Source organism: Malaya genurostris, chromosome 2 (assembly GCF_030247185.1).
Source record: "Malaya genurostris strain Urasoe2022 chromosome 2, Malgen_1.1, whole genome shotgun sequence".
Taxonomy (NCBI): domain Eukaryota; kingdom Metazoa; phylum Arthropoda; class Insecta; order Diptera; family Culicidae; genus Malaya; species Malaya genurostris.
Genome location: NC_080571.1, coordinates 331,691,315 through 331,813,210, shown reverse-complemented (window position 1 = coordinate 331,813,210; position 121,896 = coordinate 331,691,315). Strand labels below are relative to the sequence as shown.

General features: G+C 38.3%; 9 protein-coding genes and 1 pseudogene across 15 annotated transcripts in view; 6 read left to right on the top strand and 4 right to left on the bottom strand.

Moving 5' to 3' along the window:
* The first annotated feature begins 1,225 nt into the window (after nt 1–1,225).
* Nucleotides 1,226–13,650, top strand: LOC131431600 (transport and Golgi organization protein 1). 3 transcript variants are annotated; one of them, XM_058597416.1, is made up of 10 exons: nt 1,226–1,372; nt 1,575–2,861; nt 3,357–3,718; nt 3,781–4,575; nt 4,641–4,801; nt 4,867–4,968; nt 5,141–5,176; nt 5,312–5,517; nt 5,586–6,158; nt 13,119–13,650. In XM_058597416.1, the coding sequence occupies exons 1-10, from the start codon at nt 1,267–1,269 to the stop codon at nt 13,205–13,207; spliced, it is 3,717 nt and encodes a 1,238-aa protein (XP_058453399.1). In that variant the 5' UTR covers nt 1,226–1,266; the 3' UTR covers nt 13,208–13,650. The 3 variants fall into 3 exon arrangements, with proteins under 3 accessions (XP_058453399.1, XP_058453396.1, XP_058453397.1); XM_058597413.1 differs by having other exon boundaries at nt 1,575–3,104; XM_058597414.1 differs by lacking the exon at nt 5,141–5,176 and having other exon boundaries at nt 1,575–3,104.
* A 121-nt stretch (nt 13,651–13,771) lies between these two features.
* LOC131431601 (uncharacterized) lies at nt 13,772–20,189 on the top strand. Of its 3 annotated transcripts, none has more exons than XM_058597418.1 (4): nt 13,772–14,109; nt 14,216–14,648; nt 14,717–15,144; nt 20,005–20,189. In XM_058597418.1, exons 1-4 carry the CDS (start codon nt 13,785–13,787, stop codon nt 20,127–20,129), a joined length of 1,311 nt encoding a protein of 436 aa, XP_058453401.1. In that variant the 5' UTR covers nt 13,772–13,784; the 3' UTR covers nt 20,130–20,189. The 3 variants fall into 3 exon arrangements, with proteins under 3 accessions (XP_058453401.1, XP_058453400.1, XP_058453402.1); XM_058597417.1 differs by having other exon boundaries at nt 14,216–14,654; XM_058597419.1 differs by having other exon boundaries at nt 14,216–14,654; nt 19,991–20,189.
* Nucleotides 20,126–36,194, bottom strand: LOC131431599 (xanthine dehydrogenase). The gene is made up of 6 exons (XM_058597412.1): nt 35,945–36,194; nt 23,356–24,440; nt 21,769–23,293; nt 21,445–21,713; nt 20,331–21,372; nt 20,126–20,257 (listed from the first exon to the last, which is right to left on the bottom strand). The coding sequence occupies exons 1-6, from the start codon at nt 36,011–36,013 to the stop codon at nt 20,207–20,209; spliced, it is 4,041 nt and encodes a 1,346-aa protein (XP_058453395.1). The 5' UTR covers nt 36,014–36,194; the 3' UTR covers nt 20,126–20,206.
* Nucleotides 36,195–44,820: 8,626 nt separating this feature from the next.
* Nucleotides 44,821–47,506, top strand: LOC131431579 (uncharacterized). Its single transcript, XM_058597386.1, has 3 exons — nt 44,821–45,493; nt 45,547–46,890; nt 46,989–47,506. Exons 1-3 carry the CDS (start codon nt 44,925–44,927, stop codon nt 47,407–47,409), a joined length of 2,334 nt encoding a protein of 777 aa, XP_058453369.1. The 5' UTR covers nt 44,821–44,924; the 3' UTR covers nt 47,410–47,506.
* Nucleotides 47,507–47,508: 2 nt separating this feature from the next.
* On the bottom strand, nt 47,509–48,171 carry LOC131431580 (cytochrome c oxidase assembly protein COX20, mitochondrial). Its single transcript, XM_058597388.1, has 3 exons — nt 47,994–48,171; nt 47,753–47,940; nt 47,509–47,688 (listed from the first exon to the last, which is right to left on the bottom strand). The coding sequence occupies exons 1-3, from the start codon at nt 48,048–48,050 to the stop codon at nt 47,568–47,570; spliced, it is 366 nt and encodes a 121-aa protein (XP_058453371.1). The 5' UTR covers nt 48,051–48,171; the 3' UTR covers nt 47,509–47,567.
* A 4,492-nt stretch (nt 48,172–52,663) lies between these two features.
* Nucleotides 52,664–85,885, top strand: LOC131431578 (paired amphipathic helix protein Sin3a). Of its 2 annotated transcripts, XM_058597384.1 has the most exons (11): nt 52,664–52,865; nt 69,299–69,717; nt 69,829–72,296; nt 72,360–72,518; nt 72,605–72,845; nt 72,916–73,463; nt 73,549–73,878; nt 73,960–74,166; nt 74,241–74,459; nt 78,314–78,802; nt 84,655–85,885. In XM_058597384.1, exons 2-11 carry the CDS (start codon nt 69,390–69,392, stop codon nt 84,889–84,891), a joined length of 5,226 nt encoding a protein of 1,741 aa, XP_058453367.1. In that variant the 5' UTR covers nt 52,664–52,865; nt 69,299–69,389; the 3' UTR covers nt 84,892–85,885. The 2 variants fall into 2 exon arrangements, with proteins under 2 accessions (XP_058453367.1, XP_058453368.1); XM_058597385.1 differs by lacking the exons at nt 78,314–78,802; nt 84,655–85,885 and adding an exon at nt 74,850–77,765.
* On the bottom strand, nt 64,424–64,502 carry LOC131433376 (U4 spliceosomal RNA; annotated as a pseudogene).
* Nucleotides 85,886–91,510: 5,625 nt separating the features above from the next.
* Nucleotides 91,511–95,310, bottom strand: LOC131431577 (methionine--tRNA ligase, cytoplasmic). Its single transcript, XM_058597383.1, has 3 exons — nt 94,660–95,310; nt 92,425–94,551; nt 91,511–92,369 (listed from the first exon to the last, which is right to left on the bottom strand). Exons 1-3 carry the CDS (start codon nt 94,760–94,762, stop codon nt 91,672–91,674), a joined length of 2,928 nt encoding a protein of 975 aa, XP_058453366.1. The 5' UTR covers nt 94,763–95,310; the 3' UTR covers nt 91,511–91,671.
* Nucleotides 95,311–95,628: 318 nt separating this feature from the next.
* Nucleotides 95,629–99,903, top strand: LOC131431575 (coiled-coil domain-containing protein 130 homolog). 2 transcript variants are annotated; one of them, XM_058597381.1, is made up of 4 exons: nt 95,629–95,732; nt 98,733–98,973; nt 99,032–99,374; nt 99,432–99,903. In XM_058597381.1, the coding sequence occupies exons 2-4, from the start codon at nt 98,744–98,746 to the stop codon at nt 99,846–99,848; spliced, it is 990 nt and encodes a 329-aa protein (XP_058453364.1). In that variant the 5' UTR covers nt 95,629–95,732; nt 98,733–98,743; the 3' UTR covers nt 99,849–99,903. The 2 variants fall into 2 exon arrangements, with proteins under 2 accessions (XP_058453364.1, XP_058453363.1); XM_058597380.1 differs by lacking the exon at nt 95,629–95,732 and adding an exon at nt 96,039–96,418.
* Nucleotides 99,904–108,908: 9,005 nt separating this feature from the next.
* LOC131431574 (blastoderm-specific protein 25D) overlaps nt 108,909–121,896 on the top strand; it is a 29,785-nt gene continuing 16,797 nt past the window's right edge. The window contains exon 1 of the mRNA XM_058597377.1: nt 108,909–110,069. Coding sequence (XP_058453360.1) covers nt 109,790–110,069 — 280 coding nt within the window. The 5' untranslated portion in view covers nt 108,909–109,789. The remainder of the gene's footprint in view (nt 110,070–121,896) is intronic.

Sequence of the window (121,896 nt, the reverse complement as noted above, 5' to 3'; positions counted from 1 at the left end):
GAAGCGCTGTCAGTGTTTTCGTACAGTGGGAAATCTAGGTTTACATGATTTATGCTACAGGCCACATTTAGTGTCTCCGTACAGTGCGGAAATAATTTGAATTGTGCAAACAATTGGCAAAAAATGAAAGTACCCCCACTTTCATTACTCATTTCAGTTTGTATTTAGCCAATTATTACAAAAAAAACACAAATTTGGATTGGAACTAAGGAGTTCGAAGTATATACCATGATAAATTAGAATAAGTCAAATGGTCTCAAGATTTTTTTCTTTCATATGTTTGTAGATGCTCGGTTCGTAAAATATACGTGACAAGAATATAATTTAGTCAAACTGATGAAATGAAAGAATGGTGAATTTTTAGGACATAATCGATCAGCAAGAATTCTGTTTGTACTATTAGCATTGTCGCAAAGCTGATTTACCGGTAGTGACACCTGCCTATGAAAAATGGAACCAATAAAAGGAGGATTCTTTCGGAAATTTTCATATCGGCAGTAGTGATTTGCAACATTCTTATCGTTTACTCAATAGTACAAATAGATATCAGCAATAAAAGTACACTCAGAGTAGAAGAAAATCGACTTCAAAGTGATTACTACTACGTTTTTTTTAGTGTAAACTACGATTAAACATGGAAAATTTTCCGAAATGTGTGAAATTGGGTAAGGTTAAGTTTTTTCGGATCAACATTTTTTTAAACAAAAACAAGTGTAATGTTAATTTCTCGAGTACTAGAATGTGTAGCGATCAAGTACCATTTATTTTAGATACTTTATTTTTTATTTCCAGGCATTTGAAAAATAATATCAAACCAATTTTAATGCTCTATTCTGAATAAACAGCAGATTTCGCACAATAAACTAAGATCAACTTTACCACCTCAGAGTAAAAACTTTTTCTTCAACTTCTACTATGACTTTTCAAATGAATTTGCCCGTTGTCATAAGAAATCGTTGAAAAGGTGGAGTAATTAGAAACTTTCCTATCTATTTGACAGCTCTTGCTGAAAGTATCATCTCTAAACAAGCAGCGCCTCTACATTTCAGTTTTGCGCACAATATGCCAATCTTGTCAGCTGCCGAAATCCAACCGGTTTTCAGCCAGCGATTAGAAATTCTCACAAGCGGGGATATGTGCTAACAAGCATTGACTTTCCCCTCGTAACGCTTCGACTGTGAATTGACATTTAAAGACGATCGGTTGTCATATTTGAATAGTGTGTGTAGTAGGAGTGATGTGGCTTCACGGATTGTGAGAAAAATCATGAAAAAGTTCAATTTTACTGGTTTTGTACATATTTACTGTCTAGTTTTAGTATTATCTATAGCCGGTAATAGTGCGAAAGAATGTGGCGATCGGGAATGTAAGAGTAAGTACCGACAATGGTATAATTTGGTTAGTTCAACCTCTCGGAATTTGCATTTGACTAGCAAAACAGTACACTATGAAAAGCGTACGTACGGTATCAGACTGCTCTCAAAAGTCTATATTTCTAGGGCAACTTTCATATTTTTTTATGCAGATCATAGCTGGGTCTTACGTGTAATTATTACATATGCAATTCGTTTCAGCTCCGATTGCAACAGCGTACGCTACCCTGAATTATTTTGGAGGTATTGGTCAGAAGGTAACTTTTACCAAGAATGACAAGCTCGAAATTCTGGGTAGAAATGTTGGGAAAGATAAAGAGCTACTCGTCAGAAAGGCAGACGGTAAGGTAGGACTGGCTAGTCGTAATTTCCTGAAAGAGATCAAGATTCTAGTAAAAACAGATGATTTGATTTCGATACCGGAGGATGAGCCAACTCAAATCAATCCATCGCCAACTGTCCAACCAAATGTGATAGAGGGAACAACGATTCACAATTCTGATCCCACAGTTGATGAACCACAGGCTAGTGTGAATCTAGAAATAGTTCCTTCTGCCAAGGTCAGTGAGCCAACAAGTAGTCTTCCATCGGAACCGGAAGCTTCGCCTAGTGTAGAAAATAATGAACCACAAGTGAGTGAAACAGAGGAAGACATCGGCGAAGACGACGAAACTAATGAGGAGTCGGAAGAAGATGAAGAAGACGATGAAGGTGCTGATGAAAATGAATCTGATAAAGTTTCGGATGGTACCACAGATAAGGAAACGCCTGAAACGGCCGACAAAGTCACGCAGAACATTGATTCTGAAAATGAAACTATCTCGATGAATACGGAGACAAATTCATCAGAACAAATAGAGAAGCAATCAGCTGAAAAAACTGAACAAGTGGTACAAAACTCAGCCACCGAAAACGAAACAACATCAGATGGTTCTCAGTCCAAGATTCTTGAGGGCACGGTATTTTCTTTGGACACTCAATTGTTTGAAGAAAACCAAACTGAAACCACGTTAACGGAGAAACAAACAACCGAAATACCACTTGTTAAAGACAATATTACTGGAGAAATAGAATTCACAACTCAAAGTGGTACGGTCGAATCAAATGTTGAAACAGAACAAAAATCAAATCTTCCAGGTAATGTAGTTTTCGAAACAACAACAGAACTTAACAATTTAGTTGTAACGGAGGAACTCCTGGCAGTAGAACAACCTAGTTTTAGCTCAACGGAATCAGTTGTGAATGATCAAAACGTAAAGGAGAGTACCAATGGTCAATCTACCGAAGCTGATATCGTTCCAGAAATAAGTACAACTACGATAGTACTAGATGACGCTCGCCAAGAGATCCCTGTAACGGAGGAACCTGAATTATTACCCGAGATACCGGTGACTGTCAGTAGTAATCAGGAAAGCTTAGAACACAATCTGACCCCGCAGGAGTCTGATTTACCGAAACAACCTCATCAGCTGTTGCGCGGCGGGCTAGGTAATTTATTGGCTAGTTCGCATCATCACCACCATCATCATCATGGAAATGGTCATAATCATCATCATCATCATCATTTGCACGGTCACGACCATGGCCATCATCAACACGAGAGAACTAGCAATGAACAGACGGATGTGCATGACCATACCAACGATGGTCCTTTCCTAGGAGGCCTTGTAAATGAACATACACATTCAGAGCTAGAAAAACAATCGGCAAACTTGAACGAGCGCCACACAGGTAGGAGCTTTAATTTGAAATTATTGTGATGATGATTTGTTTCATTGACGTTTAATTTTTCTTGTTTTTTTTCGTCGCATAAAAGAACTCGTCAAACGCAAATTAAAACGTTTATTCCACTAGAAAAAAGTATCAACTTTTGTTTGAACCATTTACATATTTCCCACGTTACATTCTATCATCTGTGTTGTAAAATTACCGAATAGATAGCAACTATAATTTAAAACATTGTAATTTCCTTTCCATTCTTAGGTGTTCCCGAAGACGGCTACTGTGACCAACAGTCCTGCCCACAACCAAATCCCGCACAGCAACCATCAATTCAGCACGCAAACGGATTCCATCATCCCATGGCTGGTAATAAACAACCGCCTGTCGATCCGGTAGCCTCACAGCAGGAATCGCCACCGCCGGAAAAGCATACTGTCTCGTCAACGATTTCCGACGAGTCGGAACAAGATGAACTGGACTATGCTCAAATGATTATTCTGGAACTGTTCAAGCTGAGCGATTTGATTATACTGCTGGGGATCACCTCTTTCACGCTTATTGTGTTTTCGTTGGGACATTACTTAATCAACAAAAACCGAAAAGAGAAACCGTTGATTTACAAGGTATGTTCGATAACAAAATGTGCTTTATTATGATGTATCAATGATCTACCATTCATTCACAGTTAAACATGATTGAGAGAGATTTGATGGCTTCGCATAAGGAGAATGCAATGCTTAAAAGTGATCTGCTGGAAACTAGACACAAACTGACCAGTATTGAAAATAATTCTTTCGGATCAAATGACATGGTTATTGCGCTTCGTGAAGAGCTGGAAGAAGCCGAGCAAACAAAACTGGAACTGCAGGAACAGATAGCTTCACTGGAGAAGGAACTCGAGAATGCAGCGGAAGCGGGTTTGGAATTGAATAAAATGGTAGCGGAATTGCTGAACCAAAGTGGAAGCGATTCGATTGCGCTCACTGTAGACGAGCTGCAGAAACAATTGAACGAACAACAGCAAACAATTATGTCGATGAATACCACATTAGCGGACAAAAGTCGGGAAAACAGTGAGCTACAGATTGCGCTAGCCCGTCAAACGGACAAGTTCAACCTGGAGCTGGAAGAATTGCAGCAGCCCTTAAACGATTTGAAGCTTGAAAAGAACAACTTGGAAATCGAACTTAACAGCTTGAAGAGTGGCCTACAGTCGCAGGTAGAAACATTACAGAAGGAAAGCAGTGCGGAAATTAATAAGCTTACCAAGGAAGTCAAATCATTCCAATCCAAGTGGGAAGAAAGTAAGAAAGCATTGAATGCTTCCGAAGCGAAACTCGCGGCAATGCAGGACTGTTTAAAAGACGTAAAGCGGGGCGCCGGTCTAGACGGACTAATAGAGCACGTGGATTTGAAGGCAGAGATCGCAGTGCTGCAGAAGGAAAATTTTAACCTACAGGACCGATTGCAGGGAGAAATAGTAAGCAGTAACTGTTGTGTTCGTACAGAACCGAAGGTTAATTGCATTCGGTTGTCATCTTTCAGGTAGCTAGACAGCTTTTAGAGGATCACGTGAAAATCGTAAACGAAGAAATATCCGCGCTGAAAAAGGATTACAGTCAAGCGGAGAAAGACAAAGTGGAATCCGAAACAAGACTGGAGGTACTTTCAACTTATTTCAAGGACAAGGAGACTCAATTGCAGAAGTATGTTCATTCGTTTGACTGGAAAAAAACAATCAAAAATAATTGCAAAATTTTCTTTGTCGCAGAGAACTGAGCATCAAAGAAGCTAAGTGGATGCAACAGCAAGGCGAAACGACGAGTACCGTGGAGAGGATTCGTACGATGCAGGAAGAGATACAACAGTTAAAGTAAGTATTTGGGAACCGATTTTTTTGGGTATAGACGTTCAAGATGAAACACGCGATGACTAAATCTAATTTGAACTGGATTATGAAGTCTCGTGAGCCATCTTGTTCGATCCTACCCTGGTAGGAAGTAAATGTTGTGAATTGTGTTTCATGTGACGAATCTTTTATGCAGCTCAGTTCAATCGCTCATAGAGCAGTACGAAGCACGGTACTTTGAAATTCGTTTGTGTTTTAATTAGCCTTAGTTAATGAACCGGCTAGCGATTTTAATCTCAGTATATTGCGTTCGTTCGTAGAATTGTAGTTGATTGTTCAAAATTCTTAATCGTTCCAAACATTTTAGATCCCAAAACGAGAAACTACGTGCCGAAATCGAAGCACAAACCACTGCCCACAAAGCTCAGTACACGGCACTGGAGACTCGTTCCCATGATGCATGGCTCGCAGCTCGACAGGCCGAACGACGTCTCGACGAAGCTCGCAACGAATCCAGTGCATTGAGGCGCAAGTTAACTGCCCTGGGAGATGTTTCCGTTACAAACACGACTGGTAATACCAAACACAGATCGTCAGGATCGATTATGTTAGTAAAACAAAAACATGTTTCATAATTTCAGATGGTATAATCCCGAATCCGGTTCCGCCGGCTGACCTGAACCTTGCCGCACCCTCACCCATACGAGTGGAGTCCCCGAATGCCCCCATGATGGGTCTGCCGCCACCTCCTTTTATGCCGCCACCATTCGGGCCCCCGTTCATGCCACCATTCATGCCTCCACCGGGACCGGGTGAAATGCGTCCCGCTCCTCTTGGGCGGCTTATGTCTCCACCTCCGAATCGGTACAGTCCGAACGTAATAGACAATCGGGATCGATTTAGTCCAGATCGTGGTCGATATTCTCCGGACAGCCGATACGATTACTCTGTGATGTCGAACTATGAAACAGAAACTGATTTCAGTCCACCACCGTCGCCTCCGCCGCATTCCCGACGGTCGAATTATGACCGCGAACGCGATCATCGGTCCGATCGGGAGCGCGACCGGGATTATGACCTGCGCGACCGGGAACGGGATGGGCGAACCAGTGGCAGTGGAGGGGCCGGTGGGAAATATCCGAAGGCGTTTTCACCACCCGGCATGAGAACCACCTCCCCTCCAATCCAGGACCCTAGGAATAAAAAATATCAAGGTAGTAGCAATCATTACTCCGATGATGAGTTTGACGAGTGGTAGAACTTGTGGAATTATACTCAGCGTGATCTAGAATCGCTTTAGATATTTTTATCGGGGAACAACATCCGTTCCATCTACCCATTCTATGTTGAATTTATATACGCTTAGCTAGAGATGTTCATTTAGTAATGCACATTCACAAACACATACTAGTGGAGCTCGCACATTACACCTGCTACCCAAAGATAAAACCTACCGTAATTCTTACGGTTCGTTCATTGCTAACCCATCATTAATGTGCGCTTCCTTCGCCTCTAGCCATCCAGGTGGCAATCCTAAAAAACCATATGCCCACTAGTACACTTTGTTAACAACTTTGAATAATGTTCTGATTCGGGTGTTAGTTATTGGTCAAGAAAACTTATTAACAATGGCAAAAACAATAAAAAACATACAAAGGAACGTATTCAACAGAAGTTATGCCGTATTCATATGTACAAAAGAAAATCATTATCACCCCCTAGCGGTCTTCTTCGATCACTAACAAACTGCTTGAGTTTATTGTTTGAGTGCATGGCTATTACCTATAATAGAATTTCCGTTTGCTGATCATCATCTTCATTACATTGTTTTGTACACAGTTCTTTTACGTTTCACCATCTTTTCCGACATTCCGGCTGAGCTTCCGCAGATTTCGAGATTGCCGAAATTTCCGTTTTATTTTTCTGCGCTACACCCGTTTGATCGTTGTTACACTGTGAGTTCACAATGTCAGTTCGCTTACGTGTTTCATTCGGTACAGTCGGAACAACGGTAACAAAGCACAATTAACTGGGACATGGTAGTGTTGTAAACAATGAGACGATTTAGAGATGAAAAAAAGTAATGAGCGCTTTCGCGATAAAATTAAACCAATATTGATAAAAAACGTGATTTTAGACAGCACGAGGCCTTACTCAAAGTGCTACCTAGCATCATGTTGGAAAATATTCATTACAATGAGGAGAGAAGAGTTTGCCGTCAAAAGAAGAGCGCGGAGGAGCTTTTTTTGTGATATCCAGAATGGAGTAGGAAAAAGGTTCATTGTCAAATTGAAAACAAGAAATTACAAAGAGAACCCAAAAACTGATGTCGACTGATCAACACCGGCCACAATTAACATTACTTCGAGAATGATTAAACGGTAATAATAATGCGACCAACAAAAATAAACAGTATTTGCACACTTCTTTATGTCAGCACTCCATCTTGGGCCTCAGTTCTCTGCACTTCTACCGCACACGCATCATCGAGTGTACGTATTCAGAGAGCGGAGTTGTCACCCCACCCTATTTTGGTTCTTTATTGAGCATCTTCCGACATTCGTGCTACATAATCAATCTACTGTCTGTCGTATTTTAGAAGTGTTTCTAGGTCATCATGTTTGTTTACGTCTTTTCTGATCCTGGTTGAGAAAATTGCGATTATCACCAGCAAGTTTATATCGATAATTTTCGACTGTTTGAAATGTATTAAGATGCGTTCCAAAGTATTCAAAATGGAAACTGAGAGAGGAATCGATTTACAGGGCCATGTAACTTTTTTTTCAAACATGCAATAAAACACAAACGATTCATCCGATTTCAAAGTTTATTTTTTCATATTAAAGTACAATCCTTCCGGTTAATTGTGGAATATAATTTCATTCAAATGGCTGCCTCGGCTTTTCGATTGTATGCAGCTTTATTTCAGCTATGGCTGCACGAATGTTGTCCTTCATGACTTGAATTGTGTCTGGCTCGTCCACACAACACTTATCTTTAACAGCCCCCCAAAAGATAATAGTCTAACGGTGTCAAATCACAGCTCCGAGGCGCCCCAACGACATCCGAATTTCGACTGATAATTCGATCTTCGAAGACTGTGCGCAGAAGATCGATCGTAGCGTTGGCTGTGTGGCACGGAGCGCCGTCTTGTTGGAACCAAATGGTGTCCAAGTCTTCCTCTTCAAGTAACGGGAAGAAACAATCGCTAATCATGGCGCGGTAGCGCTCGCCATTGATCGTGGCGGCGGCTCCTGTCTCATTTTCGAAGAAAAATGGCCCAATGATGCCGCCAGACCAAAAAACGCATTTGAAGAGCGCTCTATCATTCAATCGAAAGAGATATTTTGCTATTCCAAGAGACCAACTAGTGGTAGTCAAACTGAGCTTCGATTGAAAGAGAAACGTACGCCAGCGAAGGTTGTGTGTGTGTGTGTGTTAGAGTGCAAAGTTTACTATAGTAGAGTGATCGTCAATACGTGTCATTCGATTTCTGTAGAATTACTTCACAGCCTACTATGAAGAAATTAGAATAATAGTTCTAAAGAAAGGGTTCTAAATACTCAAATTGAGTATTTTCAATTACATTTTTGGGTGAAGCTAGTTCAATGTGTAATGTTTACATTGTGCAGGTGACAGTAGTAGCGGATCTCTCTCAACGTGTCATCAGCAGGAAGCCGGTAGGCAATAGCACAATCTACGATATATCGTGTTTATATCGGACTACGAACGTTTAACTGTTGATCGGAAGCAAATAGATGGCCCAAATGGATTTCCGTATAGTGAAAAAGATCACAAACGGGTAGTTCAAGCTTTCAAGTAGAGTTCAAACAGGTATGTGGCGAAAAAACTGCATTTGAGTAAAATTTTCGTGCAAGAAGCGAATAAACAAGAAAGACTACACACGTACAAAGCTTAAAAGATACCGAATCGATATGAACTGCAAAATAGGGTCCACGGAAGCTTTGACACACAGATGTTGACAATACAGTCACAAAATGGTCCTATACTTTTCTGGGTGAATTTAGCCTCGTGCCTTTAATTGAAAGATATTTTGTAATAGTACAAGACTAATAAGGTCATCTTCTTACCGAAGAACTTCAACCCCCCTAAGGCACTGAAACTACGGCCGAAATGGATTTCTACGAAAAAATTAATTTTCACCCAACAAAATGTTAGTCTAAACGTTGTGCAAGACCTTATGAGTAGCGTTAAAAGGAGTAGCGTTATGAGTAGCGTTCCTGCATTTGGATTTGACATTTCCTAATATATTTTTTGCTATGCAATTTGAATTCGTACATCCTTTATTTGGTACAGTTCGTGATTCATGCATCTCCGTCATTCTCCACTTAAAGGCTGAGGCCAGTGTGTTTTAGAGTGATTAAGAGGCCTATTTTCACGCATCAAATTTGATTTTCTCAGAAACGAATATAAAAAATCCAACTGACAATCTCTTAGAAAATTGGTTTAGATTATTCTGAAAAAAATTCAAAATGATTCATTGACTTTAGTGGTTGGGGAAGTCTTTTTCTTAAGGAAGAATTGCATAGCTGAGAACGTAGTCTTTGGACTTGTTCATTGAATATCTCACCTTCAAAAGCATGGATCAAAAATATATCCTGACAATGTATAGATAATTGAATTTAGATGCGATTAAAGCATAAAAACATATATGTTGTCGCTATAAAAATGAAGTGAATGTTATTTTTGTGAAGGTAAGTCGATTTCTAAGCCCGCGCCATTGTTTCTGCTCCAGTTTCCTGGTAACGAAACATGAGAGAGAAATCAAATCGGCTCAGCAAGGCTGCCAAACAAGCGGTAGCTTTATTGGATGCAGACATATTTTATGCAAACTTGTAAACGAAAATATCGAAACTTTTCTGGTCACCCGGCCAATCGGGAGTCATTTTGTACATATGCGAGAGAGCATGGAGAGAAATGTAATACGCAGAGCGAGACACGTGGTTATACGCGACCTACTGGCCTCAGCTCTTAACTACCTAGTATTGACTCCAAGATTTTGTTCTCAGTCACGCTGAATACTCGATAAACGGTCTCCTTCATCAACAATATCTCACAGCCTTACATTGCAACAGGGTGTATCGACAGTTGAAATTTGTCCTCAAATTCTCATTGGTATTGTCTGACAATGGATTCTACCATTGGTTTTTTATCAGCATCGAACGAAAAACTAAACTGAAAAACACTAGTGAATGAAAAAGTAAAAATGGAAATTTGCGAGAATATTATTAACTTAATTTTAATTATTTTGTTCATCAATAATCCTCAGTCTGGTTTTCGTTGGTTACTGTTAAAAAGTTAAACTGCGTTAATAATGACTTTAAACGTCAGAACGAACCAAATTGAAAAAATCGCAAAGAAATTTCTTTACAACCGTATTATGAAATTTTATATTTCGTATCAATAAAATGTAGTTTTCATTCTTAATGAAAATGTTTCTTTCCAAAGTGGATATGTCCAAAACACCCCCAAGCTCTACATGCGTATATAATGCAGATATTTGACTCTGAATTCGCGGAATATGCACATAATAAAGAAAACTTAAAATTTGGTGTTTAATAAAGTATGACTTTATCTACAATCTGACTTGAATATCATCCATCTCAATGTATAACAATGCACGTGTAAATATTTTGGAGTGCACAGCAAAAAATAATGAAAGTGCTCCAGTGGGAAAATCCGCATATGACTCAAACCATAAGAACTTAATTTGTAAATTAACTAGTTATTAACTAAAAAAATAATTAAATTAACTAGTCTCTGAACTCAGTTACACTTCTAAAATTGTAAAAGTGAGTTTTGGATCCTAATTCTAGACCACCATTCTCTTAATGAAACTTTTTTCTGGAAAGCATTTTATAAAAAAATCTGGAAATAAAGCTGAGTTTTAGATCTGAATTTGATCCAGATTTTCAAGCTGCAATTTCCGAATCCTGAACTTGAATTATAAGTCTGACTTCTGGATAGGAGTTTTGCAAATGTATTCTGGTCTGAACCTCAATTTCAAATCCAGAATTCTATTTCAAAATTCATATTCAAGTCCAAAATTTTTTTTTCCTAATTTTAGCTCCAGAGTCTAGGTCTAGAATGAAGATCCTGAACTTCGTTCCAGATTTCGGGTCCATAAATCGGACTTAGAAAAAAAAATTTTAAATTCGGTCCAAGTTTCAGAATCCTGGATTTCAATTCTGGCCCTTGATTCCGGACAAGGAACTGAATATTAGATCTGGATTATGAAAATGAAAAATAAAATCTAGTTTTGGATTTTGAAACCAAATTTCAGAACTGAACTCTAGAATTGGATTCTTGACCTGGATTCCGATCTGAACTGAATGAAACAACTACGCAGGCTAGAATAAAAGAAGCATCAATTTTTTTACCTTTTTCACTTACCAAATATGAAATTTGAATTTCGAGTTATTTGTGGTTATATTACTGAAAATTTTATCACAAATTGCTGATCATATCTCCGATGACGTGTAAAAAAAATATAATAATACGTCGAATAAAACAAAAAAATATTCACGATAAAAACCACTCGTTCAGAGGGTAAATTTTGAAAAGGCGCCCCATAATAAAGTAATAGTATGTTCACATTAGCGCTGATATCAAGTGATATACGGATATACTTGATATCCGATGATATCATGTGCAATATCACTTGATATCCCATACAATTTTATGTCAACTCGTATCACCGTTTTGGCATGATATCCGGGATATCATGTACGATATCATGTTGAGTTGTCAAAAATCGCAACTAGCAACGCGGATAATGGCATTGAACGCACTCATTTATGAACGTCACTTTTAAAGTGACAATAAACAATCATTATAATTTTGATTTTATCACCGAATATTGGCGTTCGGAGACCGATAAATTCGAGACTTCAATTATTGATTGAATTTTAGGAGAGAAAAGCAATATTATTTATCATACTCCTAATGGGAACATTCAATATGACAACTTGATTGTCAAACGATATCATTTCGATCATATCTGAACACTTCGACATGATATGCATATCATCTCGGTATATCAAGTGATATCAGCGCTAATGTGAACATGGTATAAGACGTATTTACGTCAAAAAATGTTCCATCGGTGACGGGTGTAGCGTGATGGGTTAGTCGATGCCTTTTACTCAGCCCACCTGGGTTCGATTCTCAACCCCGCACATAGGGTTAGAAAGTTTTTCTGACCCGAAGTGGCAAATGACCTTAAGGTTAAAGTCTCTATAATCGAAAGAACAAAAAAACATTCCGTAGTAATGGGAATTGACTTCAATCTGTTGCGATACTGTAAGTATCGAGACCTAAAGTATCGATACTAACAATATCGCTCTGATGTGATATCGATACCAAAAATACCCGATTCTCGAAAGAAAGTATCGATACTTCAAAGTATCGACTCGGTATCGGACATCCCTAGTGTGTAATCAGAACCAAATCGGAATATTTTTTCGCTATTTTGCCTATAAATGACCTTTATTTTGAGTACTCAACATTGTTATTTCATTTATTTGACTCCGAGATAAATCAGTTTGTTTTGCGACCAGATATTGAATGACTCAAGCTTCAACTAGAACCCTCTCGAATCATTCGGAGTCTTGAAGAGTGTTACGAAAAAGTCATTTCTTACCAGGAAATCTAGCACGTGGTTCTAAAACTTGTGAAAAATATGCCCCGTCAAATTGGACAATTGGCAGTGGATGTTATTGGAATACAGAAGATTTTTAAATTTGAGACGATATGCACAATAAGAAACGGAACACAGGGAGCCAGGTAGATCGATCGAGTGTCAAACGGCCAAATGCCGAGTTATATGAAGACGTGAACTTCGCCTAACTAGATCATTAGAAAAGTTTGTATTTCATAGAATGTTTTGATATAAACCTTCAAATCGTCCCGATAATGACGGTGACTCTAGATATTTCTAGTTGTAAATAGTAACGAACGCTACCACGTGATAACCCATTCATTAAATTTTATTCATCGTCATTCCACTAATTTGTATTCATCTTTAGTTGCTTGAAAAGATTGATTTACTTTTGATTTATTATGCTCGATATTTTAAAATATTTCTTTCCTATTTCGGTTACTTACGACTTGGTTGCAAACTCATACACAACCCCGAACCATGGCAACTTTAGGTGGTTTCAGTTCCGGCTCCCAAGACTCGGCTGCAACCCGGAAGAGTGGCAAACAGTACCAAAGCGCTAACAGGAAACCATCGCCTTAAAATGTATTCTGTATCATACTAAACTGAGTATTTGTTTGCTGTTTTATAGGCTCGATTGTGGAGGAATAGTGTGTTTCTGTTTAAATTATACGGTAGTACAACGATTGACGATAGCTATATGTAATTTTATTTAGCAGGCATTTATGGAACTTTGTTGAATTCAGAAATTCAGAGAAATTAGTTATAGTAAAGTACAGGTTAGTTCGTGTGTAACCATTTCATGTGGCTATCGTTTGAATGAAACGAATTGGCTCTCAACCCTAGAAAATACTGAAAATTCTATGGATACCCGCTTTTAAATGATTTTGCAAAAGATATGTTACTATATGAAGAGATTTATTTGTTGTACCTTTTATACAGAAAACGAAACAAGTTGAAATCCTAATTGTATCGATTCCGTACCGCAAAAAGAAAGAAAAATGGTTTGCTACACATAAACAAAATGATAAGCATAATATTTATTCACATGTCGAACTACGTCGTTTCAACTCTGATGACATCCTAGTAGCCTACGATCGCTCGCTGCTTGTCAGTTTTTACCGGTGCCGATAAAGCAGTAAAATATATTCACCAAATTATGATCTCCGTGAATCAACAATCACCGGCGGATCCAACTGTACCGCTAATCGAACGGCGAACTCCTTCACGCAAGATTCCGTCACCATATCGTACCGTTCCGACGAAAAGCCGTTTCACAAAATCACCCAACAAAGTGACCCGAAACAAAACGTTCATAGCACCGAATCGGCCGTTGCAAAATGGTGTCAATGGCAAAGAACCACCTTCGGAAGTGGTAACCAAAGCTAAATGTGTTAGTGCGGGCGCGGTGGACGATCTGAGAGAACATAAAGATTGTACCAATTTGGTTAACATTTTCCAAGGGGAGGATATGAAATTTTCAGGTAGGATTTTCGAAATTATTTCGTAGTTTCACAGCACCTTATTTGAAAAGTTGCAAGATTTATGTTTTATCCAACGACCCCATATTAACAGTTCTAATAAACACAGATGATTCAGAAACCCTCGAAGATCTGACTCCACAATCCGAGTTTCCCGGTACAGGGAGTCACAAATCTTCTAAAAAGAGAAGTGCGATTCCGGTGAAAATCAAGTCTTCCCTTGGTCAACCGATTCGTTCGCAGCGCAGTATCATCAATGGCAGCGATTCGAAAACCATCAAATTCCTCATGAAACTCACCACCAAACGGTACTTCGAAACCTTGAAATACGAAATTGATCGCATCAAGGAGAGTGATAGGAAAATTCAAGATCAAGCTAGTTCACACTCTCACTCGATCATGACCTTGATCAACAGAGGAGTTGATTTCGATCGGAAAATGAACGACTTGAGAGAACAGATTGCAAGATTGCTACTTGAAACAAGAGAAAAGGATCGCTCCCATCAAGATACGGTTAATGCAATTACTACCGAGTTAAACGAGTTGAAGTGAATTTTCATTTTGATACGCTTTTGCATTTGATAATGATCCAATTTGAAATTTGTTGCAGATCGGTTTGTAATCTACTCTTGAAAAACATTGAAAAAGATCATGAACTGGAAACTCTAGCGCGGAAGCTACGCAGATCTAAGAAATTCGACGCCAATACGTACAAAATGCTTAAAATTCAGCTTCGAAAACCCAATCATGGCACGAATGAATCCAGGAATATGGTGGAAAAAATAGTTAAGAAAAAATCAGTCTGTTCCCTACCATCAAAAGCAAAAAGCGAAAATATCATCGGACAGAAAAAATCAAGAGGATCCCGTCGATCGATCACGCGAAACAAGAGCGATTGGTCGTCGTTATCCAGCATGTCCTCGGTGTCCACCGGAACGGATATGTTGAGCGATATCGAAATGACATCCGACAAAAAGAGTGGCACTAGTTTAAACTCACAAAAAACGGCACAATCTTCGAGCAAAAGTTTTACTATGGGTGAGTAGAGCAGATATTTGAATTATACTTTTAAATTGAAACGTTGAACTTTAGCTCCGGATTATTTCCTATTTCTACTACTTCTCTTGTACGTCATCACTATGCTGGTAACTGCAAAATAACGCTTCTAACTACAATACACTTCTAGAAATACGTATTTCGGTCTCTACTTATGAGCAATTCCAGAAATGGATAACTTTGACTTTGTACACGTTTTCAGTATGGTTAAATATTTGTTTCACACGAATGGTGCGAGATCACATGCATTTTTTTCTAATCGTTCAAAACTCAAAAAGTGTTAAATGTACGAAAAATGTTGTAGAAAATCAATCAAACGATTTGATTATGTGCTATAAAAATAAACACCGAAAATCACCGGTTTGTTAATTTTCCAAGTATTAATAAATGTCAGGGGTGCAAGTCAATAATGCCGCATTTTCTCAAGAAACCGCTGCACCGCTAGAACTATTGTTTTTTTCACTGCATTATCACGTTCTAAAAAAAGCAGTTCCTGTATTGTCAGTTGCAAGTTAGTGCCATATACAGAACAAGTGAAGTGAATATGTCGGAATTCGTGCCAAGTAAAGAGCATTGCTGGAAGTGTTGATTAATATTTATTGACCATATTTTGTTAGTCTCGACATGTGAATAATGCAGAGGATTGTTGAACAAAGAGAGAGATACACAAAGTCAAAAACAAATGTCGAACAGGTTTTGTTGATTTTGATCGTCTATTTGTCGTAGGAAATCTTCGGAAGGTGAGAAAATAGGTTTCTAATGAGCTGAATGATAGATAGCAGGAAAAGTGAAAAACGGTAGGCGAAAGTTTGCTTTCCCAGCATGATACAAAGGTTTCGGAACCGGACCTTTTTTAGAGTAAAAAAATCATGGATCGGCCGTGACCAACCATCGACGTCAACTGTGTAACCTAAACGCTTCGGAAAGGAAACGATGTTTTGCTTTTTAAACTAAGGAAAACTGTAAATACACTCGAGTCGTTTTTGTGCGGCTTTTTGTGTGATTTTTTGCGCGAATTTTCAAAGATACGCATATTCTAATGAGAATTTTCAAAGTTATGCGGTTTTCTCGTTTCGTCTTAGAAACGTACGGATAAATTTGTTTATTACCAGATGTTTTAAAAATTCATGAAACTTCGAGATCTAGTGTTATCTCGGAAACAATTTCTATGTCAACTCTCCGGGACAAATTTTTGTTTTCGAGATAATACCAGATCTCGGCGTTGTTTTGGATTTCTAAAACATTTAGAATAAAAAAAAATCGATTTCGGAAATCTCAAAATCCCAATGTCGATATATTTTAACAATTTTTTCCGAGATCAGTTCTATGAACTTTTGAGACATCTGTCAACAAACAAATTTTCCCTTAGATTTGCACTATTTTTTATACGAACTTTCAAAGTTATGTGATTTTCAAGCGTATTTTCAAAGTTGTGCGGTTTTTAAAGCTAATGTTGGAAATTAAACTTTTTTTGAAAAACGCTAAAAATTATCCAACAGACGTGAGTCATTTTGCAGCACAACAACGCTTCCCCATCAGTTCGCCTTCACATCTCATCCAAGCCAGTCGATAAAACTAAACCGCTTACGTTCGGGACGGAAAAAACCAAGTACCAAATTCGACTTTCGATACGAGAACTTGAAGGTTTGCTTAAGGAGCAAAAGCATCTTGACATTAAACATGTGCATTTACTTCAATGCAATAAGACAAATAATGTTGTTTACATCCAGTTTTATGAAGAGTTGGATGCAATTTAATTCGCAAAAGACAATACAATGTGCACTATGTGGAGCACAAAAACATTAAGTTCAACATTCCAGTATATATGGCAGATAGTGCTATAGAAGTGCGTGTGCATGATCTTCCCTCAAGCGTCATCGATCATTATATTCGCAGAACTATGTCTCAATACGGAGAGATTCTCTCTATTGAAATAGAAAATTTGAAGAGCTTTTTCCCCGGTATTCTAAATGGCGTACGTTTGTTACGCAAGTGCTTGAAGAGGGCTATAAATTCTTATGTGACTTTCGGTCAGGACACAAGAATCCCGTGCAAAGCACTTCTTACCTATGACAATCAGATGGCCACATGTCAATATTGACAATAAGCTGTTCACTACGGTAAGCCATGTGATAAACTGGACAAGGAGACAAGTACACCAAAAGACAACGGTGCTTTCTTTACACCAACCCCAAGCAACCCCAATACACCTGTACCAGCCAACAACAACAATGAAGTATCCCCCTCAATGAAACCATCAGTATCCCCTATAGAACAAAGTACACCAGCTGCAGTTAAGGTCTGAGGATAGAGGGTCGCGTGTTGAGTTTTAAATCGACCACGTGGCTCGCTCAATTCCCTTTGCGCATCGTATTTCTCTTGTACTCTCTCGTATATGAGCAAACTGTACCGGGTTGCCAGCATACATTTTATTGTTTTGATGAGAAGTTTTATCACATTAATCTATCGTATGGGTTGAACATTACATGGATTCCAATAAACAATGAAAAAATATTCAACTTTCACAAAGATAGAATGTCTGTGTGTTTGGTAGCCTTGTCGAGCCAATTTTATTTCTCTCTCCTTTTTTAGAATGCTATCAGGAAACCAAAGCGAAAAAATGACAGCTGCATTAAAACTGACTTTGACAAGACTTTATTTTTATCGCGATAACATATATGTTTTTATGTACTAATCGCATCTAAACTAAATTATCTAGACTTTGTCACGGTAGATTTATGATACAAACCTTCAAAGCCGAGATATTCGATGACCAAGTAGAGGTATGCATTTCCGAGCGTTCCAATTTTCAGCAGTTCTTCAGTCAGAAGAAAATACAACACGACCGCTAAACTCAATGAAAAATTCTGAAAATTTCACAGAATATTCTCAACCAAATTTCGAAGACATTGTCAGGTGGGTTTTTCTACATTCTGCACCGTTTCCAAGAAAATTTAATTTGAAACGGGAAAATAGCAAAAAACCTACCACTTTGCGGTACTGTCCTCAGCCCTTAACAACATACCCAACGCCTGTGAAATAAGTAACGTGTGTTCCGCCAATAACAGTGATGCGAACCAATGGACGGGAGCGTGAATAGCGAACCACTGCTCCCCCTTCATTCGCTAGATAACAGCGAAAGCCTCAAAGGAAAAAAAATTACATGATCCAGCAAAAAAATAAATATTTTTTTATTGTAAAACGGCCGCGTTAAGCTTAAGTGCAAAAGAGCCAAATAAAAAACGCTTCCCCATAAACCACAAAAGCGATCAAACACATCGTTTCAGAACTAAGACGGGAGATTTTGCCCGATTTGCCCAGACTCGCAGAATTGGCCTTTTCTGACTATTAGAAATTAAGCATTCTAAAAAATTCCAGTCGTTTTCGATCAAACTAATGTTTTATTCAACCTGAAAAATCTCGAAATGAATTTTTCTTTAATATTTTCCAATATGGCATCGATGGTAACTGTGAGTTGAATAGAAAATAGTTCACGCAACGTAATGTGACTTATATTATCTAAATACGAAACAGGAAATATGACATTTTAATATTTCGAAGAGACATGCTCTAAGTTTTGTATCAGTTTAAATCTTTTAGTCGAATTAAACAAAAATACGGTATAGTCATTCATCTTAGCGGACCCGACTTTTGTGATACGCACTATAGGTATTATTTTGGCAAGCCCATGTGCTGGAGATGCAGAAACAAGTTGTTCAAGCGGTAATATATAACTATGAGAGTAACTATGATGAACTTAACTTTTCGTTCAATATCTTTAAAAAGTGATGTCAGGTCTGCTCATTTTTTTCACGTGATGAAAACCGAATACAAATTATCTGATTGATTTTTGTTTTCATTGCGTATGTAATGCTGTATTTCCAGAACTTTTATGATAATATTCTCATGTCTGCATGTTTTGCGTTTCTATCAAACAGATAAATCTTGCACAACTTTTTTGTAAATTTTGAAAAAATAAGCAAGATTCTCAATTCGGCTTATCGTTTTTTTTTTACTTGCGGAGAGCATAATTTCGCTAATTTTCCCCCACAAGAGATTTATAGCAATTTCGACGTATATTGTGCCCGATACAATTATTACAGCCGTTTGGAAATTTTTTGATAAGTTGCACAATTACTCCCGTTTTACAACTGTTGCAGAACTTCTATAACTGCTAGAGAAACATGAAACAAATTGATGATTTGCTGCACAATTGTTTTAGATGTACTTAAAGTTGTTCTACCGTGATTTTTTTACGGTAGTATTGTGAAACTTAACAGTGATAAGTTGCACAACCAATTTTAATATATTTGAAAATCTTTCTAAACATAAATCACATTTCTAAAACAATTGTAGATCATCTTAAATTTTAATAAGTAACATTTGCTACTTGGGTAACCTTTTGTTCAACGATTTGTTTAATTAAGTCGTGTTAAATAATCATCCCACACAATATTAGTTAGTCTAAACGAAACATGCGTAATTACTAAAAATTGTTACAGCTTTTTACTCTCAGAAAGGCAATAATCAAATTAATATTAAAGGTTTCTGAGTTACTTCAATTTGTAAAAAGTGCATGGAAAACACATTCGCCTTTATTAGAAACTAGTATTGAGTTAAATTGGGCACTGTTTCTGTGCAAATGGTTTGCCATATTGAATACGTGTAAAAAGTTTCCATCTACAATCAATTGCAAAAATTACTCTATTACATTCATAGCGTTTAGTGATGTTAGTGTTAGAAAGAAAAACAATTCAAAGTCAAAGTTTAACAAATTCTACTCATCATATGATATATAAAACTTTGATTCTATTAACTTAGATTTTAGGTTTTTTATTTTAGATCCGAATAAAATGAAGAATCAATACCCTAAACTCAATGAAGGCAAAAACAAGCAATCAAGTCTGATGAAAATTTTCTGCTGTGGTCAACGTTCGAAATCCATCAAAGAAGTTAAAGCTGCTTGACGTTTCGCTCAATTGTGACATTTATTTTCTATTTATAAAATATAACACAACAAACTTTAATTTTTCATAATATCCTACTACGGCATAACATTCCATGGGGTGTAAGATTTAGCATCAGCTTCCGCAAACTGAAAGCAAACAGAAAATAATTGATGAACTATGAATTTTATACAAAATTCAAAGGCTTGAAAATTTACTAACCTTCTTTATTATATTATCTTGACACGCAAGTCGAATTCTCGAAGAAGTAGCCGGTGAAATGAAATTAAAATCATCGTCCAGCTTTTCCTCCAGTCGGGCTGCCGAAATAGCTTCTCGAATGGCAAAGAAAATCGATGAAGCCAGAAACAGCGGTGGTTCTCCGACAGCCTTCGATGAGTACACGGCCCTAGGATTCGGTGCTCCCGTCAATAGCGATACGTTGAACTCGCCAGGAATGTCAGCAAATCCGGGTATTTTGTACGCTCCAGGTCCTCGGGAATAGATTGTTCCGGTTGGAGAATAAACCATTTCCTCCAATGTGAACAGACCATAGCCTTGCATAAATCCTCCCTCAATTTGACCAATATCTATCGCCGGATTGATACTAGATCCCAGGTCCATTACAATATCAGTACGAATCACTTGATGGTCACCGGTTAAACAATCGATTTCAACTTCAGAACAAGCAGCACCGAACGTGAAGTAGTTAAACGGATTGCCGGAATTAGTAGCAAAATCATAACCGATATCTGGAGTCGCGTAAAACCCGGTTGCAGATAATGAAACTCGATCGAAGTACGCTTTGTTGATCCAGAAATTCCAATCCTTATCGGGGAATTGTTTTCTGTAGGGCTCGAGGCGATCGAAGATAACTTTGCATGCATTCAGAACGGCCATTCCATTCAGGTCTGATCCGGCACTGGCAGCAGTAGCCGGTGTGTTGGGTACCTTATCGGTTGCCGTCTCGGAAATGTGAATTCCCTCGAACGGAATCTTCAAAGTAGTAGCCGCAACCTGTATCATCTTCGTATGCAACCCCTGTCCCATTTCAGTTCCACCGTGGGACAACAGGACCGTTCCGTCCTGATACACATGCACCAGCGCTCCGGATTGATTCAAGTGAACGGCAGTAAATGCAATCCCGAACATCGTGGGAACTGCACTGATACCACGCTTTCGCCAACGGTGCTGTTGATTGAACTGCTTGATTGCAGCTCGTCGTTTCTCGAACTCGGACGATTCGATTACTTCTGTCCAGCATCTAGAACGGCAACAAAATGTGTTAATGTTTCCCTTTCATGTGAATACATCCCGATGATCTTTATTAACTTACCGGCGCACATTACAGTTCTCAATGGACTCGTTGTAATGAGTTTTGTCACCCTCCTGATACATATTAAGCTCAGCCAGCTCCACATAATCTCGTTTCAGGTTCCTGGCCACGTGGCGCATCATAGTTTCCGCTACCAACATTCCCTGCGGGCCACCAAATCCACGGAAGGCAGTATTCGATGGTAAATTTGTTCTGCAAACCCAGCCTTGCACTCGCAGATTTGGAATCTTATATGCATTCTGTATGTGGAACATTGCTCTTTCGAGAACCTGCGGGGAAAAACTGCCGTACTTACAAACGATTACTTAAGGATCAGTTACTAACCGAGAAGGACAAATCCATAGAATAGCCAGCATTGTTGTATGCCTTGAAATCTCCAGCCAACAGTCGCCCTTCTCTATTCACCCCAACTTTGTAAGTGAAGTAGAACGGATGACGGGTGCCACTAATGGCCATATCTTCGTCGCGGTCTAACATACACCGAACCGGTCTCCTAAGCGTATAGGCTGCCAGTGCAACCGGAACAGCCACCATCGCTGCCCGTGATTCCTTTCCGCCAAAACCACCGCCCAATCGTTTCACTCTCGATACCACTTTGCACGATGGAATCCCAAGGGCGTGAGCAACGTGTTGCTGTATTTCAGTCGGATGCTGCGAAGAGCTGAACACCTCAATTTCGTCCGAATCCTTCGGAATGGCCACACAAGCTTGGGTTTCCAAGTAGAAGTGCTCTTGGCCACCCATTCGACAGTCACCTTCAATAACATGAGCTGCGTGTTGGAATCCCTTCTCAATGTCTCCCTGCACAATAGCCTTTGGGTACCCGGGAAAGAACGATCCTTTTTCGATCGCATCTTCCAACGTTACAATAATCGGAGATAATTCTTCGTACACAATTTTAACTCTACGAGCTGCTTTTTGTGCTATGGCTTGGTTATCTGCAACAATTGCACCGAGTATTTGGCCTTGGCTTGTGACCAAATCCTTGTAGAATACGTACTCATCATGAAACACCGGTCCACACCTGCTCTGGTCCTCGTTCAAATCATCAGCGGAAAAGAAACGATGAACTCCTTCCATACCTAATGCCTCTGATGCATCGAGCGAAAGTACTTTGGCATGGGCTTTCGTGCTGGTAACCAGTGCAAGATACAACTCATTACAGTATTTTGGAATATCGTCACAGTAAACAGCTTCTCCGGTTACCTGTTTAAATGCGGAAGCATGCACTTTCGGTCGTCTGATCGGATCCGTAATGGGTTGATTAGAAGCAACCTTTTCAAATAGCTGAGCACTCTTCGGAACTAATGTGTGGAAAGTTTGAGCACCACTTTTTTCTCGCTCGTGAATTTGAACTCGATCAGGAAATTCCAGAGAAAGTGCCTCACTGATCGTAAGATAAGCTTTGAAAAATAAACTCAATGTCAGCGATCTACGATAAAGAATCATTCCACCGGGAGCACCGGGATCCAGAGGTAATTCTTTTACCAATAGATCATTGGTCTTTTCCACTAAGCCACTATCCCATCTCTGTCCTATCAAAGCTGTAGCAGTATTCTTAGCTAAAACTGTTGTCGGTGCCATACCTCCAAAAGCCAAATGAATCTTTTCAACAATATCTGTATTTGGTTTGAAGAAAACATTGAACGCTCCGTTCACGATTGCGATATCGTCGTCACGCCGTTTCGCCTGCTTGTAGGCTATGAAATGTTGATTTTTGGTACTTTTCGGCACAAAAATAGAGATCAAAACCTCTTCCGGGCGAATCACGTTTTTACGATATCCGGTGAAAAATCCGTCACCCATGTGAACAGTTCGGAATCCGCTATCCAGACTGGCAACTTCCATCCTAGATTTATTATATGAATCAGTATCAAATTATGTACAGTAATGTATGGTTTCGGTACTCACCTGATACCCGCCGCCGTAAAGATTGGATTAAGATCGGAAATTGGACTACCAGTCATGATGTTTCCTCCGACCGCAGCAACATTTCTGATTTGTTTCCCCGCGAACCAATGCAACATGTCAACGATCGCCTTGTATAATCTTGTTTCGTACTCTGGACGCTTAGCAATCTCATCCTTCATCACAGTTTCCATGTCCATTAGTGTTGCAGACGCTCCAATTTGTAGTCCCCCTTCCAACCTTTCTATACGTGTCATTTCAGGAATCTTCACTGGGTAAGCTAACACTGGGTATTCGAAATGCTTGAATTTTACCTCCACACCCACTTCGGTATTGCCAACAATGATCTTGGTCTCTGGGTGCCGCTTTTTAAGAGCTAACAAATGTTCGAGTTTTGTTGGACGGTGCCAACTCGTGCTGTCCGACCGAAAAACTAACGATTCCGAATCCAGTACGTTCGAAAGCTTCAGTTCCGGTGGAAAAATTGGTTCCTGAGACGGATCATACGGTGCGAATTCACTCACATCGAATAATTTCTCGCTAATCTCTACTCCGCAGCCATTTTCTTTTCCGTTTGTGTTCTTACAGCACTTATCACCCATTGCACAGTATCCATTCTGAGAACTACCGTACTCCTGTGAGAACGTTTTGTATCCTTCCAGAATTGGTCGGTACCCTGTGCAGCGACATAGGTTGCCCTGAAATGCCACTTCCAGTTCTTTCATCGTTGGCACCGGAGAGCTTCGCAACAAAGCGTACATAGACATCACGATTCCCGGAGTACAAAAGCCGCACTGCAATCCGTGAGCCTTGGCAATTCTCTCCTGAACCGGATGTAAACGAGTCCGTGTACTTCCAATTCCTTCAACTGTTGTAACCGACATCCCATGGACTGCACAAACGGGCGTGAGACACGCATTAGCTGCCACGTGCAATACACGATTAGTCTGGCGATCGATTCGGGAGATCATTACCGTACAAGCACCACAACCACCCTCCCCGCATCCTAGTTTGGTTCCACACAGACGCAGCTTGTCACGCAAATATGTCAACAGGGTGCACTGAGGGTCCGGATTGGGGTCAATGATCTGGAAGAGAAAGGATATGGATAAATATTAGGTCCCACGACGGTTTCAATCACAATTTCAATTTTTGTTGTATTCCTATGTATGCTTTCCAATTTCTCATGAGATAAATAGTATGAAGTTTAACAAACTTTTTCTGGAACCTCAAAGCTTTAATAACAGTTAGCTTCCATATCTCGACCGAGACAGTCGGTACAATAAACCGCTTACGGGACGACATAGAAACAAAAAACAATGTGAACATTGTGTGAACATTTAGATGAACTCTAAATGAGTAATCGCATCGAACAAAAGACAACAACAATATGTACTTTGTATAACACGAAAACATCAAGTACAATATACAAGTGTTTGCGATGGATTATGCATTCAGCCGCTAACGAAAAATATATTCGAAAAACACGTTGCAGTATGGCGAGATTCTTTCCATCGCAAGCGCGTAAAGAAGCCTATGCCGTCTTATTTGGCTTTCGGTCAGAACGCAAGAGTTCTATGTAAATCACTTGTCACCTACGTCCATCAACTGGTCACATGTCAGTATTTCCAAAAACCTGTTTATTATGGTTACCATCGAAAACTGGACAGGAAATGATTTACTTTTTTTAAATAACTTTCACTCCCAAGCAAAACGGTACTGCTTATGCACACCTGTCCAAAGCGATCACAGTACTTCTGAGACAGTGCTTCGCAACCAATTCACAACAAAATACACCTGCTTCAGCTAACAACGAACCCAGCACCTGGTCAAAAAACAGCAATAGAACGGAAAAATCCCACAATTATGTTTTTGACAACAACTGCGACGCCGAATCCATAGACGAAAGAGTGTCCTTCCTTCTTTCATTCGCTAGTCAGCAATGTGAGCGCCTCTCCTCTAAAATATTTTCTATAGCGACAAGATCCAGCTACAACAATTTTTCCTACAAACTGCCTACAACAAATGGGCTGTAAAACAGTTTTAATCCACCTAGTCGTATAATGATGTCTTGCTTATGTTCTCATGTTTTCATATATTTTCAAAATACATTTTTAAACACTCAAATAAGAACAGGAAAATTTGTTTGGATATCAACAAGCATATCCTACAAATTGAAATAGTTTTGAGTTAAATTTACGGTTTGCAATTTCAACCACACTGCACCTTGTATTTTCGAAATCGGAACCAGGCTGGGGAATAAATTGAGCTAATATCATAAGACCTTTCATTTTATTCTGGGGTTCAACCAGTTTTCGACCACTATATCCGGAACCGCTCAAGCAACCAGAAATTCCACAATTACTCAAAACATCCGCTTTCTCGCTGCTTAAGAGTACGCGTGGTACTTTTGACTACTTGAAAGTACAGAACAGGTTCCGTGTGAACTTTCTCGGTGCATGTATTCTAGAAGTAGCTTAGAAGTTCGTTAGGTTGCGTCGTGCGTCGTGCCGTGAGGAGTTCTAGTGCGGATCGGGACAACCGCTGAGAAAAATTTGGACGCGGTCCGGGACGGCCGTTAGGAGTTTTAGTGCGGATCGGGACGACCGCTAAGAAAAATTTGGACGCGGACCGGGACGGCCGTTAGGAGTTTTAGTGCGGATCGGGACGACCGCTAAGAAAAATTTGGACGCGGACCGGGACGGTCGTGAGGAGTTCTAGTGCGGATCGGGACGACCGCTGAGAAAAATTTGGACGCGGACCGGGAGTTCTAGTGCGGATCGGGACGACCGCTAAGAAAAATTTGGATGGGGACCGGGACGGCCGTTAGGAGTTTTAGTGCGGATCGGGAGTACGGCCGCGATTCGAGAGAATGTTTAGTGCGGATCGGGACGACCGCTGAGAAAAATTTGGACGCGGACCGAGAGTTTTAGTGCGGACCGGGTCAGCCGTAATGATTTATAATGCGGATCAGGACGACCGCTAAGAAAAATTTGGATGCTGACCGGGACGGCCGTTAGGAGTTTTAGTTCGGATCGGGACGACCGCTAAGAAAAATTTGGACGCGGACCGGGAGTTTTAGTGCGGATCGGGTCGGCCGTAAGGATTTATAGTGCGGATCGGGACGACCGCCGAGAAAAAAAATTTGGACACGTGCCGTGACGTCTACTTTATTTGGAGATGAGGGAGGATGTGTGGTTCTAGACCACAACTTATGTCGTTTTCGCTTGATGCTAAACCTAACCTAGTTTTCACTCTAACTGCTGTCAAACCGTTTGTTTGAAGCTAGTTTCGAACCTAGTTTCAACGTTGTTGAACTGAAAATCGAGTCAGTTTCGAGCCTGGTTGTCATATCAGGTTTGCTCAAACCCCCGTTGCTAAGTGCGAAATCAACATAGTTTCGTGAAAAGTGTTTGTTTGATGAAACTACCCTGGGTCAGTTTCAGTTTTCTCAAGCGAAAACGACATTAGTTACCACGTTTCGCCAGTGCGTCTCCATCACAGCAATCGTTTGCTACATTTGACATCTACATCGTCATCATTATTGGACTGAGTCGAGACAAGAAGGTTTTCGTGTTGGATTGGAAATGTCGAAGATTTCAGGAATTCAGAAGTCACACAGAACTGAAAAAATGTCTGTGTGTGTGTGCGTGTGTATACGTGCGTATGTATGTAACAAATATGCACTCACAAACTTTTCACAAACTTAGATTCGAATGAAAGGACTCATGGTCCCATATTGAATTTCATTTGGATTCGACTTCCGGTTCCGAAGCGCCGAAAATAGTGAGAAAAACTCCAAAAATAGAGCTTACTTTGATTTCTCAGCGATACTTGAACCTATTTCTTGGTTCCAATTAAAGCTCACATTGTCTCAAAAGCTACTGTGAAATTTCATCCGGATCCGATTTTCAGTTCCGCAGTTATAGGACGATGAGTGTCAAAGTTTTCAAACCGCCATATAGAATGACAATATATACAACACCGGTACGTGCAACGTTGTAGAAGAAAACTCAACTCGAACGATGTGTTTTTTTTCTTTTTCGTACGGTATTTATTAAAACCGTGCCAGTGCAGTAGTGTAGTGATGTCAATTATTATAAGAATAATAATCCTACTACATGTTTTATGCTACTGATTCATGTTGTCTAGCTTGACTTACATATTCAAAAGTAACAGAAACGCAGGTTTGCTTTGTTTGTCAGATTTTGTTTAATTGGTTTAATTGAAATATAGCATGGGATAGTAGGTCTAGGTTTAACTAGGTTCAAAACTGTTCCAATTTGTAGGTCATATTTGTTGCTGGCAAACGAATCAACTTTGACTATTCCGGTCATCTGTATCCGGTTTCGGAAATAGTGATCAAAAACAGTAGAAAGCATTCACTCACTTTTCTTCTAGATGCCCAAATCGATTTTCATAAACGTATGGGTTCGAACGAAAATTCTTACAGTTTCATACGGAATTCCTAAATTTGTTGTGGATACTACTTCATTTTGCACTGAAAACAAAATGATATCAAGTGGTATAATAATTACAATACAGCGAATGTAAGAAGAACTTCGAGATAAACTTACTTCATTTGACAATGCAATAGAAGTTTTTATTGTGGTACTTTCATAGACTAAAAAGAAATCACACAGAAGAAATTTTTATTAAAGGTCTGAAATTAGATTTTTTTTCGCAAGATTTTTGCCAGTGTCAAAAAATACCTATCGACTTGTCATAAATAACCATGCTTTCGAGCAGGGTTATTTTTGACAATGACAAAATAACTGATTAATTGTCAAATTTTAAATAAAAATTAAAATAATTCACGAAATGGTCCACAGCCTTAAATCCTGTATTTCCGGAATCGGTAATCGGATCAGAATAAATCCAATGGTGGCCTAAGATAAGATCTATTATTTTATTCTAAGTTGAAAGCGTTCAGCCAGCCCAGCCCCGAGAAAATTTTGTGACATTATTTATTTTTGTTTTTCAAAGGGCAAAGCTTACAAAAGTGAAAAAATCGAATTTCTTTTTCTGTGTTGATTTATTTTGTGTAGGTATATAGAAGAAAAGCGGAAAAATTTGCGTACCTTTTAAAGATAAATCAACAGTTCAACTAAAAATTCTACATTTTACAATTAACAATTTCTAAATAAGAGTTGAAACCAAATTCTAAACATTCATTGATGTACTTAATTATTTTTTAGCACTGGACAATGTTTGTACCTTTATTCGTTGGGCTAATGGTTTTGAATTGTAATTATGTAAACAAATATGTAAAATGTTTAAAAGATGATGGGTTTTTACGCGTATTTGATGAATTTCAAATGGGCTTTTCCCACTCCACCAAAAACTCCATTGAGATCAATCCAGATCAGATGGAAAGAAATAGACAAATAAATAAAAAATCTCTGCGATGAAGCACGCAGCGGTAGGCTCTATGAAGCGGTTACACAGAACAGTGTCAAAACTACATAAAATGGAGATTAAAACCGGGGCAAAATAAACCGAAATAATAAATTTGTAATTTATGACCGGAAAACGAAAGTGCGCGAGCTTGCCATAGTTGAGCAAGATTCTGCAAATGATATAGATACCCTGCCGCTGGACCCTAAGCAAAGTCCTGGCATTACATTCCTTTTGTGGAATTTGGCCTTTCTGTTTCAACAGACTTCGCAGCCGATTCTTAGTGTACAGAATGCATGCATGGCTAGTACTATGGATCCTACTGACACTAAAAACCCTTCCAGGTCGGGGCTAGAACATACGACAACTGGCTTGTACTCATTCGTAACCGAATGTTCGAAGTGAGCACACGCGTTTTTTTAACAATCGACATCGGTAAGACGAAGGTGCCTATCACAGCAGAGGCTGTAGTATAGGCATTAAATAAAAGTGATAAAAAGTAGCATCCCCGCAAGTGAGTTCTGTCTGTGCACCGGTTTTGTATCGGTATCGACAGTAGACGCTATTGTGCTATCCTCGGGCAGCAGTTATTTCTATTGTTTGCTACCCGCATCGCAGCAGCCAAATCCTGAGTCAAGGTCACGCTGAAGCACAACGAAGGAGTGAAGGAGCAACTCACCTAACAGCTTACCGTGACATACTGTTAAGTATTTTCTCAAACTTTTTCTTTCAACTTTTACTATTCATATATTTTCTTTTCATTTTATTTCTTTCTTTCTCATTTCAAGTGCGTCAGACTTCTTTACTCCCGCACTTTAAATATGAATATTGATGGCAGTGGGGGTGTCTCGGAGGAGGGCGAAGCTGAACGAATGAACGAAGAACATTTAGAGGCTGAGTTTGCTTCCGAGATGCCATCTACTCCTCCTATACCATCTCCCCCTCCGATACCATCTCCCTCTCCGATGCCATCTCCCTCTCCGATGCCTCCACCTCCCTCCAAGATATTGCCTGCTCGCCAAAAAGTTTACCAAGACGATGGCTCGGGGGGTCCGTGGGTGGTATACTTCCGGCCCAAATTAAAGTCTCTCAGAGTTTTAAATATTGCTCGGGACCTGGAAAAACATTACTCGGCAATAAAAACAATAGATAAGGTTTCGCCAAACAAGTTACGCGTTGTTGTGTCCGACCTGAAGCAAGCAAACGAGATTGCTACCAGCGAGTTGTTCACGAAGGAGTACCGCGTGTACGTCCCGTCTCATGTGGTGGAGATCGACGGTGTGGTCCGTGACGAAAGTCTGAAAATCGAAGATCTGATGAAGGACGGGGTAGACCGTTTCAAAAACCCCGACCTTCAACCAGTGAAAATTTTGGAGTGCAAGCAATTGCACTCCAAATCGATAGATGGTAAATTTTACCAATCGGACTCATTTCGCGTGACTTTTGCCGGATCTGCACTTCCAAATTATTTGGTAGTGAGTGGAGTTCGTCTACCTGTTCGGCTGTATGTACCGCGGGTAATGCATTGTACAAGCTGCAAACAGCTAGGTCATACGGCAACCTATTGTTGCAACAAACTGCGATGCGGCAAATGCGGAGAGGCCCATGAGGACGATCTCTGCAGAAGAGCAGTGGAAAAGTGTTGCTACTGCGGGGAGAATCCTCATGATCTTTCGGTGTGCCCTACGTACATACAGCGTGCGGAGAAATTGAAGCGATCCGTGAAAGAACGTTCCAAACGTTCTTATGCGGAAATCTTAAAAAGAACCACTCCATCGACCCCTGAGAACCCGTTTGCAATCTTGCCAGTTGAAGAGGATACCTCTGACGACCCAGGCGAAGGACCTTCCTATACACAGGTTGAAGGAAGCAGAAAAAGACAAAATCTGGCTTCTCCCAAGCTTCCTCGTAAAGGCCTCAGACTGTCCTCTTCGTCACAAAAGAACCAAACGGAAACAAAAAGTGCTGACTCAAAACCGAAGCAAACACCTCCTGGGTTCAAAAAACTTAGGGATGATAAGGAGTACCCAGCACTTCCTGGGGCATCAAAAAACCCGAATGACCCCAAAGCACAACCAGAAAATCCAACAAACGCTGGATTATTGAAATTTTCTGATATCGTGGACTGGATATTAACAGCCTTCAATATTACTGATCCTCTGAAAAGCTTCCTAACTGCTCTACTGCCAACAGTAAGGACATTTTTAAAACAGTATCATCCCAAAACTTGATTCTTTCAAACACTTAATACATACTCATAATTGCGATGTATTCTCCTTGAGTGAAACTTGGCTTACTTCTAACATCAACCTCGACTTCCATAATTTTAACATAATCCGCCTGGACCGAGAAGACTCTTATGGAGGGGTACTTTTAGGGATTAAAAAGTGCTATTCATTTTATCGTATTAACCTCCCCTCGACACCGGGAATTGAAGTTGTTGCTTGCCAAATTAATATTAAAGGCAAAGATCTATGTATAGCTTCTATCTACATTCCTCCCAGAGTCTCGATAGGGCATCGTCGGCTTGCAGACATCATAGAACTTCTTCCTTCACCGCGGCTGGTTTAAGGGGACTTTAACTCGCATGGTACAGGATGGGGCTGCTTATATGATAATAATCGTTCTTCGTTAATCCAAGATCTGTGTGACAACTTCAATTTGACAATTCTAAACACGGGAGAAATGACACGGAACCCTAGACCGCCAGCACAACCAAGTGCGCTGGATTTATCCCTTTGCTCGACTTCGCTACAGTTAGATTGCAAGTGGAAGGTAATCTGTGATCCTCACGATAGCGATCACTTGCCGATCATAGTTTCTATCACCAACCGTGGAAGACCATCGGAGACAATCAATGTTTCGTACGATTTCACACGAAACATTGATTGGAAACGTTACGCGAGCTCGATATCTGAGAAACTCGAAACATCACAGGAGCTTCCTCCGGAGGAAGAGTATACATTTTTGGCTGGCTTGATTCTTGACACCGCAATTCAAGCTCAGACGAAACGAGTACCTAGCGCGCAAACTAGTATGCGTTCTCCCAACCCATGGTGGGACAAAGAGTGCTCAGAGCTGAAAACGAAAAAAGCTTCAGCCTTCATCTCGTTTAGAAGGAACGGAACTCCAGATAATTATCGGAAATACGCGGCGTTAGAATTTCAAATGAAAAGTCTGATTAAAGCTAAGAAACGCGGTTACTGGCGAAGGTTTGTTGACGGATTAACGAGAGAAACAGCAATGAGCACTCTTTGGAATACGGCCCGTCGCATGCGCAATCGAAATCACGCGAACGAAAGCGAGGAATATCCTAACCGCTGGATATTCGATTTCGCTAAGAAAGTATGTCCTGATTCTGTTCCGGAACAGAAGATATCCCGCGTCGCGACATTGAATACAAACGAAACACCGTTTTCGATGGTAGAGTTCTCACTTGCGCTCTTGTCGTGTAACAATAGAGCCCCGGGGTTAGACAGAATTAAATTCAACTTGTTGAAAAATCTGCCCGACTCTGCCAAAAGGCGCTTGTTGAATTTATTCAACAAGTTCCTCGAGGGTAATATTGTCCCACACGAATGGAGAGAAGTGAGAGTTATTACTATTCAAAAACCTGGAAAACCAGCCTCCGATCACAATTCGTATCGGCCGATTGCTATGCTTTCCTGTATTCGGAAATTGTTGGAGAAAATGATTCTCTTCCGTCTAGACAATTGGGTCGAAACAAATGGATTGCTTTCAGGTACACAATTTGGGTTCCGCAGGGGCAAAGGAACGAACGATTGTCTAGCGTTGCTCTCAACAGAAATTCAAATGGCATTTGCTCGTAAAGAACAAATGGCATCAGTTTTCCTCGACATCAAGGGGGCATTCGATTCAGTTTCCATTAACGTTCTATCTGAGAAGTTGCATCAGCATGGTCTTTCACCAGTTTTGAACAACTTTTTATATAATCTATTGTCCGAGAAACACATGCATTTTGAGCATGGTGATTTGACGACAAAGCGATTCAGTTACATGGGTCTTCCTCAGGGCTCATGCTTAAGCCCCCTTTTATACAACTTTTACGTAAATAACATTGATGAATGTATCAACACATCTTGCACGCTAAGACAACTTGCCGACGACAGTCTTGTGTCTATTATAGGACCCAAAGCTGCCGATCTCCAAGGACCATTGCAAGATACCCTCGACAACTGGTCGACATGGGCTTTTCAAATGGGTATCGAGTTCTCTACGGAGAAAACTAAGCTGGTTGTATTTTCAAGGAAGCGAGAACCTGCGCAATTACAGCTTCAACTAGGGGGTGAAACCATAGCTCAGGTTTTCACATTTAAATATCTCGGGGTCTGGTTCGATTCCAAAGGTACCTGGGGATGTCACATTAGGTATTTGAAACGAAAATGCCTACAGAGAATCAATTTCCTTCGTACAATAACCGGAACTTGGTGGGGCTCTCACCCAGGAGACCTGATCAGGTTGTACAAAACGACGATATTGTCAGTAATGGAATATGGATGTTTCTGTTTCCGCTCCGCTACGAATATTCATTTCATTAAACTGGAAAGAATTCAATATCGTTGTTTACGTATTGCCTTGGGTTGCATGCAATCAACCCATACGATGAGTCTTGAAGTGCTGGCGGGCTTCTTACCGTTGAAAAACAGGTTCTGGGATCTCTCATATCGACTGCTAATCCGATGCGACATTTCGAATCCGATGGTGATAGAAAACTTTGAAAAGCTCGTCGAGCTTAATTCACAAACCCGTTTTATGTCCTTGTATTTTGACTACATGGCTCAGAATATAAATCCTTCTTCGTTTGTTCCCAATCGTGTTCATTTTGTGGATACTTCTAATTCTACTGTGTTTTTCGACACATCCATGAAAGAAGAAATTCGTGGAATCCCGGATCCTGTACGCCCTCAAGAGATCCCAAAAATTTTTAATAATAAATTTAAAGAAGTCGACTCTAATAAAATGTTTTACACTGACGGATCATATCTAGACGGGTCCACTGGCTTCGGTATATTCAATGTAAATTTCACCGTTTCCTATAAACTCAGTGATCCAGCTTCAGTTTACGTCGCAGAACTAGCTGCAATTCAGTATACCCTTGAGATCATTGACACTCTGCCCACAGATCACTACTTCATTGTATCGGACAGTCTCAGTTCCATTGAGGCTCTCCGTTCAGTGAAGCCTGGAAAGCACTCACCGTATTTCCTGGGGAAAATACGGGAACAATTGAGTGCTTTATCTGCAAAATCATACCAGATTACCTTGGTTTGGGTCCCCTCACATTGTTCCATACGGGGCAATGAGAGGGCGGACTCGTTAGCCAAGGTGGGCGCACTAGAAGGTGATATCTATGAAAGACCAATCTGCTTCAATGAATTTTTCAGTTGCTGTCGTCAGAAAACTCTAGCTAGCTGTCAGAATACATGGAATAGTGGAACTCTGGGACGATGGTTACACTCAATAATCCCACAGGTATCGACGAAAGCTTGGTTCCGGGGGTTAGACGTGAGCCGAGACTTTATTCGTGTAATGTCAAGGCTCATGTCTAATCATTATATGTTCAGCGCGCATCTCCGTCGTGTGGGGCTCGCTGAGAGTGGTGTCTGCGTGTGCGGTGAGGGTTATCATGACATCGAACATGTTGTTTGGACATGTGTCGAGTATTGTGATGCCAGGTCCCAACTCATAGGTTCCCTTCGGGCCCGAGGTATACCACCCTTCGTACCAGTCCGCGACGTCTTGGCAACTCGAAATCTTCCTTATATGACTCTCATCTATAACTTCTTGAAAACTATCAATGCTCAAATTTAGTGCTCTCCCTATCTCTTTCTCGTCTACAGCTCTACCGCACTCTTCTTTACGTTGCTGGAAGTATGGCCTGTGTAAACGATGCTTCGGAGCATGCACCTGCCTTGAACTGATTGAGTTGCTGGAAGCTACCCAAAAACGTCACATCAACGTCAGAACACACCAACGAAGCATCCCAAACCAGAATAATCTCTTCATTGCTACAAGCTGAAAAACATGAAGATTCATCGAACGGAAAATGTGTCTAAAAGATGTATGCCACAAACCAATGATGTATTCAAATTTCAATTCAATACTGTGTAGGTCCCACCCTCCCTATGTCCCCTTACTAACTGGGGAGTATGCCGCCCCGTAATACGGCATCCCTTTCTCTCTCCCTAACAACAAGACAATCGGCCACGGTAAGCTAAAGCAAATGAGCCTAATAAAAAAATTTTATTTGGAAAAAAAACTGGCTTGTAAGACCAGCGTCCTATGCATTGAACTGGGACAGGCCATCAACTAATAGGCCATCAACAAATATCAAATAATGACCTACAAATTTAGAAGATATATTTCGTTTTCCAAGTAAGGGTCTATCTTGGGCCACCTCTTAAAATCTACCGCATCATCACAAGTCTTGTGGATTGTTGTGCTCTATACATGAACATTTAGAAGGTCTTAGATATGTTTGATGAAAATGGCTTGAAAGTAAACGTTAAGACATGTAACACAATAACCTTCTCTCGCACAGTCACCAAATACTTAATAATGTTAGGATCCAACATTACATTTAGGGTCCGTGAATCAGTAAATATATTCAAGCTTTTAGTACAAAATTTCAGTTTTTGTGTAGAATGTTTTGCTTATTTGAGCACATCTAATAATGTGCGCTACTAGATTAAAACGATGACTACTAATTGGAATACCCTACATGACACACATGACTACACAAACAAAAATAGCATAACAGCTATTGGCATGCTTTGTACTTATTTGCAATAGTAGGTCTAGGACTGAAAATGCGCAGATTGAAATTTTTTGTTGCTAATTGAAAGCCTTAATTTGAAGAAAATATTACGTACCAAGACATTCAACTATCAATCAACATAATCGTTTTGAAGGTCTTATTCGTCTTGAGAATAAATACATGTCTACACAAAACACAACTTACAGTGTGCGAATCATTCTGATACTGGAAGTAAATTACTGATAAGAAAATATCAACCTTACTTAGTAAGTGAATCTAACAAAACATGAACTCATGTACGTAATCCAATACGCAAATCAGCCTACTTCCCAATCAACCGAATCATAACTACTGCAACCTGTCCACTACTTCATCTAAAACTAGAAGGAACTGACCAACATCCTGAAAGTGGCATACCTTTTTTCCATTCACGAAAAATGTTAGTGGTTGTTGTTCCACATATTCGCCTAGAATTGTTTCACCCATCCTGGATTGGTCTTATCTTCGCTATCACTATTGATGACACTAACGTACGATTCAACTGAATAACAATTACAGTTTGTCTTTTATAAGTGGCTTTCTTTGCCCAATTACGACCTCGTAGTCACCACCACTTATCTTGGAGTGGAGTAATAATGCTTTGCCGTCGTGATCTTACACGCTTGAGAGATGCCGAGAGACTGGTTTACTCCAAGACTCGCGAGACTTGATTGGTTATTTTCCTCCTTTACCTACATCGCGAGGACACAAACAAACACGCGGGTCGATCTCGAGTTTATTTATTTTGGAACTGTTTTTTATTAAAGATTGAAATGAGAGATTGAAATGCTGCCGTGGGGGTTTGGTTGATTACAGTTCCTACGAGTGCATGTAGTTGTAGGCTCTCATTTTCTGTTAACTTACAAAATATACCCGATGATTGCTACCTACTGAAACCCTTTACTGACTTTGTTATCTTTATCAATAAATTTTGTAAGGATTTAGAACCATAATTCGAATCGGATAGACTATTGAAAGCATTGTGAATCTTTTTTTTCCTACACCAACTCATTATCCTTGATAGCGTTGACAACCAAAGAAACATGTTGTCTGATGCAATAACCTTTAGCTAATTTTGTTAAGTTTTTATGCTGATGTTTAGACTAGAACTTTAAAAAAAAAATCTGCAAAATCTTACGCTACCTTAGTAAGGCTTGTTCGCGGCAAAATCTGGCCAGATTCAATTTGGAATAAAACAAATTTGCTGTTCAAAATGCATTTTTTATTCATTCAATTGTGCATTATTAGTCATCCTAAAACTAATTACAGTTACTTAATCAGGTTGCATGGAGAAGCATCGAACTTTTGTGTCTAATCCAGCCATTAGGGTCTATACAGACTTCTCTGCAACCGATTTAGCAACTTTTGTCCAAGGTTTTCTGGTGGTTTCTGAGATCCGTTTTCGCTCCGCTCTCAGCCTTCCTGGCTGTTGTCGAACGTGAATCGAAAAATTTGAGACCATTATGGACAGTGCTTGCGGGAAAACTAAACTTTTTTGGAAAGTTTTTTTTTTACTGACAGGTCCGGATTCTCATTGCGACCGCACACTTTTGGCACGTGTTCTTCTTTCGATGCTTGCTTGCAGTATCACCAAAAATTTATTTTACACAATGAACAGACACACGTTCATTAGTTCATGAGTTGATAAAGTATTTCCAGAGATATACCTTATGATCAAAAAAGAACTGGAATTTAATTACAAAACGCAAAATTTCAATTTTTAATAAATTTCTTTATTATCGCATTCAAAGTACTCTCCTCCTGCGGCAATACATGCATGCCAACGCTTGATTCAATTTTCCATACAAGTTTTATAGGCCGCCGAAGGTATGGCCTTTAGTTCACGCAGCGAATTCTCTTTTATGGTCTCTATGGTCTCAAAACGCGTTCCCCGCAATGGCAATTTGAGTCTGGATAAGAGGAAAAATTCACACGGGGCCATATCTGGAGAGTACGGTGCTTGGTTGATGATATTGGTTGAGTTTTTGACCAAAAACTGCGATGTGGTGTAAAATCCATGAGTTTTCCTTCCATAACAGATCGGCTGAAAAGTTCGTATCGTTTCTATGAGAGGGCGCCACTAGAATTAAATCCATACCATTTTCAGTTAGTACCAACCTTCCAAAGATACGTGTATAAATTTGACAGCTGTCTGATTATTAGTTTGTGAGATATTGCATTTTGAGTGAAGCTACTTTTGTTATTGTGAAAAAAATGGAAAAAAAGGAATTTCGTGTGTTCATGAAACACTACTTTTTGATGAAAAAAAGTGCCGCCGATACCAAAAAATGGTATTGATGAGTGTTATCCAGACTCTGCACCGGGCGAAGCAACAATTCGTAAGTGGTTTGCAAAATTTCGTACTGGTCATATGAGCACCGAAGACGATGAACGCAGTGGACGTCCAAAAGAGGTTGTTACCGATGAAAACGTGAAAAAAATCCACAAAATGATTTTCAATGACCGTAAAGTGAAGTTGATCGAGATAGCTGACACCCGAAAGATATCAAAGGAACGTGTTGAACATATTATTCACGAATATTTGGATGTGAGAAAGCTTTGTGCAAAATGGGTGCCGCGTGAGCTCACAATCGATCAAAAACAACAACGAAAAACCATGCTGAAATTGAATTAATTGGGCTTCGAATTGCTCCCTCATCCACCGTATTCTCCAGATTTGGCCCCCAGTGACTTTTTCCTGTTCTCAGACCTCAAGAGAATGCTCGCTGGTAAAAAATTTAGAAGCAATGAAGAGGTAATCGCTGAAACTGAGGCCTATTTTGAGGCAAAGGACAAATCGTACTACAAAAATTGTATCGAAAAGTTGGAAGATCGCTATAGTCGCTGTATCACCTCTGATGGCAATTATGTTGAATAATAAAAACGAATTTTGGTAAAAAAAATGTGTGTTTCTATTAAACGATACGAACTTTTCAGCCGAACTGTTAAGTCTGGCCTTTTTTGCGAATGGCCTCACGCAAACGACGGATAACGACCAAATAATATTCCTTATTAACCGTTTGACCGTCCGAAAGGAATTCATAGTGCACCACACCACTAATAAAAAAAAAAAAACAGTCAGTAACAGATGTTGTTGGGCGGCCAGGGATCTCATCATGATCCAACCTTTGAAGCGTTTATACCACTCATATGCCTGTGTTTTTCCTAGACACGATTCACCAAAGGCCTTTTTTAACATTTTCAACGTTTCGGAACACTTAAATCCATTTGCAACACAAAATTTGATGCACGCACGTTGTTCTAAATTTTCATCCATTATAAAAATCGCCACACGAAGATTTTTCAACTTCTTTGTATAGACGCCAAACAAAAACTAATCGTACGATATGCGTCAAAATTTAACAGAATGTGTATAAAAGTGTTGCCAACGTTGAGAGAATAAAAGTTTACCGATTGGACGAGCGCGGGAATTTTAAAATGAAAATTCCGGTTCTTTTTTATCATAAGGTACATTTCCATGTCCTCGTCTCTGTTACGTATATACACCACTGTTGTATAAAGTGTGCACGCATCATGAGTGCATGTGTTTATTTTCTTTTTACCTCTAGCAGTGAATCGCACTCTGGTGTATAGTTTTCATAGAAGAAGCGTGGGCAAAATAAAACAATTTATCGTTGAATTTTCGTTTTTCCTTGCAAGTTTTTCATAGCAAGACCAGATCTACTCTCTATTAATTGAAGTTCACAGAAGTTTTCACTCACCATCACGCGCCAGTGATCACTTGGATGTATTTAGGCGAGAGCACTTGAGAGCGATTCATGCGAAGGAAATGTGGTTCTCTCGCACCAGCTTCTTTCAACACATGCACACACTGTAAATCTGTCTAATGGACACTGAGAAGAAGTGCGCCCTCCTCTTTGTGTGGAGCACACCAAATGTATTCGCAGTGTAGAATTGGAACTCACGCACTGGTGTATCACTCTAGTGAAATGCCATCACTGTCGTGCGGCACGTATCCCTCACATAAAAAGCCTTCAGTGTTGTAGTTTAATATACTAACCTTAATAAACATGAATTTGATCAGTATCTAACGAAGAGAACAAATTGGAAAAATGACATGCGAACACTACTATATAATAAAAATCGCGAAAATGTTACCGCAGAGATGGAACTCGAACCCGTAGTTAGCTCCTGTGCGGGGGTATTGTTTTGTCAATTGAACTACCCTGCATATGAAAACACATGATGGGACAGCTCAATTGACATTTGTACATTGAAACCAAAACAAATACGACATCGGAAATATATCTTTACTTTCTGCTTTGCCGTCAGTAGCTGATTTGAGATGTTCTATTTGTCTCTTTTGCCGTCTATGGGGCACCACAGTGTCATCAGCTATTTGATGATCTCAGCTGATGTTTTGCAACAATGACGATTGTGGTCTCGAACACAATGTATTGAATGACAAATCAAACCTCCGATTGACATTTCGACTGATTTGTTGTAAGTTATGTTAAAACGTAGAAATGGTTAGAAAATCAGCAGACTTCACATACTCCGATCCGAATGGAGCTTTGTTCAAGTTTTCAGTACGACAAAACATTTGTTTTGCATTTGTTGTCTTTTCAAAAATGATTTTTAAAAAGAGCATTTTTGAATGCATTTTCTACGAATCGTGGTAACTCGGAAACTGTGAATTGTACAAAAATGGTGTTCAAAAATAAGTCACAAAGGAAATCGATTGGGCATACTGAAAAAATATACACTGTAAAAAAGTTGAATTATAAAACCAACCGAACAAATAAAACCTTTCTTTAATATTTTTTCAATTTATCTAATAACTAAAAGTTCACATTTGGTGCAAACTGCCCACGTTATACCTTAGAATGTACTAGATTGCAGGAATGCAAAACTTTACGAAACAAATTAGTATTCAACCGAACTATTAAAATGGAAGTTTATAAATCATATTTTCGTTTCTTTTGTTTATCCAGCTAGTTCAACTCCAGGTCCCGGGTTGGCGGTTCAGGGCATAAGACGCTGGTCTTACAAACTAGTTGTCGTATGTTTCCCGACCTGGAAGGATTCTTAGTGTACATTGGATCGTAGTACTAGCCATATGCAATGACTCTGTACGGTATGAATTGGCTGCGAAGTCTGTTGAAACAGAAAGGCCAAATTCCACAAAAGGAATGTAATGCCAGAACAGCTCCTTGAAAATTGAATATTATTTAAAATCACAAATCAAATATTTCGCCTAGATATCTCTGCTCTCTGAACAAAATTACACCGAGTTTTAAACTCAAAGGATTCTAGGATTGAGACGCATCATAGGTATAACTTCAATCGTAGGAGCTAAATGTAGGGAAAGACCCAACAAAATACATTCGAAATAAAATTACTTTCGCATTACAGATATGAGAATACTATTCTGAGCAGTTATTCTGCAATTTCGTGTCTCCCCGTTTCAGTTTAATGATTCATAAAGGAGAATAAGGAAATCAAGTGAAAGTTTAATTTTGACATATAATATGTTTATAAATTTTGGCAAATTTATTTCCGGTCTTTTCGACATCTGTACATAGTGTTTTATAATAGCATTACTAGTCCAGGAAACAATCAATCAATCTCTGCATTATTGCAGCTAAATATGTTGCTACCTGTGCTTTTATATCAGCTTTACAGTAGCCTGCAGAAGTGATAACTCTTTAATGGCAGCAAATATACGATTTCGTCTTGATGCTTATTGATTACTTGAGCAGCATGTTATCCCCGAACGCGATACCGAATTCAATCTAAATTTTTATAAATTCCTGATTTCATCAAAATATTTGATAATGAATCATCACAATAAATTATTGGATTACGTTGATAATATATTTAACTTTTTTAGCGATGTTGGAAGGTAAACATTTATTTTACTCAACGTTGTTCATCTAGACTATTTTTGATTGTGTTGGTAATTTCCACCCGAAATTAAGTGACGGCAGACCAGAAGTAAGTAAATATTGTAACAAAACGGGTTCGGTTTTGTATTGCGTTGGAGGATGAGAAATAGGCATAATTTTTTATATTGTTTTGGCAATATGTAATTAATCTGTATCCTGCATGCAATTCGCATGGAGGTATACAAATCAATACATTACAGGTAATTCTGTATGAACGGCAACTCGGTTGGTAAATGAAAAAAATAAACACAGTCTAGACACAGACAGGATGTATTTGATAGGGTAACGTGGCGCCATCATGGCATATGCGAGTACTGTCCCAACTAAAGGAATATTCGAAATGACCGTTTATATGGTTAAAGAATCTAATTTGAGTGTCCCGTCTGTTAGTCTGTGCTGTAACTTTTCATTTGTTTGTTTTTCGTGTAAATATGTATGACAGTTTCTCTTTGTTTACTTTTTCTTTCACGATTTATTGATTTTATATTTGATAGTCATTTAGGGGTTTGGTATCTCATGTGTACCGTTTTGTGCTAAAGTGCACATGACTAGTTTTTATTTTTACGTTTCGCATTCAGCTCATCAGTGCGTCAGCAGTTTATGTTGAACTGCTAACGCCACCTAACGATTCAACATAAACCGCTGAGCAGACGTAAAGTATTTGCTACTTACAAATTACTTATTGACACCGAAGTGCCATGTCAAATTGAAGGCATACTGGCCGCCAACATTTGATGCCTTACTCTTCGCAAAACTTTTAAAGTAAAATCACAAGCTTTCGATTCGACACTTTAAAGAAATTGCAGTAGTGGCTCCGTAGAAATCAAAAGCGAATTTTTTATATAATCGGTTCAGAAGATCGTGTTCACGGACTTCGAAAATTGGTTTTCAGAAAAACGTGTTTAAATTTTTGTTTCTCAAAAAGTCAACTGGGAAACACAAAACCATCATACACCCGACCCAGCCCGATGCAAGCTCATGTTAAACAACTGGAAAATGTTCAAAAAAACGATTTTCCGAAACATCCCTTACCCACCCCTTAAATGCCAAGAAATCATCTACCCAAGAAAAAAATTTACCGTTTTATAATTTGGCGTGTGTTTTATTTAAATTTCAAATCAGCAAGCTCTTATAAACACCCTTTATCAACACTCTGGTAAAAAATTAATGAAATTTCATGATATACTTGATTTCATAATATCGTATGGTTTTTAGCCACAAAAATTTCGTATGCGAATCATAAGCCTACCTTATGAAGCCATGAATATTTGAGTTCCAATAAAAAGCCTTATGAAATTCATGCGAAATTTCTATGACAAACATAACTTCTCTCATATACTGTGGAATTCATAAGTTGTTCGTATGAAAACTATAATAGTGATAGATGAGATGTATATTGCAGAGTCATAAACATTATAATAGGGGTTTATTTTTCATATTAATCTTTTGAAATGGTGATTTTGATGATATTTGATGCATCATAAGATTTGGTTTATGATTCTCACTATTCATTTTGCCTAAGTGAAAGATAAACTCAAACTCAAGATAGAGAGGTCTGCGACTTTTCATGTATCACTTGAATAGAACCCCTGGATGAACTTGGTTCATAGTTAGTTTCAGTTCAATTATTATTGGAAGCAAAACAACAAGTTTGTTCAAGTTTAAATAATTAGCGTAGCTGGTAATTCTTAAAATAAAGTACAAATTACTTAGAACTATTGCTTAGAACCTATTTGTTATAGTCTCATCACACAACGCATCAAAGTCAAAAGAAGTAAGAAAACCGAATGTTTATACATGTTTTCTTCCTACCAATAAATGTAAATAGAGTCTAATAACAACGACATTTGACCTGCTACACTCAGAAAAATATTATGGTAACAGTTACTATATAGAGGGCCAACCTGACCATGCGAGTATAGTGGTTTTCAGCCGACTATTAAATCAGATGATTTCAACAATAGTCAAGTTCATGTTTATTATAAATGGTATCGGCTCTAGAATAGTAATATTGAACAGTATATTGTATGAATAACTAATACGATTGAGATGGTTAGGCTAACCATGACCGAATCTTTATTTACATTGTAGTGTTCGCTATAACCAGAGCCATGGTATTTTTAACATTTCACTTCTAGTTATTTCGAAACTAAAGGCAGTGGTTGATTCAACAATGCTGAAGATCAGCAGAACATGAGCTAATGTTAAAAAGTTTTATGATTTTTAATTCTAGAACAAGAACAACAAAATAGTTTCATGGAATTTTATTTTATTTTCACATAATATTAAATGATGACATGCCTAGTGAAATGTTGAATAGCAACGTGGACACTGAGGAGCATTGTTTGGTAGCAGCAGTTGATCAAAGGCTCTGATGTCCGGTGGATTTTTTCCTGAAGCAGGAATGAGCAGCATGAAAGAAATTAATAGCCAAGTCCAGATGTAAACCTCGTTACCCACCTGCGATAGGTTGGATGTTATTTCTACAGCGACCGATAATGAATAATAAATCGTAAACGAGACGTTGATTTCACTGGAAAACGTAGCCGTTGCCGGAAAAATGGTTGAAAAATTGAATTTCAATGATGGAAACTATTAAGGCTACAACTTTACTCACCTGCAAGACCTACCAAATTACACAAAGTCATCATCAAAGTCATATTTTTTTTTCATATCAATCACTGATGTGTTACCCACGTACGAAACTTTCTGTTATATTGTAACTTTATGTGACAATAACATAGAACATTCGTTTATTGACAATTTGTATAGTCAGCACAAATGAAATACATAGTCGGTTAAAAAACAAAAAATACACGATAATGTGATTACTACATAAATTCTGTTGATATGGACTACATGAATAGTGTTTTCAAAGTTCATAATCGTCTATCAAACCATGTATCTATTTATGGTAACATTATTATACTGTGAACATATTCACATGGTAGCAATAACTATTTCGCTTCTCCTATATCAAGGTTCAAGAGCAATTTCACCTTACTAGAAATTGTGAGTTTAACTATTTGTTCTTATATTTGAGATGACTACCATTGTCAGTATGACCATGCCAGAAAAGTCATAAATACAAATAGTTTAGTCAAGTCGTAGTCTTTGTTGTCTAGTAATTTATACAATACAGATGGTGAATAGTCATAAATCATGCTCTTTGCTACTATTTTAGCGTATAGTAGAAATGACAATGAAAAACAGGTTGCGGTTACTATGGTTCTTTTCTCAGTGTATCATTTGATTAAAATTATTGCTACTGCTCCGTGGGATCACCCTAAGAAAGCAATTGAACTTTTTGGTAAATTGATTTTTGTGTGTAAAGTGTCAATTACATGGAAAAAGTATCAACAATCAATCTACTCACGTAAAAAAATATGTGTTTTTAGAGACTTTATTTGGGGTTTTTCGTGCCAATAATAATAAAAAACAAATCAGAAATGTCCGTATATCCTGTGGACTTCATAAAGGAATATGATGTTAACTATAAAGTGGACACTACAACAGCTGCCTCCGTGGCACAGCAAAACGATAATCCCGTCGAAGAGCGAAACGATGACGATAATAAGCTGCTACAAATCAGTGAGGTAACGGGACATGACGAAATTCATTCGAAGCCTGCAAAACGTAAACGAAAAAAGCGACTTCTGGTTACCAAGAAAGAACTAAAGAAATCTGAGGGCCATAAACGGCGCAGACAAGCGAGACATGTCATTACTGAGGCTTGCTCATGCTACCTGTCCTGTCCGCGTAAGATTAGTCCCGAGCAGCGCCAGGTGTTGAACGATCTTTACTGGAAAATGGAACACGTTGACCAAAAAAAGTTTGTCAAAAGGTATTCTGTACAAGGCAAGGTTAAAAGAAGACGAGTTCCTGTAGATCCGCTGGGAGGAATGGATGTCAAAAAAGCCTATACGTATTCGTTTTATTTACCGGACGGCAAGGGAGAGTTACAAACGGTGTGCTGTACGTTCTTTCTCAATACACTGGGGTATCGTAAGGGATGCGGGTAAGAATTCTGGAAACGATTTCAAAACATGATGCTACATGGTTTTATTTTAGTAATCACATATATCGCGCCCACTCGAAAGATTGCCTCAGTGACAAACGAGGAAAATATGAACGGGATCGTTCGTTGCGAGACGCCATCTGGGATGATATTCTATCTTACTCACCGCGAACGTATCACAAAGGACTCAAGTATAGTGCAACAGCGCTTTATTTACCGACACAATTGAATGCAAAAATGATGCATGCAGATTTCAAAGCAAGAAGAGAACCATTTGGTGAAAAGCCTGGTAGTGCTAGCTTTTATTGTGCGATACTTCGTGAAATGGATGTACACTTTGTGGAAATGGATGATTTCGAAATACCGGAACGAAAACCAATTATTGCACTACCCCCTCAACCTCTGTTTTTACCAGAACCGTCGTCAATTCCAGAAACAATATCAGAACAAGCTCCAATTCCTAAAGAAGTATACGAAGCTCATGGAGAAGACTTGTGTCCATCTGAAAATTCTGCAACTCAGCTGTACAGTCATCTTACTGTTCATCCAACCACAATGCAACAATACACGACAGAAGAATCCGGTCCGATTTATCCTCAAGCGATAGAATCTAAACCGCTCGAGTTGTACTATCCAAGCGTTCCACAGGAGTGTCCTCCTCCTTTTCAATATAACGTGAAACAAGAGCCGTATTACGGACTTCCGCTAGAAGAAGAGACAGATTATATCAAAGATAATGATGATTATTCTGATTCTTACTCCAACATGGCATCGGAACCAAGCTACCATGAACCTTCGTATCACGTGGAACCATGCCATGAAACAGTCAAATGCGAAGATAACGAACTAATACAACCGATGAATTCGCCAACGCACGAGGATAGGCCAGTTTTCAAATTTGAAATGTCTGCACCCAAGCAATCACTCGAAGCACTGCCAGCGGAATCTATTTCTGAAAGTAAACCAATCAAACACAGAAAAGCAATCAAGCTAAGTGTCAATCCTGATTTGCTCGTACTACCAGAAGGATACCCGCCCGTTAAACGAACGAAGAAATACATCGCGAAAGTAAGCAATCTGGTTAGGAGAAAACAGTCGCATCCTGTATTGCATCTGGAATGCAACTGTCATCTGAATTGCCGGGAAAAGATAAGCGCAGAACAGCAGATCCGCATCAACGATCAGTATTGGAGTATGAGATTTGCGGAACAGCGTATGTTTATGCTGGAACACACCGAACGGCATGCGATCAAGCGGCGTCGAACGAAAGTACCAATTGATGGACCGGTTCGGAAAAGTTGTACCTACTCGTACCGGCTGACAGATGAAAGCGGCAACTATCAACCAGTGTGCTGTCAATTCTATCTGAACACTATTGGTTTCGGAGCAGGAAGTGGGTGAGTAAAATTTCGAACATTTGAATCTCTCAGTTTTTAGTTTAATATCGATTCAATATATAATATCGAGGTATAATCTAAATTTTACACCATTCCAGCAATGTAATCTACCGAGCGCACCAGGTTGAACTGAGTGAAGCTATCTGCGACAAACGAGGGAAGTTTGCCCGTGACACCACCTTGCGGGATGCGATGGATGATGATATTCTATCATACTTCAGTATCGAACAGCAGGAAAGTGGGGCTACCTTGGACCTCTCCGCCACGGATTGGTCACCGAAAAGGATGTACACACAGTACGTCCAAAGACAAACGGCTAATGGTATTGATAAACCGGGCAGCTTTGGTTTCTACTGGAGAAGAGTGAGGCACATGAATGTACAATTTGCACCGAAGTCGGAACCGAGGGCAAACAAAAAGAAGAAACGATTACCAGTTTCAATTCTAAAGCAACCGGAAACGGAACCAGATGTCAAAGTTCCGTCAGCATTTTCGTGTAGCTTCACTATGTCGCAGTAGTCCATTGCTAGCACGAACTTCGGACATTTTGCAATATAAGTATTTTAGTATTTATTTGTAAATATAGACGTAACATTCTAATTAAGGAACCACGAAAAGTAATATTTAATAAATTTATTTTAATTATCATATACTATAACACTTATCACAAAAATCAACTAAGCAACTTCCGATTTCCGGTCGAGTTCCCTTTCCTTCTCGGTTCCTTCGTACATTGCTTGATGCTGCATTAACTTCTGTAGCTCATCGACGTGTTCATTTTGCCTAGACCAGTTGTAGCTGAAATGAAAAACAAATTTGTTTTTTTCCTACTTTGCCAATGATACCATCGTTTTCATCCTACCGGCACGCGACGAAATAGCACAGAGTGCTACCCATGAATGTACCGAAACCGATGTGAGACGACAGTTGAGGTCGAGAAGTTTTCATGAAAGCGGCAAAACCGCCCAGAACTCCAAAACTAATACCGTACAAGAAACTATTCCTGAAGCAGGGAATCTGGCTCAAATCACGACCGAAGAGAACTATCGACTGCAAATGTTGATATGTAGGTTAGAAATTTCAAACACCGATTTATTCCATACTCGTTCTCCTGATGGGTTGGGTAGAAGTTCATCTAAATTAGCCGAATTTTTGTCCATTGATAAGATGTAATAAATTCTATGCGCAAAATATGAAATTTTTCTGAAATTTTATGATAATAACAGCTGTATAAATAATGCAATCGCAGCTGATCAATTTGACACATGCACCCACTGAAAATGTAATATAAATTTGAATGTTCTTTAATTCTTCAATGTGTCAGAGATGTACTTAGGTTAGGTACTTAGAGCAAATTCAGCAGCTGCAAGATTCATATGGGTGGTCTATAATGTAAATGAAACTTAAACAAACGTATCTCCAGCAATCCGTTTTAGTTTTATTTATTCGACCAGTTCTACTGTCAAATTTAAAACTGGTATACACTGCCGTTCTATTTTTTCTATATTTGAAACACAGATAAAACGCTGCTGGGGCTGCCAGTTTATTTTGTTATAATTTCCAGATTTAAATTTAAAAACTGACATAAATTATGCATCTAGAACTAGAACACTCCTGAATATGCCCTTAGGCTCGCGCTTTAAATAGAGTTTACTGTCATGCAGTTAATTATAACTAAAACGATAATTCATTTAGAATTTATCATGCGGAATGTTATCGCGATTTATTTAGCACTGATATAAAATGACAGATATTAAATGTCCCAAAGTCCCAGATAAAAACCTTCACTTTTGTTTCGATTATGGGGGTTTTAACATTAAAATCATTGACCTCTTCAGACCAGAAAAAATTGCTGAGCCTATGTTCGGAGTTGGGAAAACCAAACCCAGGCGACAGTATATTCGTTAATAGATGTTATTAAAACCCATTACACATCTGTTTAATTAATTTATTCATGTAGTGAACCAAATGCGAATGACTATAATACTTTATAAAAATTTGTCATTTTGACAGTTATTTTTCATCGAATAGTAAAATTTAATGAAATTTTCAGCACAATTCAAATTTTACGGATGGAAGCTGTTTGGATGGAGTATTTAAAAATAACTATCGAATTGCACGCTATTTTTTATACTAGATAGAATAACTACTCGGCAGACAGATTTAAACCAAACGTTAAAATTATTTGCGAAATGGTAATAGCCTTGAAGGTTTTTTCATACATATTTTTATCTACTTTTCTTCATCACGACCTACAGCCTGTATGATGACAGAGGTATTTTGGTCACTTCATATATTTTGGCCCACCTAACAAATTTTATGGGGGGGGGGGGGGGGGGGGTCGAAGGGAGCACTCGCCCCTGCGCAACGTTTTTAGGGGTGCGGCAAACCAATGAATGGGACCTTTTTTTTCGCTCGTCCAAGTCTTCTTTCCGGAGAAAGAAGAGAAAACACTGTAGATTACATTTTCTTCGCTATCGAAATCATTTGCGGTAGTTCTCTTGTATTGGTTAGAATTATGAATTTTAAGCATCCTTGGAAAAAGATTTACAATTTTATCGCGGTGTAAACTTCAATCTTCTCCTCATATATTTGACCATGGGTTTATATTCTCATCGTTGGTCTCGTTTGCTCTAATGCTTACTCTATTTCCTTCCCGCAACCATCAAATCATATGCTTTTCGTGTTCCTTTTACATGTGGTACGCAAAGCAGTTTTCCTTTCGCGCTGTCATGATCTTCACAAACATAAGTGTGTTGTCGAAGAGTTTGGTGCGTCTTTCGCGATTCTCGCAGATTTGTAGTATATTAGAAAAAATATTTCATACAAACAGTGGAAAGATTGCATTTCGGCATAACCGGCCAAGGGTACTCGAAACAAAGTGCGTGTTTGAAGGTTTACTCTCCAAATCCGGATTTTGATCCTAGTGATTCTTGTGTTACTTACCGTGCACTGAAATTAATGATTGAAGGTTAGGTGTGATGAAGTGAAAAATATGTAGTTATAAAACCAACAGTGAATAGTGATTCAACAGAACTTTGAAAAGTTTTACTACAGTAAGTCCACATCTGAAATTTTATCTCATTAAAAATATTTTCTTTGTAATCTTTCGAATGAGAGCGACTTGCAAGGGATGAGCGAGCGAGAAAAACAAGTGTTGAATTTTGGTTTTCTACGCGCCATTTTGTTTTCTTGTCGCTGGCGCAAGGTAGCTACTTTTTGTATGCGATGGCAGGTGTGCCGATTTTCGGTATGTAACTGAAATGATTATGTCGTGTTTTTTTACTTTTTTCTACTGGAAAACAATGTAAATATATATTGTTTTCGATTGATTAGCAAACTGACAATGAAAAAGGCATGCTCTCTACTCTAGTTTTTATTCAAATTTATTATTTTTGATTACGATAGGTCCTTGTGCATGTTACAAAATGTAATACTCATTGTTCGTTCTATAGGGGCCTTTACACGAGAATGATTAATGTTTTTTTTAATGATTATTAGAGTAACGACATTCCAAATTTGTATGAAGAATTCATTACTGCTCTTACAAGCGGCCCTTACACGAGAATTATTAATTTTTATTTTCGATGGATATTAAAGTAATGACATTCAAAATTTGTATGAAGAATTACTGCCCTTACACGTTTAATAGAAATGACATTACTTTTTAGTAATGACACTTTTAATGACCGTGACACGTTCATTAAAAATGACAATACTTTTGAGTAATGACACTTAACGATCGCTTATAACTTCCATGTACACAAAAATTGATATGATCTCGTTAAATTCAACAAACAAAATTAAATACATTCTGTTTGAATTCAACGCTTAAACGTATCTCGAGAGAGGGCGTTGCGGAAGGATCGGTTTCTATGGGCGCAACGGTTTTACCTTATTTTTAAATTAAAAAATAGGTATAGCATCCACTCAAAACTTGGAAAACTTCCGAGACCCGTAGGGCCAAGTCGTATACCAATCGATTTAGCTCGGCGAACTGAGCAAATGTCAGTGTGTGTAAAATTAAGAAAGGTGTTTCTCAGAGATGACTGAACCGATGTTGACCAAAATAGTTGCAAATGAAAAGTCTTCCTGGAAGTATGTACGCTATTGTTTTCGTTTTTAGATCTGATCTTTACTTTTTGAGTTATTCAGTCTCAGTCAGTTTATGTCAAAAATTGCATTTTTATATCTGTCCCAATCGAGCTTGAATACAAAATATGTTTACAAATTTAGATACCTTATCGTAATACCAATCAAACGAGCCATAGATTGTAAGAACCCGTTAAGTATTAATATATCGATATATTTGTTGGTGATTTTTCCGTCATATCCAAATAGTAAGGGTTTTGGACGAAGCACGATGGAAAATCGCTTGGAATAAAAATTAGTCCGGATTTCGAACCTAATCTTTCCTAAATAATAGAAAAAATGAATACAATATTTTTCAGCATAGTATTTTGTTTGCTGTTAGCTCGGTTCCGTTTTGGCAACATAATAGTTTTGGAAACATTAACAAACATATCAGAAAACATGCGGATCTATAAAAACAAGGTATCATTTTACTGCTAGGTGGATGAAACATTTTTTTCTATCGGAATATAATTTTCTCTAGCTTGAATAACTAGAAGCATTTATAATTAGGTACCGAATTATACTCTTCATGTCAAATTAAACCTGATATATAATAAACCGAAACGATATGCACATAATGGAATCATCAGGATTTGACAACTCAAATTTCTTCATTAAAATTGCTTATTCTATACTGTCATTTTCAAAATGATACCCATAAATGAGTACGTTCAATGACATAATCAGTGCTACAAGTCGTGCTTATTGGCCATGATTGCATCGAAAATGTGATGGGATAATTTCACCTCTCACAAAACTATAGATAACTATAGATCTTTTCGTTTCAATCCAAAGATTCTTTTCCAAAGCTAAACTTGTTCTGATGAGGAAATGGTTTTGTTTGAAATAAAGATCTAATTGTGAATTCAAGTTCAGTGTTATCTAGTTAAGACACAGAAATTATTAAATTTTTAACGTTTTACATGACGTTTTCCAGCTGATTAACATTTCAATTTTATTTGTAACTGTACACAGACCCTTAAAATTAAACGGGTTGCGTTCCTGTCAATGACATTTAAGCTTTAAATAAGTATAATTTTGGTCGTTTTTTTGTAAGATCCGACTAAGTTTTTGTCCGGTTTTTGCATTCAAAGTTGTTTGTTCGTTTTCTTTTTTAAAAAGGTTTATAAACGACGCTTGCATTACAAAATCCGAGTCCGGTTTTTACTCTCAATGTTTTTATCCGACCTTTGCAATCAAAAATACATAACCGTGTTTTCCAAACTAGGTTGCACTCATACGATTTTTGCTTTCAGCCGTTCAAATATCTCAGATTGATTGAAACATTTAACAACAAACATAAATTTGCATATTTAATTTTCATGTTCCAATTGAAATTGTCATTTCAATCAAAGCAGCCAGAAATGTGTCGATCGTAAACCAGAATAGTGTCTAAATTAAATAATTCACTATCTAATTCTCACCTCATGCGATGACGTTGTTCTCTTCTTATTAATTGTTTTAGGTTAACACCGCGGCTAAAATTTTAACTCACTATGCAAACACTGTCGTTGTGGCGAACCTGGTGACGTCACGATTTTGTAGATTGTGTAGCAGCGCTTGAGAGAGGTTTCATGCCATACCTTTTCGTTTGAATCACTGTCCATCGAAGCCTGCGTTGAACGTTTGCTTCGGTTCGGTCAGTCTTCATCCGGTTGTTCGCAAAGAAAGTCGTGTAGTTTGTTTCAGTGCGTCCATTAATTTGACTTTCAGATTTAAGCAAAAGTTCTGGGGGAAGTTTTCAGTGGTTTCCGGGTGTTAAAAGTGTGTGCTTAGTAGAGAGTTGTATTTTTCGCTCATCAGTGAAGAGCTATCTAACATTTTTGGCACGAAAATTACAGGTGAGTGGCAGAAAAATTGGTGACGATTGTGACCTGGCAGCGAAAAGACGCATCGAGTTATGACAAATGATTACGACGGATTCCGGTTATGATTGGTGTTCTCGATCGTTAATGTCCGTAGAAGGGTTTGAGAGGTTTTTTCTAGGCATAGTGCAGTCGATTATGATAAGAATTTGATGCCTTTTTTAGAAATTAGTGCAATTTTATTTGTTAACTTTTCTTCACCTCAAGTCTCTCATACAGGGCACAACTACATTGATAACCGTTGGCTTGCTGCGGCAGTAGTGTGCGTTGCAATATTTATAAATAAATACGTGTACACTCTCATTGCACACAGCTGGCAGTGGCGAGTGTGTATGTGAGAGATTGTAGAATTGTTCGGAATACCTCCCAGAGAGTGCCTCGTTTTCGCGGTTAAGAGAGACTGAGTTTATGAAAAATGTAAACGTAAATAAAATGTATGGTTTATCAGAACCTGTTCAGTTGCTTGTTTAGTAAAATATGTTTCAATGATTGTCATGTGAGATTTCACCGCATGCAACATAACATTTTCATGATGTCAATTTTACTCAAATTCAAATTTAATTGCAAAACTTTTTAGTAGCATACTTTTATAAACGTGAAAAACTTTGCCCAAATATTTTTGATAATCAAGTGAATCATTGCTAACATGAATGTTAAAAACTGATCAAGAACGCCAGACCTCGAAAAAATTTGGTTAATTTCAGTGTGGAGCGAGTGGGGGGGATTGTTGAATCCATATGTAGGAGGGGGAATTGCGATTCAGAGAAAACGTTTGGTTTGCGAGGATAGGAAGAACATGTAAATTTCAAGCCTGTTTGAGCTATTTATAAGATAACACCAACACCCAGCGATCGTTGACAACCGTGTAGCACTGTGTTGGTGTGAGATGCGCATATCGGGTGGCATCACCACAGCCAAGCGGTTCGTCAGTGTTGGTGTCTGATAGGTATATTTACGAATGAACCTTTTACTACGTCAATTTCGTACACAAACACTGTTTCATTCATACTGTAGGCCGAAAGAAACAGTAAAGTGAGTACGTTGTGTACGTATTTTCTGCGATGTCTGAAGGTGTGAGGCCAGAAAAAAATCTTCACAGCCGAGACAGCGAGTGCAGAGATACGCAACAAAGCCGATAGGAAATGTGAAAAATTTGGTAATTTTAGTGAAAAATTGAAAAAATCTGATAATTCCTGTTCAATCGTGTTACTGAACTAATTTTGAAGGTAGCTACCAACTGTTTAGTGATTCTGTGATTGACTAAATAGGGATTTTCATACAATTTGTTGGTGGCGTGAGCAAGTAGTTAGCTGCGTGCAAGGTGATTGAAAATTCACCAAAGTCAAAATTTGTAGACGTTGCATCGAAAGTTCTGTGTGCTATCGCGAATGAAAAGCGAATTTTACTAGTCATCATCAACACCGTTGTCAGTCATGTGAGTAAAAATTCAAAATTGAGCAGCACGATCCAGAAAGTGGCTGACATTTAGAAGTTTGGTTTAGATGGAAGACCCCCGAAAAAATCATTCATTCCACGACGCGCTGGTGCGCTTTTATGTTGGGCTGGGTGGGGCGTCATTTTAGCAGAATTTGGCATCGGCGTTTGCGAGTGTCTAGTATGAAATTGTTGTTTGTGCGCTTTAAATAAGAATTCGAAAAAAAAGTTAAAATCATTTGAATGTTTGTTGCTGATTATCATCGAAATCAAATGTGAAGAGTTTGTTTGGTGATGTGTGGCGGCGGCTTTCGTTTTGTGATAATAGATTCCACCTCGGTACAATTTCACATATTCTGTGAATGGTTTTCCTACAAGCAACCGGTTACAAACAGAGTGAAACACGAGCGAACAGTACAATGGAGACTCTTGGTGAAATGGTAACTGTGCACATATTTGTCTCCTATCCCCATGATTTCATTCTTGGATACCGTTTGGTGGCGTAGGATCCGCTGTATGATAATAGTTCAAATGATAAAATGAAAATCTGTGGGTTCGATTTTAGTTTTTGCTTTTTTAAAACATAACACTTTTATAAAATAGTTGAATTGATATTTCTTCAAAAATCCTAAGTTACTGTAGAGTGAATGAATCATTGAAACATCTTATCTGAAACAGTTTAGCAATGCCAAATAAAAACATAAATTCTCATTCCTTTATTCCAAATTCTCATTCCGGAAAATATAAATCAAGAGAGTCTATTATTCGTCAATGAAGAAATGCCACGCAACTGTATCCCATATGGCGAATCAACTCCTCATTCACTTTGGTTAGTAACTTCGGTAATAACGAAACGTAAAAAAATAAGAAAACAATCATGTGTACTTTTAGCACATACTGGTACCCGTGCAGTACCAAAGATGGGTTTGTAGAACAAAATTTTGAACGCTAAATTAATGGAACACGTTGCTTAGTTTCATTGAAACAACATTCATTTAGTTGCTTGTAAGGTCCCTTTCTCAACCTGTAACGTTTACAAGAGTTAGTGCCGATTAGAAGATTTGTAAAAATTGTTAATCATAAGAATTTTACCATTGAAATTCTCTTTTTACGCGGTTTTTTTTAATACGGTTTACTTTTTAATACGGTTTACTTTTATGCGGAATCGATAAATAGAAGTGAAATTATAGCTTACGTTTCAGTCCTACGCGTAGCATGCTAGAGGTAGGTTGTTGCTAGACAGCAAGACAAAAAGTGCCCTAACACGATTTGAAGATTTAAATGGTATGCTCTGACTGATCTTGTTTCATGCAAGCTCGGATGAAATTCCATGTTATGTCGTTTCGCCTGAGAAATTGACAACTACCTCAGGGTAAGTTTTGAGTGCTTAAGATTAATTTCTAATTTATATAAGATAAACTCGATTGATAATGAGAAAAAGTTTATCGCTTCAACCGAAATCGCAGAATGGTAGAGAAACTTAACGCTATAAAAATAACTTCTTGCATACAAAACTTGAACACAAGCTTGGCGAAGAGAAGCTTTAACATCAAAATCGTATCGCAGGTATGTACAAAGATATAATTGCATACATTTGGGATATTGGTGTAATTTCGTCGGCTATAAAACAAACAATGTTCGGTGTTGGTTACAACTAATCAAAATCAATCTAGGCAGACTCTCGTGAAATTGCGGATTCAAAAGTGAGACGATTGATTGAACTGTTTGGTTGTAGATCATTAAAAATTTTGGTTTCCTTGTTCCACGTCAATGGCTCGAACAACCCCATGGTGCTGATCCTTGTAGTTTTTTCTACGGAAAATCAACGGAAACTAGTTTTGTTTGGCGAGCAGAAAAAAAAGGTTTCCACCGCGAGAGCTTCAGAGAAAAATGCCAATCTACGGAAATGACACTGCTACTATCTGGAATCGCTGACGTGAAGAGAAATGATTCCTTATTTTCTAGTACATTAAAATGTGAATTTCTAACATTTGAATGTTTACATTTCAACTAGAATGAGTTGCATAATCATAACTAGTGTATGTAAAATTTGGGTTTCAAACCGTAATCGGAATGTTGTCTTGATTAATTCTTTGAATGAAATAATCACTCATAAACTAGTCGATTCTATTCTTCTGTCGAGTCCGGTTGCTTCGTTAGAGTATAATATTTTCATTCGTTAGGACCATATTGTGTCTGTTGATTATACCAAAATAAATGAAAAAACGGCTCCTGTTTGTAAGAATATTCTGTATTACAATGTATTAATTTTGAAAATTAAAAAAATCACTTGAATCCTTTCTAATTACCAACTTCCTGACTCCTATGGAAGAATCTGACCAGTCATTGTCCTTCTGTAAAGTAGGTGAAGCATAAGCATAGTTTCTCCTGCATAATCTTTATCCCCTTCGGTAAACGATGGATATTAGGGCGATGTTGGCTATAATGCTGTTGAGATGTTCAATCTGAGTTGAAGTGCTTTCCAATATTATCAATCCAATTCAATATCATTTCCTAAGCATCTCTTATTAGTCAATCAGCAGAAAACATGATGATATCAATGTGCAATCCGCGAAGGCCATCGTCTCAATACAACGCAACTCTACATTGGTTGTAGCCACAACTTGTGTGTAGGTTTCGAGCAGCATGCTCGTTAATCGATCGGAGTATTTGCAATGACTGAGCGGAAATATATATTGGAGAAGCCAAGTGGAAGAAAAACTAACAGAAAAGATGATTTTTTTGGAAAAAGATACGCCAGGATGTAGACCATGTTCGATGTACGTTGCTACTATGTCTGTTTCGAGTTTTAGAGTGGCTAAAGCAAGATCAGAGTGGCGAAATGGTAGCGCGTATGCACGGAATGCATAAGAACGCAGGTTCGAGTCCTGTCTCTGAGCGTAACTTTTTCCAAAAAAATCATCTTTTCTGTTAGTTTTTCTTTCACTTGGCTTCTCCAATATATATTTCCGCTCAGTCATTGCAAAAACTGAACTTAGTCATGGCGGCTTTACGTCAAACTAAAAATTAATAAATCGATCGGAGTATGTTGTAGTCAGATGGAGCAACACCTAGAATATATGACGGAAGAGGTAAAATCTCACATTTCAGCTTTGTTTTTCACGACTTGCATCGTTTGGTCGTACATAGTCACAAATTATCGTGTCTTTTCTTGTATTATTTTCATTTTTCCCTCAGCGCACGACTCAAACGAATCGGCATCGGTCCTCTGTGATGGCTTCACTTAATTTTAGCAGCACATACTATATCACATTTACGAAAGCATCGTTTCCTGTGGAATTTTCTCATGACTTTGGCTGTGTCAAAGGTACAGGCGAAACCTGCGCCGTGCTACATATTTTGGTTTCTATTCGAACTGGAGTCAGTTTCGTAGCTTCTGAATCCATGGATTTGAGATGATTTGACGCAATTTTCTGAGTCACTTGTCTAGCTTTTGAAACGCGCCTTGATCAACTAATCTTTCCTATCAGTATTTTTGAAAATCCTCTTCACTCGCTATACGTTCTTACGTTTAAAAAAGCTTTAATTGTTCTTTTCTTCGAAATGAAAAGGAAAACTTTTATCGATTCTTTAAATTTCAGGGGACTTTTTCGAATTTGGAAAACGTGGAGCTCTCTCTCTTGTCAACCAATAGCATAAGCTCGAACCAATTTTCATATAATTTTTTTTCACTCTTCTTGAGGTACCCCCAAAACATGGTTTTTAAACGCTTTAACAGCTATTTCAGGAGTTTAATACGCTCTTCACGCAGTTTATTCTTCACGGAAGGGAACAAATAGAAGTCGTTAGGTGTCAAGTCAGGACTATACGGCGGGTGGCCCATCAATTCGACGATTGGTGGTGCTCAAATATTCGGTTGTTTGAGCCGATGTGTGAGAGCCTGCTAATGGTGATGATGAAGAATGATTTTGCGTCTTGCGTTTGTTTTCCTTATTTCACGAAAAACTTCTGGCAAACAAATGGTGATATATCAATCAGAATTGACGTTATTACGAAACTCTAAAGCAACAAACAAGCCAAAATTTTCGTTGAAGTGCTTCGAGCGCGAATAACTTTTGTTGGATTTGGTTCTTCTTGGAACAAGCGTACAGCCGACTACTGTTTAGTTTCTGGTTCATATGAGTAAACCCATGTTTTGTCACCTGTGTAGATGTTATACACTAAATTTAAAGCACCACGATTGATTTTTTTCAGCATTTCTTTGCACCAATCGACAGGAGTTTTTTTTATGTGGAACACATCTTTATTTTCTATATAGAGGTGCAAATCAGAAACTCAAGGAAAAATACACTTAGAAAAGTGGTCAGGTTTTAAACACTTACAGCTCAGTCTATTTTGTATTAATTATTAATATTATTTCATCATTTGATTGGAAATATTTCAATGTTTCGATTTGAATCAATCGATTGGTCAATCAATGCAAAAGCGAAGCTGTTAGAAGCACGCGAATCTATAAATAGAAGCAAAATTATAGCCAACGTTTCAGTCCTACGTGTAGCATGTTAGAGGTAGGTTGTTGCTAGACAGCAAGACAAAAAGTGCCCTAACACGATTTGAAGATTTAAATGGTATGCTCTGACTGATCTTGTGCCATGCAAGCTCGGATGAAATTCCATGTTATTTCGTTTCGCCTGAGAAATTAACAACTACCCCGGAGTAAATTTTGTGTGCTCAAGATTAATTTCTAATTTATATAAGATAAACTCGATTGATAATGAGAAAAAGTTTATCTTTTCAACAGAAATCGATGGTAGAGAAACTTAACGCTATAAAAATAATTGCTTGCATGCAAAACTTGATCACAAGCTTGTCGAAAAGAAGCTCAAATATCGAAATCCGTATAGCAAGTATGTACAAAGATATAATTGCATACATTCGGGATATTGGTGTAATTTCGTCGGCTATAAAACAAACACAAATCATGATAAACAATGTTCGGTGTTGGTTCCTAATCAAGATCAATCTAAGCAGGCTCTCGTGCAATTGCGGATTCAAAAGTGTGACGATTTATTGAACTGTTTGATTGTAGATCATTTGAAATTTTGGTTGCCTTTTTCCACATCAATGACTCGAACAACCCCATGGGGCTGATCCTTGTAGTTTTTAATTTCTTTAATAATGTTCATGCAAAATAACATATAAGCTTTTCACACTAATGCTCAAAGCTACCTCATTTCACGGTCCTTCACATGACGATCTTCCATTATCAGATTTTTCACAGCATCGATGTTTTCTGTCGAAACAACTGATTTTGGACAACCTTTTTTGAATTCATCGGCAAGCAAACTACGACCACGATTAAATTCGTAATATCAGTTTTTTACAGTGGCATAAATTTGTACTTCACTGCCAAAAGTCGAACTAAGTTGATTGAAGCACTTGTCTTGTCTTGATAATCCACGACGGAAATCATAATAAATCATTGCACGAAAATGTTCAGGATTCAATTCCATTTTTTGCTGAGGTAAAATTTTCAACTCACTGTAAACAAAACAAATAGTGCTTAAATGACAGCATGTTCTGAAAATGGTAATGGTAATAAGTGACAACCTACGTATATTTTTGTGTTTTCTGCGATTTTTTCATCATCTTGTTAAATGTTAATCAAATGACGAGAAACTGAGCCAAGAGAGTTGAAACGTAAACAAAACGAAAGAGTTGGAGAAAGGACAAGGAAATCTATTTTTCGTTGATTCGTCTTTGACATTTTTGTTCAGTAGCAGCTCATATTGAACACCTAATGCCACTTAGGAGCCCTATATAAACCGACCTTCGTGTCAGAAGAAGAGAGAATAATTTCATTACAATCGATCAAACAGGAGATTGTTTCCCGGATGGAACGAAAGTATTTGCTCCAAATTCTTACAAATCCGTTGTTTGTAGGTCAGCAAACAATGCCCGACTAAATCGATGACTGTTTCTAAGCATATTTAGGATATATTAATATTGACACATAGTAAGAACAATTAGTTAGAGCGAGACTGTTGCATTCGTTTTGAATTTTTGCCACGCTATAAATGAGAATAGGTCCACTCACGCTGTGCGGCGACATTTGAAAAATATTTCAATTTCGATCGTTTCTAGTTTGGATCATGTGGTAAATCTTGTTTCATAATACACCAACTATGCAATTTTTACGCAACACAACGCATGGTAATCACGGTTTTCCGAAACTGTTATTGATATGTTTTGAAAAGGTTCACTAATAAGAATTTTCACATGTCCGCAATACTGGGTGAAGAAAAATAAAAGCAACGGTGTAGTAAACTAAAATTTTATTGGTTACCACTTTCATGTCATTTCCTGTTTCCATCATGTTATGCCAAGATCCGTGCATTCATCGCTTTCTGTTGTTTGGTGTCGTTTGTAATCGTTTATTCCGTGAGGTCATATTATGTCACCATTTAACGCTACCAAAAACCCGGTTACTAACTCGAACTACTCCTAGCAGAACTGGTTTCAATCCATCGTAGTATCGGGTAATACTGTTTTTTTTTCTTCGGTGAATGATTCTCGTTCTTCCATATGATCATGACTAACAAAACTACGCTTGAAAATAGGCGCGCGCTGACATGGGGGTTCGCTTTTCATGACTTCGACATTTGCTGTACGCAGTTTTCACTATTTTGCCACTGCTGATGAAATAACCTCAAAATTTTCAGGTCTAATAAGAAAAAAAAAATAATTTGCCAACACTCACACTGGTTCTGGTTCCAAATGTACAATTACATCTATGCCATAGACTGATGGCACTAACATCATGACAAATCGGGAAAATGCAAGTGGGAAAAGGCTGTTCGTACGAGACTACTGAGAGACTACATAGAAGTGTATTTTTTTTTACCCTCGGTCACATACACGATTCTGGCAGCGCATATCGGAACATGATTCTGAGCTCACCTCGACGAAACATATAAACGCACAAATACATAGTTTCACCTTAAAAAGCACGACAATAGTTCTCTGAGTGTTGTATTTTCCGTACGAGCGAACATATCTTTTAGCTATGGCTTTGTGCAATGACCAATTCATGACTGCGCCGCGATATGGTAAATAATACACACAAGAACGGCTCTTCTCATGCTCTGTGTATGTTTTATAACTTATGTAAAGGTTTCCCCTCCTCTGTCAGTCCCTGCACAAAGCCTGTTTCACTTCGCGACTGAGCTTGTTTTCTTTCTTTTTTACCGCGCGCTCTATCGTAGACATCGCGGTTGATGATGTTGTGTTTCTCTGCTTCAGTCGTCTCATCACAACACACCACCGTCGTCGGTTACAAAGCACCAATTCGGTTATTTTTTGTCAGATTTGGAAGTTATTTGGCTGCTGCTGCCGGGCGCACTCGGACGGGGACGATCTTCAACCCGATCCGGATGATTCGAGAAGGAAGGTGGTGATGCATGGGGCCGATTGTGCTCTAGCAAAACGACATCATACGTGCGCGTGTGTCTGTGTGTGTGTGCTTTATTATGACATATGTACAGTCGCGCCTGCCTTGGTCTTGAAGATTCATTTTTGGACGGCATTCCGCTTTTTCAGTTCAATTTTTGTGCTGCATGTGGATCGTAACGCGGTTACAAAGTAGTCGAAATGAATGTACTTACAGTTCGCTGTGACCCGATGAAATCGGGTTGGTTCGATGGATTACCATTAATCGTCGAGACCAATTTGGGTCAGTGTCGGAATCAAGCCAGGTGTTACTGGCAAGACGTGCATTTCCGAGTAAACATTTCACTGCAGGTAGAAATTTCTGTTGATAGTCCAGATTGTACCAAAGTGGGTGGTTCTTTTAAATAAAAGTCCATTCTATCTCTGATGATATTCCATTATTTTGTTGCGCAATCTAATTATAAGGCAGATTAGAATCCGCTACAAAATAATGGAATATCAGGAATGGAATAGCAGACGGGAGAACTGCCCTGTCAATTGAGCACACTAGGAGACGTGAGCGATTCATACCTCAAATCGCAGATATTTCCGCTGTGACTAGCATCTTATCTACCGAATCAGGGCTTTAAATGAAAATAACTGTTGTAGAAATTTTCATTCGTGTTTTAATGGGATTGGTTTAGGCCTGGTAAAGCCTGATAGAATGGATCAAATCCGAATCCGGTTTCTGGTTCCAGAAATACAAAATTTCGAGTGCTCAAAATCTCAAACAGTTATACACGTTTATGTTTCTTAATTGACTTCAATGAAGAGTTGAAGGCAATAAACATCATAAAAACTAGAGCATATGCAGGCAATTCGCGATCGAGAATGATGCTCATTTTTTTTTAACAGATACAACTTTTCCAACTGGAAGTGTCATTGTTGAGTATTTGAATAAAATTGATGACTGTGAGATCATGTATTGCATTTCTTTACGTTTACTGTCATGCTATTTCCGGCACACATGTCTAATACCATCTAAATGTCCATTTATAGAGCACAACACTCCACAAAACTTTTGATGATGCGATAGATTTTGAAAGATGGTCCGATACAGCTCCCTCACTTCGATTCGTGGAGAACGGAAAACATCTTCTAAAATTGTAGGTCATATTAGTTGACCATAGAAACTAATTTTGGCTCTACTGGTTTCGGTTTCAGATCCCAGAGGTAGTGGTCTAAAATTGCAATACGAAGCTCACATAGATTTCTCAGAGATGTTTTGAAGCTTAAGAACAAATATTAGTTCGAGGGAGCCAAATCTGGTAAACAAGGTGGATGCGTCAGTAATTGTAACCCAAAGCCGTTGATTTTAACCATGGTATCGATGCTCATATGCTTCAGATAAAGCCGTTTCACAGCGGTTTCGTTACTTACTCGCTCCATTAATGTACGCTAATACTTGCATTTCTGTAATCCTCCAAAAGTATACCATGACATCATCATTTTTCTGACCCATTGAGCCTTGTCGCTTGGATTTACTCGTTCTGACTGCAGTCCATTGGGTAATCATTCTGTTCTCTGATGTATAATGATGGATTCAGCCAAACATGTGTTGGAAGTGCGCTTGCGTTCGTTTTTTAACCCTACACAAGTATGTGCGGAGTCCAACGAGAGGATATCTTTCTCATCTGCAGAGTCTTACCCAACTATGGCATGTTGGCATCATTAAACATGATTTTTTCGATTTGTGTTTTTGTTTTTGGTTTCATTTTTATCTGCATTCTACAAAAAAAATCAGACTGGTTATTGAAATAGTATAAATTTAAATATACGAAAAACTTACAATAATGTTGGAATACGAACCCAAACCCGTTTTCAACCAGAGAGAATCGCCCAGCGAATTAAACTACTCGGGATATGATGGCCGTAGACAGTCTGGATATGCGGAGTTCTCTTCAATCGGGTCCCTTTCAGAGTTCATAGCATTCAGAACGATTTTCCCGGATTAGGGAAGATTGCGGGTTGGAATCGGGAAGCGAATTGTTTCTTGTTCATTTTTAACCTTAGGTATACTTTTTTTAGACTGTACTATGTTAATATAGTATTGGAATACACTAGAGATGGACAATCCGTTCACGAACAGCTCAACGAGTTATTTATCCTCGAAAAGTGAGTGAATTGGAATTCTTTTTTAAAAGAATGATAATTATCTATATAGAAATTAAAGTAATCGAATTCTTTGAGGATGTATACAAGTTATTGACTGATGGCATTTCTAGCAACCTAGAAAACACTAACAATAATCGAATTTGGAGTAAAAGCAAGTGCAGAGCATTATTGGAAAGAACATAAAGTCTGAATAAAATGTGTTGATTTTTAGACAAAATTGCAAGAATGTTAATGCTGTATTCCTTTGTGAAATGACATCACTTTTATCATATCTTCTAGCCAGCTATGTTTCTTGTTTTAATCCTATTGTTACCTTGAATTAATTTGAAATAGTCAAAAAGGTTTAGTTTTTATCTTGAAGAGCTAGTACATAACGAATAACATTCGTTCTAAAGATGAATATTTGGACAAATTGTGGATGAGGTTTTTAAAGGTCGTTCCAATGATTATTTAAATCTTAAATCATCTATTAAGCAAATCCTTTTACTCTCGAACAAAAACGTTTTTAAAGTCTTGTGGCTCCGCGTTTCGTTGACAATGCTATTAGCTTTCAACTAGCAATAATCGCACCTCGGTTGAACCTCATTGGTTACAATATCTCCACTGCTCAAAGGTTTTTGATAATGCTATATTGATTGCTGGGAGCGTAATCAAGGAGACTGTCAAACCGAAGAAACAGTTTCTAATCAAGATTAGAGCTTATATTTTCACTCTGCAGAGATCTCCACCTCTTCACCCTTTTCACAACCGGAAATCGGATCCGGAAGAAAACGTTACATACATACATACACAATTTCTGATCTTGACGAACTGAATCGAATGGTATATGACACTCACCCCTGCGGGTCTTGGTTCTAAAATCGGTTTTCACAGTGATTGCATAACTTATCTATATGATAAAGCCAAGAAAGATTTCTTGCCGTTGTTATGTGCACTTGGCATAATGAATATTTTCTATTTCTAAATTGAATACTTTTTTCTCAACTCTCGATGGTCTTTTGAATATGGGATTTCTAGAAATATTAAAAAAAAGTACTGAACATAGATGATTTGAGCCTGTACTAAAAACCGGGAATATTTAGTCTCGCACACCGGGAAAAAAACCGGGAAATCGAAATCGGCAATTCACTTGCCACCCTGATTTACACATGCAAAAACCTTTTTTAATCCACCTAGTGGTGTAATGATGCCTTTCTCATATTACTTAAGGAGTGTATCGAAAAGTAATTAGCAACATTGATTATTGAATAAAAAAGCGAAAAAAAAACATATTTTGACATCAGTTTTCGATATATTGTAGAAAAATTAAATTTTTATGCATTTTACTGATTATATTGAAAAAAATCCTAGTTTCTGTGAAACTCTCACACTTTGGACTTGACATTAAATTCTGCACAGTTACTTTTGTGACTTTCCTGGTGGCAGCTGTCCAATATTTTTGAACTCCTGCATGTTTTGGGACACTGTACCTTCCTTCCGAAAGTGCCGCTTGACAATTGTCCAATACCTTTCAATTGGTCGAAGATCCGGGCAGTTCGGTGGGTTGATGTCCTTTTCCACGAATTGTACATTATTTTTTGACAACCACTGTAGAACGGAGTTGGCGTAGTGGGCTGAAGCCAAATCCGGCCAGAAGAGAGGAGGAGCCTTATGCTTTCTGTACAGTGGCAGCATTCTCTTCTTCAAACATTCTTCCTCGTACACCTTGGAGTTAATTGTGGCCTTCGTGAAGAAAATCGACGACCGCAAACCACAGGTACAAATTGCTTGCCAGACCAACCTTCTGCTCAAACTTTTCCATCGCCACCGTGGTGTCAGCGTCATCCAGGTCCTGGTACACGGTCCGGGCAGCGCTCGAGAGTCTTCTTTGGCGTAGGTTTCGTCGTAGATCAGGATGCATCCGTCTTTATTCTGTAGAATCCGGTTATACAGTTTTCGCGCTCTTGTTTTGGCCTGAACTTGCTGTACCAGGGACTTTTTCGGCTCCTTCTGTTTCTTGTACGTTTTCAGGGAGTTCCGAACTTTGATCCGTTGAATCATCCCGATGCTGGTGTGGAACTGCTTGGCCAAATCCCGCGTCGACGCCGATGGGTTTTTCCTGATGTACTCAACCACTTTTAAGTCCCGGCCGGGCTGGCTTAGACCCGTTTTCCCACCGGATCGGGGCAAATCCTTCATGGAAAGGGTCTTACCGAACTTCTCGATAATATTTTTGACACTGGTGTGGTGCACTTTCACCCGTTTTGCAATTTCGTTGTACGTGACACCACTTTCTGAGCACCAAAGGTGCAGAATTTTCTTTCCCGTTTCCGGATCAATTCGACTCATCATTGAAACGATAAACCGTACCGAAACCAATCGATTGCCCAGCTGTTATTCACCCCTATTCTGTACGTCGATCGATTCGAAATATTCCGATCGAATGTGCAATTTCCATTCTGCATTCCGTTCGAGTTGGGTATGAACTCGAATATCATTCGTTCGAGTTGTTAAATTCTCGAACATTACTCGATCGACTTGCGTTCGTATTACTTCTGTTCGGTTTAGAATCGTTCTAATTTGTTTGTACAAGTGTGATCGTTTTCTTTTACCAAGAAATGAATATAAAAAGAAAAAGAACGTGTAAGTAATGTTGATAGCTTTGACAGTTAGTGTTCGAAATTTCAAGTGTTCCGAACGAATCATACAAGTCGAACGGAATAAAGAATGCAAAATTCGAACTCGAACGAAAGAATAGAATCGTTCGTATCACAAATCCGTCGGATTGCAGAATCGGGGTGATTGACATGTAAACAAACTTGTCACCGCAAAACACGCTGCAAAAAATTAAGCCATTTCAGAGTAATAACTGTTTGAATGTTGCTAACTACTTATCGATACACTCCTTATATTTTCAAAAATATCACCAGAAGATTTTATGAAGAATTTTTTTTTCCAATCTTGAATAAAATAAGAAACTTTCTTTGGGTATAAACTAACATAACCTTTCCAAGTTGTAGACAGTTATGTCAACTGAATAAGAATTTTTCTTTATTTTTCATCGTAACACTAAATGATTGAACACACTTTACTTTAGCCTACAAATTGAATCAGTTTCAAGCCAAATCTAGAAGAATTGTTCCCTTCATCGCTCTAAATGACGGTGTGAAATTCAATAGCAACCTATGGGACTACGAGATTTTTTATTTTATGAGTGACATTTTTTGACACATACTCACACACAGGCACATATATTGCTCAGCTCGATGAAATGTGTCGAATGATATAGAACACTTAACCCTTCGGGCCAATTTCCACTAGTCAATTTTTCAAGTGATTGTATAAACTTTCTATATGAGAAAGACAATAAGTGTACTTTTATAGAAAAGCATCGTTATCATGATCTTGTAATAACACTAACAAGTAGATACAAGTTGAATAAAAAGATTAGAAATTTACATATTTTTCACCTGAAAAATATAAATTTTAACGTGGCAACCCCGCACGCTATACGAAATTGAACAAAGCACGCTGCGAACGGAGCAAAGCTGCAAGTTTTATATATTCACTAACTAACAAGATCTGTCAACTAAATCAATTTAGCAGTAAGTTTTATAAAGCCGGATCTGGATCAACTTTTCGGGGACTTTTTAAAGAATTTTTTAGACCTTTCATTTGCTACTTAGTTTGTGAAAATCGATTAAGAAATTTCCGAGAAATTGATTGCGCATTTTTTCATAAATTTTCACATAGTTCCTTGTAATTCCTGAATTAGAAGTCGGATCCAACACACACATACACACACACAGAGTAGCCGGCTACCGAGCAAGGTTGCTTTGAAATATATATTTTGCCTAAAATACGAAACACGAAACAATTATTTTAAAAAATTGTTTAACCTCCGGACAACCGATTCTAGGCTCAATCTGTCGGAATACTCCTAGCAGACACCAGCACATTTTTCTGGCTCAGAAATGAAAAAGACATTGCGAAAACTATCAAGTGTGTGGGATGAGGAATGTTCACAATTATAAACTTTACGAACAAACACGAGAGTTCAGAAGAAAAGATTTTTGATGTGCTTAAGTTTCAAGGAATTTAACGGAAAACTTTTTATCTCACAGAATTTTTGATTGCTAATGCTACCTTAAAGTTTGAACCACCGATCCAATTAAGATACGATTATAGTCTACAACCTAACGACAGTAATTTTATATTTGTATTTTCCACAAACAAATTTACAATACATCACTGAATACGTGTAGAAGCAGAACATGTTTCAAATTATACGGGAAATTACATTGTAGTTATCAGTAAAACCTCGAGGTAAAAAAATTATACCGACTAAACTGCTGAAAACAAGCAAGATCCATAATCAGTACGCGCTTTGATAATTGTTAACTAATTCATTGAAACCTGTGCAACAGATTAATTTCATCGGATTTAGTTTTCTTTCTCTTCGTATGTAACTTTTTATATCATTTACATCGACACATTCTGGGTTAAAGTGAATGTGCCCAAAAAAAAGTTTTTTTTTTCTACACGAACGAGAGTGAGATAATGGCATTGTGCAACTTTGCGTTTAAACACATAAAGAAAAAATATTAAACAAAAAAAAGCACAGAAGAAGAACACGATTGAAAATACCGGTTCAATAAATAACACTTGTATAAGGAGAGCTGGTTCTGCCCGCAACCACTCGCCTCGCCCCGTCCGGTTCAGTTGTTTTACTGTAGTACTGACGTTGCTGTACACGTCGAACGGAACTGGTGAGACTGTTTTTGTTATTGCAGGACCAGGACGCGGTTGTGTTGGTTGGAGAAGGTTGCGCGCGGTATCAATATTTGAAAATACAGAATCAAGCCAGATTCCGGTAAAAGAAAAAACCTGCCTCCTGTTTGGGAAGTGAAATTTTTCTTTCTACCGCTCGCTTGTCTTCACTCTTGTGATGCGTTAGTAGTTAGTAGGGTTGCGTTTTGCTTTTAACGGAGAGATGCGTGCAACTTTTTCTCATTTGTTGTAACCCCTCTTATTGAACTGAGCGCAAAAGTAGGCGAAAAATGGCTTATCAGAGATTGTTTCGCAAAGGGGGAGACGCAGCCGGAACCTTCGAACCGGGTGGGTGTAGCTAGCATTGTATAGGCGCGAAATGCCACGAAAGCGCATGCCCATCTCTCGAGCTATGTATTATCGATCGATGCCATTAAAACAGATGTTTGCACCAGTAACACTCTATCTCTCTTAGGTGCACACAAATATTCGCACTATAGTTCCCGCATCCACCGCACCGCATCTCACTAACGACTACCTCTTCCAGAAGCGCGCGAGGGGTAATATCTGCAAAATGTAGAACAAAGAATTTTTCTTTTTTTTTGCTCATCAGGTATCTGATTTTATTTTCCTTTTTTTTTCTCTCTCTCTAATCTTTGCAGATAATTACGTCAACTAATTGTTAACGATTTCGTTGGAAAATCAACCGAAGGGAAAAGTAATCAACCTCACCGCCAGAAAAATGCAATTGCGATGAAGCGTGGTCGAACCGAAGAGATTCAGTTTGGGCAGCCTCCGCGATCCAGTGGGACTGCCCCACATCAGCGTCTTATCGCAACGACTCAGTCGCATAATACTGGACCCACAATACAGTATCAGATATCGCCCAATGTTATCAAAACAGCTGCACAGGCCGAGGTTGTGGCAAGTCTGCAATCTCAGCAGCAGCAACAACAACCGCAGTCTCAGACTGTATCGCAACAGTCGCAGCAGATTAACCCCCAACAGCAACAGCAGCAGATTAATCAGCAATCTGTACCACCGTCACAACAGCAACCCAGCGTTCAGTACACCACTACTTGTAAGTTTACGATTCTATTTCATGCCAAAAATTGTTCTAAAACTTTACATCTCATGTGGTTTCTTATTTTCTAACCGTTTTCTCCTCCTTCACACGCGCGCACACACACAGCGTACACCACCGCCATCGGAGGTGGAAATCTGGTGAAAACAACGGGTCACACTCAACCGTCAGTTCCCCAGTCGACACAGCAAATCCATGTGGTGAACACCACCAATCAAGTCCGTGGTCACAAGGGTGGCCCGAATGTGACCGCCGCCAGCACCGGTCAAGTAATCACGACGATGCCAACGAATGTAATCCCACAGTCGGCACAGTCCCAAGTGCCGCCGCCCCCGCAGGGTCAAGCGCAATTCCAGCGGCTCAAGGTGGAAGATGCCCTCAGCTATCTGGACCAGGTGAAGTTTCGGTTCGGTAATCAGCCCCAAGTTTACAACGATTTCCTCGATATAATGAAGGAATTTAAATCTCAAAGCATTGACACGCCCGGTGTCATCCAACGAGTGTCGAACCTGTTCAAGGGTCATCCCGAGTTGATTGTTGGTTTCAACACATTTCTGCCACCGGGATACAAGATTGAGGTTCAAGCAAACGATCAAGGATACGCATTCCAAGTGTCCGTTTCGGTGCCATCGACGTCGGCTGGAACAGCCGTTGCTCCACAGCCGTCGCCAAACAAGTACAGTACAATTTTCCAAGGTGGTGGCCAAATTGTGCAAACCGGAAATACAGCAGTGAATTTGATGACCTATGGGCACACAGCTGGCTCGGTGCACACAACTATTCAGCCGCCGGTTACCGGCGGTACGGTACCGGCCAATTCCAATGTAAGCAGTATTTCAACGATTCCTCAATCGCCACAAAACTTCTCAAGGGACCGGGAACGAACGATCTCCGGGGGAAGCGCTGGACCGACTCTTCCTCCCAGTAACAGTGGAACAGCTACCGCAGTCCCAGCCGATTCCAGTGCAATGAATACCAGCCAACAGCAAAATCTTCACCGAATGATCTCCCAGCAAGTGATATCCCATCAACAACCACCGCTACAGGAACCACCGACTGGAAACGCGACGCCCAACCAACCGGTTGAGTTTAACCATGCCATTACTTACGTGAATAAAATCAAAAATCGCTTCCATTCCCAACCGGAGAAGTATAAGCGATTCCTCGAGATCTTACACACCTACCAGAAGGAACAGAAAATCTACAAGGAAGGTCCTCCCGGTAGTTGCAATGTTGGTGCAAAACAACTTACCGAAGCAGAAGTGTACACCCAGGTGGCCAAACTGTTCGATAATCAAGAAGACCTTTTGCGGGAGTTTGGTCAATTCTTGCCGGACGCCACAAGCCATGCACCACTTCACGTCAACAAGAATCATACTATGCATGAACCGGTGCAACCTCCGCCATCGCAGCAGACCCACGGTAAGAAAATGTCCGGCAGTATGATGAGTGGGAACGTGAAAGCATTCAACAGTTCCCATCAGGCAAATATGATACGACTACAGGATCGTGATTACGGTCCAAATGAGAAGGATTTCTCAACGGGCGGAGCGATGAGTGGAGGTCGGGGTGGCAGCGTCGGGCTTGACAAGGAACCACGGAATCACGTTAGCAATCAAAAGTATGCACATAATGCCTCTGGTCTAGGCAGTGGTCAAGGTGGAGGAAATGCCGTCAAACGGTCACCATCCTATTCACAGATAGGACCATTGGGTCAAAGTATGTCACGGGATCGTGACGGTCCCCCCATCAAACGTCTCAAACCAATCTGTCGAGATATTACACTTGCGGAAGCTTCCAAGTTTGGCACACTGAATGATTACGCTTTCTTCGATAAAGTGCGAAAAGCACTGCGGAGTCCAGATGTCTACGATAACTTCTTGCGTTGTTTGACCTTGTTCAACCAGGAAATAGTGTCCAAGTCCGAGTTGCAAACACTGGTAACGCCATTCCTTAGTCGATTTCCCGATTTGTTAAAATGGTTCCAGGATTTCCTCGGTCCATCGAACGTACCGGAGTGTATTCCGTTGGCATCGGCTCAACGACAGGATCGATCTCAAGGCGAACTAGCAACCGACATTGATCTGTCAACCTGTAAACGTCTTGGCGCCAGTTACTGTGCTCTTCCGAAGTCTCACGAAAATGTTAAATGTTCCGGAAGAACTAATCTGTGTAAGGATGTCCTAAACGACACCTGGGTGTCGTTCCCGACGTGGGCCGAAGATTCCACATTTGTCACGTCACGGAAAACACAGTACGAAGAGTTTATCTATCGCTGCGAAGACGAACGGTTCGAGTTGGATGTTGTGATAGAAACGAACAGTGCAACGATACGCGTGCTCGAGGGTGTACAGAAGAAGCTCAGTCGAATGTCCCCGGACGAGGTCAGCCGGTTCCGTTTGGATGAGTGTCTCGGGGGAACGTCATCAACGATACATCAGCGGGCACTGAAGAGGATCTATGGCGATAAGGCGGCCGACATCATCCAGGGGTTGAAGAAAAATCCCGTCGTGGCCGTTCCGGTGGTGCTGCGAAGGTTGAAAGCTAAGGAGGAAGAATGGCGCGAAGCGCAGAAGGTATGTTTTGTTAACATGATTGAGAGAATTCTTATGTTTACCTCTTCTTTTTTTGTCCGGTAGGGTTTCAATAAGCAATGGCGCGAGCAGAACGAAAAGTACTATCTGAAATCCTTGGATCACCAAGGTATTAACTTTAAGCAGAACGACATTAAGGCTCTAAGATCGAAAAGTTTATTCAATGAAATTGAAACACTTTTTGATGAGGTGAGTTACATGAAGGTAAAAGCAAACTACCTCTGGCTGTGGTTGACATATTTGCTACAAATACTTCTTTTTTTATTGTTAATTCCTTTCGCGTTGATCAGCGTCACGAACAGAGCGAGGACGTCGGCACCAATCCGTTGACCAGTGGGCCGCACTTGATTTTACCGTACAAGGACAAAACAATACTGGACGATGCGGCCAACCTTTTGATTCATCACGTCAAACGACAAACGGGCATCCAGAAGCAGGAGAAGGGTCGTATCAAACACATTCTGCGGCAGTTTGTTCCGGACCTTTTCTTCGCACCCCGTCAGCAGCTGAGCGATGATGAACGGGAAGATGGTGAGTACTGACACCGAAAAACGGTCAATTTTTCGGTACTAATTTCTCGTATCTTTGCTCCCACTTACAGACATGGACGTCGATCAAGAGCACGAGGATGAAAGCAAAACCTCAGTAAAAAATGGCAATAAAAATGGCGGAAGCAGCAATAGCACAACAGGTAGCTCCGTTGGAGGAAACGGTGAAGGTAACAGCAGTAGTGGTAATGCTGGCGAACAGCAGCAGAACAAGGATTCTGCGGCAGCATTGATAAAAGAGGAAACACCCGATAGTACAACCGGCGCTAAGGCGTCATCGACAGCTTTGAACAATGCATCCGAAAGTGGATCAGCAGTAGCAGCAGTAGCATCGGCCGGATCGATAGCTGCTGCTAGTGGCAATCAGTCGACTGGTAGTAGTGCAGTTGCCGGTGACCCTAGTAGTGCTAACGTCGTGAATCGAGAATCAACGACGGACGATAGCGGCAAAGAAGGTTCGGTCGACGAAGCCATCAAAATGGAAATCAAACAAGAGAATGATCCAGAGCAGTCAGGTAGTAACTGTCAGAGCGCTCAATCGGCACAGCAGCAATCATCGCTGAACCCACCGTTGCCTGCCCATGCCATCAGCAAACATCTGGTAAGTATCGTTGCTTGCTCGTAGCAGTACCCAATGCGACGATGTCGGAAATTTAATAACCTTTTTCTGTCCTCTTTAATTCTAGGAGGAAGCTTACACGCTATTTTTCACCAACAACAACTGGTACCTGTTCTTGCGGTTACATACCATTTTGTGTGATCGACTCCGGACGATTTACGAGCGAGCACAGATTATTGCGACCGAGGAAAAAGCTTATCAAATCAGCCGTACCAACAGTACCGCAACCGCCCTCCGGTTGAAACCGAAGAGCGAAATCAAAGTGGAAGACTTCTATGCCACGTTTCTTGAAATGTTGAAGAATGTGCTGGACGGCAATATGGAGGCGGGTAATTTCGAAGACTCCCTGCGGGAGATGTTCGGCATCCACGCCTACATTGCATTTACGCTAGACAGAGTAAGTTTTTCAGCATTACTTTTGTTGTTTTTTTTATCGTGGAACAGTTTGTTTGATGTTGCCTTCTTCTGTGTGTTACAGGTTGTTCAGAACGCAGTAAGGCAACTGCAGCACTGTGTGACCGAGCGAGGGGCTCTCGAGTGTGTTGAACTGTTCCAGCTCGAACAACGTAAAGGTGGTGCTGGTGGACTGTGTCGTACTGCGAATCGTCGTGTCGTCCACGAACTAGCCTACCAACGCAAAGCCGAAGCAGCTCTGCAGGATGAAAACTGCTTCAAGGTTTATGTTGTACGTATCAGGTGATCACCGATTGAAGATGTGTACTCATATGTATTTTTTTCTCTTCATTCCTTCTTCTGCAGTATAAAATCGATTGTCGGGTTACAATTGAACTGCTAGATACGGAGACGGACGAGCAGGCACAGAACTTCAAGAACGCTCAAAACTTCAGCAACTACGTAGACCGATTATCGAATCCGGCCGCCACGGGAACGGGAAGCGAAAGTGGTGCCAGCATAACCGGTGGGCTTGGATTGCATTCCAATCTGGAGATTAAAACGGAAAAACCGGACGATGATATGGTAAGTGCTAGTGTACGAATCATATTTTCAATATTTAATTTGATTGCAACCTACTGTGAAGTGGCGCACAAATTAATTGCGAGAATTGTAAATAACAGCATCAGTTCATCCAACTGCCATCAGTTGATACGTTTTCTGTTTTCAAAATTCTGTGATTTTAAGTTGGAATTAGTTTCTCTAGTTTTACCGTTTGTTTGTTGTTTTTTTTCGGGGATCACGATGAACTTGTACCTTTTGAATTAAGGTTTCGTTTTCGCCCTTCGTATTTTTTGCGTTTACAATAACATTCTCCGTTTTTATTGGAATCGTACCCTCCCCTTCTAGTACAAAGAACATAACCCACTAATTTAAGCTTTCTCTTCACATTGATCTTTTTTTTCTCCGTGCCAGGTCAAACAAGAATGAATGATAGAATGATACGAAACGAAGAATAGGAACAATCGTAAATCGATTATAGTTCAGTGATAATATTCTCTGTAGAAACGTGAAGACATAAAGTTTTGATTGTAGATAACTCAGACCCACATTTGCTACATTTGAGAATGCACAACCAACATAGCTGTGGACTGCGGTATTTAAGTACTATAAGCGCATACTAGAGTATTAGCTTCTCTCTGCCAGCGAGAACGGTCTAAACGAGTGAACGCGTTTGTTATACTGTAGGCTTTTATCGTATTGCATATTGTAGATAATGATTCTCTTCTTTGGAAGTCCCCCCCGACATCACCGATAATGTTAGTGGTTAGTTTTATTTCCGAGTTTGTGCGTTACAACCGCTCACTTATATGTTCCTTACCGCGAGAAGCAGCACGACGAGGCATTCTGTTTCTGTATGTATATATGAAACATTGAAAAAACAAGAAAACCAAGATGAAATTTTAAAAGTCGAATTCATGTTGCATTGGGTTGTTCGAAAGATATTTTGTTACACAAGTTTCAAAGAGAACGAACACATTTTTTTCATGTGCCAAAATTTATTGCAATCACCAATAAAAAGTTCGATTCCCTCTCAAAGTTGTGATCTGAATGGAAAGAATACGAAATATTTTCCCATTCCCCTGCTGCATTTCGATCTAGCTCTGAACAAAGCACTAGGGGGACGGTACCTCCTCTCATCTCAGCTGTATAGTAGTCAACTCATTTACTTAAACCATAAGTCAGAGTGAGATTTGCTATCTCGAACTATTTTTTCTGCGATATTGCTTCTTAGAGCCGAAGCGAAGACATTGTGTACTCAAGTCTGTTTCATGTGGTGGATGCAAATCCTAAAACAATTCACATAAGAACCATTCGCATAAAAAATCGCAAACCAAAGAAAATTGTTGCTAGATCTTAAAAACTCATGAAACGTCGAAATTCGAAATGATCTCTAAAAAATATTCACTTAGAAATATTTCGTGAATTCCGAAATAGAGATTTGGTTTGGATGCCAAATGCTTTAAAAGTGCATCAAACGTTGAGATCAGGCGTTATCTCGAAAATATATTTTTTTAACAGAGAAAAAAAGATTGTAAGTTCAAGAGAGTCGTCTTGAAAAAAGATCGCGATAACACCATATTCGTTTCTATGTCAAAACAAGAAAATCTCATACTGAAAATTCGGATAAATAACCGGATTATTAAAAAAAAATCACATAAACGGATCAGGGTCATGTCGCCGAAAGCCGTTTCGCCGAAAGGGTCATTTCACCGAATGTCATTTCGCCGAATGGACCACTTCGCCGAATGTCTTTTCGCCGAAAGCCATTTCGCCGATTCCTGCAATTGTCTTAAAATCGTAATGAGAATCGTTTTAAAATAAAGACAAATTAAAGATGATAACGTTACCGCCCATTTATTGACCTACAATCGTACTTCTTGAATAAAGATTGATTAATGAACCTCAGAACGGAGTTCCCAAAGAAACTTGCTGACTATTACCCACTAATCATCAAAGCAAGTCCATAGGTATCTACCAAGCAAATGTATGTGATATTTTCCGTTTACTAAATATAAAAATATCTAATGCGGCTTCGCCACATCGATTTGATTCGTGTGCTGTCTGACCTCGCTACCGCTCGTTCGGACCTAACTAAAGCAAAGAAAACTAGCTTTGAGTAGAACGGGCAAACAAGGCGGTTACAGGTTTGTATGCAAGAGGCTCCCGCTTCCGACGGCGGGTCGGCGGTCAACTCAGCCGGCGTCGCCTCGGCGGCTTTATGCCGCCGAGCCATCTTGGTTTCGGTTATGAGGCTGCGCCACATCAGTTATACACGAGGTATAATAACACAAAAGTTTGATGTTTTCGAAATTACCCTTTCGGCGAAATGGCATTCGATGAAACGACTTTCGGCGAAATGGCTTTCGGCGAAATGACCCGCTCCCATAAAAAACTGCATTACTTTGTAAATTCTCATAAAAAAATCGAATGACAAGGAAAATTCGCATGAAAAACTACAAAAATCACAAAAGACTTGAGTATATTCGATTTTATCCCAATTCGATAATTTGAAAGCCATTTAATCGACACGGCGACTCTACTGGTAAGATGGACTATTGGTACAATAACCCTATTTGTCTTGTTCAACGTTGCAGGAATTTGTTATCGCATTTTGTTAGTGTTTCAAAACTAATGTGGAATGGGACTGACATAAAAAAAAACTGATACGTGAGTTTTCAATTTCATTACAATAGATTGATTGATGATTAGCACGCACGGAAATTTTGTTCTCTTTGGAACGTTCGTTCACGAAATTAATTTTTATAAAAATCAAACATGTTTGGAATCGAAATTAGGATTGCAAAGTTCGTACTAGTTTTGCGAACTTCGGTAGTACTCCGCGACGGGTAAATTTTATCTTCCCTTTCTATTGGATGAAAACGAAGCGTAGATGTCGATCTAAGAAATGTTGAGCAGTATTTCTCGAACTATATATTCTTCAGAACTACAACGGTACCGTACCGTAATTCCTTGTGTTAGATGCAAATTTTAAAAGCTAACTAATAAAGAATAAACAATCCAATCGAACTGGACTGCCTTTTATTTGAATATCGCTCCACGTTCCTGCTGAATCTGATCGTTTGTTCGAAGATCGAAGTCTAGATGTTCTATTATTTGAAAAGAAAAATAAATCAGAAGAGAAGCGTAAGGACAATTGCTATAGTGCAGAAGAAGAGAAGAAGACAAAACCGAGTAGGTATTGCTTAGAGTTTTCAACTTATGCTCTTATGATTTAAAAAACTATAATTGTAATGCGAATCAATCCAAACACTATATGTTTGTCTTTACATATAAAGTATTGTGGTGTACAGTGGGATCTAGCATTTTTTTTGTCTATGTTGGTTTATTTTCTCCTAGAGTAATGTATTTATTATCTCTTATAATTTGTTCTTAACCAATCCCAATCGGATTTTTTACCCTTCGAAAATCGTTCTTAGGTTACCTTTAATTTGATTTTCGTACTATCAACTATCTCATTTACAAATATTTATTGGCGGCAAATTACGCATTGATCGTGTATTTTTTAAAACAATATAACTATAAGAAACCAATGACGTTGGAAATAATCTTAAGTTTGACCTGGTACTGATGAAGAGATTCGTTCAACATCTTAAAGTCGCAACGTACCAAAATACTAAGAAATGTGTTAGACCAGAAGAGGAATGAATGTATTCTTTTAACATTGCTGTGTAATGATGATTCCATTTGCTTCAAGTAGAAATTTTTAGTTGGCTTTTATTCTTTTCTACTCCGACGGCATGAATTCGATTCCGATCGAGCAGTTTCATTTGCATGTATTTTTTCTCAATGTGTAACTATAATCAATTTTGCTACCGGAAATGCTAATAGCGTACTTGTTTTACTCATTGAAACAGAACTACATCTGCGGTCCCAGAAAAGCTTTGTTCCTGCAGCGTAATCTGCGTCGATGTAAAAAATCGATCCCGACATCGGCGATCGATTCGGTAGTGGCGGTAGCAACATTGAAGGAGGATACCACAACGGACGGTGTCAGCGGATCCAGCGGTGGCAAATCACCCCTGGTTAGTGGCGGAACGACGACCACTGGTCCGAAAAATAACAACACGGCATCGATTGAAATGGGCACGAACAACAATAATAATAACAACAACAATATCAACTCGAGCAAAAAGGGAGGCGACGATGTCATCATCACGAGTGCGGTGTGGAACAACAAGAGTAAAACACCCCCGGAACGATTACCAAGCAGTAATGGCGACCAGAACTACTACGTGGACGATCGTGAGCAGCTCAGATTGAACGTGAACAACTACAAGATTTGCTATGTACTGAATAAGGATCATATTTTCTACAAACGAAAATCATTGCTGAGGGCAAAAGAGGTAAGTGCCGAATAATATTGCTAGCATCATTCGCTGCTACGTTTTTTTCCTTGACAAGGAATAATTTAATTGAGAAAAATCGGGTATCTTCGAGGCATTGATGAAGCTGTCAGTGACATCAAAAGAGCATTCTTGTGTGATTAAATGGGTTGTAGAAATACTCCAACAATCATAATGGGTATTGGTCTGAAATACACTCATTGCTCACTATAACGTTAATTCAGTCGCCGGCGGTCTGCAAAATAATTTCTAATGAAAGGAAATTGTTTCTGCTTTGTCAGAGCAGAGTTTCAAGAAAGAATCTGCAACACAGGAAATATCGATTACTCATCAATAGGTATTTGATCCATAATGCCCGCCCCATCTTAACTAATGCCATTCCGATATTCTATCACTTCTAATTAAGTGCTCATTTGCCATTATTTTTCTCCTATCGCTATAAAACAATTTCCCTAGTCTACTGTGATTTTTTTTATTTAAAAGATTTGCCTATTTGCGTACAAGCTTTACGTGGCCGATTGAGCTGAGTTTTTAGCTAAAAACTTTTTTGTATTGGATCTCGTTGTCACCCTTTTTCTAGGGGGAGAGGAGCTTCCATTTCCCTCCTGCGAGAATTGAGGGGCAGTTTGTTCGCGGTTCGTCTCGTCATCCATTGCCGCATCGGTGATATTGTTGTTGATTTTGTTGCTAGTTGTTGTAGATGCATCTTGTTGTACATTGTTTGCAGTTGCTGGTTGGTTGGATGGTAAGCTGTTAACTGCAGCTGGTGTACTTTGTTCTATAGAGGATACGTTGGATGGTTTCGTTGAAGGGGATGCGTCACTGTTGTTGGTGACTGTCACAGGTGTACTGGGGTTGCTTGGGGTTGGTGTAAAGAAAGCACCGTTGTCCTTTGGTGTAGTCTCCTTGTCCAGTTTATCACATGGCTTACCGTAGTGAACAGCTTTTTGGCAGTATTGACATGTGCCCATCTGATTGTCATAGGTAACAAGTGATTTGCACGGAATTCTGGTATCCTGACCGAATGTCACATAAGAAGGTATAGGCCTTCTCAAGCGCATGCGTAACAAACGTACACCATTTAGAATACCGGGGAAAAAATTCTTCCACTTTTCTTTTTCGATAGAAAGAATCTCTCCGTATTGGGACATAGTTTTGCGAATGTAAGGATCGATGACGCTTGAGGGAAGATCATGCACACGCACTTCTATAGCACTATCTTCCATATATACTGGAATGTTGTACTTGATATTTTCATTCTCCACATAGTGCACATTATTATTGTCTTTAGCGAATTGAATTGCGCCCAACTCTTTATAGAACTGGATATAAACAACATTATTGGTCTTATTGCATTGAAGTAAATGCACAAGATGCATTTGCTCCTTAAGCAAACCTTCAAGTTCTCGTATCGAAGGTCGAATTTTGCACTGCTTGAAGTCAACAATAATTGTATTCTTTCGTGTCGGCGGTAGCTTTTGTTCGTATGGTTCACTCATTTTCGAGGTCTATTGTTCACTACACAATACTGTACTTGGTTTCTTCTGTCCCCAATGTAAGCGGTTTTGTTTTATCGACTTACTTGGATGAGATGTGAAAGCGAACTGATACTGTGATTTTGATTACTAAGCCCGTTTATATAAGAGATTTTTTCGGATCCAGGAGGCGAATGGCCACAATCACAGTTTTCAGTATTTTGTTCAATTATGAAATATAATTTTCCGTTTGACATAAACAATACGATGTTCTGGAAAATTGGTAGATATTTTGGAACGAAACTTCATAGGGTTGCTCATGCAGTTCTTATATCGTAGTCCGCCTCGAAACTTCCAACCAATAAAGGTGTCGTTTCCATCACCTTCACTCTAATAGATCTACCTTTTCACCGATCACTCTGTAAAGCACATTTGATTACATAATTATCTCACTGTGAGTTTCTAGCAAAAGTTCATTTTTACGTGCGCTATTGCTTCATCCGCAAGCGATATTTGTACCGGCAACCGAGTTTTCGACATGTTAAGCAATCTTGGTTCTGCCATTGTTGCAAAATGTAGTAGAATTTCACTCCGTTGAACGGAAATTCAATTTTTTTTTCAGGACGATGTCATATTAAGGTCAGCTGTTGTGTAGTTCTACATCTCGGTAGTTTATATTTTAAAATTCGACCTGAAATCATTTTCAATGCCCATTGGATCTAAGCACTAACTCTAAATGGTTCCTTTGACCTTTTTTGTAAAAATTGTTATTCAGGTCTTTTCGCGTACAAGCTTTACGTGGCTGATTGGCTTATATTTTTGTTAAACAATATTTCTTTTTGCTGTTGGATCTCGTTGTCACTCTTTTTCTAGGGGGAGAGAAGCTTCCATTTCCATCTAACGAGGTTCGAGGGTTACTTTGTCTGTGGTTCATATCATCATCAATTGCTTCATCGTCGTTGTTGTGTGTGGTTTCCGTTTTCTTTGATGATCGCATTCTTGGACTTGTTGATAATTTCTGTATATGCGCCTTGTTGTATATTGATTGCAACTGATGGTTGGTTTGAGTCTGAAAGCAGTTTTGAAGCAGAGGTACCGGGTTCACTAGTTAGTTACCGATACTGAACGGTTGTTCTTGTTTTTGGTTGAAGATGTCCTTTTCGCAGTTTCAGTGCAAGGTTTGCCGTAGTGTGCAGGTTGTTCACAAAACTGACATATAACCAGCTGATTTTCATAGGTTTTCAGCGTTTAACACGAATGTATCCCACCTTGATCACAAATGATGTAAGATTGAATTGCCTTACGTAGTTGCATACGTACCACTCGCACGCCATTCCGAGTGCTGGGGAAAAAATCCGCCATACTTCCCTTTCGATGAAAAGAATTTCACCGTATAGCGACATATTTTGCGGGGGAAGGTCATACACGCGTACTTCTATGGCATTGTCCACCATGTACACAGGGATTTTGTTTTTTGATTATTGTCACATTCAACACTGCACCTCGTTGTAAACTGAAGCGAATATAATTGCATCACTTTCACGTTTATACATAATGTACACACAGTTAGACGCATTGTTGAAATGAATCTCCGTTGCATTATTAGCGTCTAGATGCATCCGTTCTTTAAGTAAGATTTCAATTTCATTTGCTGCTGGTTGGACTTTACGGCGCTTGAAATTAATAAAAATTGTATTTGGTCTTGTAGGCCTAGTTTCAAACTATGTTAAATCGTATTTGTCCATGTCGTACACTCTAGTGTTCACTACACTGTATTGTCTTTGTTTCTGTCGTCTCGACCGCAAGCAATTTTCGACTGTGTCGGGTGAGATGCAAGCACGAACTGACCTCTTAAATCAATTGGTCGGTTCCTATTTGGCAAATTTCCTGGAATAGAGCCATGAATTGGGATTCAAACTATTATGATTTTTTGAATAATTATTCAATAAATCGTTCAAACTCCCTCCTGTATGGTCCAGGAAAAATGGATCGATTTTATCAACCCTTCAAGTCTATGATGAACTGCCGCTAACTCTGTTAAATGAAGAGGGTTATTCAAGTTTGAAAGAGGCGGAAATATTTTTGTTGAATACGCCTGAAATCCATCAGTATAAAACATTCAATTATTACATTAAACTCAGATTATGAATGTGTCGCCAAAAAGGTTGAACCTGGCATGAATTTACAAATAATTTCTATTTCTGAAACAAAACTCAACAAAAAAACTACAAGGATCAGCCCCATGGGGTTGTTCGAGCCATTGATGTGGAACAAGGCAACCAAAATTTGTAATGATCTACAATCAAAAAGTTCAATCAATCCGACCATCATTCGTCTTGAGGCACGTTTTTGTCTTGCTGTCTAGCAGCAACCTATCTCTAGCATGCTACGAGTAGGAATGAAACGCTAGCTTTAATTTCGCTTCTATTTATAGATTCGGGTGCTTCCAACAGCTTCGCTTCTGCATCGATTGACCAATCAGATCGATACTCTCTCTTTGATACATCGTTTACTCCTTCAAAACCGTCGTCTATGGCAGGGAAATCTGGTATGCCAACGATTGTTAGCAGCCAAATAGGACACTGTTCGCTACTAATCAAAATTTCAATTATATATAATTGAAAATACGTGGCTTGATACATTCAAATCGAAACATCCTATCAAATGGTGAAATAATATTAATAATTGATACAAAATAGACTGAGCTGTAAGTGTTTAAAACCTGAACACATTTCTACGTGTAGTTCTTCTTGAGTCTCTGATTTGCACCCCTATATAGAAAATAAAGATGTGTTCCACATCAAAATAACGAAGAAACGTTACTGATTTTGTCGTTTATTTGACGTCGCCGGGGGTATAAGTAATATCATTCACAACACATTACTATATCTCGTTGTGGTTCTTTTCTCGGAAGAAAGAAAATCGCATGATCATATAGATCTACTGGTTCACTGGTAACTTCTTCGTCCATTCATTCCGTGTCGCTGCTGTTGCTTTGGTGTTTGTTATTGGAAACATCGTAGGATTTTGTAGTTCCGTGTTCGCCTTTATTAGTTTTCCGATGGATCGCATTGTTGCTAGCAGTAAAAGACATATCTTTTTGTATATCGATTGTAGTTAATGATTAGATAATAGTTTTTCATTGTTCTCGATGGGAATTGGTGTTGTAGTAGTTCCGTAGTCCTTGGAGGTACATGTTTTGTTCGGTTTCTTATCGTAGTGAATCTGTTTCTAACAATATTGACATGTGGTTAGTCGTAGAAGATCAGCGATGTACATAGATGCATTGTATTCTGAGTTTTCATACTGCAACATGCTTCAAACATAATCCTCGGTCATGCACACGCTATTCTATGACATAATCCTACTCGTAAAATGGTTTGTTGTTTTCGGTGATTTCATGTTCAACATAATGTATGCTGTTATTGTCAGCTGCAAATTGAAGTACTGTGGATAATTAAATCACGCACATTCTTCAGATTGAGATGCAACTACTCCTCAAGCAAAACTGGGAACTCTAAAGCAGAAGCTCGAATTTAACATCTTTAAATTAGGTTTGCCAATCTCGAAATAATCTTTCTGTTGTTTACACTTTATTGTTCTTGGAATTTTATCCGTCGTTGTGACGACTGTATCGAATGGTACACAAAGGCGAATTCTTGTTTGTTTTGTTTAGCTTGAAGTCCACAGAAATGCTTCTACTGCGTTGAATGCACTCAAATAAAGTTACACAAGATTCAAGGCAATTATCAATTTCCCATGGTGGTTTTTGCTATTATATAGACATTTTTATTTACCGAGGCTCTGGTTGATCATTCTTAATCCACGCAGCGTAATGCGCAGAACGCATACAAATTTTCTTTAACGTTTGGAATCGTTTCGCATGCTATACCACTGTCCATACTTGAACGGTTTTCAAATTTTATCTAGATTTATTTTGTGCTCGGAGGAACTGCTCTCGGTTGCAGAATTTCCCAGAAATCTAGTGTCATTGGGATCGTAGCAATAGCTGAACAATTGTCTTTGTCCTGTGTACCTTCGAGTTAGCAGTAAAATCTGTTGACACAGAAGATCCAGCTCCGTGTCAGAATTCGTCTTTGGAACAGTTTCTACAGGAGTTCTTTAAATCAAAACCGCTATTGAAGATCAATTGATCTCCAGGATAGCTCAAGTACATAGCGGTTCAATAAATTAGAGAATGTTCCCAAATTCGCGTTGCCCCTCAACATTTTTGCCTTCCATTCTCCACTTTTTCAATTTTTTATTGTTTTGTTATTGGTGAAAACTTAGGGCTGCAATTTTTTTACTTTATAAGAAAAAGGAAATAACTCAAATCATTAATTTTTCTTCTTACTTTCAATCAACCTGTTTCCGCAGACCCACCCAGCGGTTACGAAAGCCATGCACCAGCGGTTCGATGCCTTCGTTCAGCGATGGCTCGATCGAAACGTCAGCGAAGCCCAGCAGACGATGTGCAACGAGTGGTTACTGGGCAGCACCCGGTTCGATCTGGTGAAGAATGTGACCGTGATCAAGCGAGTCAACGACGTCAACCGGACACCGTACAGGTTGTACAATCGATACAAGTTGGAAAAGATCGACCATCAGAGCTAAACAGCGAGTGTTCCAACGGGGAAGTGAACGTGAGAAACACCTCCACGCATACACACACACACACACACACACACACACACACACACACACACACACACACACAGAAATTGTGAGTAAACATAGTATGACATAGTATTAGGGTGAGACAAAATACTTTGCCGATCTAGTTACTGTCGGGAGCATTGTAATTATAGAACGTAAGAAAGAATATTTCCTTTTTCTTTTTTGTTTTGAAAGAAAATCGTTTTATTGTCGATCATCCATTTTTATTGAATTGATTACTATGTAAACAGAGTTTTTAATCTTTATGAGAGTCGATTTGAAAAAAAATTACGAAAAATACAAAAACTTATCGAGAATCTTGTACAATAGAGCAATTAAATGAGTCTTGCAAAACGATCATAGTTAAACTATTGATAAAATAGTTTTATTTAGACCTAAGAGCTACACAATAATTGTTTTCATTACGCTAGTTGAGCTCGTTAATTTAAATAGAATGCAAAACAACAAACTATGAAATAAGGAGCACCATTGCGTGTGGGTAAATAAATCACCCTAACGATTACAATAGAGAGTAGTTTTTACTAGCTGGTAAGGTAACCGATCCAATCCATGCCTAGACATTTTATTAATCTATCTTCTATACTGAAGTTAGTCTCCTCCCTGCGTGCGGAAGGCTGTTGCGTGCAAGACGAACGAACGTACGTTCGTTCGATATTGTGCGAACGTGTGCGCGCAAGCTGGTCGGAAAGGTTATAACGATACAAAATCTCATCCATACATCATAACAACAAATGCTTCGTGCGAGAGCAACTATTTTCCTTCATAAGCTAAGTATGCATACAAAACACACATACATTTAGAGTCGATAGTAAGTAGAGAGAACGATACAAGTTGAGATGTTTTCCACTGTGAATACAAGCATTACAGCAATGTGAATATTTAATGAAAAAAAACGGCGAAACAATGTCAATAAATGTAAAGTTATTTGAAACACCTTAGTTATTTATTTTGCATCCGAAATTAACAACCTATTTACGAAGTCAGTCCGGGATTTGTCTCTAAAGCATGTGCTTAGTTATCGAAAAGAGGCTATTGACTACGATAAAAAATTGGACAAACATAATTAAGGACCACACTGATTAAATGATCAAACTTTAAATTTATTGAAAACAGCTCGTGAAAATTAAAAAAAAAACAGGCGTCTTATGATTATTCTGCATAAACCATGTTAACAGCGCTAGTTAATTCGTAGATTCCGCTTTTCAGCCGACAGGTGCAAGTCTCTTGCAAAACGAAGTTATTCACACCGATTCTGCAATCCGACGGATTTGTGATACGAACGAATCTACACTTTCGTTCGAGTTCGAATTTTGCATTCTTTATTCCGTTCGACTTGTATGATTCGATCGACTCTCGTTCGGGAACACTTGAAATTTCGAACACTAACTATCAAAGCTGTCAACACTACTGACACGTTCTATATTATTTAATTGATTCGTTTCTTAGTAAACGAAACCGTCACACTTGTATAAACAAATTAGAACGATTCTAAACCGAACATAAGTAATACGTACGCAAGTCGATCGAGTAATGTTTGAAAATTTTACAACTCGAACGAATGATATTCGAGTTCATACCCAACTCGAACGGAATGCAGAATGAAAATGGCACATTCGATCGGAATATTTCGAATCGATGGACGTACAGAATAGGGGTGATTATTGTGATTCTGTGTCATAATCGGGAACCGTTTTAAAATCCCCATTGACGTATGATTCATCGTTCATTATGACATAATCAAACTTAACAATGTGTACAACTTTCGTACTCCTGCTCTGGCTACAGTATTTTACTTACGTTTGGGTTACGGTCCGGTTCGTTTCACGGTTTTCTATACTGTTGCGTGTGATATTCCCAGGTTCGTTCCGATGAAAAGGCTTGAATCACGCTTGAAAACGTTGGGCACTTTTCAACCGGTCAGATGTCCTACAAACGCGGTTATAACATGCCGAATTTGAGTGAGGGAACTAAAATTTTATCTTGCATGCGATTTTGATTATTTGTTCCTCGGTTCTCCTCTATTCTGTACGTAAGTAGTGTTGACAGCTTTGATGGTTAGTGTTCGAAATTTCAAGTGTCCCCGAACGAGAGTCGATCGAATCATACAAGTCGAACGGAATAAAGAATGCAAAGTTCGAACTCGAACGAAAGTGTAGATTCGTTCGTATCACAAATCCGTCGGATTGCAGAATCGGGGTGAGCATTCCGCTCACCCTTCCTCACGTAACACAGTTGACGCGAATTGAGCCCACGTAACTTCATATTTTTACGGCAGCCGACTGCCCAGAGGTAAAACTGATAAAGTAAAATTCGACATCGAAAATTCATCACCTTCCCGAATGAAAAGCGATAGCTAACTAATATCATAGTAATACTTCATTTTGCTATCATTGCTTATTTAGGCATTCACCTATTCTGTACGTCGATCGATTCGAAATATTCCGATCGAATGTGCAATTTACATTCTACATTCCGTTCGAGTTGGGTATGAACCAACGTTGCCAGGTATTTATACAGATTTTTGACATCTATACCGCAATACAGATATGTACTCCCAAAATCCCGATAATTCATAAATCATACAGATAAATACCGATTTTGGTTTTTAGCTTGGATAGACATGAGAAAGGGTTGTTGTGGGACCATTTTTATTTTGATCACCAAAGTGAGCTTTAGCGAAATTTGACATTTTCCTGGTACTTATGTAAAAGAGATTCTGATACCGATATGGTACAGATAGATTTTTGCGCCGAATACAAATTTTTGGGAAAATGGCCTGGCAACGCTGGTATGAACTCGAATATCATTCGTTCGAGTTGTTCAATTTTCGAACATTACTCGATCGACTTGCGTACGCATTCATCCCTATTCTGTACGTCGATCGATTCGAAATATTCCGATCGAATGTGCAATTTCCATTCTGCATTCCGTTCGAGTTGGGTATGAACTCGAATATCATTCGTTCGAGTTGTTAAAATTTCGAACATTACTCGATCGACTTGCGTTCGTATTACTTCTGTTCGGTTTAGAATCGTTCTAATTTGTTTATACAAGTGTGACCGTTTTCTTTTACCAAGAAATGAATATAAAAAGAAAAAGAACGTGTAAGTAGTGTTGATAGCTTTGACAGTTAGTGTTCGAAATTTCAAGTGTCCCGAACGAATCATACAAGTCGAACGGAATGAAGAATGCAAAATTCGAACTCGAACGAAAATGTAGATTCGTTCGTATCACAAATCCGTCGGATTTCAGAATCGGGGTGAATATAAATAATATAGAACGTGTAAGTAGTGCTGACAGCTTTGATGGTTAGTGTTCGAAATTTCAAGTGTTCGAACGATTGAGTTCTTCTAAGAATCTAAAATTGATCCCAAAGAACTATTTTATATTCATGTACGGGAGAATAATTTTGCACACTTTTTTTTTCGTCCTGCGTTATGGTGATGGCGGTGAGCCCGCTTCGTCCGCGTCTCTTGTCGCCATTGTTTTAAAGTAGCTATTCGTCAGCAATGCTGACGTTTTACATAAGTTTATATTTAATTGCAAACATAACTTGTGTTGTAATTATATCCACCCCTATTCTGTACGTCGATCGATTCGAAATATTCCGATCGAATGTGCAATTTCCATTCTGCATTCCGTTCGAGTTGGGTATGAACTCGAATATCATTCGTTCGAGTTGTTAAAATTTCGAACATTACTCGATCGACTTGCGTACGTATTGCTTCTGTTCGGTTTAGAATTGTTCTAATTTGTTTATACAAGTGTGACCGTTTTCTTTTACCACGAAATGAATCATATAAAAAGAAAAAGAACGTGTAAGTAGTGACAGCTTTGATAGTTAGTGTTCTAAATTTCAAGTATCCCGAACGAATCATACAAGTCGAACGGAATAAAGAATGCAAAATTCGAACTCGAACGAAAGTGGAGAATCGTTCGTATCACAAATCCGTCGGATTGCAGAATCGGGGTGATCATAATCATCATTCCGTAAGTACGCGAAAGAGAGAGTTTCGATGCTTGGTTTAGTGTTTGGCACCCTAATTCTTGTTTACGTCCGTATCGACCATTCGACGAATACATACTTTCGAACGAATACGAACAAGACATTCTTGTTTTCACTCGAATGTATTCGAACGCGACTCGTTTGCCACAAAATATTTAAATATCAGTAAACTTCTTCAAATAAATGCTAAGTTATAAAGAAATCACTCAAATTCCTAGATTAACTATATGCGAAACGCTAGAATGTAGGCCGGTTTAGTTTCGAACGATACGTGTATTCAAACATCATTCTTATGAATGAGAAGTTCCATTCTCGTTTACGGACGAATAGACGAAATGCAGTGGTTTGGATCAGTTCGTCAGTTCAATGTTCCGAATCAACCGTGCGAATACATTAAAAGTAATTCAACTGATTTCCAACAGCTTCCCTTTCGAATGTAAAGGAGATTTGCGATCAAATGTAGACTATCGAAAAGATGATAAGCACCTCGATTCTGCAATCCGATGGATTTGTGATACGAACTACACTTTCGTTCGAGTTCGAATTTTGCATTCTTTATTCCGTTCGACTTGTATGATTCGATCGACTCGGGAACACTTGAAATTTCGAACACTAACCATCAAAGCTGTCAACAGTACTTACACGTTCTATCACTTCTATTCTGTACGTCGATCGATTCGAAATATTCCGATCGAATGTGCAATTTCCATTCTGCATTCCGTTCGAGTTGAGTATGAACTCGAATATCATTCGTTCGAGTTGTTGAATTTTCGAACATTACTCGATCGACTTGCGTTCGTATTACTTATGTTCGGTTTAGAATCGTTCTAATTTGTTCATACAAGTGTGACGATTTCGTTTACTAAGAAATAAATAATATAGAACGTGTAAGAAGTGTTGACAGCTTTGATGGTTGGTGTTCGAAATTTCAAGTGCTCCCGAACGAGAGTCGATCGAATAATACAAGTCGAACGGAATAAAGAATGCAAAATTCGAACTCGAACGAAAGTGTAGATTCGTTCGTATCACAAATCCGTCGGATTGCAGAATAGGGGTGTATATTATTTAATTGATTCGTTTCTTAGTAAACGAAACCGTCACACTTGTATAAACAAATTAGAACGATTCTAAACCGAACATAAGTAATACGTATGCAAGTCGATCGAGTAATGTTTGAAAATTTTACAACTCGAACGAATGATATTCGAGTTCATACCCAACTCGAACGGAATGCAGAATGGAAATGGCACATTCGATCGGAATATTTCGAATCGATGGACGTACAGAATAGGGGTGAAGATTTCAAGCAACATGCTGCATATTTTATCGCAGATACTACTGACCGGACTATCATAAATACTGTTTTTCTTTGCATAAAGTTTAATTTCAAACTTCATCCACTTGAATAAAATTGATCTTGTGTACGATATTTATTATTTCGATCGAATCGTAATATTTCGATCGCATGGGAAATTTTTCATTCTGTATCTCGATCGAGATCGAGTTTTCCGTACAAAAGCATAAGCGAAATACAGTATGCAATTGTTTCCTTTTGATCGAAATAATCATTTTCGATCGAAATGCAGAAAAGGGGTGAGTATGTAGCATTCGTAATTTCTTTGATGCTTAGAATCTTCCCCAAAAAACGGCCGGCGGTGCCGATACTTCTTTTGCACAGGATTTGCGTTCGTACACATTCGAATGAAAAAAAGACAATAACAAATGTGATCAAACATAATAACAAATGTGATCAAACATTTTTCATTACAACTGCAGTCTACACAAGAACTGACGGTTTAAAGTTAGATTGGCGTTATTCTTATGTATGTACGATGTTTGAAAATGCGATTAAATCGAACGTAAACAGTAATTCGATTGTTCACAAAGTACAGTCGATTTGCGGAATGTCAAAAATCATACGTGAAGCTGGCAAAATTCCCGACACGTGGGCGCCAAGAACTTCCAAATCCGTCCACCAGAAGCGCCACAATATGAGCAATAGTTTGTTCCAATTCTAAATGAAGCAAGCTTTACTATTATTGTCGTTTTTTTTACCCGGTTTTAATTTCCATTTTATGTAGTTTTTACCATTTCCTGTGTAATCCCATCATAGGCCTTGCCGCTGCGTGTATTGACAGTGGAGTTTTGACTAACCTTTATCTTACGGTGTAGTCGGCAGGATCAACAGCCCTTGTAATGTTTATTAAACTTATTTTTGTTCTTGTTTTGGAGTTCGGGACGGGCCAGAGCCAAAGGAAGTAGCTTTCGGCGATAACCTATGAAAAAATCATCGTGAAGCCGTCAAAAATTCTCTTATTTTTTGTTGATTAATCCTCGTTGCTCACTTCGCTTTTGTCGACAGATATTATACTCCCAAAGTGGGCACAAACAACGGAAACGGAAAGGAAACTAAAAGTTCTGTACTATTTATGCATTTAATCAAAGTTTGGTTCAATGACAAGAACAATATGCATTTATGATTTCTAAACAAGCTAATTAGCAATATTGAGAGATTTTCATAGCATGTTAAATTATTTCTATTCATTACAGATACAAAACTCGTATATTTGTTTTTGAACTAGATGCATATTTATTGATGAATATTCGCGAAAGTGGAACCTAATACAATCAGAACAGAAAAGATGAAACGACACGGATTAGCCAAATTGCTTTTAATATTTTTATAAACCAGGAAATTCAGAAAGCGTTATTTATTTCTTATTCTTTTTCTTTCCACCACTAGTAGCGGGAGCCGATGGCACTGATCCGGTCAGTTTAGCCAGCTTCTCCTTCATTTCCAACAGAACTTTAACCTCTGGTTGCCAAACGGACTTGTCGGAGCTACTCTTCAACAAGCGAACCTTCTCACCTTGCTTGGCTATTTCCGCCTCCAGAGTCTTGACATTGAGGGACTCGGAAGGTGCAGCAGTAACGGTTGGCGAAGCAGGAGCATCTTCGGAAGTTGACGCACTTTGCGACAATCTTGGTTGACTGAGATTCAGCAACTGCTTTTTCAATTCTAGCAAAATGTTAACCTCCGGTTGCCAGACACTTTTATCCACGCTGCTAGATTTGACTTTGCGTACTTTGGCTGCCTGTTCGTCCACTGCCTGCTGGGCTTCCTTAATAGAGTTAAACAGTTTACTACTGGGTATCGCTTTCGGTGCGCTAGCACTCGGTTGGATTGGGTGCTGCTGTACACCGGCGTATTTCTTTTTCAACTCGTCGATTCTACTCTGTTCAATTTTGTTAAAGAGAACAGCTGGCTTACCGATCTTGTGACCAGATGGCAGCAAAATTCGCATTTGAGGTTTGTCCGGATCGATGTGACCGGTTGAAACGTTTAGTTGAGTGTACAGATTGCGAGCCGTAGTTGGCATGAAGGGGAAAATTAGCGTTGCCAGTAGACCTGTCAGAGGATTACCTTATTAATAGAACTAGATTTTGATTGACCAAACACTTACAAGCAAAGTTGACGCACAAACCAACGACGGTTCCAGCACGTGTTTTCTGATCATCGGTTCCTTTAACCAAAACCCAAGGCTCTTCAGATTGCATGTATTGATTGCCGTAACGGGAGATAGCCAGTAAATGTCGAATGCCATCTCGAAGTTTGGCACGTTCCATTTGGTTTACATATCCTTTCAGTTCTCGATTTACCAGCGCCAACAACGTGTAGTCCTCATCGTTCAGCACCATCGGAGGAACGGTCGAGTCGAAAAATTTCTCGCAGAAGACAAGTGCCCTGTTGACAAAATTGCCAACATTCTTCAACAGTTCGTTATTGTTCCGAGCGGCCAAATCGTTCCAACTGAAGCTAGAATCTTGTCCTTCCGGACGCGATGCACCCAAATAGAATCGCCACACATCTGCTGGAATACCCGTTTCCTGGGCATCATTCCCGAACACTCCGATTCCACGACTCTTGCTAAACTTTCCATCTTCGTAGTTCAGATACTCGGTGGCCATTATATGCGACACGAGAGTATGGCCTTTATCGATGCCGATTAGAGATGCAGGAAACATTACCGAATGGAATGGAACATTGTCTTTGGCCATGAACTGGTAAAGATCAACTTTCTTGTCGGCGTCCGGTTGCCACCATTGTCGCCAATCCTTACTATATCGGCTTGTCATTGAAATATAACCGATAGGAGCATCAAACCACACGTAAAACACTTTATCCTCGTAGCCTTCAAGTGGCACCGGAATACCCCACTTAAGATCCCGAGTGATGCAGCGTGATTTGAGACCTTCTTTCAACCACGACTGAGTAATTACGCGGGCATTATTTGTCCAACCATGATCCACACGATCGATCCATTGTCGGAGTTTTGGTTCGATTTTCGGGAGATCCAGGAAAAATTGACTCGACTGGCGAATGATTGGAGAAGTGTTGCAAACTTTACAGCGTGGCCTTACCAGTTCGACTGCATTGACTAGTTTTCCACAAGCATCGCACTGATCACCACGAGCATCTTCATAACCGCATCCGGGATGGGGACAGGTTCCTTCGACGAACCGATCTGCTAAGTAACGGGAACATTTTTGACACAGTAACTGATCAACAGCCCGAGTCTCAATGTATCCTCCGTTGTACAGCTCAATGAACATTTCCTGCACGATTTGCGTCTGCTCCGGTGTTGTCGTTCTACCGAAGTAATCGAACCCAATTCCAAACCAACGGTAGATCGAGTTATGAATTTCGAAATATTTGTCGCAGATTTGTTTCGGCGTCATATTCTCCGACAAAGCCTTGGTCTCCGTTGCCGTGCCATACTCATCTGTGCCACAAATGAACAGCGTATTATACCCGCAGAGTCGTGAATATCTTGCAAAAATATCAGCCGACAAAACGCATCCGATTATGTTTCCCAAATGAGGAACGTTGTTCACGTACGGCAGAGCCGAAGTGATCAAATTGTTCTTCTCTCCAGCCTTCGGGAGAACCGTTTTCGATTCAACAGACGGTCGCTCGCGAACAGTAACGAATGTTTCCTTGGCCAGTTGAATTTCCTCTTTTTGCACGGTGGCTGCAATGTTATCGCCAGTATCGACCAGCACCTGCCCTTCGAAGTCGATAATTTCTGGATCCAGCACAATGTGATGCAATCCACCGTACCGATTGGAATGCTGCAACGAAGCAAAACTCAGCTCTTTCAGCGGAAGCTGCTCCAGAGCGGCCTTTACTTCTGGCATCGCATTTATTGCCCGGTACCATCGTAATAAGTTATCAATATTCTGTGCACCTTTCAGAGTACCATCAGGAGCAAGCAGACTCCACACGGAAATGTCGGCAGAGGTGATTTTATCACCGGTTAAAAATGTATTTTTGCTCAAGCAATCATCTAGAAACTTAACCAAGGAGTTCAGAATTTGTTTAGCGTTGGGATCCTGTCGACTTCCAACGGCCATGTTATGCGTCAATGCCGGAGCTAACCGCGTACTTGACCACTCCAGCCATTCGTCCCGCTGGATGATTGGCGTTTCGCCCTGTAGTAAATATTTTGCCGCTACATCCGTTGAGAACAATTGGACACCAGTTGCCAACTGAAGAATAGGCAAGTGTTTCATATCTTTCAGCTCGGCATCTAAAATAAAAATTTAACCCTACTCAATTTGACTTTATTGACCTTTACATCCAAATATGGGAAATTCCCAATTAACAGTCGTGTTCGAGGTTTGTTTTTTTCACTTACCGTTTAACGTTACTTTTTTCACTTGTACATCCTTCTTAGCAAAGTTTGCACAAATTAGTAGTTTTAATCCGAAAGGATTGCCATGATTCGTATAGATAATCATATCGTGGCTCCAGTAACGCTATCTTCTGATGAAATTTATTAAGTTATTTCAATAAGACCACGATGTCCAATATAATGAGCCGCTGTACTCTTGATGTTTCGCGGGGTGCAAGACGTGTGCTGCGTAGAGATGGGCAATTCGCTCCTGAGCTGTTCCAGTGAATCGAATCATTGAAGTGAGCTGACAGCTCACAGCTCTTTTCAAAAGAACCGCAGCTCATCAGCTCACTCATTTGCTACCCAGTTCACTGCATTATGACGAAGGGAACACGCTACGAGCTGGTCGGATCTTTGGCTCTTTAAGAGATTCAATTTAGTCGACATCAATTAAAGATAAACTAATTCGCATTGCATTCATTGCATCATTACAAATCAATGATTCAATTTCGATCATGCATATGAAAGAAAACCGGTGCATGAGAAAAACGGCGTACAAAATGAACCTTATGTTCAAACTAAAAGAGCTGATGAGCTGATACATCGAATCGATTCACTTTGGTGAGCTGATCGGTTCGGAGCTGTTCACCAAAATGAGCTGTTTTGCACACCTCTAGTGCTGCGTATGCTATTCAATACAAGCTGTCAATGCTAAGGTGGATGATATAAAGGTTATCTCAATTTATGAATAATCGAGCTTGAATCGTTATTTCAGTAAATGTGGTTTAAATCTAAATTTCATTGCATAAGAAATAAACATTTATTGGTATTCTCTTATTCACATTTAAGTGAAATGTGTAGAATTGTGTTTATTGCATGCATATAAAAATAAAAATGAATTGGCCTTTTTCTAATATCTTGGTACAGTGAGCGCAGGCGCGCCGTTGTTTACATTATGCAGTGCTGTCAAAGTGACGCATAGAAACATCGCAGAGATTCAGCTTTAAAACAATTCAGTTAACAGTAAAGTGCAAGAGGTTTTTCTTCCATAATTCGACGTGTTTTGAGCTTCGATTTCATTTTAGGTGGTTAAGGTAGAGTATAAAGGGAATAATATAACAGTCTCATGAATGATTGTTTTGTATGCCGATCAGAAGACAAAAAGAATGTACAGATTTCCTTTTGAAATATTATCATAACGGGTTGAGCAGTTGAAGTCGAATAAGCCATAAAACATAGCGTTGAAACATTTGACGATCACACTGAAAAATTCAGTATTGTTTATGGATTAAACTGTACCGTGCAGTGTAGTGAGTGAATTAAAGTGTAACCTACAAGCAGAAATCTCAAAATTTAATGTTAATTTAATTTTAAATCTTATCTAATGTTAGAAAAAAAACAGCATTGTTACTTACACTGATAAAAATTTGCACGATCGATTCATATGTAAACAGCACTTCAAGTTAATATGCTTTCTCATTTCAATACATAACCAAAGCGATTTGTTTTGAGATTTCATGTGCAAATTCACTAAGATGGAAGATTAGATAATTTTTCGATGTGTTTTTCCTTTGGGTGTGATGTGTTTTGCTATTGAATCGTGAACTACATGTGTTAAATACTTCATTTTCTAGTGGAAAAAAGTACAGCACAAATGTACACTTGATTCGGTCAACTGTGATTCAATTGAAATCTGAGGGAAAATAATGTGACATTCAAATGAAATTCATATAGAATCCAGAAGTAATGATATTTCTTATCGTTTTTATGTGCATTTCAGGTAAATGTAGCATGTTTTACACTAAATATCAACAGTTTTTACACTTATTCTATGAGTTAAGTGTATATTTTCATGTGTTCTACAAATAGTGATAGTTCAAATGCTTTTCATATGATGCTAGCGTTCAAATTATCTTCAGTGTACAAACAGAAATCTCAAAAAGATTAATTGCATTCAAAACCAAAAAAAAAATTCAAATTGATTAGTTCCATTCAAAACCAAAACAAAAATTCTGTCCAATATACAATGGTTTAAATCTGCAATCTGCGTTTGTTTTAACCAAGATAATTATTTACATGCGGTTGATTCAAATTGGAACTTGAATCTTTTTAAAAACAATTGGTGAATCAAACCTGAACCATTATATTCACAAAAAAGTTCATTGGCATTACACAAAACTCTTTCATTTCCATAATTTAATTAGCTATGGTAAGGGGGGAGGAAATATTGGTGATATCGAATTTTGGACTAACGTAGTCTATTGAATTAGGTTTTTCACGAACATGACATGTTACAAAATAAGCTGGATGAACATCGTTTGACAGCTATCAGTGGTTTGTTTATGTGTTCATTCTAAATACATATCGATTTACACGTATTCAAATTAGAATGAACACAAACAAACCACTGATAGCTGTCAAACGTCAAACAAACCACCGGTAATTGTCAAAAAATGAACTTTATTCATCATAAGTTCAAAACCCAAGTCACAATTCGAATGCCTAATGGTTTTGATTATAATTCATAAGAGTTTTGTAATTGATTTTCCAATCACTACCTGTTTTATGACAACTATAAAAAGTGTCTTTTGATAAGTAATATCATAGTTTTTAAGCTTCTCTAAAACCCTTTACCTAGCCTAACAACTGGACTAAAAATAAAACAATTTGTGCTAGAATAAAACCATGCAAACACTTAATATTGCTTACAATCATGTTCTTTAAAACATTATTGTCAGTTAAATTTTTTCATAAATCTAGTTTTGTGTGTGTGCGTGTTCTTTGGATGACAGTTTCACTCAGAGCAAATTTGAGGTTTCTAACGTACATTTATGATTTTTAAATTAAGTGTAATTTGCATTAAACAAAATTTCACGGCCGCCATTATGATGTTCTATACCGTAGCATTTACTGACATCAAATAAACTTCGAAATGCACAAATGAGAAAATATGATGGACTTTCATGATTCATTTTTAGAACGTATGCACAAGTTTCTACGCCGCGAAATAGTTTTTATACAAAAATCACAAAAAGTTCCATTCCATTCCATATTTTTATAGCGTTAAGTTCCATTCCTTTCTGCGATTTCGGTTGTAGCGATAAACTTTTCTCATTATCAATCGAGTTCATCTTATATATATTAGAAATTAGGCTTAAGCACTTAAAATTTACCCTGAGGTAGTTGTCAATTGCTCAGGCGAAATGACATAACATGAAATTTCATCCGAGCTCGCATGACACAAGATTGCATACCAATTAAAGTTTCAAATCGTTTTATGGTATATTTTATCTTGCTGTCTAGCAACAACCTACCTCTAGCATGCTACACGTAGGACTGAAATAGCGGAATTCATTCCATCCGAATAAATTTACTGTTAATCGTAAAGCTGGTTTCAAAATTTTCTTGAATTTGAAGTTTCAACGCAGGTTTATGCTGATTCTTCGTTTTGCTTTATAAACCTTATGAAAAATGGCCCATTTGACAGGAACAAGCTCTTATAGCGGTTTGTAGTAGGCTTTCGTGGAGTTTAAAGTTTTAATGCAAGATTTATTATGTAGCATTGAAGAGAGATAGTGATGTCATCTTGCAAAATTTAATTGATCTAATTCGAAAAAATTCACCCTGATTATAAGGAGAGTGACGGCATTTTCTTGAGTCGCTGTTGTCACTATATGTATACACAAATATCACCTAATCCCGCACATTCATTCCAAAATTGATAAACACGCAATTCCAGTGCAATACATTCTAAACGTTCTAAATTCAACACAATGCCCTCTCAACTTCTTCAAATTCGCTGAATTTCGATTGATGCAATATGTCATTACGATGAGTCTGAATATCTTTTACGTGTTTTCGACTCGTAAATGGACAGTACTCAAGTTTTAAAGTTACGATCCATTAGTAGTGTTATACGCTTAACGAGTTGCGAATGAAATAAAATAAAATCATCCCATTTTTGTTGCCCTAGATTTAGGAAATATTTTGTAATCTAAGTGGACATCGGCATTTTAATAAGTTTTCTGGCTAGGTTTCTACAAACCAAATCCAAAGTTCGAAAGAGAAGTTAAAATATTTTTTGTCTTTTTTAGCTAATTGAACTATGGGAGAGCGAAAGGGTCAGAATCACTACTACCCACCGGACTATGATCCGAAGGTGGGCAGTTTGAACAAATGGCAGGGAACACACGCTCTAAGAGAGCGTGCTCGCAAAATTCACCTGGGAATCATTATTATTCGCTTCGAAATGCCCTACAACATTTGGTGTGACGGCTGCAAAAATCACATCGGCATGGGCGTTCGGTACAACGCGGAAAAAACAAAAATTGGAATGTAAGTTTGTTGTCTGAAATTCATGTACAAAATCGGGTTCTGAGATAAACTATTCAAGGTACTATTCTACACCAGTTTACCAGTTTCGGATGAAATGTCATCTTTGCGACAACTACATAGAGATTAAAACCGATCCGGCAAATCTAGATTATGTGATAGTATCTGGAGCACGAAGACAAGAGAACCGTTGGGATCCTACACAGAATGAGCAGATTGTAACGGAAACGAAAGAAGTCCAAAAAAAGCTTTTTGACGATGCAATGTATAAATTGGAACATGGAGCAAAAGACATCAAAGCAGGAGAAGATGCAAAACCTGTTTTGGGAATGTTGTATCAAAGAAATTCCAGTGTATGGAAGGACAATTTCGAAGCAAACAGTCGTCTTAGGGCAGAATTCAGGGTATGATTTGCAAGAATTGATAATAGTATTCAAAGTATTTAAAATAATTTGTTCCAGGCTACCAAGAAGCAAATCAAGCAACAAGATGATAAAGACAAAGCCTTGTTGGCCAAATCTAGTTTGGATATTTCGCTTCTTCCGGAGAGTGAAAATGATCGAAAAATGGCTGCCTTAATGAGACTGCATTCATCTAAATCTATTGCGGAGAAGGATCGCGAGCGCAGGGAAGCTATTCTAACTCGTCCGGCACTTCCTTCAACATCTACAGGTGAATGTTCCAAGAAGGTAAAACTAGTCAGTGCAAAATTGGAATCCAAAAGTTTGGGAATCGTGAAACGGCCTTCTTCTGTGTCTTCTGTCCATGCATTGATGTCCAATCCAAGGGAAAACTCAGGTGTAAGTGAAGATATTGCAGTGAAAAAACCCAAATTGTTACTTTGCAATTATAGTTCCGGATCCAGTGATAGTGATTGAGAATCAAGATTTGTTTACTATAATAAAAAGATCTGTTTGTTTAATGATGTTCGTACTTTGCTTGATATTTTGTTATTTCGAATCCATTTCATTCCAATTTTTTCTGCGTTAGCATCTTCACGACTGCGTTACATTGCAGCAGTCAGACATATATAAAAAATGTAATATAATTAAAACAGTTTATCCGATTTCTTACAACTTTCTATTCAAATGTGAAAGTAATTTGCAATCAAATGATGAATTTATTTTTTGAATAAAACATTTTGAAAGCATAGCAGGCATAATATACACCCTCATTCTTGTTTACGCATGTATCGGCAATACGACGAACTGGTACTTTCGAACGAATACGGATAAGCCATTCTTGTTTTCACTCGAATGAATTTGAATGCATCTCGTTTGCCACAAAATATTCAAATATCCGCAAACTTCTTCAAATAAATGCTAAGCCTTGATGAAATCAGTTCAATTCTTGTGATTAACCATATGCGAAACGCTAGAATGTATGCCAGTCTTACGCATCAAATTTTACATCTATTAGGTACTTTATGGAAAATACGCCATGGGCAAACATGCTTTATTTCATATTGAATGCATGATTTTACCAATGTAATAAATATAAAGACTATCGAAAACATGACAAAATTGCAAGAAAAATGCACTATATTTTGCGCAGATACTACTGATCGGACTTCTATTTTGAATGCGTTTTTTACTTTTGACGAAGTTTAATTTGAAAATTTCATTTACCGACTGAATAAAATTGGTCCTGATTACGATATTTATTTATTATGTAGCATTCGTCACTTCCTTTGTGCTTGGAATCTTCCTAAAAAAACTACCTGCGTTGCGATCCTTCTTTTGCACAGGAATCGCGTGCGTACACGTTTGAGTGAAAACAAGAATGGCTTGTTCGCATTCGTTCGAGAGCATGTGTTCGTCGAATAGTCGATACGGACGTAAACAAGTACGATGATACAAAGTCAGAGAAAGAAAACAAGTCAAAATAACAAATCATAGCAATAATTTTTAATTACAACTAAAATCTGTACCAGAACTGATAGTTTAAAGTTGGATGGGCGCTGTTTTTGTGCATGTACGATGTTTAAAAGTGTGATTGATTCGAACGTAAACGGGAATACGAATTTGATAAACTTTTGAACGTATCGCATACGGCCGTAAATAAGAATGAGGGTGATAAGGCATTAAATGCATGGTTTTACCTATGTTATAAATATGTAGACTATCGAAAACATGACAAGATTGAAATCTAAATTCGACATATTTTTCGCAGATACTGCTGACCAGACGGTTATCTTCAATGCAATGTAATAGCACAGACTAACAGACATGACAGTATGAGTAAATTCTAATAAAAATTATTTTTCGTGATGCACTAGTTCCACCTATATTGTACTGCGCGAACTATTTACTATCTGTACACCCCTTGTGTTATGTAAAAGTTTTTTTACTAGTTGGTTTCCCCTCGTTTGTCAACACCGATCAGCTGCTTGCAGGGATGCCTGATTTCATCAAAATATTTGAAAATGAATCGTCACAATGATTTATTGGATTATGTTGATAATATATTTAACTTTTTCTTGATGTTGGAGGGTAACCATTTATTCGATTCAAATTTGTTCATCTAGACTATTTTTTATTGTGTTGGTAGTTTTCACCCGAAATTAAGTGGCGGCAGACCAGAAGCAAGTAAATATTGTAACAAAACGGGTTCAATTTTTTATTGAGTTGGAGGATGAGAAGTAGGCGCAATTATGTATATAGTTTAGGCAATATCAAAGATAAACTCAAGATAGAGTAGTCTGCGATTTCTTAGGTATCATTTGAATAGGACCCCTCGATGAGCTCGGTTCACTGTCAATTTGAGTATTTTGAAGCAAAACAACAAGTGTCTGATCACTAGATGCGTCGTAACTATGACAATGATTGTTTATGTTTGGAAAAATATCAAGTTACAGTATGAACGATATTGAGAAATTTCGCTTTATATCAGTGATTCTTAGAATAAGAAAGTGAAAACTACTTAGAACCATTGTCTAGAATTTATTTAGTTTGTTATAGCCTCATCCCATGAAGCATCAGTTGTGGCAAGAAATCATTATATGCTGAATGTAAACATATGTGTGCTTCCTTTCTAACTTGTATTGTTTCCATGGCATTTTGTCGGAACTAGTCGACGCTTGTTAACGGAGGGTCAATAAAATTACATTATTACTGAACCAACTGGTTCACGATTACTGACCCAACATTTTTCAATGAAACGTATGGAACATTGTAATCTTCAGTTTATCTTTGGCAATATGTATTAAATCTGTATCCTGCATGAAATTCGCATGGACGTATACAAATCAATACATTACAGGTAATTCTGTATGAATGGCAACTCTGTTGGTAAATGAAAAAAATAAAGACAGTCTAGATGACAGACATCATGTTTTTGATAGGGTAACGTGGCGCCATCATGACACATGTGAGTACTGTCCCAAATAATGGAATATTCGAAATGACCGTTAAAATGATTGAAGAATCAAATTTGAGTGTCCTGTCTGTTAGTCTGTGGTAATAGCGCGAAGTTTAATTTCAAAATTTCATTAATCGACTTTAATAAAATTGATCGTGAGTACGATATTTGTTTATTATGTAGCATTCGTCACTTCTTTGATAGTTGGAATCTTTTTAAAATACTACTTGCGATGCCGATGCTTCCTTTGCACAAGATTGAAAACAGGAATGGCTTGTTCTTATTCGTTCGAAAAGTATGTGTTCGTCGAATTAAGAATGAAACCAACGAAAGAACAAACCAAATAACAAATGATATCAACCAATTTTTTATTGCAATTTAAGTCTTTACCAGAGCTGATGGTTTAAAGTTAGATTGGAGTTGTTCTTATGTACACTCAGGAAACAAATATATAGAATTTCAAAGGATACCATATGGTTTTTAGCCACAAGAATATCGTATGCGAATCAAAAGACCGTCTAATGAATTCACGAAAATTGGAATTCCAATAAAAAGCCTTATGAAATTCATACCAAATTTTTCCGAACATTGAGCGAAATTCTTATGACAAACATAACTTCTCCCATATACTGTGGAATTCATAAGTTCCTGTAGTTTTAGTATATGAAATGAATGGCAGAGCTAAGATGAATGGAGGTCACCCTATGACATATAGCTGAATGAAGTAAAGTCACAGACTAACAGACAGGACACTCAAATTAGATTCTTCAATCATTTTAACGGTCATTTCGAATATTCCTTTATTTGGGACAGTACTCACATGTGTCATGATGGCGCCACATTACCCTATCAAAAACATCCTGTCTGTCATCTAGACTGTGTTTATTTTTTTCATTTACCAACAGAGTGGCCATTCATACAGAATTACCTGTAATGTATTGATTTGTATACGTCCATGCGAATTTCATGCAGGATACAGATTTAATACATATTGCCAAAACTATTTACATAATTGTGCCTACATCTCATCATCCAACGCAAGACATAATCGAACCCGTTTTGTTACATTATTTACTTGCTTCTGGTCTGCCGCCACTTAATTTCAATGAAAACTACCAACACAATAAAAAATAGTCTAGATGAACAACGTTGAGTCAAATAAATGGTTACCTTCCAACATCGCGAAAAAGTTAAATATATTATCAACGTAATCCAATAATTTATTGTGACGATTCATTTTCAAATATTTTGATGAAATCAGGCATCCCTGCAAGCAGCTGATCGGTGTTGACAAACGAGGGGAAACCAACTAGTAAAAAAACTTTTACATAACACAAGGGGTGTACAGATAGTAAATAGTTCGCGCAGTACAATATAGGTGGAGCTAGTGCATCACGAAAAATTTTTTTTATAAGAATTTACTCATACTGTCATGTCTGTTAGTCTGTGGTAAAGTAGTAGAGTAGCTTCTTTAAAACACTTAAAAGCTTTTTATTCTTCTATTTTTTGTGTATAGATATTTAATCTCTTTTTGAATTTTATTTTGATAATGAATTCAAAAAAAGTATGGGTGTGTAATCACAGACTAACAGACATGACAGTATGAGTAAATTCTTATAAAAATAATTTTTCGTGATGCAGTAGTTCCACCTATATTGTACTGCGCGAACTATTTACTATCTGTACACCCCTTGTGTTATGTAAAAGTTGTTTTACTAGTTGGTTTCCCCTCGTTTGTCAACACCGATCAGCTGCTTGCAGGGATGCCTGATTTCATCAAAATATTTGAAAATGAATCGTCACAATAAATTATTGGATTACGTTGATAATATATTTAACATTTTCGCGATGTTGGAAGGTAACCATTTATTTGACTCAACGTTGTTCATCTAGACTATTTTTTATTGTGTTGGTAGTTTTCACCCGAAATTAAGTGGCGGCAGACCAGAAGCAAGTAAATATTGTAACAAAACGGGTTTGATTTTGTATTGCCTTGAAGGATGAGAAGTAGGCACAATTATGTACATAGTTTTGGCAATACGTATTAAATCTGTTTCCTGCATGAAATTTGCATGGACGTATACAAATCAATACATTACAGGTAATTCTGTATGAATGGCAACTCTGTTGATAAATGAAAAAATAAACACAGTCTAGATGACAGACGGGATGTTTTTGATAGGGTAACGTGGCGCCATCATGACACTCGTGAGTACTGTCCCAAATAAAGGAATATTCGAAATGACCGTTAAAATGATTGAAGAATCTAATTTGAGTGTCCTGTCTGTTAGTCTGTGGTGTAATGTCATAGACATAACTGGATGTCGTGAATACGAATAAAACTGACACGATTTTTTTGTCGTGAATACGACTAACTTTACTATGGGGTGCCTTTTCAAAATTTACCCTCTGAGAGAGTGATAAGTTTTTGATCGTGAATATCTTTTGTTGTATCTAACGAATCAACATAATTTTTGCTACATGCCATCGGAAATATGATCACAATTTTATGATAAAATTTTCAGTTGTGTGACATAATCTCAAATAGTTCAAAATTAAACTTTTCTGAAATGTTTGGTATAAACGAGTATCAAAGAGGATAATTCATAAGGCGCGTTTGCCTTTCTCGTATTTTGAAAGCTCATATCTCAGTGATCTGGGTAAGGATTTATATAATCTAACTACCATTAGAATCGAAATTTTTCAACTTAAACGTGTATAGCAAAAGCATTGAAGTATTTCAATAGTACACTATTGAAAAACCTATCTCATTTGACCCATGTCAACACAAGCCAATCAGAACGCGTTCTGAGGAAGAGAACAAAATATCTGCTGCTGTACAGCAAATCGTTCGAGAAAAATGTTCCGAAAAGTGGTGAAAATCGTAGTGAGTTCCTCAATTTGGTCCTTCTAAATGCTAGAAACGAATCCCTACAGCATATTAATAGTTTCTTTCAATAAATTATGCAAATCCGAAATGAAGTAATCGACATTAAAATTCTTTATGTGGTTATTTTTATAGCCGTTAGGACCGCCCATTAGTGAAAAAGCTACAAACGAAATCACGTAAAAGAAAGCTTCTAACAAAAATTGAATCAGTTTGGATTCTATCGCCAATGCGAGCAGATGTATTTTGTGCCGTTTGCAAAGCTAGGTTCGCTTCCGACAAGACCGATTACGCCACAGCTGCCAGTCATTTGCATGGATAAAAAAGCAACGGTGGAGAGCATTACAAAAAATCAGCCGTTCTAATGGATCTAAAAGTTTTCTAAAGAACTATTAGGATATGTTGTTCGCAAATCGAAAGGAAATATCCTCAGTTTAGTGCAAATTTAGTACAGTTTGGTTAGATTTTTGCACTTTTCGCTGTGTGAAATTCACGGTAATCGAGATCAAGTGAAGCCTTCTTTGTTTTTGCGAAAAATGTTCCAGAGTTTAATGTCGTAGAGAACTACGAAATTTGACCCTTCTGAATGCTAGAAACGAATTTCTACAGCATACTGATAGTTTCTTTCAATAAATTATGCAAATCCGAAATGAAATAATCGACATTAGAATTCTGTATGCGGCTATTTTTATAGCCGTTAGGACCGCCCATTAGTGAAAAAGCTACAAACGAAATCACGTAAAAGAAAGCTCCTAACAAAAATTGAATCAGTTTGGATTCTATCGCCAATGCGAGCAGATGTATTTTGTGCCGTTTGCAAAGCTAGTTTCGCTTCCGACAAGAGCGATTACGTCACAGCTGCCAGTCATTTGCATGGATAAAAAAGCAACGGTGGAGAGCATTACAAAAAATCAGCCGTTCTAATGGCTCTAAAAGTTTTCTGAAGAACTATTAGAATTTGTTGTTCGCAAATCGAAAGGAAATATCCTCAGTTTAGTGCAAATCTAGAAAAGTTTGGTTAGATTTTTGCACTTTTCGCTGTGTGAAATAAACAGTAATCGAGATCAAGTGAAGCCTTCTTTGTTGTTGCGAAAAATGTGGAAAAGGGAAATGCTTGCATAATTCATACAATTGATCAACTAATTGATATTCGGAAGTGTTAAGGAACATGTCAGTTGTTTTCGTATTCACGACATCTAGTTATGTCTCTGACATTACCCACCCGCCTTTTACTCTTTCGAATTCGAATTGATAGTTGATCGATTGCGTAAATTGCGAAACTTTCCCCCTTTTCACTACTAAAATTTTCATCGATTTTTGACGTCGATTATCTCATTTCGAATTTGCATATTTCATTGAAAGAAACTATCAAGATGCTGTATAGGATTTCTGCCTTTTAGAAGGACCAAATTGTGGAATTCTCTACGATATTTAGCACAGCTTGAAACATTTGTCTCGAACGACTTTCGCACAGCGCAAAGTGCACGAAGCAAATCAAATTATTTTGGATTTTCACTAAACTGATGATTTCTACCTTCGATTTGTAAAGAAGTAATCTTAATAGTTCTTTAGATAACATTTAGAGCCATTAGAACGGCTGATTTAATATAATGTCCACTTTTCGTTTCTTATTTTCTTTCTCTTCAATGCAAAAACCAGTGCTGATGGTTCAGTTGAAGATATATGCCTGACTACCTCAAAATCGTCGTCCTTGCTCGAAAAACCCAAGCAAAAGTAAAGTTTTCCGCGTTGTTTTAAAATTTTCAGAAAACTTTATTTTTGCGTTGTTTGTGGTTATCTCACACACTCACACAAGTCGAGATATTCACGATTAAGTTCTACCCATTCTTCCATATGGCTAATTTTGAAAAGGCGCCCCATAGTAAAGTAAGTACAGGGTGATTTTTTAAGAGCTTGAGAACTTTTTTAAACAATAAAACGCATAAAATTTACAAAATCTCATCGGTTCTTTATTTTAAACGTTAGATTGGTACATGACATTTACTTTTTGAAGATAATTTCATTTAAATGTTGACCGCGGCTGCGTCTTAGGTGGTCCATTCGGAAAATCCGCTTTTTTATCGACAAATTTTGTTCAGCGATGAGGCTCATTTCTGGTTGAATGGCTACGTAAATAAGCAAAATTGCCGCATTTGGAGTGAAGAGCAACCAGAAGCCGTTCAAGAACTGCCCATGCATCCCGAAAAATGCACTGTTTGGTGTGGTTTGTACGCTGGTGGAATCATTGGACCGTATTTTTTCAAAGATGCTGTTGGACGCAACGTTACAGTGAATGGCGATCGCTATCGTTCGATGCTAACAAACTTTTTGTTGCCAAAAATGGAAGAACTGAACTTGGTTGACATGTGGTTTCAACAAGATGGCGCTACATGCCACACAGCTCGCGATTCTATGGCCATTTTGAGGGAAAACTTCGGAGAACAATTCATCTCAAGAAATGGACCGGTAAGTTGGCCACCAAGATCATGCGATTTGACGCCTTTAGACTATTTTTTGTGGGGCTACGTCAAGTCTAAAGTCTACAGAAATAAGCCAGTAACTATTCCAGCTTTGGAAGACAACATTTCCGAAGAAATTCGGGCTATTCCGGCCGAAATGCTCGAAAAAGTTGCCCAAAATTGGACTTTCCGAATGGACCACCTAAGACGCAGCCGCGGTCAACATTTAAATGAAATTATCTTCAAAAAGTAAATGTCATGTACCAATCTAACGTTTAAAATAAAGAACCGATGAGATTTTGCAAATTTTATGCGTTTTATTGTTTAAAAAAGTTCTCAAGCTCTTAAAAAATCACCCTGTAGTATTCACGACAAAATGACTTGGATCTGATACGTTGGTTACAAATTGCTCATCGAAATACTAGTATTTGTGTCTGTTACTATTTCGTGACATAATAGATTTTTTAATTCATTGGGATTAAATGGAATTTACTTTCTTTTAAAAGGATTTAAAGAATTTTATTTATAACATACACACAGAATATTTTGCAGAATTCCGTAATTTTTTATCGAATTTTCAACAACGATAATCTGTTCGGTAAAAGAACTGATTACTTATGTCGTTTTCGTTTTTAAATTGCACTACACTGGTGTAGCGAAAACTGCACTGAAACCGTTCGTTTTTACCAATTGCACTACACCAGTGCTACACTTTTTCTGCACCGATACCACTGGTGTAGCACTCATCAAAAGTTTGGTGTAGCTCTGTGCAATGGAATCGTGTATTGTAGTCAATGGTTACTGTTTATGTTTTCGTCATTTTTGTTCGTTTATTCATGCCTCAGTGTAGCACTGCACCGGTGTAGTGCAAATTAAAAACGAAAACGCCATTAGTGTTCGGTGATGACGATTTTTATGAACTGTCAAACAGCTACCGAACAGTTCAGTAAATTCAGTAGTATTCTATCTAATGAATGGTTTAATAATTTTTTTGATTTAATTGAAATTATCAATATAAAATGGTTTTCGGATTGTTTAAAAATATTATAATTCTTAAAAAAATTACCAAAAACCGGAATCAAAACTTAGTCTGTATGCAATTTATAATATATTACTACGGTGAATTTTTTATCTAGATCTAAACCCATGCGATGTTTCGATCAGTTTGAGCAGTGCCTTCGTTGTTCACTTTTGTTGACAGGATCAAACGTCAGTTACTTGCGAAATATTCGTGATTACACTTTCGGAACGGAGCAAACTCGCAACGTATTCGTCATAGAGATTCTCTGATAAAGAAGAGAAATTTTATACTAATTTATATTTTTTAGTTTTACAACACAGAAAATGATAGATAGTTGAACAGTGTTGTCTTGTTTTAAAAATCAGTGTACTATTGGTATGAGTTGTAGTTTGAACAGTTAAAAAAAATTGGTCACACGATCAATACATTTGTATATGGCTAATTTCGTAATACGCTTTTTGCTAGCTGATTATTCCATCGTTGGCGCAATCAAAAGTGAACAATAGATTTCACGTGAGTAGGAAAACAATAGTCAGAGAATACTGCATTTCGCCACCATTGGTATTTTTACGGGATTGGGCTCAATCGCGAGGAGGAAAATCGATTTTATGTTGTGCTTAGTGAAAAGTTTCCTTTCCATTTTCAACTTCTATTGTGGCCTGATGAGGGTCACAGGGCGAGAATACAAGGCCTGTTGAAAGGAATCTACATTTATTGTAATAAATATACATATCTGTGAGAGCGTGTCACTGTGGTCATTAAAGTAATTCTCAAGTTTGGCCGATAAAATGAGTGACTGATGGTGCTGTCTGTGTATGGCCTAGTAATCGTGTAAAAAGAGCAACAGAGGCAGATTAAGTTGTGTGCTTGTGTGCTCAGCGACCGATCCGTTATATAGAAACGGAAAGAAACTAGCAAGTGTAAAAATTCGGGTAAGAAAACATCAGTTTGCTGTCGTATGTTTGGAACCAGTGTGAAGAAGAGAAGAAAGTGCTGCAAATAGGAGGGAAGGGCAGTTCCCGATCAACTGACCGATCGACTGCTGGCGTATTAGGTAGATTAGTAGAGTGAAAATAAAAACACGATCAGGAAATGGCCCTTTCGAAAGATCCCTACGAACAGAGGCTGTATCATATGTTCTTGACGCATGACGTCGATGCAACCGGCGGACTAGACCGGGAGGCTCTTCTGAAATTATGTCTAACATTGGAGTTAAAGGAACGTGGTCAATTATTGGTGAAATGTTTACTCAATGAGGAAAAAGTTCGCGTTACTTTCAAAGAGTTTCGTGAGGGGTTGCTGCATATTCTAGGAGAAGAAGAGCATGCTGCAGGTCAGCGACAGAAATCGAGATCGACAGTTGATCAGACAGGTAAGCAATCATCATCATCTCGTCTGTATGTGGCCGGGTTGGTGAAAAACTATTTGTACATCGAGCGGCCTTTCTGGCGTAACGGCAATCTGTGCTGGTTGATTCACTCACATTCGAAAGATGCAGTCGATCTGAGATGGTCTATTATTAAAATTTTGCACAATGTCCCACACAAAACAATCACCGTAGAGAAGAACAAAGTCATTGAACCTAATGTAGTTGTTTGTGAGTTCCATCCAATCCTATTTCATCGTCACTTTCTTCTGAGCATCATCTGACGATATTCAAATCAGTTAAAAATTTGTTACCTTCGCGTGTGTTTTTCGGCAATGATGATACAACGGCTTACGTCTGATGAATTGCTAGTGAAGTGGCAGAGCCGCACGGAGCAACCAAAGTTAGAGAAATCCCGTTTTACATTCTGAAAAGCATTCTGAAAGCTTGTTTTTTTTCATGTAAGTATATATAGTTCCGGGTTCTATCATTTTTACAGACAGCGTGTCTTTTTTTACGGTTACTTGCAGCTGCAATTATGTAAAAATGACGTCTTATCTAATCATAACTCTCACGATAAGACTAAACAATCGGGTTTTACCGCACAGGCTGTCGCCTTTCCTTCCTAAAAAAAAATATTTCATTATAATCCATAATAGGCTGCTTCAGCCGTGCGCATTCATGTGCCAAACCATTGGAAATGACTGAAAAGAGAATTGCAATGACGACCGATGGACATGCGATAAAGCTGGTAATTTATTTACTAGCAACGATTGACATCATCGCATCAGTTCGTTCAGTTCTACTTGTGGATGGCTTTTGTTTCCACTCCTATATGCGGATCAGTTGAGTAGCTACCTCGGTTTATGCCTCGATGGGTGAAGCGGACGCGACTCGATTCTGCTTCAAGGCTGGGCTATTGATTTTCACTTGGTCTATTTCATTAGAACGATTGCTTCTCTCCACCTTTCATTACTCGAAGGAAACGCCCTCTAATCTAATAACGATCAACAAAATAATGTTCGGCGGATGTTCTGAGGAAGATCTAAAACATAGACCCGACAAAGGGTTGGATACAAAAAAATAGTATATTTAAAATTAAGAGCAGACATACGATAAAATGATTTTCACATTTCATAGGTTGCTCAGCAATAGAGCGATTCCATAACAAATTTTTTTAACAAGAAAAAAGTTGTTTGGCCTTAACTTTTCTGGTCGAACCCCTTAATCAGAAGAAAGGTGTTCCTACTTCTGGAAGGCTCTAATCATTGCTTCCGATTCAGATGGCGTAGCACTCTACAGTTGGATACCATAAATGCATAGTTTTTATTTGGAACAACTGGCAGTAAATGGTTCAGCATGTGATTGGGTCAATTGTACACCTTCTATTAGTGATGAATCGTGAAAACTTACGCGACGATGTCAGGGCTTACCATCGGTTGGGTAGAATATGTGCTACATGGTGAACAAGCTTTCGTTGCATCTTAGGAATTATTTAGATATACTTGTATTTGAGCGTTTGAATCTCCCTTGTGTGCCTTTGCTCTTATTATATTTTCTACATATTGGAACAAAGTAGAGTGGGTACAAGAATCCAAAAACAAGTCAGTTTGAGCGTTTTTTTTATATTAGTAATTTTTAATTTAGTCTAACAAAACTAAATTCCATCATTCGGGTTTTCCAAAGCATACAAAGCGTCTATATTATTGAAATAATACAATCAACAGCGTGAAACTTTTTTGTTTTTGAATCAATGCCCTCAAAACTTTCTTAAACATAATACTAGAGAAACAAATATTTCAGGAACGCAACGATATTGTCATTGTAATCCGTGGTCCGTGTCCGGATTTTTGCCCTCAATGTGTTTATTTAGTTTTTACATTCAAAAATATTTAAACGGTCTTTTAGAGTTATGTTTCACTTATCAGATTTTTGCATTTCGCTACTCATGTGCAAAATGAGAAACGCAAATTAAACAGTTTATTTATTTCAGAATAATAGACGATTTTCCATCTTCTCTTGAAATCATCGGTACCATTTGCTTCCTCCTTAATTTCGAAGAGTTTCCGTTTAATTAAAGTTCAATTCCTTCTCTATCGAACGAAGTTCTAAACAGTTTGGTAGATTGGCTGTATTTGGCATGTATATGACCTCTGGTACCTTATATCGTTCCCGGATGGATTTTGCATAGTGGCAGGAGGCCAAATCGTTCAAAAACCGAACAGCTAGGAAGTTTCAGTTTTATGTTTGATTTTCATACTACCGGCCTTTATTACCAGTGTGAAGCGGAAATTAAATGGAGTGAACGTATTCCAATTGGGTTTCACACGATGACATCAAACGAACGGTAAATGCAGTCCATCTTCGACGTTTATTGGTGGTTTGTGTACCATGGAATACTGTGGAATGATATAGAATATCGTAGAATAGAATAAAATAATACAGAATGAACATATGAGCAAACCACTGTCAAACGATGTTCATCCAATTCATTTTGTGAGCTTGTGTCGTTTTCATGTGAGACCTGATGGGTGAGATGATGTGTGAATGAAGTGTAAGAGGAAGTGTATGCAAGAATGGTAATAAAGGCCACCGTTTCAGCTCAGGACTAACGATCGACCAATAGTAGAGATAAAGATAGGGTAACGGTACCCTCATTTATCTCAGCTCCATTAGTCATCTCATATACGAAAACCATTAGTTAGAGTGAGACTGTTGTCTGTTCGATAGATTGACTTCAAAAGTAAGATGATATTGGGAGCATTCGCTTCAAGTTTTCGCGTCGCTATAATTAGCATAGTATTGAACAATTTTCGAACTACTTTTTCTGAGGTAGTGCTTCACAAATTCGAAGCAAAGATATTATATAACTCAACATTTCTATTCACACTTCACAAATTCGAAGCAAAGATATATATAACTCAACATTTCTATTCACACTGAGAAAACTGGAAAATCGAACTAAGAGAAAAACTTGGAAAAAAAGGAAGAAGAAGAAAGAAGAGAAAAACGAAGAAAAATGATGCAGAATACCAGAAATATAAAAATACGAACAAATAACGTAAGAGTATAGATAAGTATGTAAAAAAAATACATCAAGTACCGAACAGGTAAACCCATTTAAAAGATTATTATTATTGTTATTACTAATACCATTATTACATTAATACATTACTATTACAATTATTACCACTACATTCCATAAACACCATAACAAGAACCCAATGCCACAATTTACATTATCACAAAACCAGATCTACGACCATTGTCATTACAAAAACAACAACTAAACTATAAAACACAACCACACATTATAAGGACAGTTTTATATAATCTAGGGTAAGGGCTCCCTATTTCATCTCATTTGTAAGGACGTTACCTTAAATATCTGATTTAGCCATCAAAATCACTACGATTTTTTTCATATTTCTGCTTAATTCGCCTTGCTCCACATTGGAAATTGATGCACATTCTTTAGAAATTAAAATAATAATAATTACTGTGTTCCTAATTTCATCTCAAAGGTTTTGTATTCATCCTATCGTTGGTCCTTTATTCATCCCATAAATTAGCAATGGCGACAGCAATCAAACAATACAATATTGCACTATCACACTCTCAGGTTCAAAATGGCAGAATTTTCTTTAAAAAGGGCCTAATGCCAACTATAACACAACACACGATATTAAAAAAAAACAGTTTGGAATCATTTCGACGTTTAAAATTTTTTGGATCGTTTTTATTACCTTTCGTTTTAAATTTAAAATTTTACTCTGCAGTGAATTTGGAGAATTAAAAAAAAACAAAAAAAAAAGAATTGTTACTATTTAGGCATTAGCCCTTCTAAAAACAAAATGTAGAACCAGAGATGCGATTCATACAGATTTATCTGTATTGTATAGATTTTTGCGTTCGCGTTCGTTAAATCAGATTACAGATTTTCTAAATTTAATACAGATTTGTAAAGGTTCATAAAATGTGAGAAGTAAAACGTTAGACTTTTCTCTCTGAGTATCTTTTAGTATTTGATTACAGTACTTCTTTAAAAGTTTATTAATCAACGGACAAATCACATGTTAAAATGGAAATCTTTTGTGCAAATGTTTGATGATGAACACTGATAAACATTTATATTAAAATTTAAAACCAATTTGAATTTGATTCATTTTATTAGTGAAAACAGATAGAGCAGATACATATTTTCTATGAAAATATCTGGCATCACTGTGCACAGCCGTTAAAACACACACATTCAACAGTGTTATGGTGACGTATAGCGGAATGGAACCAGTGCTACTAGATTTGCCACAATGGTTATTCGATTAGTATTTAACACGCTCTATTTGGTAATATTAGAAGCCGAAACAGTTTTATTTATATATAAATATCAATGATATAATTAAACTAATGTCACGGATACCAAAAAATTCTTGTTGATGATAATTTAAAGAAGAAAAAATATTTTTTTTTATTTTACATTATGAGAAAACTTGGCAACCTTGCGATACGAAGTGAGATGAAAACAAAGCGCAATCAAGTGAATTAAGTGCAAATTTTCATCTCATATTTTTCATTGCTTTCATTGCTTATCAGGTAATTTCAGAAGTCTTTAATCGTTGAATAAACTAGTGGAAAGTGAACATTACTAACTATAAAGTGATCCAACATTGAATAGTGATGCAATTATGTGAAATAGTGATCATGTTTTGAGACGAATCGATTGGTAAATATACAGAAACATGATGAATTGTAAAACTTCAGACGAAAGTGGTTCCTAAATCAAAAAGTGAGTTTATTTTAAATGAAAAAAGCGATCGTTGAAGGTTTTTTAACTATTTTTTTCAATTGGAAAGGGTGGCAAAACCTAGAATAAATGTTTTCAAACGTTCCACAGTTTTGTTCAGGTACGTTTAAAGATATGATTAATGCTCAAAGTTATGAGGTGAAGGAAAGAGATGGAAATTAGAGCTGAGATGGAATAGAGAGCCCTTACCCTATTTGAATCAGCACAAACAAAACAGTGACCAAGTGGGCACCATAGCCTAGGAACGTCTGTGTGTAGATTTAAGGGGCGGGTAGGGTCTAACACTTTTGAAAAATCATTTATTATTTTCTTTATATTTTCTTATAGTAAAACATTTGACGAATTTTCTGTGAAATTTTCAAGTCTATTGGAACGACACTCTGGAAGTTATGGACCTTTATCTATGACTATTTCATTCTACGAACGAAGAGCTCGGTGCACAGGCCCAAGATTTCTACTTCAATTGACTTCAAAACTTGACAAAACATTCTTGAAATGTTTCGTTACAATAACTTATAAAAGAAAAAAATACCTTTTTTTTAAAATGGTTACCCTACGTGCTCCCTGGAGTAATTCCATTGATTTTATAGACACAAACCTTTAAACGCGTTTTCCTCGAAAGCAGGTTTTGAAAGTCCCTGTCCATCGTCAAAAACTACTGCACCATTTTGTTTTACAATTTTGCATACTCTTTCTACATGTAAAAAACCAGACCCCAATAAACCTTTTTCTGACGGCAAGGATTACATTCAGACTCAATTTTGGTAAAACTTTCCACGTTTTTCATGGAAAATTAACGAATTTCATAGAACCGATTTCACTGTGTTTCGACGATTTGGAAATACTAATTGAAATACAAATTATCTCGCAACGATGCTAATTCAATTTATAAACGGAACAATCAATTTTGCAATGAACTGAAGAAATCCGCTTCAGTTTGAATGTGTGTAATAATTGTGAAGTATCAGAAAACACCCCTTTTTCAGAGCTATTTTTGAAAACACGCGGAAAATCCTCCGAATTTTTCAGCCATTTTTACCCTGCAGATAGATAATGTTTTTGGTTTTGGCAAATTTTTCAAAATTTTCATCGAAAATTTCCTTAAACCACCCGCGCGCATGGTACTTGAACGGTTGCCTTAACCGCGGAATGATTGATGTTTACAAAATGAAAAGTGTTACCGTGCTTAAAGACTGTCCCAGAAAGTATGAACGCAACTAAAAACCGCTGCCATTTGGCAATGGTTCAGAATCTGTCAATTTTTATGGCTGCGTCCTGTTGTCTACACTCTTCTCTAACCACTTGTGCAGTTGATTATTCGTTTTCATTAGTTTGTTTCGAAATGCGTGGATTTTCAGCAGAACAACGTCGAAAAATTGTGTACAAATGGTGCACAGAACGCGGACTGTCACTGAGAAAGATAGCAAAAATGAAAGGAGTAAGTGAAAATCCGTGCGAAATGCAATCAGAAAGTTCGGTGAGGATAACACTTTTAAGGATAAACCGAAAACGGGTCGAAAAAAAGATCCTGCTAACCCTCAGTTGGATAAACGTATACTGAAGGCGTTCGAGCCAAAGAAGGAGGTTTCAGTTCGGGATGTGGCCAAAAAAGTGGGCACTTCGAAGTCAAATGTTCTTCGTGCTAAAGAACGTTTGAATCTTCGAACCTATAAGAAGCAGAAACAACCAAATCGTAGTCCGAAACAAGGATCATAGATCAAGCCGAGGGTTCGAAAGGAATGTTTACAAAAACGACTTCTACCCGTGATTCGAAGCCACAAGGATCCTGTTGTTTTCTGGCTAGATCTTACTTCTTGCCACTACTCGATATCAACGGTAGAATGGCATACTACCAAAAATGTCACTTTCGTCCCAAAAGACATGAATCCACCAAATTGCCCACAACTTCGACCAATTGAGGAATTTTGGGCATTAACGAAGGCACATCTTAGGAAACATGTCTCGGCAGCAGAAACCATTCAACAGTTCGAAAAAGATTGGAAAAAAGTGTCGAAAAGTGTCAAAATTTGTCGCCAAGAAGTCTGCACGGAATTTAATGAGGAACGTTCGCAAGAAGGTGCGCCAGCTAGTCTACAATGGCTAAGTAGCAAATGTCGAGAATAATATTCCTAATATTCTAATATTATCAGTATATCGAATAAAACTTGAATATCTAACACTTGTGAATTATTTACAGCGAAATCAAAGTGCGTCCATACTTTCTGGAACAGTCTTTAGTCCGTTTATTATCTTTCATGATGTTAGTTCCCTTTCGTGTGGATAAGGAACACTATTAATTTATAATTATTAAATGGATAATTCTGAAAATCGAGTAAATATTTTAAGTAGTAGTTGTTTTTCAATGTCTCCTTTTGCCTTCTCATTAATTTTTTAAGCAATCCATAACAACACTTGAGGCAGAAAGTTCAAAGTGATATACGGGTAGAAAATTATAGTCACGAATTTCGAAAGAAATACATTCTTCAAGTAACCATTTTGAGATTATGATTATTTTCATGGGAAAATATTTATTGCTCTTGATTTGACGAAAAAAATCATGAAAAATCATGACTTCATAAGGATTTAAAATGATTGGTTTCATGATTTTTTAATCATGATGACAGCAGCAACGGTTTTCTTTCCGTGTAAGTTTTTTAATTTTTTTTCAAGGAAAAATCTTCGCTATTCCAAAGTATTTAAATGAACATGGTTAATCACTCTCACAATTCTGTGTTATTATTCAATGGTTTGAGACGTATTTGACTGATAGCAGTCAGTTGAAAGCCTTGAAGAGCGCCGGGAGCTTCAATTATTGTGTGACGGTCAAAAATTCAATAACTAAAACACTATCAGGAATCAGAATAAAATGGCTCAAACGGCACGTTCCCCGTATTTTTTCGGAGATTTGTGCCTAAAAAACACTAACTTCACTCGTCGGTTTCGTTTTCTCTGATAGCATATTGAGAAACAAACCTAAAATTGTGCACTTTATTTCAACTTGGTTTGCCACTTTTCTCAGTTTTCCAGCTCCCTTCGTCGCATGAGACCTCATCATGGTCGATTTCATTCTTCAGTTGGTGCCGAAACGACCCCGTCTCTGATGTGCCATCGAATCTAAAGCACAGATTTCGACGTCAACATTTCATAACGTCACATAAAGCAATGAGAATTTCTCTTTGTTCACTTTCTCTTTTATTAATATATCCTCAATTTTCACGTGTACTTACAAAATATTCGTATAGAATGAAAGACAATATTCCCATATTTCTAACAGTACCAAATAAGTAACAAACATTTGTGTAATAACGCAGATATAGTCGAAATAGCAAGTAAATAAAGAGAATCTGTCAATTGTTTTTATGCCCTTTTGAAATGTTGACGTCGATTTCACTGTCGTCTTGTCGCTTGTCATATGTTAAAGTGCCTGTCGGAAAGGATTTTTACTGTCAGGGGTTTCGTTGCGCCAGTTCTGCAGATGCAGACTGTGATGTGCAACAATTTCGGTTCAGTAACGGATTGTGTTTTGGTTTTTTCGTGAAACCCCACCCGATTGTCCATGCGCGGCGTGCGACCAGAAACGTGTTGATCTCGAAACACACAAAATGTCATATGCAACGAGATAATTCACGACAGCAATAGCGAGTGTCATGCCGAGTCAGTGGTGCCTGAATGGACACATCAAACTCTTTGTTGTCGGAGCAAGATACTAAGTGTTTGCAATTTGACACTGGCAAATGATGCGATACATTCCACTACCAACACAGACAAGCTGACAGTGAAGCTAGAATCACACTGGAGTGCGGATGTGACGCGTAACGATGAAGGATTCAAATTCTGCGTCGAGTGCGGTGTGGGGTCTGTACACCTTCATGAATGGCCAATTGTGTGTTCGCTAACTCAATCCGTTTGCTGTCTGATGGTTGCACTTTGCCAATTGGCGATGCGCGCGCACTTTATGCCTCTGTTAATGACGAAGCCATTGAGGCGGAAATTTTGCGTTACATTTGCGAAGCTATTGGGCCGCTTCGGTGGTCGAACGGATGTTACGCGTCACTGTGTCGTTGTTTGTGAAGGGAAAATTGTTCTTATGACACTGTAATTGCATTACCTGTCGATATAATCATCAGAACCGGTGCCGGTGGTTGATCGATTCGGACTTGGAGTGGAATCATGAGGTGGACATACCAGAAACAAAGAAACAACCATTTCTGTAAGGCCGAAAATTCATATCTGAATCAGTCGACAAGCCACGTTTTTATGTAACTTACCTTTCTGTTGAAAAAAAAATTAATCAACATACACAAACTTTTTCACTTTATGACCCTTAATTGTAAGACCTCAAGACCCCATCATTTCGGAGAAATCGATCACGCTATTTGCCGTGGGTTGATTATCACCTTTAGCCTTTCTTTGTTGTTGGTTTCTTTCTTTTCTTTCGTTGCGATAAGTTTGTTTGCTTCTTTTCGATGAGAATATCAATTATATCACCTCGTTATTTTGAGGCTCCAATTGGCAGCTGGTTTCTTCACACTCTGTTGTATTACACCAGTGCTAAAATTGTAGGTTGAAGCATTCGATTAGATTACCATTAGAAGCTCATACTGCAGCTGTCGATATGCCGTAGCGAGGCTTGAGACGCCTACGCAAGACGTTCGGGGCTGGAGCATAGAGCTCGGGTCGGCTGATGTGAGCGCAGTTACTCAGAAATTAGCGCTCGATACAACGCAAAAACACGATGAGGTGAGCGATCAGTTTTGGTGCGCTTGAAAATTATCACGTTAGGTTGGGAGAATTGCGATTCATGTGTGACGAAAATGATTTTGCGATAGGCGCTCTTGTCCGTTTTTTTGTTTGACAGAATCCAGACACGCCCTATGAGAAATTCCCTTTTAGATTACATTTTTTACACGTTCAAAAATCAACTTTTTTTCAACTAAGCGGGACTCACCTGATTATTCATCAATTAACAGAACAATGAAAAGAGATAATTATCATTTTTACGACTTTCGTCTATTCTCTTTTCCATCCATTTTCGATGAACAGGTAACCGAAATCTATTCGCAAACAAGTTTTCTAGGTTAGATCAATCACTTTGTGGAATTCGACATGCACAAACATGAAGTGAAGTAGTATTTGTTTGTTTTTTATTTACTACCAGTATCCGGTGCTATTGAAAGCAAAATGAAATCTTTCATTAGTAAGCTGAAGAATATTATACCTTTCATTCATTATTGAATGTTTTGAGCAATCGTATTGATAGAGTTTTTTTTCTGTTTTTCTGAATTTGATTGGTTAAAATTTGGTACAACTAATCGATTGTTTTTTTTTTATAAACTGTTATTTTTGAAATCGAATGAAATGAAAACAAAAGATCGATAGCAACAATGCGACTTGAACCGAGAAATATTAGATCACAAAGCACGTTAGTTAAGGTGAAATGTAGTCCCAAAAAATGCGCGCAAAATTTGAATCGCTTGAAATGAACGAATCGTCGCACAAAGCAGAACAGGTAAAACCGACACATAGAAACCAGGAATATTTTCAGAGATTGAGCGCAGTGGGTTAACCACACGTTTTGTTGGCTCGACAATTTGAATGTATCCTAATTCAATCTTTATTGTTATCGATTAGTATTACACTAGAACAATGATTGGCTAACAGGAGGTATGTATATGTATATGTGTTGACTAACATGCTAACAAAAAATATACGTGAGTTTTGTAGCAAGTATAGGTTCTCCTTCTAAAGAACGATTGAAAACAAGAAAACATTCAACTTTTCGTGTTCCTACTAGGTTCTATTAGAACTATGCAAAATTTAAGCTCGATCGGAGAGACTATATTTTTGCGTCCGAGCTTTAAAGTTCATATGGGAAAATTGACTTTTTCCAAAAAAAAGCATCGGCTCAAGATTTTTATAATTTAGACCCTACCTCTCCTTATCTTTTTTTCAATTAGCACCTTAATCTGAGTTATTTGATGTCTTCACGATAGTTATTCAGCTTAGTATGAAGATTCTTGTTAAGTGACAACTCATGTTCCAAACTTACTGTAAACGAAAATTAATCGAATCAAATCATATTACGAGCACTAGCAGCAGTGGTGCTAGATAAAGACTGTACCAGAAAGTATGGACGCAACCAAAAACCGCTGTCAATTTTTATGGCTGCGTCCTGTTGTTTACACTCTTCTCTAACCACTTGTGCAGTTGTTTATTCGTTTTCATTAGTTTGTTTCGAAATGCGTGGATTTTCAGCAGAACAACGTCGAAAAATTGTGTACAAATGGTGCACAGAACGCGGACTGTCACTGAGAAAGATAGGAAAAATTGAAGGAGTAAGTGAAAAAGCCGTGCGAAATGCAATCAGGAAGTTCGGTGAGGATAACACCTTTGAGGATAAACCGAAAACGGGTCGAAAAAAAGGTCCTGCTAACCCTCAGTTAGATAAACGTATACTGAAGACGTTCGAGCAAAAGAAGGAGGTTTCAGTCCGGGATGTGGCCAAAAAAGTGGGCACTTCGAAGTCAAATGTTCTTCGTACTAAAGAACATTTGAATTTTTTATAAAGCAGAAACAACCAAAACGTAGTCCGAAACAAGAAGCATCGATCAGGCCGAGGGTTCGAAAGCTGTACAATACGATTCTTGCTGGAAATTTGAACTGCATAATCATGGACGACGAAACCTACGTGGAACTCGATTACAAATCCTTGCTGGGATCACAATATTATACGGTGCGAGAAGGGCAAGTGTTAAACCAGTCCAAGACATCGATAGAAGTCGAAAAATTTAGTAAGAGAGCTATGGTCTGGCAAGCAATTTGTAGCTGCGGTAAGATTTCTTAACCTTTCGTCACCACTGCTTCAGATACACACACACCCACTCACACACAAACACACACACACACAGAGAGAGAGAGAGAGAGAGAGAGAGAAAGAGAGCGAAAAAGAAAAAGATTTTGTGACCAAACCTCGGTTGAAAAGTCATTTTTCACAGCGATTGCATAGCCTTTCTATAGCAATGTGTAGCC

Coding starts and splice junctions, on each gene's coding strand:
- LOC131431601 (XM_058597417.1), top strand. CDS start 13,785: ATGATCTCCGTGAATCAACAATCACCGGCGGATCCAACTGTACCGCTA. Junction 14,655..14,716: donor ACCGAGTTAAACGAGTTGAA/GTGAATTTTCAT, acceptor AATTTGTTGCAG/ATCGGTTTGTAATCTACTCT. Junction 15,145..20,004: donor GAGCAAAAGTTTTACTATGG/GTGAGTAGAGCA, acceptor TTTTTATTTTAG/ATCCGAATAAAATGAAGAAT.
- LOC131431580 (XM_058597388.1), bottom strand. CDS start 48,050: ATGGACAAAAATTCGGCTAATTTAGATGAACTTCTACCCAACCCATCA. Junction 47,941..47,993: donor CCAACCCATCAGGAGAACGA/GTATGGAATAAA, acceptor CAACATTTGCAG/TCGATAGTTCTCTTCGGTCG. Junction 47,689..47,752: donor TGCTATTTCGTCGCGTGCCG/GTAGGATGAAAA, acceptor TTTTCATTTCAG/CTACAACTGGTCTAGGCAAA.
- LOC131431577 (XM_058597383.1), bottom strand. CDS start 94,762: ATGATTATCTATACGAATCATGGCAATCCTTTCGGATTAAAACTACTA. Junction 94,552..94,659: donor GAAAAAAGTAACGTTAAACG/GTAAGTGAAAAA, acceptor TTTTTATTTTAG/ATGCCGAGCTGAAAGATATG. Junction 92,370..92,424: donor TTTGTGCGTCAACTTTGCTT/GTAAGTGTTTGG, acceptor ATCCTCTGACAG/GTCTACTGGCAACGCTAATT.
- LOC131431578 (XM_058597384.1), top strand. CDS start 69,390: ATGAAGCGTGGTCGAACCGAAGAGATTCAGTTTGGGCAGCCTCCGCGA. Junction 72,846..72,915: donor CGATGATGAACGGGAAGATG/GTGAGTACTGAC, acceptor TCCCACTTACAG/ACATGGACGTCGATCAAGAG. Junction 73,464..73,548: donor ATGCCATCAGCAAACATCTG/GTAAGTATCGTT, acceptor CTTTAATTCTAG/GAGGAAGCTTACACGCTATT.
- LOC131431599 (XM_058597412.1), bottom strand. CDS start 36,013: ATGGGTGAAACAATTCTAGGCGAATATGTGGAACAACAACCACTAACA. Junction 23,294..23,355: donor TTTACGGCGGCGGGTATCAG/GTGAGTACCGAA, acceptor TAATAAATCTAG/GATGGAAGTTGCCAGTCTGG. Junction 21,373..21,444: donor GAGAACTGTAATGTGCGCCG/GTAAGTTAATAA, acceptor TTGCCGTTCTAG/ATGCTGGACAGAAGTAATCG.
- LOC131431575 (XM_058597381.1), top strand. CDS start 98,744: ATGGGAGAGCGAAAGGGTCAGAATCACTACTACCCACCGGACTATGAT. Junction 98,974..99,031: donor GAAAAAACAAAAATTGGAAT/GTAAGTTTGTTG, acceptor AAACTATTCAAG/GTACTATTCTACACCAGTTT. Junction 99,375..99,431: donor GTCTTAGGGCAGAATTCAGG/GTATGATTTGCA, acceptor AATTTGTTCCAG/GCTACCAAGAAGCAAATCAA.
- LOC131431579 (XM_058597386.1), top strand. CDS start 44,925: ATGTCCGTATATCCTGTGGACTTCATAAAGGAATATGATGTTAACTAT. Junction 45,494..45,546: donor GGGTATCGTAAGGGATGCGG/GTAAGAATTCTG, acceptor GTTTTATTTTAG/TAATCACATATATCGCGCCC. Junction 46,891..46,988: donor GGTTTCGGAGCAGGAAGTGG/GTGAGTAAAATT, acceptor ACACCATTCCAG/CAATGTAATCTACCGAGCGC.
- LOC131431600 (XM_058597413.1), top strand. CDS start 1,267: ATGAAAAAGTTCAATTTTACTGGTTTTGTACATATTTACTGTCTAGTT. Junction 4,802..4,866: donor AAGGAGACTCAATTGCAGAA/GTATGTTCATTC, acceptor TCTTTGTCGCAG/AGAACTGAGCATCAAAGAAG. Junction 5,518..5,585: donor TTCCGTTACAAACACGACTG/GTAATACCAAAC, acceptor TCATAATTTCAG/ATGGTATAATCCCGAATCCG.